At 33.8% G+C, this 144,179-nt stretch overlaps 1 protein-coding gene, 2 long non-coding RNA genes and 1 other non-coding gene across 4 annotated transcripts; 3 read left to right on the forward strand and 1 right to left on the reverse strand.

The window, feature by feature from the left end:
• The first annotated feature begins 35,671 nt into the window (after positions 1 to 35,671).
• LOC128241180 (uncharacterized) lies at positions 35,672 to 73,828 on the forward strand. Its single transcript, XM_052958142.1, has 9 exons — positions 35,672 to 35,907; positions 67,396 to 68,262; positions 68,609 to 68,671; positions 70,269 to 70,331; positions 70,577 to 70,639; positions 71,007 to 71,069; positions 71,351 to 71,413; positions 71,917 to 71,953; positions 73,629 to 73,828. Exons 2-9 carry the CDS (start codon positions 67,402 to 67,404, stop codon positions 73,826 to 73,828), a joined length of 1,413 nt encoding a protein of 470 aa, XP_052814102.1. The 5' UTR covers positions 35,672 to 35,907; positions 67,396 to 67,401.
• Positions 73,829 to 74,331: 503 nt separating this feature from the next.
• LOC128239979 (uncharacterized) lies at positions 74,332 to 101,533 on the forward strand. Its single transcript, XR_008261981.1, has 4 exons — positions 74,332 to 74,379; positions 81,838 to 82,034; positions 96,465 to 96,571; positions 97,287 to 101,533. It is a non-coding gene; the product is annotated as an uncharacterized LOC128239979 (long non-coding RNA).
• On the forward strand, positions 86,721 to 90,108 carry LOC128239981 (uncharacterized). Its single transcript, XR_008261984.1, has 3 exons — positions 86,721 to 86,830; positions 87,067 to 87,174; positions 87,629 to 90,108. It is a non-coding gene; the product is annotated as an uncharacterized LOC128239981 (long non-coding RNA).
• Positions 101,534 to 110,096: 8,563 nt separating the features above from the next.
• Trnas-uga (transfer RNA serine (anticodon UGA)) lies at positions 110,097 to 110,169 on the reverse strand. Its single transcript has one exon. It is a non-coding gene; the product is annotated as a tRNA-Ser (tRNA).
• Between the last annotated feature and the right edge of the window lie 34,010 nt (positions 110,170 to 144,179).

Raw genomic sequence — 144,179 nt, forward strand, 5'->3', positions numbered from 1 at the left:
TTGATATTTTATGCATTTTTCTTAAACTGTTAGTAAGGGTTAAAGAATAAAACATTAATTTTGGTACGGAAATATGAAAATCTACGATCAGATTTTTTGTCAGCAATCTTATATCATTGGTTTGCAGATATTTACGCCAAAAATTTGCTCTTTCCAAGACAAAAAAAAAAGTTGTTAAAATGGTCAATCTGTGAGAGTGCAGCTTTAAATGTTCATACCAGTATATGAAAAATCTTAAACAAGATGTCCAGCCAACGCCGACGCTGCTGCCAACATAACGCAGAGTAGTATAGTTCTCCATTCTTCATTCAGTTCAGCTAAAAACAAAATGATTCTTACTTTTTTCAAATACTCAAATACTGTCATAACAGTCAATTTATGCACATATTATATATATATACATGTAAATATAACATAATCTTTTTTACAAATATCACACAATGGGAAAGGCATCTCATAAGACAGGATTTGGAATTACACAATTAGTAACATGAACATAAAAAACATGTGGTAATTTTTTTATTTAAGCTATATATATATATATGAATAACTTGGTAATATCATGTGATAACATCGACTAGCCAATCAGACATTAGGAATGAATTCTACTAGGTAGACATACCCAGTAATATTTTTAGCTCACTTGAGCACGAAGTGCTTCAAGGTGAGCTATTGTGATCGCCCTGAGTCCGTGGTCGTCCGTCGTCAACAATTTGACTGTTAACCCTCTAGAGGTCACAATTTGGACACAATCCTAATGAAACTTGGTCAGAATGTTACCCTCAATAAAATGTTGGATGAGTTCGATATTGGTTCATTTGGAGTTAAAAACTAGGTGACCTGGTCAAATTAAATGAAAAGCCTATTAACACTTTAGAGGTTTCATTTATGACCATATCTTTAAGAAACTTGGACAGAATGTTAATATCAATTATCCCTAGGTCAAGTTTAAATCTGGGTCATTTATAAATGTATCCTCATGTTAACATGTTAACGATAATTATGCTCATGAAACTTGATCAGAAGGTTATTCTTGATGATCTTTAGGTAGAGTTTGAAACTGTGTAATCAGAGGTCAAAAACCAGGCCACTAGGTCAAATTATAGAAAAAACTTTGTAAACACTGTAGAGGTTACATTCTCTATTTGATCACCATGAAACTATGTCTGAATGTTTGTGATTATGAAGTCTATGTCAAGTTTGAAACATGGTAACATGAGTTCAAAAACAAGGTCACAAAGTCAAGTCAAATATTGTTAAAAAACTTTTGAGGCCTACTTGAGGTTCTACTATATCTATATGAAATCTGATCGGAATGTACTTACTACAGCACGGTAATTGAATTGGACCAGGTGAGCGATACAGGGCATTCAGGGCCCTCTTGTTTAATGGAAAAATACGAAAAACTGTTAAACCTAAATAAATTGTAAACTATGTGGTACTTCAGTTAGTTATTTTCAATTAATTGTACACATTAATTCCAAGTTTTTGTCAGTTTTCGACAATTTCTTTTCTCTTGCAAATTAATCATCTGGTGCACAGTTGCTTTAACATAAGTTCCATAATCAATCAGGGGCCATAATTTGTATAAAGGATACTATGGAGTAACCATACCTCATCCTGTAACGGACATAAACAACTGTGTGAAGTATTAAGTCAATTAGATGAAGGCTTTTCGATTTATAGTGAAAAGCCCAAATTGCCCTAAAACGTTAACCGGACGCAGACGTTGGGCGAGTTGTATAGCCCTCCTTATTCTTTGAAAAGTCGAGCTAAATATGACAAATACGAAGAATTGGTTCTTAAGATGATGTTGGGATTTTTACATTCATTTAAATATAGTTTAAGTATAGTTTTCGTTTTCGACTCTTCTCTTCAAAAGTTCAATGTTAAGTTCATGAACTGCTGCCTCCCTTTTGTTCTTTTCCGTCCAATACCTCTCTTGGGCCCTAAATGATTTTAATTCAGCGTTCAAGCGATGCTCCTCAAGATCGTACAAATCCTCCGTTCTTTCTCCTTTCCTTTTCAGTGTGCTTTTATTCCCTGTTAAGAAATATTTAGTATGTTATTTCTTGATTTTCATTTATTGACAAACATGTGTTATGCCTTTAATCTATAACATTTAAGTTCTAAAATGTGCTCATTGAATGTAAAGGCTATCTGTAATTGCGGTCATGAGGCCTTCAAACAGATTGATGATTTTATATAAAGGTTTAGTTACCACCTTTTAACATCGGCTTCTTTTCTGCCGCCTGACGATCACAATCTTGTTCATCTCGCACTGGGCTTGGGGTTTGTATTATATCCGAGCTAAAACAAAACATACATTCAGTAACTGATATGCATCAAGGAACTTTGTATACACATCATACAATTTAACTAATATGTTCTTCATATAAAGTCAATTAGTACTTCTTCAATAATCACCTTCCATTACAATACTACTACTGATAGACGGTCATGTTCAGACAACAGTTCGGTAAATATTCCCTTTCGCAAATGTTAACATAATTAGTTGTCAGTTTATTGTGTAAAGTATAAGTTACATGTTCATGTTGTCGTCAAGGTGTAGCACGATCAGACCATCGTCTCTGGTAATCTCTTGGCCGCTTGGTAATGACTGTGCAACATAAGTGGCTGAAAAAAAGAATTAACATATTAATAATCAATATATTATTCTTAACAATTATGCACAAGTCAATTGTAACCACGCCCCCACCAGGTCCGGGGAAATGGGCCGTGTTTTTACCTTTCATGTGGCCCCGCAGTGCCGGTTGAATGCGGTGGTTTTGTATTTGCGCAAAAAAGCGGGGAATTTGCCTTACTTAAGCTCCCTGGGGTGCGGGGGCATTTCGCGAGGATTTGACCATCACTTCGTTCCCGTAGGGTGGCGATTTTACCAGGGGTTGGCTGGTGCGAAAGTCACAGTCCCCGCTATTCCCCCGACCTGGAGGGGCCGTGGTTACTGACTGGTGCATTATAGTTACAGATCGTTATGCACAAATACGCACGGCCTTAAAGCGTTCTAATGTTTCTCATGTTTTGAATTTTGGCGATTGAGTAACGTTAATATAATGCATATTGAACAATCACAACAGTCGAAATATGTACGAATTCAGTAATCTCACCTGTTTCTGATCCTCCGGGAATCCCTAGCAACTGGCACTGATTGTTAGCGTAGATGTGGTTGCTAACGAACTCTTCGCATGCTGTTAGGGGCTCAATCACACCAGCACCAGTCATTTTACTTTTATCTACCTTTTCTTTTACTGAATAAAATAACGTCCGTGTATGAAAATGCATTGAAAACAGAAAGCAAAATTCAAGTATCAGTACAGCTACAATGCTTTATAGTAAATATCACCATGCGGTTAACAAAATACGTGCGTCGGTGATTTAAAAGCAAAGGCAAATTAATTGACGTAGATTCTTCACATAGTACAGCATATTGAAGTAAATTTTATCTTTTTTATAGATAATACATTGTGGCAAACGGTTCCTTATATTTGACTGACCGTCAGTCATACGTACAGGCGACACAAGAATAATTATTCAACTTTTAAATACAGCCGCACCCCGTTGGCTCGAACTCTTTTGGCCAGAATTGCTGATCGAACTGGATATGAAGGACCGATGTTTATATTCTGAAGGTTAGACATCCCACCTAGCCCTATTTTTCCTGAGTTAGAGCAAACGGGGTTAGACAGTTTAGCGTAGTAAGCGTATTAAGCGAACCTCTTCCTTTTGCGTTTCTCCACATCGTCTTAATCTCGTCAACACTCCTCATGTTCGTAACCAGACCAGAGCTAAAAAAAAAGATACAAAATACTATCGAGTTCTACATCATAATGTTAGGGTGACAAACAAAACGTCAATCTTAAAACAAAATTAGGACATAGAATATAAACAAGTTAACATATTGTAAAACAATATCATATATTTTGTTTTCAAAGACTAGCATTCAATAGAATGCATATTATAAAAGCACGGGACTGATTAATTGCGATTAATGGTGATACATTGCAGTACATCCCATAGTTCTGTAATGGCAAGACATAATAAATAAAACATAGATCGATTGAAGGTTGTTGTATATGTATCGTTATGTATTAAACCAATAAGGGTCACGACTGTTGATAAAAAAATCAATACACTATTACATGAACTTTTATACCACACAAATTTAACACGCACACGCAGTTTGATTGCTCGTGTAGATGACGTCATCGTTCGATGCCTGACATGTGTAAAGTTTTCAAAAATATCAGTCATTCGTCAGACCTGAGGGAAAGCGGTCATACTTTTACACAGTGCAAATCTAATATTTGTGAGAAAAATGGATGTATAATTATCGTGTATCCGTGTTAACATTTTTGTAATATACTGATATTATGATTTACATATAATCAGTGAAAGTTAACATAAAGTACCGCATGGAAATAGGGCTGAATTTCCATATCTACTTTCTCAGATTTGGTTCAGTTAATACAATAGTTGCTGTTATTCCAGTACATTTAACATGTGATTTTTACAGACAATGGAAAGAAACCAATTTCTCATACATAAAAGCTTACATCGACAAGCACTTAGAAAAAGGAAGTGAAAACAAATCATGCTGAAGGTGTCTTGATAAAAATAGACACAACTGTGTTCAACGGTGTGTTCAATTTTTACGGGATTCTTTAAGCATATTTCACAATGATCAAAGCTAAATTTACAATAGCCACAATAATCGAGAGCGATCAGGGATATTTTTTTTATTATTTTGACATTTCTTCTGTATCCCTGTCTCGAGTCTGGCACAATAAATAATAAACGTCAAAGGACCAGGTGGACTAAACTTTACACGTTACATAAAATAAGTGAACCAGGACTTAACAATTAAATAAAAATGATACAGTTGCAGCCAATGAAAGATAGAAGGCACTAGATTCTTTGCGGTAAGATTCTTTCAAAAGTTTGAAATTCATGCCCGTATTGTTTACCGTTTAATAAATCCTATGACAAAATAATAAATTATTGTATAAACATGTTTATTGTATCGTATAGTTATTTAATTACTGTAATAATGCATGTTTGATAAAAAAAAAATGTGAACAAAAGGGCTGTGTCTTACGCATTAAGCTTTTTACAAACGCCTTCCCAGGCTGTTTTTTTTAGCTTGCCACCTTGTTTTTCATTTCTATCGTCTGTTGTCAGATTTTCCCGAACTTTATACTTTCTTACCTTTTTTACCGAAGAGCTCTCTTTTAACCGAAATGACCGAAAAGATAATCGCGTTATTTTTACTCAGTTGAGTAGCTTATTGAGCACGTTCAAGAAATGGGATTCAGCTAACCTACTCAGCTGAGAGCGTTATTTTTACTGAGCATGTTATTGAGTTAACGTACTTAAGAATTTTCGAGAAATTGGGGCCTAGAAATTAACGTAGGATCTCAAGATTTCAAAAAACGAACTATAGGCTTCATTCTTCAAAAATTATAGGCTTCATAAAACTCACTCAAACACTCAGATTTCAAACCTTCAACATGTGTGCTCTGAAACTAGCGTTCACACCAGTTTTCATGAGAAAAAAATAAAATCTTCATATTGTTGAAAATCTAGAAATTAACGTGGGTACTCAAGATTTCAAAAAAAAAATATAGGCTTCATTTATCCAAAAAATTATAGGCTCATGCAAATCTTTCAAAAAATTATAGGCACATGCAAATCTCACAGATCTCACAATCATAAGCCATATGCACAAAAAAATGCAGCATCAAGTCCATGAAACATGAAAAATTGATATCTTTCTGAGACTGGCGTTCACACAAGATCTCATGAAAAAAAATCAAATCTTCATAATGTTGAAAAAATTATAGGCTCATGCAAATCTCTCAAAAAAATACAGATCTCACAATCATAAGCTATATGCACAAAAAAATGCAGCTTAGTCCATGAAACATGAAAAATTGATATCTTTCTGAGACTGGCGTTCACACAAGATCTCATGAAAAAAATCAAATCTTCACATTGTTGAAAATCTAGAAATTAACGCGGGATCTCAAGATTTCAAATTTTTTTTTATAGGCTTTATTTATTCAAAAAATTATAGGCTTCATTTATTCAAAAAATTATAGGCTTCATTTATTCAAAAAATTATAGGCTTCATTTATTCAAAAAATTATAGGCTTCATTTATTCAAAAAATTATAGGCTCATGCAAATCTCTCAAAAACTTACAAATTTCACAATCATAAGCCATATGCACAAAAAACACCAAGTCCATGAAACATGAAAAATTGATATTTTACTGAAACTGGCGTCCACACAAGATTTCATGAAAAAAATAAAATCTTCATAATGATCAAACTCAACAAATCGACATTTGCAGCAAATCTCACAGATCTCACAATCATAAGCTATATGCACAAAAAAACACCAAGTCCATGAAACATGAAAAATTTATATTTTACTGAAACTGGCGTTCACACAAGATTTCATGAAAAAATAATATCTTCAAAATGTTCAAATTCCACCAAGTCCATGAAACTTGAAAAAAAATGATATTTTGCTGAAACTGATTTCACATAATCTTCATAGAAAAACTACTTCATTCACAGATTTCAAAATCTCGAGCCATTTGTACAATAATAATGCGGAATCAAGTGATAATTATGGAACTACTTCATATGAGCGTATAAATAAAAGGGGTTAAAAAAATAGTCCTAACCATTTATGCACAATTATAATGCGATGCGCATTAATTTTGGCCATCGGGTATATAAGCTCCACATTTTTCAATATTCGTCATTCCAGTAGCAAGCTCTTAGCTCAGAAGTGCTGTTAGTCTGCTGGGAGCCCAAAGTGGGTTTGAACTTCTCAGATTTCTCCTCGCACTATGAACTTGGTGCATCAGAGATACAGAGAAAATATCTGAGAGGTTTTTTTGACCTTCTGGTTTGAACATGAGAACCGTATGTCGCGATACCTCATAGTGTTTCGCTCTTGAGTCTGGCCAGCTCATGTTGTCGATCACTTTGACATTGCCTGATGAATACGATCATTCTCTGCGATAACCATTAGATCATATACAATTCAAAAGCGATTTTGGCAAGTGATTTGTTATTTGCGTCTGGTAGCATGAGCATAGAAGTATAGCTTCGACGAGATTTGTTTCTCATTGCTCAATATGCTACGGTCTTGGATGCAATGCAATGATTTTGTCAACTTCGCAAAACATTTTGGCAAAAGTAAAATTTGAGAGGCTACCATGAGTATGGAGGTGTCGTTAGACCAGCTTAGTATTGGTGTAAGGTGATGTACAGTACCAATACTAGGAACCGCTCATGGTCATCATGTCGCGCTACAGGTAATGAAAAATAGGGAGTGTCAACCTCTATGCTCACGAGTACCCCTTTTCTGTACGCTAGTGCATGCATAGAGAGTGGACGAAGCGAATGGGGCGTTAGTCCTAAGTGTGCCCTGTCGAGTAACTGCCTTTAGCGCTGCCTCAGTTTTTTCAAAATTCAAAATTCAAACTTCAATCGCTTCTTTGCTCATAAGTTGCGATACATAAAAGGAAATGCTTTCTGAGATTATAGTTAGCATTTCCTGCCTGCAAGTAAAGCGAGCAAATATGCCTCTATGTGCTTAAGAGGTGTGTTTGAAAGTGAACTCTGTAGCCTTCTCTTAGATCAAAAGAGAAATAAGTCTACGAGTTTTCGAGCCTAGCTTGTGGTTGAGGTACTTGAAGTTGATCGCAGAAATCCCTTCTTTGATCGGACTATGCGGCTGAGGCACTCGATTCTTGCCCCAGTATAGGCCTTCTTGTATCAGATATCACTAGTTCGGCGTTGTACCTACAACGAGTCAGCAATACCCCGTTTGTTACACCCGAGTAGTCCAGCACTCTACATTATAGGTGTAACAAATTGTAGAAGGTCGCCTGGAAGGCCTCTAATGGGTGCTGATTTTGCGTAGTGTATGACACTAGGAAAATAGGTTTCTGGCTCAGAGTTACCATTTTCCGATCTCGCTGATGCCGTGGGTAACCTGACCAATGCCAGTCACAAGTCTGGATGAAAAACAGGGAGTGACCACATTGCATAACAAAAATACTTTTCACATTGAATGTTTGACATTATAACAATTGTAAACATTTGCTTGTGTTTGATTTCATGAAAACAGTTGTGTATAATTATGTATATTGATATGTTTGCAATGTTATGTATGCTATGCATGTTTGTACATTGTAATCTGCTTACATTTTGAATAAAACTTAAACTGAAATTAGAAGCATTAGTTGTATATGAGAAATTTTCAATAGTTATGCAACGATTGAGTGAAACAAAATTTAAACATCATGAAGACTTTCGTCTTTTGAAATGCTTCAAACTGGAATGTTCACTTGGTTAGCAAAGTTGACGAATGCAAGTTCGAGAAATAATGTATACGCTTTTTAGAGCGCTTCAAACTATTTAAACATACAGCAGTAACTGTACTATTCACACTTCACTTACTATGGCAAAACGATATACTGACATCGTTGGGTTTGCTGGACTACAGTACAATGATTATTTTAAAAGGTTTTGTTGGGAATGCCAATTGTGTTGTGCTGGAGTCTTTACGTTAGAACCTTGTCAACGACATGAGATTTTGAACATTTTCCCTCCAGCTGGCTACTGCCAAAACTGTTTTCGATATGTGTGGTACTGTAATGATTGTAAGGCTGATGGGACGCCACCAATAGTGCGAATGAGAAACTATTGTTTGTCATGTTTTTTCCACCGATTTGAAAATCTTGCAATCTTGGCCGGCTAACCCTGACGTGGTTGAAGAAAGTTTTCGATTTGACAATTATCTTGTTTCACAAAATAAAAAATAAAAACTTGAAATAAATTACTTTGTTTTTGTATCTGATACCAAGACGCTCATTTTTTTCTCTGATGATTTTCAATTTTCATTCTAAATTTTCATTCTAAATTTTCATTCTAAATTTTCATTTTCAATTTTCACATTTGTCAATTTCAAACAATACCCTCGTGGGACTAAACGCACTCAGCGCCGATATCGGGTTGCACACTGATTATGTTCATGTCTATTTCAAGGATTGCAAATTTTGAACTCGCAAATTTTTGCGAGTGTCTTGAAATTCAACTCGCATTTTCCAACTTTGGCTTGCATTTTGCAAGTGCACTGTGCGAGTGCTAAATTCGAGCCCTAATACTAGGTATACACACCTAGTAATCTTTTTTAATGGAAAAACTGTGAAAAATCAATTAATTGTAAACTATGTGGTACTTCAGTTAGTTAGTTTAAATGCATTGTACACAATGATACAAAGTTCATGTCAGTTTTCGACATTTTTCTCATTTTTCGCTATTTCATCATACGGTGTATAGCCCTTTTAACACCTCTGAATAAAGTTTCACCCTGTTTCTTTGAGTCTATTTCTTAAAAATCCTTTCTTTGTTCTAATCTGCTTAAAGGTCAAAATGTCACAGTCATGTGAGCATCTTTGAGGCCTTTTAGTTATTATAACCAATGCACCAGTCGATTGTAACCACGGCCCCCCAGGTCCAGGGGTATACCGGGGATAGCCGGGGAAATGGGCCGTGTTTTTACTTTCTATGTGGCCCCGCAGGGCCGGGTGACCGCGATGGTTTTGTCTTTGAGCCAAATTTGGCCGAGATTGTGCCTTATATAGAGTCTCAGACTCTGGGGTGCGGGGCATTTGGTCGGGGTTTTACCATCAGTTCGTCCCCGCAGGGAGGGATTATACCCAGGGTTGGCTGGACCGAAAGTCAAAGTCCCCGCTATTCACCGGACCTGGGGGCGCCGTGTTTACAATTGACTGGTGCACAACATATAAGGGATTTATTAAATAAAAAAGTATAGTTAAACAATATATTTTAAATTTAATTTGGTAAATTAACAAAGACAGATGCTTTATGCAAAATCTCACAAAGATGTAAAAACAAATACTTTAGAGTTCGAGTTTGCTAGTTTGTAAAAATATTTCATGGAATCACAGTAAATTGTAATATTATGTCCAATGACAGCCCATATATTTTTAAACTACTTGAACCTTTCTTGTTATAATTCTTATTATTTATTATTTTAGTTGATGTGTGATGCTTATAATACAGAGACAGCTAGAGTGACAGAGTTTGATGAATAAACTTAAATTAAAAAACAGTGAGTACAATAATCCATTTTAACATGTCTTGTAAAGTGTGATTTCGAAGCAGTAATATATGTATGTTTAAGTTTTTTGAATCACAAATTAAGATGAAAGATCTATTATCACACAAAAAATATATGAAAACTCATGTGGATTGTGCAAGTCATATTATAAATTTTATATTGATCAAGTCAAGCCATGCCATGTAAAAAAACTGACACCATATCAAAGATTATATGACTCTTTCCCCAGCAGAGCTATTGAAAATATGTTATTGGTTGTAAGCGGACCATGCACGATAATTTTAGTAACCCCACTAGCCAATTCCATTTGGCTATTTAGAAAGGCTTTGATAATATTTTTTATCTAATGTTTATCTTTCCTAAAATACTTATATTTATAAATCTATTTACCGGTATAAATCTGTATTTATTTATTTATTAATGCATTTATTTGCTCATTAATATATACAATACACTTATCGTTGTTGTCTAGCTAATACATGTATACAAATATGCATAATATGCATAATTATGGGGGGGGGGTCATAATTACCTGGTGTACTGTCTTGTTCGTACAGATATATGATTTTGACTAAAATCCTTATTGAAAAAGCAGTGCAGACTGGCCTGTTTAAATAATTAATTAAATCTTAATGGGTATAAATGCATTTTATTTTATTTTTAAAGATATGTTATAGTTTAAAAGAAAGAGAGTCTGTTTTAAAGACTAAAGGATAAAAAATATTTATTTTTCAAAATCAAGTTCAAATAATTTTTCATTATTTGGCAAATGGAAAAAGGCTTTATATATTAAGAATGTTTTACTCGATATAAAGTAGGCCCAGTATCTTTTGCATTGCAACACTAAGAAAGTAATTATTTGTTTTTTTGTCTTTTACCAATTCCATCACAGCCTGTGAGTGGCTTATGATGCTAGGCCTGCCAATTTAATGGTCTGCGAAATCATAAATTGAGACAACTTATAACTTTTGCATAAAATCTTCAAAGCTTTCAATAACTTAACATATCATCCACCTTATTGTCTCAATTTAAATTTAAAAAAAGTAGTTTTCACTCAACAACTTACTTATAATAGTTTGATAATGACTATCACTCTCTGTAAGATAATGTACTGGTACATAAATTTAATCCCCAATATATCAGATGAGTGTGATAGTATATGTATATATGCTCTAAATTGATATATATATATATATATATATATATATATATATATATATATATATATATATATATATATATATATATATATGATGTCTATATGGGCGATTGAATAATAGATTGGTTTTCCAACGTTTTCCAATCTGTACCAAAGTCGATTCACTGTAAGCAGGAGTGTGTTCTAAATTGTGTTTGTTCGTTTTTTACAATTTTGGTATCAAAGAGTCAAATAAATATTATATAAGTGTTTTCAGATGCATTACGGGAAAATTATTTTAGGTGCCGAAACATGAGCGAGTCCCTTAAAACGACAAAATTTGGGCATAAACACAGTTGATCTTTACTTTGTAAATCTGAGCTTTAAAATGTTGTATACAGAGTACGTTTAAATCTCACTCGAAACTGTTTATTTTGATGATTGATACCATATAACTTGGCAATTATGACTCAACAATCGTATTTTAAGTACCAGGGGTGGAGCCAGGAATGGACGTTAGAGGATGCGTAAGGTAGGGACAAAAACTTTTGACATTATACCCGACTTCAGAACCAAAACTAATAAATGGTTTAAAATGTTGGCAGGGTTGGATTTGGATTTCTAATAACTTCCAGTCTGAAATGATGCATTATCAGCTTATTTTAATACCCCTTTCTCCAAATTTGACAATAAAATTAAAAATGGAATATGTTTTGGGTGGGAGTGGAGCGCAATGTGTGCGCCCCCACCGAATCCGCTAGCGAGGACATGCATTACTATCGTCGCTTTGATCTAGTAATTAAACATGTAAACCGTCCGTCTACTGAGCGGGGAGAGGGCGGTTCGCATTCGCAATTCGCAAAACAAGGCAACGGCGACTTCAGGAAATGACGTTTCAGGGGCATAAATTTTTTGACATTGTCCCTCACTCCGAACCGAAATTAAAAAATTGTATAAAGTATTGGCAAGGGTGTTTGGGGTTTACAATTTCTAGTCCGAAATTATGAATTTTGATCACGTTTTATAGTTTTTCTCTGACGTTTACAAAATAGTAATAGACGATTTTAGGGGTTTTGCAAGCCGGGTGCACTCCCCCCGCCTTGGATCCGCTAGTGCAAAGAACCCTGTTAGAAATAAGAGCTAGTTCTTTCATGGTTTGTATTTACTCTGGACTATTAACTTTGTCCTTAATATGCGCGATATTTGAAGATGATATCTAAAATAATAATTAAAAACTTACCGGATGCTTTTAACATTTAACTGCAAATCTGAAATGGAAACTCGCGTGACTTTCCTAGCGTGAGGCATTGATTTATGACCCAAAGGTAAGACGCAGAAGCTATATTTAACAAGATTATACAAAGCACTTAAATGTTGCATAAATGAAAGAAATATAAAGGCCAAACACATTCAGACTTAAGTTTGTAAAATTAGTTCTCAAATTTGCAGAATAGTTCTATGTATACATATATTGATAATTAGAAAAATGACATAGCGATATACAGGTGTATCAAAATAATGGAAACACATAATTCTTCGTTTAACATAAGTTGTATTTATTTCGGAAATACCTGGTTAGTCAACATACCTCGTGAATAAAGACCAATTACACGAATACAGTCTTACCAACAGAATTGAGTGTTTGACTATTAATTGATTAAAACTGGTGTATCGTTTGGTTTGGTCAAATAAACCGAACTGTTTCTTGATAGTTCAATGTGTATACAATAATCATTATTTACTGATTCAGTCTATATCATTTCTCTGATTCTAGCCTTCATCTTATAATGTCATAATTACAAATGCGCCGACAATGAGTTTGTGTATAAAATCTTCATTTCAATTTATCAAAAGTGGTTTTCCACAAGGCTGCATCCTAGGAGCTCTTCTTCTTTTGAACTACATTAATAATATATACCTTAAACTCAATAATTCCTGTATTCAGCTCTTTGTGGATGATTCCACCTTGCATACATCGGGTTATGGAGTGATAGATGTGCACAAAAAACTTTGAAGAACGATTTGGATTCAGTAGCTTCTTGGTGCTCTAACAGCTACGTGCTAATATTCGGGAAAATCTAAATGTATGTTGATTAACAAAGGTTACTAATCAAAACCCATCTCCCTGTCATTGTTTTAAAACAATACGATTATTGAACAAGTAACAAGACATACAGTTGTTATTAATAATATCCAAATGAATTGGAAAGAGCAAGTTTTTAATGTCTGTAGGGAACAGAATTCTAAAAAAGCACATCTAAAACGAATTGATAACCTCTTGAGCTATGACATGTAAAAACTATTTTACAATGCGTTTATGTTATCCACAATGGACAATTGTTGTTTTGAATGGAGGAGATGTATACTTTTCCACACAAGTTATAAAGCTCCAAATATAAAGTTACGAAAACCTGTTCAAACGTCATCCAGTCCATTTTAAAAGGATTTCATATCGTTATCGTTTGATAATAGATGTAAATTTAATGTTGGGATCATTAACTACAAGGTTTTGCATGGTCTCATGCCTGAATTCTTACGTAAAGTAATTTCATTTACCATAAACACAAACTACTCACACACATAATGATTTAAGGTCCCTTTGCTACAAGACTTACTATGGTATGAAGTCATTTACTATTGCTTAATTTGTATAGAATTCTATTCTGCTCTTTATTCAAGAATCATCATCCTTATTTGCATCCAAATCACAATTCAAGAAACTCCTTACGAGAAAACAATGACTTGAGTGAATGATTTTTTTAAATTGTTTGTTTAAATGCAATTTATTTTTGTCTTTCATAAATTTGAACATTGTATTTTTGTGTTTGAATACTGTCTTGCTTGTTATTGTTTGATTGAAAAATGTAACCTTACATGTTTGTAGAATCCATTGATGACCACATTTTAATAATAAACATATATATCTTGTGTTATCTTCATGAAACAAAGTCATTATTATTATGATTATGATTATTATTATTATGATTATTATTATTATTATTATTATTATTATTATTATTATTATTATTTTTATTATTATTATTAATAATATTCATAATAATAATATTAATAATTATAATAGTAATAATAATTATGCAAAGTTCCCAAAATATAACCTTTGAACAACTTATGCATGTCGTTTACAAATGGCTGCGGGTATGTATTGTTAACTTGAAAATTTAACATTTATCGTTGTAACAATTGCATGAAAACTTGGTATTACAATTGCAAATTGCAAAAAAATCCATTTAATATAACCAAGTAACTTTACGAACGAAAACGGATCTAGTATTATATTTATACCTGCTCAGGTGCACACAAAGATCGGCCCACGTTATTTTGATTCATTTACATTTAAGCTTATATAAAACCAACTCGGTCATATTGTGAAACCATGATTGTATGCTCGTTTATTACAAACGAGATCAGGTGACATTTAATGCGTTTAAGCATTTCAGCAATTTGGACATATTTTAAAAATACCCCACCCCCCAGCTTACCTACATGTTCATGGAGAATGATCGGGTACCATGACCATGACATTATCGTCTTCACATTGTGACAAAACGTGCTTAGTAAAGTAAATATTACATTTTAACAATTTAAATATAAACGTACCATAACATATGATATCTAATGGTCTAAAAAACTTGAATACGAAGCTCCTAATATTGCTCAAACATAAACTGCGCATGCAGACTATGTATTTGAATTAGTAAACAGATATATGGATCATGCATTATAATAGACCTACCGCGTATATTGTTTCATTCTACCCTCAAATATATCATTTTCAGCTCTATTTTGATCGTTCTAAATTTTATAATATATCTTCACGTTTAAAAAAAAAAGTAAATCAATGTAGCTTGGTTCAAACTTAAGCATCGACGATAGATAATATTCAGAAATACAAGCTTAAAGGAATTACAATTTTGCTCGCATGTTCGTTATTTCGAATATTGTTTTCTAATACTGTAGTGTATACGGTCAGTCAAATAGTTTCATCTTTAGTCTCTTTCTGTAATAATGTCTATTTTTAAATTAAATGAAGCTTTTTGCGTTCTGACTTCCGATCTTGCATTCTGACTAATACATCTTTCATTTTGACTTGTACATCTTGCGTTTGGACTTGCACAGCTTGCGTTTTGACAAGTACATCCTAAATTTTGACTTGTACATATGCATCCTGACATGTACATCTTGCAATCTGACTTGTACCTATTGCGTTCTGATTTGAACATCTTACGTTCGGACGAGTACATCTTGCCTTTGGACTTGTACATATTAAATCTGCATTGTATATCTTGTATTTTGAATAATATATTTTGATTTCTGCATTGTACATCTTGCATTCAGATTAATACCTTTTGCCTTCTGCATTGTACATCTTACATTCTGATTAATACATTTTGCCTTATGAATTGTACATCTTGCATTCTGATTAATACGTCATGCCTTTTGCTTGGTACATCTTGCATTCTTTCTAATACATTTTGCATTCTGCATTGTACATCTTGCATTCTGATTAATACATTTTGCCTTATGCATGTACATAATGCATTCTGATTAATGCACTTTGCCACATTTTGCTTTCTGCATTATACATCTTGTATTTAGATAAATACATTTGGTCTGATACATTGTACATAATGCATTCTGATTAATGCATTTGTCTTTCTGTATTGTACATCTTGCATTCAGATTAATACATTTTGCCTTCTGCATTGTACATCTTCCATTCTGATAAATACATTTTGCCTTCTTCATTGTACATCTTGCATTCTGATTAATACGTCACGCCTTTTGCTTGGTACATCTTGCATTCTTTCTAATACATTTTGCCTTCTGCATTGTACATCTTGCATTCTGATTAATACATTTTGCCTTATGCATGTACATAATGCATTCTGATCAATGCACTTTGCCTTATGCATTGTATATCCTGCATTCTGATCAATACATTTTGCCTTCTGTATTGTACATCTTGCAATCTGATTAATGTATTTTGCCTTATGCATTGTACATCATGCATTCTGATTAATACATTTTGCCTTCTGCATTGTACATATGGCATTCTGATTAATACGTCATGCCTTTTGCTTGGTACATCTTGCATTCTTTCTAATACATTTTGCCTTCTGCATTGTACATCTTGCATTCAGATTAATACGCTTTGCCTTCTGCATTGTATATCCTCCATTCTGATTAATACATTTTGCCTTCTGCATGTACATAATGCATTCTGATTAATGCACTTTGTATTCTGCATTGTATATCCTGCATTCTGATTAATACAGTTTGCCTTATGCATGTACATAATGCATTCAGATTAATACACTTTGCCTTCTGCATTGTATATCCTGCATTCTGATTAATACAGTTTGCCTTATGCATGTACATAATGCATTCAGATTAATACACTTTGCCTTCTGCATTGTATATCCTGCATTTTGATTAATAAATTTTGCCTTATGCATGTACATAATGCATTCTGATTAATGCACTTTGCCTTCTGCATGGTATATCCTGCATTCTGATTAATACATTTTGCCTTATGCATTGTACATAATGCATTCTGATTAATGCATTTGTCATTCTTTTTTGTACATCTTAAAAATCCGATTAGTACATTTTGCCTGATGTATTGAACATCATGCATTCTGATTAATACATTTTGCCTTATGCATGTACATAATGCATTCTGATTAATGCACTTTGCCACATTTTGCTTTCTGCATTATACATCTTGTATTTAGATAAATACATTTGGTCTGATACATTGTACATAATGCATTCTGATTAATGCATTTGTCTTTCTGTATTGTACATCTTGCATTCAGATTAATACATTTTGCCTTCTGCATTGTACATCTTCCATTCTGATAAATACATTTTGCCTTCTTCATTGTACATCTTGCATTCTGATTAATACGTCATGCCTTTTGCTTGGTACATCTTGCATTCTTTCTAATACATTTTGCCTTCTGCATTGTACATCTTGCATTCTGATTAATACTTTTTGCCTTATGCATGTACATAATGCATTCTGATCAATGCACTTTGCCTTATGCATTGTATATCCTGCATTCTGATCAATACATTTTGCCTTCTGTATTGTACATCTTGCAATCTGATTAATGCATTTTGCCTTCTGCATTGTACATCATGCATTCTGATTAATACATTTTGCCTTCTGCATTGTACATATGGCATTCTGATTAATACGTCATGCCTTTTGCTTGGTACATCTTGCATTCTTTCTAATACATTTTGCCTTCTGCATTGTACATCTTGCATTCAGATTAATACGCTTTGCCTTCTGCATTGTATATCCTCCATTCTGATTAATACATTTTGCCTTCTGCATGTACATTATGCATTCTGATTAATGCACTTTGTATTCTGCATTGTATATCCTGCATTCTGATTAATACAGTTTGCCTTATGCATGTACATAATGCATTCAGATTAATACACTTTGCCTTCTGCATTGTATATCCTGCATTCTGATTAATACAGTTTGCCTTATGCATGTACATAATGCATTCAGATTAATACACTTTTCCTTCTGCATTGTATATCCTGCATTTTGATTAATAAATTTTGCCTTATGCATGTACATAATGCATTTTAATTAATGCACTTTGCCTTCTGCATGGTATATCCTGCATTCTGATTAATACATTTTGCCTTATGCATTGTACATAATGCATTCTGATTAATGCATTTGTCATTCTTTTTTGTACATCTTAAAAATCCGATTAGTACATTTTGCCTGATATATTGAACATCATGCATTCTGATTAATACATTTTGCCTTCTGCATTGTACATCTTGCATTCTAATTAATACATTTTGCCTTCTGCTTGATACATCTTGCAATCCGATTAGTACATTTTGCTTTTTGCATGGTATATATTGCATTCAGATTAATACATTTTGCCTTATGCATTGTACATAACGCATTCTGATTAATGCATTTGTCTTTCTTTTATGTACATCTTGCCATCCGATTAGTACATTTTTCCTTCTGCATTGTACATTTTGCATTCTGATAAACACATTTTGCCTTTTGCTTGGTACATTTGCAATCCAATTACGACATTTGCCTTCTGCATTGTACATCTTGCATTCAGATTAGTACATTTTGCCTTCTGCATTGTACATCTTGCAAATTAAGACAGGTATAAGTGGGAAGGACAGAACATATCGTGACAAAAAAAAGAGGAAAGATAGTCAGTCAAAAAACATAATCAAATTTGTTGGTGAGCTTAATGCACTATCACTCAAAACTCCTCAGTACACAAACGACATTATCGGTTCGATTAAATCCGTATATAAACAAATCCAACATTGACAACATTCGCTTGTACATATGATAGGAATTGACACGATATTTACATTGGGACTAACAAAGATAAAACTATATGGATTAGGGAAAAGCTCTTTTTCCTTCTTAATGGCGGATCAATGGCATAGTACTAACCCTCGGTTTCTCGCCTCAACACAAAACACTTATCGTCTTCCGTAAAGCCGCTAAATTCCCCATGTGAAGTTGGTATGCGCTGGTGTACGGTTATGAACCAGTGTTACTCCAGGGGGGGGGGGGGTAAATTATGTATGTGCACTATGACTCAAACTAATCACTGGGACCGAAGACCATGGATAAGTCAGTAGCGCTAGCGCCGTTGAATAAACTTGTGGTCACCCGTTTCTGTGTATATCGCAATGTACTTCAGGCGTATATTTACTTTTTGTATTCAAAAGGTGAAATGCAATGCAATCTTAAACTGAAACAACCTTTTTATCTTGTTATTACACGAGCATGCCTAAGCAGGAGGTAAATGACTCGTCTTTGAAGTTTATCCGAAAAAACGAGTCCAATTGTAAGCATGACCAGACTATACGATCGTGGTTTATTTAAACAGTATATATATTAAGTGTGGATTAATCACTACTACCACCGTTAAGCAATTACTCATCATTTTGTTGAAAATGATACTTGATTATTTATGTACCCATAACCAACAGACAGAAACGAATTTATATAATGACATGATATTGACCTTCCTTGTTTGTCATCACTATCAAGACCAATGTGCAGCACGCAGTCCATCGCACATTTCTCATCACCGTCGCATTCGGCAAAACACTCCTTGCATTCCTGGTTTCCATCACAGTCAATTTCGCTGTTACCAGTTGTCTGGACCTAAACAGCGTTACAGAAACAGAACCAGTTAAAATATAACGAAAGCAGTTTCTTTAAACAGTAGCGATTAGCCTACCGTCATAGTTTAATATCTTAGACTCTTTGCTTAAGATATCAAAGCGGAATCAAACTGCATTCAAACCGTTAGCAAACCTGTTTCTTTTCTTACCTCTCTATCCTTGAGTTGACCAGCTAGGGGTCGCTCAGCCGCTTCTAGAATCTCTTGGTCGGTCAGTTCATCTGCAATTGAATCATTTACATAATCGAACTTTTTCCGACAAAGGTCACGTACATACTTAAGCAACTTTCCAGCGATTGATAGTAGCAATATGTTATATAGAAAGCACCGTTCGGCTTATGAGTTATTGAATACGTAGCTAGTTAAAACGTTTATCTTCAATCAATTAAGTTCAAAATATTCGTATGCCGTGTGTTGATTCTGTAGCTTCAATGGATTAACATAATGTTTTAATTGATTTATCACAATGGCACTTAATCGGGGCCAATTAGACAAAACAGACACTATGAACAAAGGAACCATTTCATCAAGGGTCCTACGCGCGGCATTGTACCAAGGAGAGACAGAGATGACAATGCAATTCGTAGTTATTAAAATATTGGTAGTACAACAGGTCATAATTGTATCATTCAACTTCGCACAGCCACTGATACTGAAGGATAGACAGAGAAATATATTCAAACGCAAGCATACAGATGCTTGAAATAGAGCACAATCGTTCCAAATGGTGTTTGAACATGGTTTAACAAAACAGAAACGCCTGTTTATTGACAAGGTATTGTCAGATGTCTGCAATACTTTCATTTTTCAATGAAACCCATGTATGCATATGTTTGAAACATTTTGGTACATAAACTTAACAAACTTTTCAACTTTCAATGATAAAAACAGCAGTTTTTGTTTAACTTAATGGCAATTGAAATGAATGAATGCTGGAGTGGTCCGTGGGTGGTGTAATGTATTGGTGTTTGTGATGTTTATACATGTGTTTCTCTTGTTCAATGCTTTGTCAATTGGGCATTTGCATTGTGTCTTTAAAAAGGGTTTATAGTGCTTCACTGCTATGCTTGTCAGGGTTGTTTATTTATTATATTTTCTTCAAACTGTTTATTGACCGTTTCAAAAAATGTAAAAATATCAACGCAGTTTATGCTATATTCTATATTTAAATCGTAGTTGAGACATATTTGAGAAATATTACACACCACGGAGGGTCATATGACAGTATAAGGACCGGCAAGTCAGTCACCGAAAGTGAAGTGTATATGGACCGAGGCGCTGACTGGCCAGTATTTATAATGTCATAAAACCCGAAGTGGTATGTTATATTCCTTATATTATACCGAACATTTTGTATTACCATTCAATATGTTTTAAAGCGCTTTTAATGTGTTTTATTGAACGATGTTAACAATGTTTACAAATTTTCGCCATTTTGAATATAACAAGCCGCACTTACCCGTTGTATGACGTCAGCGGTCCATATCATATTTTTGGCCGGTCCGGACCTCGTCAATATTGTAATATGGACCACTGACGTCATTAAACTGGATTTTCATCAAAATACAGTGATATACGGACCGATCGAGTTTATATATACAAAGAAGGGACAAATTTATGTGAGGTATAATATATAATAGTATCCAAGGACAATTTAATAAATAAGAATGGACCAAAAGCTGTATAGTTAAAGAGTTTTCAGCATACATACATTATATGTATAGAAATGAAATACATCACAATGCTTCAGAGGATTAGAAAACAAGATATAACTGATAGTAATTCTGCTCCTCATATATTAGTATTATTACTATCATATAATTATTATAATTTGCATTATTTTCAGAGCTAAAATTAAAACAACTTATAACAAACTTATAAATTATATACGATGTTATGCTTATTTCGCACAAACAATTTGTAAGCATCAATTATCTCTTACTGTAAATATAGAACAAAATAAAACAAATGGTGTTATATACTATTCTGAACGATCTGGCCTAATTGTCACTGTTGTTTGTATAATACACAATAAAAATATTTTTCATTGTTAATAAAAGTCTCTGCGAAGACTTAAGAAGAGAAACATACCGTCAGTCCTAATAGAAGGAAACGAAACAAACACTGCCACAATTAGTCCCAAAAGTAGAAAACGAAGCATTTTGACAAAGCTGGATGAATGAGCTAAGCGCTCGCTCACATTGCATTATATGTAATGATTTAGGTAGGACTGATCTGGATGGGTGCGTTTTATCCTTTTGCAAGTAAGTAAACTTCGAACGCCAATCGAAAAAATAGGTAGAAGATAAGTAAATATAGACAACAAGCGGATGCAAGCACGTCGGCCTCTTTTTATATCATTTTAGTATACAAATTTAAACATACTTAAACGATATAACTTGCTATTTATATAACGCCAATTCTTAAGATACCATCAAAACCGTTCACTGTTAAATTACTAAATGTTAACACAAAATTATATATAAAGGCTACAAGTACAGCCACAACCAAACACAAAACTAGTCGTATACAAATTCATTTCATGATGTCGTCAACACATATTTTAGTGTTTAGTATTCGTCATTAACACACACTAATGGGCGTCCTCTATCATTGGTTTTAACAGACGATTGTTGGCGTGGTCGTGATCGTCAACAGACAGTTATGGACGTCTTCATTGTTTCCAACAGACGATTGGTGGCGTGGTCGTGATCGTCAACAGACAGTTATGGACGACTTCCTTGTTTTCAACAGACGATTGGTGGCGTGGTCGTGATCGTCAACAGACAGTTATGGACGTCTTTATTGTTTTCAACAGACGATTGGTGGCGTGGTGGTGATCGTCAACAGACAGTTATGGACGTCTTCCTTGTTTTCAACAAACGATTGGTGGCGTGGTCGTGGTCGTCGACAGACAGTTATGGACATCTTCCTTGTTTTCAACAGACGATTGTTGGCGTGGTCGTGATCGTCAACAGAACAGACATTTATGGACCTCTTCCTTGTTTTCAACGGACGATTGGTGGCGTGGCCGTGGTGGTCAACAGACAGTTATGGACGTCTTCCATGTTTTCAACGGACGATTGGTGGCGTGGTCGTGGTGGTCAACAAAACGTCTTCATTGTCTTCCCCGAACAAATGGTGGCGTAGCCGTCGTCGTATGTCTCGTGAGTTTACCCAATGCCATTAAACCGGGTATACGTTTACACATTTTGCTACTGAGCTTGTTTCTGTAGCTTTTCACATAAATATGGACGCCTTCCCTGTCTTCAACGGCCAATTGGTGGCATGGTCATCGTCGTCAACACACAGATGAACATGTAGTGTTCGTCGTAAGCACACTATTATGGTCTTATTTCGTTGTCTTCAACGAACATGTGTTGGCGTTGTCGTTTTCGTCAACACACAGTTGAGTGTGTAGTTTTCATCGTCAACACACAAGTATGGTCTTATTTCGTTGTCTTCAACGAACATGTGTTGGCGTTGCCGTTTTCGTCAACACACAGTTGAGTGTGTAGTTTTCGTCGCCAACACACAATTATGGTCTTATTTCGTTGTCTTCAACGAACATGTGTTGGCGTTCCCGTTTTCGTTAACACTTAGATGAGTGTGTAGTTTTCGTCGTCAACACACAATAATTGTCTTATTTCGTTGTCTTCAACGAACATATGTCTGCGTTGCCGTTTTCGTTAGCACACAGATGAGTGTGTAGTTTTCGTCGTCAACACACAATTATGGTCTTATTTCGTTGTCTTTAACCAACATGTGTTGGTGTTGCCGTTTTCGTTAACACACAGATGAGTGTGTAGTTTTCGTCGTCAACACACAATAATGGTCTTATTTCGTTGTCTTCAACGAACATATGTCTGCATTGCCGTTTTCGTTAGCACACAGATGGGTGTGTAGTTTTCGTCGTCAACACACAATTATGGTCTTCTTTCGTTGTCTTCAACGAACATGTGTTGACGTTGCCGTTTTCGTTAACACACAGATGAGTGTGTAGTTTTCGTCGCCATCACACAATTATGGTCTTATTTCGTTGTCTTCAACGAACATGTGTTGACGTTGCCGTTTTCGTCAACACACAGATGAGTGTGTAGCTTTTATCGACAACACACAATTATGATCTTCTTTCGTTGTCTTCAACGAACATATGTCTGCGTTGCCGTTAACACACAGATGAGTGTGTAGTTTTCGTCGTCAACACTCAGTGAGTGCAAAGTCGTTGTCGTTAACACACGGTAAGTGCAAATTTGTTGTCGTTAACACCCAATTATTGGCGTGTTTAGTTTATTTCGACGAACGTGTGTTGGCGTTGTTGTTGTCGTCAATACACAGGTAAGTATGTTATCTTAGTCGTCAACACAAGATTGATTATATCAATATGTATTTAGCGAGTTAAGCAGTTTTCTCAGTATGGTGACCAATATGGGATGGAAGGCGTTCGTGTCCACTACCAAATCTAATGAGTACCAGATCCAGGCGGAAAACCGTTTTATCGGTTTTTGTTGAATTTCGGTGCACTTTAACAGTGCTTACAACGAGCTATCGAGTTGTCAGGTATTGTGACCTATAACGGTTGGTAGGCGTACGTGTCCTCTTAAATGCCTACAACTGTTCTAGGAAGTAACCGATCGAGCGGGAAAGCAGTTTTCGTGACGATTTTGGTTGACTTTTGGCGTATTTTGAAAGATTTGAAACCATTTGACGAGTGTTTCCAGTATAGTGACGTATAAGGTTTGGTAGGTGTACATTTTACTTACACCACCTACTAGTTGATACTCATCCAAATCGTTTTAGTGAGCCAAACCCAGCCGGAAATCGGTTTTTGTATCGATGTTGTTCAATTTTGTAGTATTGTGAAAAGGCCTAACACGAGTTACGTAGTTTGGAGACCTATTTAGGTCGGTAAGTGAAAAACATCCTATGGCACCTATTGGATGGTACTCTATCTAAACCTTTCTAGTGTCTACCAGATCCAGTCTTTTTTATCAACCTGGTTTTTGAAAGTGCCCCTAACAAATTTAAGAGTTATCCCAGTATGGTGATCTATATGATGATAGGTGTAGGTGTCTCCTACTATACCGTCTAGGTGGTACAACGCCCGTCTTCGCTTGTGAGTACCAGACCCAGGCGGAGAACGTATTTAGTCTCGGTTTGGATGAATTTTGGCATACTTTGAAAGTTGCTTAAACGAGTTGAACAGTTTTCCGTATAGTGACATATATGAGGTGGAAGGTGCAGGGGTTCCATTCCATACATTCTCGGTGGTAATCAACAACCAAGCAGAAAATATGTTTTTGTATTAATTTGGGCATAATTTGAAAGTGCTTGGGAAATATTAGAGAGTTTTTCAAGAATGGTGAATCATTCATACCAACTTGGTTGTTTAATGTCAGTTTACTAGCGGAATGTTCTCTTTGATAAGCTTTAATCAGTAACTTATCTTTAAATGCATTGCAAATGATGTATGTTTTTGTACAGCAATGCTTTGAAAACCATGAATCAGACATAAAAAGTAACCCAAAACCAGTCGTTAAATTTCACAATTGCGCAGTTTATTAACGCATTTAAAATTTACCCATTTACATCATGCGGTGTATTTGTTAAGCTCAGTACATGCGACCCCCTTTTTTATTCTCCACCGAAAGGCGAAGGGGACATAGTCATGGTAAATGCAAGTGTGAGTGCGTTCATGCTCCTGCGTTTACGTGTGCGTGTGCGTGCGTGCGTGCGTGTGTGTGTGTGTGTGTGTGCGTGCGTGCGTGCGTGCGTGCGTGCGTGCATGCGTGCGTGCGTGCGTGCGTGCGTGCGTGCGTGCGTGCGTGCGTGCGTGCGTGCGTGCGTGCGTGCGTGCGTGCGTGCGTGCGTGCGTGTGTGTGAGCGTGTGTGTGTGTGTGTTTTGTCCAGAACATGACTTGCAAAGTCTTTGTGGAGTTGACTTTAAATTTTATATACATTTATACCTCATATATATATAGTAATATTGCAGTAATATCAAGTTGTATCCTTTTATAACAGTTCATATCGTTTGTCTTGAGTATTACTTGGATAGTGATGGAGGTATTAATTTTAACTTCAAATGCAGATATATCATGCATTGGAAGTGCAGTACATAGGTACCAAAACTTTATGTGGAGTTTTCACTCTGTTAATCATCATACGTATTGTTATGTAAATTGTTTCATAGTGAAATACAATGCCTGAATAAGCGACAATAGCTCTGTCGTTTGCATCATTTTGATTGTAGTGGTATACACAAAACAACATCAGTTATCATTTGCAAAGCATTCATAGATGAAATGATATGGTACGATTTTCAAGCTGTTTAGGTAACCCGTCCATAAAAAAAGTTTGGATGCCAAGAATAAACTCATGCCATTTAGTTTATTTGAAATGTTCAGGTAATATGCAGTTTAACCATTTGTGGCCCGCTACAACCATAAATAATGAGGCTTAAAGGGGAAAGGTGGTCTGGTCAGACGGTGTTTGGATACCCCTCATTCTTAGCGCCGTTTGATCCCGGAATCACTTGTATCAAATGTCTATTGAAATAGGTTCATTTCGAATGAGGGTAGGTTTGTTCTGCTTCTATCAATCTCGTGCTAAAGGAATCAAATGTCTCACTCACTTTGAACTAATTTGCTGGCTAGCAATGCTCCTACTCTGTTCTGGATACGTTCATAAAAATCCTGGCCCCGCTCATTCTCCATCCTCCTCCTTCTCTTCTGAAATCCCAGTTGACGTTACTGGATGCCTTAATATCGTCCACTATAATGTTCAAAGCTTCCGCAGCAAAAAGGACATCTTGTTTGCTGATCTACGAAATTTTGACATATTAGCCTTCATGGAAACATGGCTCACTCCTAACTCAGCAACCCCCGATTTGATATTTGCAAACTTCCATGTACCTTATAGAAGAGATAGACTTTCTGATGCACATGGTGGTATTATTGTATACATAAAGTCAGACTTGTTTGCATTAGAAAGACATGACCTCGAGATAAACGACATTGAATGTATTTGGCTTGAACTGCGAATTAAAAATAGACGTCTTCTACTTGGTACATTCTATAGAACTCCTAACTCCAATCCATATGTCCTTGAATGTATTACCAACTCAATTTCACTGGCGGTTGATGCTGGTATTACAGACATTCTTATCACAGGGGATTTTAACCTAGATATAAAACCCTTAACCCGTCAAAAGATTGACTCTATTTGTCAACAGTTCAACTTGACCCAAGTAATACGAGACCCTACTCACTTCACCGAGTCCTCTGAGTCTCTCATTGACCTATTTTTTGTCTCTTCAAAAGATATTGTCCTCGACTGTGGAGTAGGTGAACCATTCCTCGAACAGTTAGTACGGTATCATTGTCCAGTTTATTGCGTTCTTCGATTCGATAAAACTGTCGGTTCATCATTCAAACGTAAGGTTTGGAAATTCGATCAAGGTGATTATGTAAAACTAAGGAACCTTATCTCTAACTTTGACTGGATGTATTGTGTGCACACAAATATCAACATATATACCGATAATTTCACTAACCACTTCATGGCTATGAGCGAGATCTGCATACCTTCAAAGACTGTTGTAATTCGCAATAAAGACCCCCCATCATGGTTTCATAATGAAATCCGAAAATCTCTTCGACAAAGACGGCGCGCTTATAGAAAGGCAAAACGTGTAAATTCCAAACACCAATGGTGTATATAGAATCAAATACGAAATCGTGTTACCAACCTTGTTTGATCTGCCAAGCAGTCACATTATGAAAACTAGCTACACGACTCAAGGAAAAAACCTCCGACTTTTGGAAAACCATAAAGAACTTCGCTATACCAACAATTTCATCTAAAGAAATCCCACCACTTAGCAATAACGGCATCATCTACGAATCAGATAAAGACAAAGCGAACCCACTTAACACTTTCTTTCAATCTCAGACTCAATGAAATATACCAAACAGGCCACTTCCTTCCTCCATTGATACTGATAATCCAAAACTACAATACTTTGTTATTTCAAATCAAGACGTAATTGATTCAATAATGGTTCTTAAAACAGGCGAAGCAACTTGACCAGACACTATAAATAGCTTTGTGCTGAGGGAGGTAGCAATTGAAATTTCTTACCCACTTTGTGACCTTTTTAATACCTCACTTCGGCTTGGTAAAGTTCCATGTAAGTGGAAGCTAGCTCATGTCTGTGCTATTTATAAGAAGTCTGACCCCCAAGATGTTGGAAATTATCGTCCTATTTCCCTATTGAGTGTTATCAGTAAGGTTCTTGAAAGAATTTTGCATAAGTATATGTTCAATTTCCTGCGTCAAAACGACTATCTAACACCATTTCAATCTGGTTTTGTTCCTAAAGACTCCACTGTCAACCAGCTTGTATCGATCTATCATTCTTTTTGCCTCGCTCTAGATGAAGGCAAAGAAGTAAGAGCAGTATTTTGTGATATTTCGAAAGCTTTTGATCGAGTATGGCATGACGGTCTAATCCATAAACTTTGTGAAAGTGGCATTACCGGTTCTTTATTGTTATGGCTTTGTGATTATCTCAGCGAACGTAAACAACGTGTTGTTCTATCTGGTTCTATGTCTAATACGGTTACAATATCAGCTGGAGTCCCTCAAGGCTTCATTCTTGGGCCTCTGCTCTTTCTTATCTACATTAATGACATTGTCTGCGATATACAATCACATGTACGGCTATTCGCAGATGATACAACCTTGTACTTAATAGTTGAAGACCTCGTGCTTGCCGCGCAGCAACTTACTGATGACCTAGAAAAAATCCATATGTGGGCAGACAGATGGCTTGTTACATTTAATCCTGCGAAAACCAAATCGCTACTTTTCACTAGGAAGTCTAATAGGCAAGTGCACCCCTCAATATTTATGAATAATACCCAACTATCCGAAGTTACAACTCATAAACACTTGGGCGTCACTCTTTCTAGCACATGCTCCTGGCACGATCATATTCAATCCATCAAACAGAAGGCTTGGCAGCGAATTCACTTCATGCGATCATTCAAATACGTTCTTGATCGTAAATCGCTTGGATTCTGTATTTCACATTTATTAGGCCTTTGTTGGAATATGCCGATGTTGTCTGGAATAATCTGACTCAAGCTGATGAGGATGACTTAGAAAAAGTACAACATGAGGCGGCCAGAATTATATCGGGTGCAACTCGACTAGTATCTCTAACTAATCTTTATGTTGAAACTTGAATCGAACCACTGAAAGAAAGGCGACGTAAACATAAACTTATCCTATTTTACAAGATGTTTCACTCCCTTGCACCAGCATATCTAACTTCACTAATTCCAACAAGAGTTGGCGATACTACCTCGTATAACCTTCGAAATGCAGATAACCTTCGGAACATTTCATGCAAAACACAGTTGTTGACGAGTTCATTTCTGCCATCAACTGTATCCGCATGGAACGCACTCCCGGAAGAAATTCGTTCATCGCCATCCGTACCTTCTTTCAAATACAAACTTAACAAGAACACAAAACAAGGATCTGACTTCTACTACGAAGGTGACCGCAAATCCTGTGTCAATCACGCGAGGTTACGTATGCACTGTAGCAATCTTCATGAACATCTATTCTCAAAAAATATTGTAAACAATCCTAATTGTCAATACGGTGAAATTGAGGACACTTTCCACTTTTTTCTTCACCTGTCCATTATATAGCGTCCAAAGAAATTATCTGATTGTTCAGTTATCCATCGTTGGGCAATTGTCTCTTCAGCTGTTACTCTTTGGGTCGAAGGAAGCCTCATATCAAAAGAACAAACTTATCTTTGATAGCGTCCAAAACTACATACGCCAATCTAAACGTTTTTGAGTACACATTATAACAAACCTTATCCCAATCCCGATCTGACCAGTGCTTGTACCACCTCTCTCGTTCAGCTTCCTTTTATTCTATCGTTATCTTTTCCTCCTTCTAACTAAATGATTTCAGACAAAAACAAATTGTTTTACATACCATAGTTTACACAATACGACTATAAGATTATATTTATTCGAGTAACCGCAACTTGCGCACTGGCCTAGCGTAAATGACCTACAGAAGCGAGACATAGTATAAGCCTTAAGGCTTTCTTCTCAATTCTGTTACACTATTGTTTTGTGCATAATTAACATATTCGTTGTTTATATGCATTACATATTTGGTCTTTGTTAACGTTGATTATGCTCAAATTTGTTAAACTAAACTAATTGTAAATATTATATCGAAATAAATATTGTTTAAACCAAGCCAGAGCTAATTCAACATCATTATGGCTACCATCAACCCAGATCTGCCATACAGTCACCACTGATAGACTGTTTTTAAGTCCACTGTGTGTCCAATAAGCCTTATGTGCCAAACAAACAATAAAGAAGCTCTATATATGATGTGCACAATTGACAATAGTTTAGTAAAACTAGTACTTGAGACAATTTGGGGAAAAGAAATCAAATCAATTCAGTGCCCCGTAAATCTAAATTCTGCTGCAATGAAGTTTATCTACATTTAAACATACCACAGTAAGGTTCTTCTACATCCAACTCAGTTAAAAACAATCACAAATGCAGCTACATTTAAGTCCATCATGTGTCAATCAAACACCAAAGCAGCATAGCAATCGGTATTCTTAACCACAGATGGTTTCTACACGAACCTTTTAGGGTCTGACGATTATTTTTGTGAATGCAGTCAAGCGTATTCATTGATAAAGAAACTTCAATGTGTCAAACCGTAGGCCAGTCCATTTCTCTATTATTTTGATTATGACTACAATAAAGTACATTCAGATACAAACAAACGCATATGTAACTCTAGTTAAGACTATTCAGTGATACATTGACCACAATTTGGCAAACATAATGCCAATTTAAACCCAAACAAGCTCATGTGCAGCGGTCATTAAGCATTCTCGGTGCCTAATATACCAAAACAGTAAGGCTTTTATAGCAAAGCATACTAAGTTATGACGGTTGACCTTGGCATCAAAGGTAGGGACGCCGGTTTTAACGGCGACACTTCCTCATAGTATGGTGGTCACTTCTGCCAAACTTTTTGTTTTTCAAATCCGACCATCACTTCTGCCAAAAAAATCAGGACATGAATAAGAAAGATATAGAATCGACAAAAACAGGACGTGGGACCGACTGTCGAACGAACAGATGTGATAGCGCGAGCGATTCCTGGATAATCGCCACCTGTGAAGCGGGAATATAATGAATACACTGTTTTATGTGGCCATTACGTTAACAAATCAGGTGCATTGGTTTGTAAAAAAGTGCAAACAAAATAAGCTTAACAACAATACAGCAAAGTGATGCACATTCCACTCTTTATCAAACACAATAACCGAACAGAAAATATTCTGAGTTCATGTTTTAACTCTTAATTCGCCAATTTGGGTAGACTAATGAGGTGTAGAAATGCTCTAGAAGGGTTTGTGTGTATACTTTTTTGGTATGCAAGCAAGAACGTTTCTAGGCTTGAGCTTTAACCCAATACTTTTGTAATAGACAATAAAAAAGTCCATGCAGAGTTGAAAATCATATTAAAAAGTACCAAATTTCAATGAAAATCAGTCTCTGAAACATACCTGAAATAATGTTTGATTTACAAAATAAGTTCATGTACGAGTATGTAATATTTTGCGTATATTAACAATAAAACACATGTATACATACGGATATGAAAAGGAAAATTCCCATAAACTAAAAAACTAATGGGCTAACTGTAATTGTATTGCATAATAATTCTATAAATAAGATACTACAGGGGAGGACATTTAGATCATGGTACAATTCGTGCGGGTTTCTCCCTTTTGTCTGCCCTGTTCTAGAAGTGAAACTATATAAATATACCCAGTAGAAATATACCAAGTAGAATTGTATGTAAGATGGAAGAACATATATCCTTTATATTAGCCATTACTATATAACTCGGATTTTGCAAACGTATATTGACGTTCATACACCAACTTCTAGGTAAGGTAGGTCATTTTCCTCTGTACATGTATGGTTTTGTGTGTAAATCAAACAATATATATGCATTCATGTGTAAGTTATATGCATATGAATATTCTAATGAATCTTATTTCCATATAATGCGGTTATGGATAAATGGTTTAAATATGTGCATTTGTAAATACTTTGAATGGCTACATGTGACGGCCGTAGTGTGGCTTCTGCTCACCTTGGATCCGGTCGCACAGGGCAACTCGTTCATCGGCACTTTCAACCAGGCTACAAACAAGCTCGCCAATGATGAACAAATGTCGAAATATAATTGTCCCCAAACCCCACTCACCCATCCCACACTCACCACAACAACACCGGAAAATACAATATTATAATCAGTATAACAAAAATACAGTATAAAAGACCCTGTCTCCCGAATTACTAACCTTGAGTGTTTTTTGTGGACATACGTCAAAGTGCAGAATCTGTTAATAATATGCATAGAGGAAATCTGATTAGTAGTCAATGAGGCAGACTCCTCCTTTTATTTTACAAAGTTATCTTTAAGCGACGTAAATTGTATACACAACTTTTAAGTGTTGTGCCTCTGTATTGTATTAGTTTGTATTAAATGCTGTTATTTATGTATATGTGAACATATTTCGTCGTAAGTATATACACTATCGGCGATGAAAAATGAGCAAGTCATAAATAAACTGTCAGACGGTAGGACTATGTTTCTTAAGATTAAACGAACGCATTAAAAATATGAATTTTTATAATTGACATCTATAAAGTAGTTTATCGGAATCAGTGCTACTGAGCTGTATATGGGAATCCGTGCTATAAAGTTGTTTATGGGATTCAGTGCTATAAAGTTGTATATGGGAATCAGTGTTATAGAGCTGTTAATGGGAATCCATGCTATAGAGTTGTATATAAGAATCCATTCTATTGAGTTGTTTATGGGAATCCGTGTTATAGAGCTGTTAATGGGAATCAGTGCTAAAGAGCTGTATATAAGAATCCATGCATTAGAATTGTTTTTGGGAATCCGTGTTATAGAGCTGTTTATGAGAATCCATGGTATTGAGCTGTATATGGGAATCCATGATATAGAGCTGTTTATGGGAATCCATGCAATATAATTGTGTATGGGAGTCCGTGCTATAAAGCGGTTTGTAATTGTAAACGTTGATACTCATGTTGAGTAGATAAGTGAAGATAACACTTCATTAACAAATACACATAATCTTTAACGTCGTTTGTCTTTTCTTACGCGTACACATTTCAGGGGTAGAGGCAATACAAGTTTGTACTATTACAGGCGGATTAAGATACATTTATATAAAAAACTAATATAAGCACAAACAATATATGTATTTTGAATTTATGTAGGATGAACGGTCAGAACATGTGGGCACGTGTAAAATCCAATCAGCTAATGAAGAGATGTATATATTTATGACGTCATCGATATGGTAATACAGGATCAGATGAAAGCGTTCGTACAAGGCCCAAACTTCTCGAAACACTTAAAGTTTCTAACATGATTAAGCTAAGCTCACTGTATTGGTATGGTATTCTTGATATATTCAAATACTGTTTGTAATTTAAAACGAAATCATGTTTATAGAAACACGATAATCTTATTTTGCTTTATTTAAATTAAGATTAGGTAAGAATTGTGACTACTTGAATTAGAAACATAATTCTGGTAAGATTATTAAGTTTTGAGATATTGAGGCCAATATTAAGAAATAACAATTCCTTGTCATACATGTTGAATAGAAATAGTTAAACAAATATATTAATGGCCCTTTCCTGTGGGTCTCTTTCAATGGCCATCCCACGATCGTCAAAGTGCAGAATCTGTTAATAATATGCATAGAGGAAATCTGATTAGTAGTCAATGAGGCAGACTCCTCCTTTTATTTTACAAAGTTATCTTTAAGCGACGTAAATTGTATACACAACTTTTAAGTGTTGTGCCTCTGTATTGTATTAGTTTGTATTAAATGCTGTTATTTATGTATATGTGAACATATTTCGTCGTAAGTATATACACTATCGGCGATGAAAAATGAGCAAGTCATAAATAAACTGTCAGACGGTAGGACTATGTTTCTTAAGATTAAACGAACGCATTAAAAATATGAATTAGTTAAAATCGCAATAAAACGGTAACTCTGATACATACTAGAACGTGAAAACAGATGTGAAAATTAATAAGATGATAACAGGGCATATTAATCATATAGCTATTTAATGAAATACACTCTAGTTTCCTCCCCTGATTGTATTTTTAAACTAGATGCATACTTTATATCGATGTAATGGTAATGGTTACCCCTGAGTCACAACTGGGTTATACCCGTTTATTCCTATGTCTTATATAAATATAATAATATCGACTTTACAAACGCTTTATTTAAGATAATACTTTAATACTGGTAGCATTTAAGTATTATAAGCCCGCGGTTTGTATTTGTAATGATTACAGGGCAGGTTACTCAATATAAAGTTATCTATTTCATGAGACATATACTCTAGTTTCCTCCCCTTATCTTAAGTATAACCTATTAATATGCACTCTCTCGAGGTCATATGATACGGTTGCATCTGAGTGATAGCTTAACCCGCTCATCTAGTGCAAATATAGAAGAGACAGGTAAATAATTTCCTTATTTGTACATTTTACATCCTCAATTACGTTCAAGGGTGTTGCATTACAAGTCTATGCGATTATGCTAATACTGCGATATGACCGTTCTATGTTTATATTTGTAAAATTTAACATTCTAGGATTTAAGTTATACACGGTGTCTTATATTAATATTGGCATTGATATAAACGCTTTAAGATATCCAGGTACGATTAGCTATCATATACCTAAATGGTAGAATGTCAAAGCCGGCATTGGTTCGCTCCCCACTGTAACCATGATTCTTCATTATTCTTGAAATTGATTGGTTTTTTCTACACTTTTAGTATAAACGAGACAAATAGTAGTAATATAAGTGCTTTCAGATGCATAACGGGGTACCTCATTTAAGGTGCCGAAGCATGAGCTAGTCCCTTACACCGTCAAAGTTTTGGCAGATAAACAGTTAATCATTACTTTGTAAAGCAGAGCTTTAAAACGCTGTATACAGAGAACGTTAACGTTTCACACGAAACTGTTTATTTAGATGTCTGATACCAATAAACCCCATTAAGGTACGATTATGACTTAACAATCGAAATACAAGTACCAGGGGTAGAGCCAGGATTGGACGTTGGCGGGTGTGTAACTAAGGGACAAACCTTATGATACCCGCGCTCAGAACCACAAATTAAATGGTTTCCAATCTGAAATGGTGAATGATCAGCTTATTGTATTACACTTTTCTCCCAAATTAACATTGAAAGTAAATTTGGATGATTTTAAGGGTGGGAGTGCAATGCATTGGGTGCGCCCCCCCACCCCCCTTCTCCGAATCCGCTAGCGAGGACATGCACTAATATCGTCTCTGTGGCCTAATGGTTAAGCCGACCGCTTACATAGCGGGAGGTCGTGGGTTCTATCCATGACCACGTCATACCGAAAAAAAATAAAAGTTGATAACGCTGGACATATAAAGGATAACGCATGGAAAAGTGGTTTACTCAGAACTGATTTTACGTTGTACCCTGTGTATCAGTGATTTACAGCGAGAACGTAAAAGAACCAAGAACCTTCAACATGAGGTAGGGTATTGCACCCTGACTTCCTTGCATCCCAAAACTCTCTTTTTCGCGTGCTTTCCCTGAAACAAAAACACGGCAGGGGCGGTACAAGAAATTACGTTACAGGGGGTGAAACATAGGGGCATAACCTTTTGACATTGCCCTCAGTCCGAACCGAAATTAAACATAGTATAAAATGTGGGCAGGGGGTCGATGGTTCTGGTATTACAAATCTTGTCCGAAATGTGTCATTTTGAGCGCATTTTAATAGTTTTGTTCTCCGATAACACATATACAGCTGTACGATTTTAGGGGGTTTGCGTGTCGGGTGCAACTCCGCCTACCCTGCCTCAGCTAGTGCAAAGGACGCATGGTTAATCATAATCTAAAGAAATACATGACTACAGTATCCTCTTTACTCTTATCGAGTATATTTAGTTTTAGAAGTGAGCATACAAGGAAGTTGGTTTAAATTTGTAAAATTTAGCAAAAAGATTGATTTTATGTTATATTTGCAAGTGAAATGAGCAACATTTTTCAGAAAACGGATAATAAAAACATACATCTGACGCAGTTGTTGGTATTTAAACTGGTTTAGGTTGCACATGTAAAATATGAAGTAAAAACGCTTATGGAATTCGCGAAATCAGGTAACAGTTTTCCGTTTAATAATGTTGTATAATCTAGCACTAACACATAAATATAATTGTTATTTTCGTTTCCAATTAAAAAGATTTCATTTTTTTCCAAATATTGATTAATTCTCCAGTTTAGGCTCATATGGAAATTTCTCCTAAATTCCCTGGAGTACAAAAAATCTAGCCAACGGTGTGAAATTAATTTAAGAGTTTAATTTTCATACTTATTCAAACATTGTTTTGAAATTTACTGATGTTATAATACTTGCCGTGCACTTTTTATCTTGAACCTAATATGCGCCTCTTTTGAAGATGATATCTTAAATAATAAAAACAACCTGATACCAGATGCTGTAAATATTAAACTGCAAATCTGAAATGGAAACTCGGTTGAGGTTAAAGTTAAAACGGAGAAGCTAATTTTCACTAAAGTATACATAACACTTAAATGTTCACATAATTGAAAGAAATATAAAGGCGAAACACATTCAGACTTAGTTTGTAAAATTAGGTCTCAACATTGCAGAACAGTTCTATGTATATATAACTTTATATTGTGGACAATGACACATCGATTTACAGGTATATCCAAATCATGGTACACATACTTTGTTTAACATGAGGTGTATTTATTTAGGAAATACGAGGGTAAACAAAATACTTCGTGAATAGAGTCCGATTACATAAAAACAGTCTTTTCAACAGACTTGAGAGTTTGACTGTCAATTGTTAACAACTGGTTAATTGGATTGATATGTATACAATAATAACTATTAACTAATGAAAGTATGTAAATGTGCAACATTCCCAATACATAACCTTTGGACAACTATTCCAAGTCGTCGTATACAAACATCTGCGGGTATTTATCATTACTGTCTAATAGCAGAACAGAATAGAACGGAACAGAACATATTTTGTTAACTTCAATATTTACCGTTCATCGTTTTACAATAGCATGGATACATGGTAATACGATTGCAGTTTTATTTTTATTTAAAATAATTATGTCATTTTACGCACGAAAACGGATATAGTTTTTTTATGAATTATACCTGCTCAGGTGCACTGAAAGATCGGCCCATGTTATTTTGATTCATTTACATTAGGTTAAAGAAAACCAACTCGGTCGTATTGTGATACCATGATTGCATACATGTTTATGGCAGAGGAGTTCAGGTGACATTTTATGCGTTTAAGCATTTCATCAGTTTGGACAGATTTTGAATTTAAAACCCCCTAGCTTATTAAAATGTTCATGGAGAATGATCGGGTACCATTACCATGATATTATCGTCTGCACATTGCGACAAAACGTGCTCAGCTAAGTAAATAAGACATTTAAACAGTTGAAGTAAACGTACCATAACACATGAGAACTTATGGTCTTCTAAAATAACTTGAATCCGAAGCTTCTAATATTGCATGCACATAAACTGTGCATTTAGTCTAAATATGTGGTTATCAAATATATATATATAGATCATGCAATTTAAAGGACCTATCGCGTTCTGACTCGTACATATTGCGTTCTTACAAGTACATCTTACATTCTGGCTTATATATTTTGCTTTCTGACAAATATATATTGCGTTCTTACAAGTACATTATGCGTTCTGGCTTATACATCTTGTGTCCTGACGAATACATATATATTTATATGTTGTGTTTTAGCTTAAAAAACTTGCATTCATACATCTACATCTTCCGTTCTGACTTGGAAATCTTGTGTTATAGTGTGTACATATTGCGTTCTGACTTGTACATATTTCCTTCTGACTTGGATATCTTGCGTTCTGACAAGTACATATTGCGTTATGACTAGTACATCTTGCGTTCTGACTAGTACATATTGCGTTATGACTAGTACATATTGCGTTATGACTAGTACATATTGCGTTATGACTTGTACATATTGCGTTATGACTTGTACATCTTGAGTTATGACTAGTACATCTTGCGTTCTGACTTGTACATCTTGCGTTATGACTAGTACATCTTGCGTTCTGACTTGTACATATTGCGTTATGACTAGTACATATTGCGTTATGACTAGTACATCTTGCGTTCTGACTTGTACATATTGCGTTATGACTAGTACATATTGCGTTATGACTAGTACATCTTGCGTTATGACTAGTACATATTGCGTTATGACTAGTACATCTTGCGTTATGACTAGTACATATTGAGTTCTGACTAGTACATCTTGCGTTCTGACTAGTACATCTTGCGTTATGACTAGTACATATTGAGTTCTGACTAGTACATATTGCGTTATGACTAGTACATCTTGCATTATGACTAGTACATCTTGCGTTATGACTAGTACATCTTGCGTTCTGACTAGTATATATTGCGTTATGACTAGTACATATTGCGTTATGACTAGTACATTTTGGGTTCTGACTTGTACATCTTGCGTTATGACTAGTACATCTTGCGTTATGACTAGTACATATTGCGTTATGACTAGTACATCTTGCGTTATGACTAGTACATCTTGCGTTATGACTAGTGCATCTTGCGTTATGACAAGTACATCTTGCGTTATGACTAGTGCATCTTGCGTTCTGACTTGTACATCTTGCGTTATGACTAGTACATCTTGCGTTATGACTAGTACATCTTGCGTTCTGACTTGTACATCTTGCGTTATGACTAGTACATATTGCGTTATGACTAGTGCATCTTGCGTTATGACTAGTACATCTTGCGTTATGACTAGTACATATTGCGTTCTGACTTGTACATCTTGCGTTATGACTAGTACATCTTGCGTTATGACTAGTACATCTTGCGTTCTGACTTGTACATCTTGCGTTATGACTAGTGCATCTTGCGTTATGACTAGTACATCTTGCGTTATGACTAGTACATCTTGCGTTCTGACTTGTACATCTTGCGTTATGACTAGTGCATCTTGCGTTCTGACTTGTACATCTTGCGTTATGACTAGTGCATCTTGCGTTATGACAAGTACATCTTGCGTTATGACTAGTACATCTTGCGTTATTGCTAGTACATATTGCGTTATGACAAGTACATATTGCGTTATGACTAGTACATATTGCGTTATGACTAGTACATCTTGCGTTCTGATTTGTACATCTTGCGTTATGACTAGCACATCTTGCGTTCTGACTTGTACATCTTGCGTTATGACTAGTGCATCTTGCGTTATGACAAGTACATCTTGTTTTATGACTAGTACATCTTGCGTTATGACTAGTACATCTTGCGTTCTGACTTGTACAACTTGCGTTATGACTAGTACATATTGCGTTATGACTAGTGCATCTTGCGTTATGACAAGTACATATTGCGTTATGACTAGTACATATTGCGTTATGACTAGTACATATTGCGTTCTGACTAGTGCATCTTGCGTTATGACAAGTACATCTTGCGTTATGACTAGTACATCTTGCGTTATGACTAGTACATCTTGCGTTCTGACTTGTACATCTTGCGTTATGACAAGTACATCTTCCGTTATGACTAGTACATCTTGCGTTCTGACTTGTACATATTGCGTTATGACTAGTACATATTGCGTTCTGACTTGTACATCTTGCGTTATGACTAATACATCTTGCGTTCTGACTAGTACATCTTGCGTTATGACTTGTACATCTTGCGTTCTGACTTGTACATCTTGCGTTATGACTAGTGCATATTGCGTTATGACTAGTACATCTTGCGTTATGACTAGTACATATTGCGTTATGACTAGTACATCTTGCGTTATGACCAGTACATATTGCGTTCTGACTAGTACATCTTGCGTTATGACTAGTACATCTTGCGTTATGACTAGTATATTTTGCGTTATGACTAGCACATCTTGCGTTCTGACTTGTACATCTTGCGTTATGACTAGTGCATCTTGCGTTATGACAAGTACATCTTGCGTTATGACTAGTACATCTTGCGTTATTGCTAGTACATATTGCGTTATGACAAGTACATATTGCGTTATGACTAGTACATATTGCGTTATGACTAGTACATCTTGCGTTCTGATTTGTACATCTTGCGTTATGACTAGCACATCTTGCGTTCTGACTTGTACATCTTGCGTTATGACTAGTACATCTTGCGTTATGACTAGTACATCTTGCGTTATGACTAGTACATCTTGCGTTATGACTAGTACATCTTGCGTTCTGACTTGTACAACTTGCGTTATGACTAGTACATATTGCATTATGACTAGTGCATCTTGCGTTATGACAAGTACATATTGCGTTATGACTAGTACATATTGCGTTATGACTAATACATCTTGCGTTATGACTAGTGCATCTTGCGTTATGACAAGTACATCTTGCGTTATGACTAGAACATCTTGCGTTATGACTAGTACATCTTGCGTTCTGACTTGTACATCTTGCGTTATGACAAGTACATATTCCGTTATGACTAGTACATCTTGCGTTCTGACTTGTACATATTGCGTTATGACTAGTACATATTGCGTTCTGACTTGTACATCTTGCGTTATGACTAGTACATCTTGCGTTCTGACTAGTACATCTTGCGTTATGACTTGTACATCTTGCGTTCTGACTTGTACATCTTGCGTTATGACTAGTACATCTTGCGTTATGACTAGTACATCTTGCGTTCTGACTTGTACATCTTGCGTTATGACTTGTACATCTTGCGTTATGACCAGTACATATTGCGTTCTGACTAGTACATCTTGCGTTATGACTTGTACATCTTGCGTTATGACTAGTACATATTGCGTTCTGACTAGTACATCTTGCGTTATGACTTGTACATCTTGCGTTCTGACTTGTACATATTGCGTTATGACTAGTGCATCTTGCGTTATTACTAGTATATCTTGCGTTATGACTAGTACATATTGCGTTATGACTAGTGCATCTTGCGTTATGACTAGTACATATTGCGTTATGACTTGTACATATTGCGTTATGACTAGTACATCTTGCGTTATGACTAGTACATATTGCGTTATGACTTGTACATCTTGAGTTTTGACTTGTACATCTTGCGTTCTGACTTGTACATATTGCGTTATGACTAGTATATCTTGCGTTCTGACTTGTACATCTTGCAATATGACTAGTGCATCTTGCGTTATGACTAGTACATATTGCGTTATGACTTGTACATATTGCGTTATGACTAGTACATATTGCGTTATGACTAGTACATCTTACGTTATGACTAGTACATCTTGCGTTCTGACTTGTACATCTTGCGTTCTGACTTATACATATTGCGTTATGACTAGTACATCTTGCGTTATGACTAGTGCATCTTGCGTTATGACTAGTACATCCTGCGTTCTGACTAGTACATCTTGCGTTATGACTAGTACATATTGCGTTATGACTAGTACATCTTGCGTTCTGACTAGTACATCTTGCGTTATGACTAGTACATCTTGCGTTCTGACTTGTACATATTGCGTTATGACTAGTACATATTGCGTTATGACTTGTACATATTGCGTTATGACTAGTACATATTGCGTTCAGACTTGTACATCTTGCTTTCTGACTAGTAAATATTGCGTTCTGACTTGTACATATTGCGTTTTTGTCTGGTACATATTGCGTTCTGACTCGTACATAATGTTTTCCGACTTTGTTATCTTGCGTTCTAACTTGTATATCTTGCGTTCTAACTTGTACATATTGCATTCCGTTTTGTTCAGATTGCGTTCCGTCTAGTTCATATTGCGTTCTGACTAGTACGTATTGCGTTTTGACTAGTATATATTGCGTTTTGATTAGTATATGTTGCGTTTTGACTAGTACATATTGCGTTCCGACTTGTTCATTTTGCGTTCTGACTATTACATAGTGCGTTCCAAATTATTCATTTTGCGTTCTGACTTGTACATATTATGACTATTATATAATGCGTTCCGAATTGTTCATTTTACGTTGACTATTACATAGTGCGTTCCGAATTGTTTATTTTACGTTCTGACTCTTACATAGTACGTTCCGAATGGTTCATTTTACATTCTGACTATTACAAATTGCGTTCCGACTTGTTCATTTTGCGTTCTGACTTGTACATATTGCGTTCCGACTCGTACATATTGTGTTCCGAGTTGAATATATTGCCTTCTGACTAATACATATTTCGTTCAGACTTTTACATATTGCCTCCGACAAGTACATATTTGGTTCTTACTTGCACATTTATGCTTTTAGACAAGTACATGTTGCTCTTCCTCTTGGCCCAAAATTTGAGTATCAATTTATTCAACATGCAAAAATGTGTTTCTGTTACACCATCACATATTTGCTCATGTTTTCATATATGATTATGCACTTAATTCCTCCCTCTCGGCCGAACAATTTGGTAGATGTCAAGTGTTAACTAATTCAAAATTCATTAAGGAGTTTCTATTACACCATCATTTTTTTCATAGTAATATCTTAAACGTAATCATTGAATTAGGTGGGGATAAAAGAAAGAGCTCAAAGTGAACAATGAAACTATTTCATCTCGTAAGTTTCCGTAGATACACCATTATGTTCCTGCAATATTGAAAGCACTTTGTCTTTCAAATTAGTGTAAAATTATACTTCCATTTTCGAACTTAAACAAAATTTATAATGTAAACAAATATAAAGAATACAAGGAGTTCAACAAAATACTACTTCCAGCTGTATGGCCAGGTTAAACATTAAAGTTGAAAAACATAAATGTTGTACATTTACACTGTGACTAACAAACAGGTAAAGTTTTTATGTTATCAAATGTTTTATACTAATATATTATATGCCACGAGTTCAACTATGATAAACGTATTGAAAGCAAATTTATACAATGAGAGACCTCATTATAAAGTTTTATAGTGGAAACAGAAATGAACTGACTGTTAGGTTTACCAATGATTGATTATCCGTGGAAAAAATAGCATTAATTAAAGTAGAACGGCTACACTCAAATGTTTATAATATATTCGTCTATGTACAATGTCGGTGGCTTGGTCGAGGTACACGCTTTAGCAGTAGGTGCGCATTTGCTAAATAGGTTTTCGAACAATACAGCGCATTATCTTTAAATAGAACACCAATATACAACCGTTCATTATATGTTTGTACATAGACAATGTCGGTGACTTTGTCAAGGTTCATCGTGTGCACGTTTCAACCGTATGAGCACAGTTGCTAAACAGGTTTATCAAACCATTGAAGTAATTTAACCATAGTAATAAAAGGGGTATTCTTCAATATCTTCGCCTAGGCTTATTTATTCTATTTAACTGCAATATTTATGACAATTTGGTGTGTCAAATAACATTTAATAGGATGTTTCATTGTAAATAAATACATCGGTAATATCTAAAATGACGTGCCTTGTTATACTATCAAATGCAGAACTTGCCTATGCTGTGCTTGCTATGTGTATCTTTGTTAGAGTCAGTTCTTATTCCAATTTTAAGTTTTCCTTTACTTCTTCAAAACCATATAGTACACGTTATCTATAATGATTTTCATAACACACGACATGGCCTCTTATATTTGGTGTCAATTGTTTTGATCCCTAAAAAAACGAAAGTTGCTCAAAGATTTAGGTCAAGTTCAACCAAGGACAATATTTTCGCATAGCATGTTTACATTGTGTTTGCTCTAGCTAGTATGTAAACAATGTGCACATCTAAATGTTCTAGCTTGATATGTATCGTGTAGGGGAAGTGCAGTGCACAAGAACTTGACGCAGGTTTAGTTTAATTATTGCCGGGTCATATGAATACTTGTTCACATAGAAACGCAATCGTATCTTACCTAAGTAAAATGATTAATATTGAAATTCAATACCTGAATAAGCATCATTAGCTCTGACGGATAAATAATTTGGAATGCAGTGTTTTACAAAAGAATCTACCATATGCAAACCATTCATAGTCGAGATGGTATAATAGGAAATTCAAGTCGTTAAGAAAACCGCTCATAAATAACTTTAAAGCCAAGTATTAAACCATTTCATTTAGTTAATATAAAAAATAGAGGTACAACCTTTGGTGGCCCGGTGTACCTATAAGTAATAAGGCTTATATGGGGAAAGGTGATGGTGGTAGTTGTAGTGGTGATGATGATGATGATGATGATGATGATGATGATGATGATGATGATGATGATGATGATGATGATGATGATGATGATGATGTTGATGATGATGATGATGATGATGATGATGATGATGATGATGATGATGATGATGATGATGATGATGATGATGATGATGATGATGATGATGATGATGATGATGATGATGATGATGATGATAGATGATAGGTGATAATGACTTATGATGATGATGGAAAAAGTTAATAATGATGATGATGATGATGATGATGATGACGATGATGATGATGATGATGATGATGATTGTGATGTTGATGGTGGTGATGATGATGATGGTGGTTGTGATGGTGGTGGTGGTGGTGATGTTGTAGCTGCTACTGTTGCTGCTGCTACTCCTGCTGCTGCTGCTTCTGCTGCTGCTGCTGCTGCTGCTGCTGCTCTGCTGCTGCTGCTGCTGCTGCTGCTGCTGCTGATGATGATGATGATGATGATGATGATGATGATGATGATGATGATGATGATGATGATGATGATGATGATGATGATGATGATGATGATGATGATGATGATGATGATGATGATGATGATGATGATGATGATGATGGTGGTAGTGATGATGACGGTGATGGTGATGGTGATGTTGATTGTGGTAGTGGTGGTGGTGGTGGTGGTGGTGGTGGTGGTCATGATGATGATGATGACATTGATGATGATGATGATGCGTCACAATGAATTGCGTCATGCTAAAACTGCGATATGACCGTTCTTTGTTTATATTTGTACTTTTTTATATACTAGGATTGTTGTTACACACGGTGTATTATAATTATACTGGCGTTGATATAAACGCTGTAAGGTATTTAATGTTCGTACCTTACTGGTAGAATGTCTAAGCTTAGTGTTTAGTAGTTGCCTGTTATTGAACTATATTAGGCCATAGCGACTTACCTTAACTTTGTTATGCCGGTAATTGAACTATTTATTCCATACCGATTTTATTGTTTGTTTAGCGTCAGTTTCTAATGCAAGCCGACTTACCGGACAAGTAAAATGAAACAAATGTCAAGACAAAACAATAATGACAATGTATGTTACCTCTTTGAGATATATAAAGCTCGATCAGTAACGTAACTTTTAAAGATATAAATAAACACAAAGTCAAAACATACTTAGAAGGATATGAAACGAAATCATACTACGTAATCTTACTAGAAATCTTGCAGTGGCGAACATTGTATACCACTCAAATTTCACCGTACTTTTCTTGCGTTTTATTCATGGCAATATCATTTCCAGCATGATGTCGTTGTTTTTTTTGAGTTGAGTTATTTTAATCGTTTTTACTGTGAAGCAGCAATTATTTTAGTACAGCCACAAACAGTCGAAAAAAAGGATTTCAATTAGTATTATTAGATAATTGGGCAACACTTATACATATTTGTGTAGATCGTGTTTTACCAAAAGTTATCAGATAGTTTGGCAACAATTATACTTGTTTGTGTTACTGGTATTACAACAAAAGTTATCATATTATTGGGCAATGTATGTGTTACTAGTTTTTAACCAAAAGTGAAACTAGTATGTCATCAAAGGTTATCAGATAATTGGGCAACAATCATACATGTATGTGTAACTAGTATTTCACCAAAGGTTATCAGATAATTTGGCAACAATCATACATGTATGTGTAACTAGTATTTCACCAAAGGTTATCAGATAACTGGGCAACACTTATATGTACATATATGTTTAACTAGTATGTCACCAAAGGTTATCTTATAACTGGGCAACAACTATACATATATGTGTAACTAGTATTTTACCAAAGGTTATCAGATAACTGGGCAACACTTGTACAGGTATGTGTTACCAGTATTTCACCAAAAGTAATCAGATATTTGGGCAACTGTTATACATGTTGGTGTAATTAGTATGTCACCAAATGTTATCAGATAATTGGGCAACACGTATACGTATATGTGCAACCAGTAGTACGCCAAAGGTTATCAGATAATTTGGCAACAATTATACATATTTGTGCAACTTGTATGTCCCCAAAATTTATCAGATAATTTATCAGTTAATTTGGCAACAATTATACATTTTTGTGTTAACTAGTATGTCACCAAAAGTTATCAGATAATCGGGAATCAATGATACATATGTGTGTAACTAGTATATCATCAAATGTTATCAGATAATTTGGCAACAATTTTACTTTTATTTTAATAATATGTAAAATGATTCTTATAATAGAGGTGGTAGAACTGTACAAGTAGCTACATTCACAAGTTGTAGTTCAGGTCTAGGTCGTTAACAAAGTATCCCCTTCAACTTGTACTTGTCGGCCCGTTTATCCTTGAGAAAATCGCTTTTGTCGTGCCATGGTATATGTCTGAACTTGTTCAATATACATAGACAAGTACATGCCGTATAGGACGAACAAAAACGCACACGAACAAATACAAGTAGTGTGTCCAAACAAGTCGAGTTTCAAAGTAATTACCGATTGTTCCAATAATGAGACTCACTTGTATGTACATGTATGCAAAATAAATGACATTCTTTCTTAATTTTCTATCTCATTGATTATGTTAATCATATATTATTTGTAATATATGAAACTGTTTATTATGCGTCCGTCCTTATCTTATGATATAATGCGAACTATTTAACTGCTTTATAAGCTCAATTTTGTATGTTTTTGCATTTTTTTTTAATGAAATGTTTTGCTCATGGGTCACATAGCAATCAATCTAAAATATAAGCCGGGTAATAATAGTTTTTGTAATAAAGATACTATTTTATTAGCCAAATTGTATGTCATCATGACGCGTTTTAATTCAATCCAATGAATCAAGATATATTTAAATTCTACATAAACCCGTCAGGTATTTCATCAGTAATATTTTTGATTGTAGTTTGAACAAAAGGACAATATCTTGAGATAAAGTGTGTGAATAATACACTCAGTGAGAACGGTATAATGTTACATAAGTTTGTTCACAACAGGCTGAACAAATTCAACTGAGAGTTTGACAGTGTACGACATGAGTGTTTTCAACAGGTGTCAAATTGATAAATCAGAAAATGTTAACGTGAATAGAAATATTGTTGGTAAATATGGATCAAGTGAAAGGAATGATGGGAAATATTTGTCATGTAATACGGGTAACACTGTCGTTATTAAAATTAGGCTAAATGGCATATTGTTGTAATCATAAGGTTAAGTGATTTACTTATGTAGTTTATATTGTAATAAGACGTTATTTTGAAATATGATCGTCATTATTGAATGAGATATCATTTGTTTTTCCCCTAATTTTTTGTAAATACACCTTTATAAAAAATACCATAAAGTTTGTGGAGTAATGAATACCAACTTACTATACCAGACGCTTTTAAATCCGTGCTTTAAGCTTTATATGGTAATCAGCGCTTTACAGATGTATATGGTAATCAGTGCTATAGAGATGCATATGGTAATCAATGCTTTAGAGATGTATATTGGAATCAGTGATAAAGAGCTGTATATAATCCACTGTATAGATATGTACATCTGAATCAATGTTATAAAGCTGTATATGGGAATCCATGCAATACAGATGTGTATGGGAATACGTGCTATAGAGCTATATGTGGGCATCCGTTCTATAGAGCTGTATATGGGAATCCATGCCATAGAGCTGTATAAGAAAATCAATGTTACTGAGCTGTATATGGCAATTCATGTTATAGAGCTGTATATGGGAATCCATGCTATAGAGCTGTATACGGGAATCCATGCTTAGGAGCTGTATATGGGAATCCGTGTTATAGAGCTGTATATGGGAATCAGTGCCATAGAGCTGTATAAGGAAATCAATGTTACTAAGCTGTATATGGCAATCCATGTTACAGAGCTGTATATGGGAATCCATGCTATAGAGCTGTACATGGGAATCAGTGTTACACAGCTGTATATGGGATTCCATACTATAGAGCTTAAATACATCTTAAAATATTTCACCTTTAAAAATTAACAACAATGACGTTAACAATGTTGTTAACTTAAACCAAGTTCTGAACAATCGTCTAAATGTTGACACAAAAATGCTTATTGAACTTATTATAAATTTATGATAAATAGGAAAAACCTGACTGTAAGATATAAACAGTACTTGGTTTATTTAAGTATCATCCACAAATACAAAAAACAACGACACAGTAATGTACCGGGTAATACTAAATTATAAAGCATGCTGTCATTCTTAAAGACTTAAAAGAGACTGAACGGAACAATAACTTCTAAGTTTATATTACAGGTCATGCAGTGAAGAAATTCATCATGAATTTTGCCATTTGTTGGAAGTAATGCTTTTATGTATATTGTATTTTTGTGCATAATGGACAGCCACAAATATACACCTATTCAATTGAAAAATATTGTTATGCTCTGATTTATTATTTAAGCTAAATTATACTGCGACCCAATGATAAACCACACGTTCAACAAAAAAAAAGTCTAATATATTTTAAATGTTAATACATCAAACGCTTTTTAGTTTTGCAAACTTTTGTGATGAAAAAAGTAGTCGCTCCAAATTCTCACCTTTAAGGTGAAACAACCGTTTGATTAATAAATAACAAGATGTATCCTTGGAACGATGCTTGACTATTATATTGCTTGCTAAGACACAACATATGTCAGTAAACAAACAAGGGTTCCCAGCATCGCGATCGACTAACTGAGCCACTGATGATTGACAACATTCAATAGTTTACCATGGTATTTCTCTGGTATGCTTAATAATTAAAGTGAAGATGATCAAGAAATTATATCAAATAGACCCTGATGACTTATAAATGTAATATGATCTTCATATATTCTGGTTAAAATTGATTTTTTAGCATTAAAGCTGTAACTGATTACAAGGCCTTCTGACGACCAAATATGAAAGTGGGTGCTTTTGTCTCATGGGGCACTATTAAGTAATATTGCTTACTGCAAATAAGCAACTTATCCAAGTATCACATACCTTACTTTTCTGAACTAAACACCTCGTCCTTTGGCCCTTTCCTTTTCTGTAGCCTATTTTCATCTCCATGGCTTAAGGCACTGCCAAATAAGAATCATTCTGAAAGGCTAAAAGGGTTACTTTTAAATGTGTGACTATTGAAATATCTTTCATTTGAAGGATTTATTTAAATTGTCTAAACTTTTTTTCACTTTCACTTATACGGGATCAGTGATCTTCCCGTTAATGTAAGGTGATTTTTAATAACACTAGTTTTCAGATCAAAATACTCTTACTATTAGTCCCATTATACTGCACACGTTTACTTACTTAAGCCATCTTCTTCAAGCTGGATAAAGCTTATACCACAACCTCTGACCTCTTATTGACATCAGCCAGGTTTCGGCGCTTCATTCAGCCAAAAACTGTAACATTCAGAGGTTAAATCTATAAACACTGAATTCGGGCTTGTTTTCCAAAAGTCTTATTTCGATGACTGCATTTGTACAGCTATTGTACATGAAGGCTTTGAGTTTTGACAAAATATGTTAATGTTTTAAGATATATTAATATTTGTTTTTGTATAATAAACTTCAGGTCTTTGGCTGTGGAGAAATAAGAAAAAAATGAATCAATAAATCATTAAGCTATATTTTCTTTGGCTCCGAATTAGGTGTTCAAAATGGGTCTATTGGAGGAGTATATGATCAAATAAGGGAACATTGTCCTGAAGTTTTATTTAATATGTCTTAAAGTTGAATATTTAATCCAGTAAACTATAGGTTTCATACAGTAACTGTTGTCGTTAAAATAACTGAGTAAGACATACAAATATATATATGCCATAACGCGACGTTTATATTGAAATTTACCAGGCGCTTGATACTTTCAAAAGAGTCGAAAATCACGATTGTCCGAGAACTGCTGCTGTCTGAAACCTACTCGCCTACTGGTATACATGCAAGCGTGTTATTGGTTTATCTTAGACCCTGAATGGCGAGATCAATTTATTCTAGAACTGTATTGATGTATGAACTGTCAGAAAGTGGACACATAATTTTACATATGTTTTTGCAAATGTTGGTGTTGAAAAAATATCATTTATTACAGTATGCACCACATAAAAATACATTCGATTCTTAAATAACAACAAATATATACAAGTCAAATAATACTTCAATACCCTTAGTACTTACATAGATTGGATTCTTAAAGCATGGGAACATTTTCCAAAATCATCAAAAATTGTGTTGTTTACACAATCGTCAGCATTTGACCGCCAAATCCGGTGAACGATATTAGTTTGCCAATGTGGATTACTTTAGGTAGTTATTTCAAGTGATATCCGACCATCAATCATTTTTATGACAAATTAAATAAGAAATACATACAACATTAAATTATTGTGGATTTTGTGCATTGTAACACTTTTATGAAAACGATATTCATTTCAGGAATAAGAGATTATTAATAGGTGTGTTCGATTGAAACCCCGTGTTTCGTCATTTTCAACTTAATCTTACAGTTGGATTTCCACGTTCAAAAGTAATTTATAACATTTATGATAGTGGAAAAATATTCTAGGCAAACACTGGCGTTTCATAGCTAAACACCAATTGTTCAAATACAGCACACTCCCGTTTCAGTATTGTTAACGAACACTTTGTGTTTCGAAATTGCACACAGATGTTTTACCAAACATTTTTGATTGGTTCTATTGTGAATAATCTAATATGACTGAATTAAAGGAATGATAACCAAATCAGCCGATTTTGAGACAATTTTGTGTCTAAACTGACAATCTGTAAGAGTGCAGCTTTAAGTGTTGATCTAAAGCTTCATATACACATTGTTATATTGTCAATAACTGTTTAAAAGGTCTCATGTACTAAATAAGATAATAATTTTCATAATATCTAAAATTGATTAAAATAAATAAAGTACCATTATACCTATTTCTTAATAGTGCCGTTTCTCATCTGACAATACCATTCAAAGCCATCATTTCAACTATGAATTTATTTTTAACTTTCAACTTTTCTATAGCATATGCAACAAAATATACCAAAAATACAAGCCATGAACAATATGATTGTTCAACTTGCATTATCTTTGACCTTTTGATATGACCATTTTCCAGTTTTGTCTATTTGTAAGTTGTGCCCTGAAGAATAAAGTATGACTGTATGAATCAAAAACAAGCAATAAAAACACTAAAAATATACCCCAATCCCTGTAATTTCTAATACAGTAGTAAAATCAAGCAATTAAACATTTAGAGCTGCACTCTCACAGATATACCGTTTCCACAACTTTTTTTGTCTTGGAATGAGCAAGTTTTTGCGTAATTATCTGCAAACCAATGATAAAAGATTGCTGACAAAAGATCAGATCGCAGATTTCATATTTCCGTTCGAAAATTAATGTTACTAACGGTTTAAGAAAAGTGCATGAAAAACATCAATGTTTTAACTTAAATAGAAAAATCTGGGATTTAATTTTTCGCAAAAATTGGATGGTTCCAATCCAAGACATAAAATGAAAAAGGTTGTCAAAACATCTAAAGTGTGAGAGTGCAGCTTTAACGTTTGAAAGTAACTCTGTTTGCCTCGTGCCCCTAAACAGGGTTTAATTATATTATATGCCCAGTGGGCTTGTCCCTGTATATTTGATTGTATGATTGCAGTAATGGATACTGGTCTAATTATCTTCTGACAATTTTTCACCAATTTTAAAGAATGAGAAAACACATATTAAGCTCATATAACGCTGTACAATTTAATCTCATTCATTAGGTTGAGAAAAATTCCCTAAAAATATTAATTGTGGAGACATATCTTATTTAAATACATACAGGAAATGGCGACATCATTTACCCTTTAGTATGAAAAAGGCAGTTTCCTGATATTTGAATAGCGGTTTTTTATTTAAGCATCTCAATTCATAGTATGTATCAAGTTTCAAAGGAAACCAAATCATTGTAACGATTGTTTTCAAAATAGATTCACACTCTTGATAAACTTCTTTTCCTAGTTTCAACTTTTGAGACTTTTTGATGAGCCTGCACCTTCCCCCTCTTGTGCAGTGGCTTCAAGCAATAAAGCTACCAGCTCAAGTTGCACAGCTGGTGAACAAGACTGCTGATAGTCGGCAAACTGCACACTTTATGCCATGATAAATCACGTCCATCGACTTCCAGAATGAAGAAATGACGCAGCACAGAATTGATTTCTATTGGACCTCTCTGTACTTTCATCACCTTGTTGTAGTCAAAGACTATGTCTTAGTGTGCAGTGCGGGATCTTGAGAAGCTTTCTGCTCGTCTGATGAAGTAAGTTTGGCAGAGTGTGACACTCCTATCTACTCATATGGCTAGACACCTGTGATCTATGTCTTCTTGTGTGTGCCCAATCATCACCTGAAGAGAATTTAGAGGAAGTTAGTGCTTGCTAACAAGTCAATGTGACAAAACAAGGTCTTTCATTTATGCCACCAAGAACTAGTATTCCAAGTTTCATAACTCGTATGTTAACTCAAAGCAATTGAGCAGAAACTGTTTGGTAATTAATTTTAAGTCACTGCTTCCACTTATACTGCAAGTAATATTGAACGTGAACCGACTGACCCAAATGCAATTCTAAATAATTTTTATGTGCAGAAACCTTAATCCTATTGACACAAAAGTAATCCAATTGTATGTCTTCACAAAACATTCTACAACAATATTTGTTCTAACTTATTGTTTGGACACTTACTGAACACTTTTGGTCTGACTTTATAATGCAGCTGGTGAAAATATTAAAAGTCCCTTAATAATGGGCTTACAAAAACATGAAAAAAATGTATTTGTTTAAAAATTACAAAGGGCCATAACTCTTACAATATTTAAGTTTGTATTGAGCAGAATAAAAGGCTTTGCCTAAAATACAACCTTAAAACTAAATTTACAAGTAAAACAAAAAAATCTACAAATATGTTTTTAGTATCTGGTTTTTGAGAGTGAATGATCAGAAGAAAACATCACACATTCACAATCATATTAAATAATTTAGTTTTTTTTAAATTATATTATATTTCAAAAACACTGCAAAAGACAAGACACTTACGTTTCAATTTCTTGATTTAATACAGTGATGATTATCAATTCTTATGAAGGGAGATGGGTCTTACACTCTAACCAGTGCAATTTGCATGTTCTTAGTTGCTCAGTTATTACCTTTCTTAAAATTCTCCTCTTGATCTGAGCCACGCCAAAATGATGGGAGAAGCTTTTGTTTTTCAATCAGAATGTATAGCACCTCTGTGTTTCTGTTTGTCTCCTGAAATAGTAAAAGTTTATTAATAATAATAACAATAATAATAATCAGTGACTTTTATTGAAATTATTTTCACCGATTGTGCCTTGCACATTGGGGAACAAAGTTGACTTCTGAGGAGAAGATTTTTCCATATAGACATATAGCAAAAAATAGCTCCGCACCCTGGAGCAATGTTTTTTTATGAATCAATATCCAGTGAAGAAAATTCATACAGGGTATTGCAACATATTTTGCTTCAAATGAAGACTTTTAACAAAAATAACTTAACTAGCTCTTCATCATATTAAATAAATATTAACACAGTCTATGCCGCACACGGAGCCCCGCATTTGATCTTTTACCAAAGTTTGATTGAGAGTTTAGTTTCACATCGACAAGTCTTTACTGGTCTATTAAAGCTGCACTCTCACAGATTGAACATTTTGAAAAAGGTTATATTTTTTATCTTGGAATGAAACAATGTATGCGAAAATGATGACAAAAAAATGTCTTTAAATTCCCGTCAAACATGTCCGAACCAAATTCAAACTATGGATAATCACTGTCATTCACGATGAAATTCAGCACTTCTTGCCCAGTATATATACCCTTACTTTAAGCAGAAGGCAAATTTAAACACACACATTTGTCCGAAATTTAATCAAACTTTAAATGGTAGTAGGATTGTCATTTGTTCACATAATTTTCAAGAATCAGGAAGTGGGGAACATTATAAAGCCATTTAACGATACAAACAAGACGATTTTCTATTGAATGTACAATAGTAGTACCGGGGTAATATGCAAATAGTTATTATCTCAAGAAAAGGACATCAAGACCAGTTCATTTACCAGTAGCATCAGACAGTCAATAATGGTTCTGAGTTTAAAGAGCATAATTTCCATTTTATTGTTAGTTTAATCATTATATATTTAACACCACTTGTGAAGAAGGAGTTATCATTATATAAGATTATATTATCTGGCAGTGGTTGAAAATGTAAAGTGAGACCAGTTTTTTACCTGTTATTGAACAAACTGTTATGTTGGCAGGACTGTCCTCCTCAGCAATGAAAAGAACAGCAATGACTGGCTGGCACTCTGTAAAATGGCGATTAAAACATTTTGTCCTATTAAAACTGTCCCTTTCTAAACAATCCATCAGCAATATATATAAATGAGCTGCGCCATGTGGAAATGTATCTTGGGAAGTTTCCATTCCATGTAATGATGTCATAAAGATGAGCAGAAGACATTACTTACTATGCAGTAAAAGTTCTTACTTTAACAGTAAAGATATCTTTCTCTGAGAAAATTTATCAAAGTGAGCTCTTTTATGTCATGTTTCTAAGTCTTGTACACATCTATGTTACATATATAAATAATAAACAGGAATAAAATGAGGAGTTGTGTACACACTTATTCCTCCTTATGTACTGTGTAACTCAAGAAAAACAATCCATAATTCTAGTAAATCTCTAGAATTCCCTTACTTTTCTCGCTGTACAAAAATGAATGAGGAGTTGCAAACAAGCAGGGCCATAAAACTTTTGCTATTTAAACTGTACCGCAACAGCAATTTAAAGACAGTGATACTCATTGATGGAATAGGCACTTAGACAGCTACATTTTCTGAGAAATGGAGATCAGACTAAATTCTCCAGAGATAATTTATAGATTTATTTGAAATAAAAAACATGTTACAGTGTTTGTGTTAAACTTGTTACTTATCCCTGATTTAACACAATCATTACCTTCAAAATGGTGATAAAATAAAAACAAATATACCATATTAAACACTGTTTACTATCACATCTGTACCCCCCCCCCCCCTTCTTACATACTTAAGCGGCTGTTACCAAAGTAAAGAATGAAAGGTCCACAAGGCCAATTATAAACCATGAACCATGAGAATCCTGTTTACTAATTTGATTTTAAATCACCCAAAAGGCTTTCTACACATAATGGTTCCTTAATTTAAATCTAGTCTCCAAAGGTGTCACAGTTGTGATTTCATTGAAAGGCTTGAGATACGTTATTTAAAAAAATGACGAAAGGAAAGCTTAAACGCAGAAGCCTGGCCGGGTATATGAGCCTGGAAATAAATACGCAAAAGCTCACCATGCTGCTAAGGAGTCTTATATAATTCCCGGCCCCAGTTCAGCTGGAGATGTTGATTCCACACGGCTGGAAAACCGGCCCGGTGCACCCAAGCTTCACCATTGGCAGTATCTGCAAGAGGAGGGTGTAAATCTGGGAAAACGCATTTATAATCAATTTGCGAAAGTTCTTATCCGTCATAAGTAGTGAACATGTATGTGGCTTATAGAACATCTGAAATTAAGTTTAATGAAGGAGACAAAGTTCGGTCTGGGATCTTAACCTGGATTTTGATGCTGAAATTGTAAGGGCCGAAATCAGAACATCCACTCCCACTCACACTCCAACCACATTCCCGTAAGGGACACTCAAATGATCACTTGAGTGGAATATGGGGAGTGACACTCAAGTGATCTGTTCGTATTCACACGCCTCGCTAACACTCCACTTCATCAAGTGAGCAATAGAGTATATAATTATACACGTATGTTTACATGATCATATCGGATTATCTGTTTGACTATGGTGATGTTTACATTATACATTGTAAACATATGTTTATTTGAGATTTGAGTACCTTATTGTTAGTTATAGCAACAAACAAATGATAATAAGTGTTATTCTGAAACTGAAATTTACATTTAACAATTGGTTAATAAAAATAAACGTTTTGGGTTGTAAATAACTGTTGCAAAATACGTTTAAATGCATGTTTTTTGTTGTCGTTGTTGTTGCTGTTTTAAATATGTAGCCGTTTTCCATTGTATCACGTAATTTAAATATGTATTCATATATAATCTTGCTTTTGTATTCTACATAAAGCGGTCTTGGGCGTTTGAAAATAATATATGGAAGTTGAAAAAATGGAAGTTGAAAAAATAGCAGATGGATAGAATTAGCGAATGAATCTACTTCTTATGGGGAAATAACACCTCGGAGTGAAAAACAACTCAAGAAATGTAGGGGAAAATGGATGAAAATGACGATAATAATAATAATAATAATAATAATAATAATAATAATAATAATAATAATAATGATGATGTTGATGATGATTTGGTGGTGTTGGTGGTGCTGCTGCTGGTGGTGGTGCTGCTGATGATGTCAGATGATAATGAAAATGATAATAATAATAATAATAATAATAATAGTAATAATAATCCAGCTGAATGTAGGCTGGAAAATACATATCAATTCCCTTACCACGCTATGAAATGGCCTAGCGGCGTCAAGTTAGCAGCCTGGCGGCCTAGCCGCCTCATGTGACTAGCGGCCTAAAATTGTTTCCTATTCCAAAGCATTTTATATGCGTTCTTTTCTAAAACAATGATAAATTAAATGTCCTTTTCATAAATCAACATCCTTTAGCCAATATCAGCATTTCCCCCTTTTCCTGGGCTTCTGGATTGAGTTTTGGGGATTTTTAGGCCGCCAGGCCACCAGGCCGCCAAGTTCACGCCGCAAGACCGCTCAAGCGTGATGTATTTTGCATAGGAAAACAATTATTTTAGCATTGATTTAGAAGAAAACAAATATAAAAATGCTCTGAAGTAGAAAACAATTTAAGGCCGCTAATGTACGACTAAAAACATTGATTTATCATATTTCCCATTTAAACCATTGAACCTTGAAATATATAACAAATTTAGGCCGCTAGTCCGCCAATCTCACGCCACTAGGCCGCTAACTTCATGCCGCTAGGATGCTAACTTCACGTACCTTTAGCTGCCTGTCTTTGCAGCCATTGATGAATTGCAAACATCAACATTGCTGGGGGTTCAAGATCATTGCGAAACAAAACAAATATATGATAGGCGCATCCTTTTGAATTTGTTTTGTTTATAGATGGCCACGTTATTGAATGAACATGTACTTCAATGGATTATCCCATTCTCTTAAATATTGTCTGGGAACGAGCATGTCCCTTATTTGTTCCAAATATTTGATATATTTCATCTTTTCTACTTGCCATGTACTTTTTTCACATACACTCATTCAATTCCTATTCACAACCAATCCTCAAGGGCGGTTCAAGTGGCCTAGCCGAGCACTCACAAATGTCCCACTCACGCAAAACACTTGAGTCTCACTCACACCTGTGAATACAGATATACCTTTCACTCGAAAATATCTCGACCGTTATGTGATTACAGAGGATTAACTCATTGAGTGTGAGTGAGAGTGATTGTTCTGAATTCGGCCCTATGTTTTGTTCAAATGAAGTATAAACTTACAGTGAGTACAGAGATATCTTGAAGTCCAGATTTATCGCTTACCTGATGTTCGTAGGGCTACAATTGAGAGCTTTTCTGTAAATTGCAGGAACTGTCCCCATGAGCCTATTGTCTGTTAGGGGAATGGTGGCTTAGGTGATTGGTGGTACCACTCTGCATTTCTTATCCACACAAAACACAGTGTATCTGAAAATGACAGAGAATGGCCATGCACTTATGAAAGCTATGCTAGAAATACGCCGTTATGAGTGTATCAGATGACATTTCCACACAGAAATTGTGAGGCCTCCAATACAGCAGTACTGACATCATTGACGAAAACATATATATCTGTCATGGAGCTATGCTGGTTCTGTGGCGTCAAAACCACTGCAACTGGGCAATTCACTAGAAACATCTTTTCAGAAAAAAGAAACAACCAATACTGGGTAGCCTTTGTCACCCAGTGAACACCCAGAGCATCTAGTTACTTTGAGCATCTATTTAGTTAGAAGTAGCCACATTAAGATCTCAAATTAACAAAAAAGTGTATCCGTAAGCTTTGAAATACTGAACGAAGTGCAACTTTGAGGGGGGCTGCGAGCAAATATTGTCAAGGGCAGAAATCTCGCAGAAGTTTGAAAAAGATTATGCAAAGCTCTAGCTTGATGATTTTGGCCCAATTTCAAATTGTTACTCAGTAACACGGCGGCGTAAATTTAATCTAACATCAATATAGTTACACAGGAAAATAAGAAATAGCTTTAAACTCTCTAACATTCATGGCAGAGTGTCTGAGTATCCAGTATGCCAACCAGGACGGAGAATATGTGAAACATGCACATACACACCTTTACAGCCCAACATTTGGTTATGGTTTCACAGTTATTCATTTACACAAACTCACAATCAATCAATCGATCAATCAATCAATCAATGCACACCCATCTGGAAAGGTACGACATCCTTTGGAAGAGATGAATCTTGCAGTCTGGTAGACGGTTGCTGACTTAACTTTATTGTCCCAAGCAGCAACTGCAATTAGATAAACATGTTGATGTTCGCACTAAAACAAAGCTTAGTATTGAGTAAAATTAAACATGCAGCCTGTTGGCTGGGGTAACATATCTAAATCCCCAAATGGATGATCTAATCCCAGCCAACAGATCAGCGAAACACGAATTGTATTGCATGTCCAGGGGGGGTGGGTCCCAAGGATATCTTGACGCAACTTACCATAGCCGCCTTGCGTTTTTGTTCACAAAGCCGGCACACACAGTTCATTCTCAGTTTGCATGTTGTGTACTGAAAAGTTCCAGCTTTCCATGACACTCGCAATAAACCTATCCATGAATTAAAACAAATTAACAAATAACTATCAGGTTATTATGGAAATATAAATGTCATTTTTTACTTGATTGATAAATACAACTTATATTGCAATCAAACTGGATAAAATATCAGAAAAATGTGTCCTGTTCAAAAAAGTGTGTTTTGAAGTTGCAGACAATAGTCCAAAGACCAAGAATTAAAGTGTTTAGACAGGGGCAGGCAAATCTTAAAAAAAATGTCAAAATTTTAAAATTTAAATAAAACTAAAATTGTACAAACCTTATATAAATCATGTGTACACTTGAAAATACATACAAGGATACAATGTACACATAATCAAACGCTACCTGACAGAATATTTTTTTTCAAGAACTACTTGAAGGGGTACTGTGACCCGCAAGTATTTCGTTGTGGGCGGACACCTTTAAACCTCTTTCCCGCACATTAATTAAACACATCTTATGTTTTGTCAGTGCCGGTTTTGATGACCAGTATAAATCTAAAAGCAGTTTTTCTGCCAATATTTACCCAAATGATTTGGATGAATGCTTAACAAGAAAGTGCAGTGTACACAATCAAATAAAGTATTTAGTGTTCCAGAAATAATGAGCAATCTGAAATCTGACCCCTTACATTCCTTAAATATTCACAAAGAGTTAAGTTCAAATTTAAGCAACAAAAATCACATTCAAGCAGAATAATTTCAAGCAAAAATGAGCAAGAAAATAGAAACCAACTGAATTGTATTTTCAAATGTTCCATCCGTGTTTGTTTGTTATCTTTTTATGATTCAAATGGTAAAAAATGGTGCAAATGTGAGAAGCTCTGAAGAAGAAAACTGATATTTAAATAGAAATAGTGATGAAATCACTGACATTATGTTTACTTAGCATCTAAAGCAACAGACCAACCAGACCTACCAGTATGCTAATCTATATTTAAATGCTAAATTTTAAAAACCCTAAACATACAGATAAGATCTGTGGCGCAGTTGTTTACATTGTGTGATTAAAATGCATATATTTTTGTTGGTGATTAGTTTAAATCCAAGATTTGTTTTCAGAAGATCAGCAATAATGTTTTTTCTTTGTCTCAATGAAAAATGTAATGTTCAAGTTCATAAGCGCTGTTTTATCTGAGAATTTCCCTTGGTGTGAACCGTTTACTGTGTCCAAGTTATCCAAGCTGGATCTAAGACATTACTACAATATGGGCAATTTGCTCTGCCATTTTTATAGATAATTGTGTATTCCAAAGGTATTCTTTTGGTACATTGAACTCACAACAATATTTGAACTCCTGACGTCCAGCACCGCTGTCAGATTATCTAATCCAACCACTATGCCATTGCATGCTCTTTACTGAACGAAAGATAAATGAATACTCACAATTTTGAACAGTTTTTTTTTGGTCACACTTTGATAGCAACCTTTTAACCCCACTTAAACCTGTCTTCCCTATTTGGCAAACAGAGAATTTTTAGAAAATTTGTTATCTGATGATCCTGTAAATTTTGTGTGGATAGACTAAATACTGTTCGAATTTAGCAATTCAAAACTAACATTTTGGGTTTATTCAGTGTAGACCCTAAAACATCAATTTTGATTTATAAGTATGTAGGTTTGTTCAAAAGATCAGTACAGTTTTCTTTACTTGTTAAGTTATCCAATTTCTGTAAATAAATGTTACTAAACTTGACTATAAAATACTGTAGGGGGGCGTGGCGTAAAGTTAAGAAAAAATCCAAATAATGCAACAGTCAATTGCAGCATGGGCCCCCAAGGTCCTGCTTATAGCGGGGACTTTGACTTTCGGTCCAGCCAATCCCAGGTAAAATTCCCGCTCTGCACAGACAAACAGCTGGTAAAAGCCCTGTCAAATGAATTATGGTCATTTCGTAACCGCTCACTGTTGGTCATTTCGTAACCATTGTGTTAGTCAATTCGTAACCGTTAAGAAATCGAATGGTCATATCTTAACCGTTGACTCCTATAATTATGAGGAATTAATTTAATACCATTTGAATTTACAAAATAAGTTTACTGTAAGTATAAAACATAAAAATAACAACATAAACAAAGTTAAATCTAGTAGATGTATTCCTTCTTTATTCCTAATAGTGTAGTGCGATTTGCCAATAAACTCTGAAACTATGACAAATAGAAACATTCACACTAGCTATTTTTTTATGTTGCGAAGGAAATATTATAAGTAGGCTGAATATTAAATGTAATAATTTTTTAATTCATAGATGTTCTACCATTGAGAGGAATTGTGACCTTAAGCCAATATTTTTTAAATATATAGACCATATAACTTTAGAATTTCATTTTTTTAAATTGCATAGAAGTATTGTAAAATGTAGTGAGTTTGCCGAATGAGAGTATGCGCTTTTTATATGCTTATTGTATTAAAAATGTGTCGATATGTTTAATTTTGTATCTTGTTATTGGAAATTAATACATTGGAAACTCACTAATCCGGACAAGGTCCGGACTGGGCAAAATTTCCGGTTTAGTGAGGATTCCGGTTTAGTGGGGATTCGATGTACAGAGTAAGTTTACTCAATATATTAACTGAGTTAACCTTTAAAGGCTTTTGTCCTCTAGGGACAGTTCAATTCTCCGACGTTTAGACGGAGGTTGAGACATGATTAAAGCACTTGCAAAAGTGATAAGCATAATTAAACATTTCTGCGTTTTTATAACCATCTTTTTTCCAAGTCTTGAAATAAAACAACTCTCGTAATTTAATGCTTGTTTAGTATGTTTGATAGTTTAATTAAAGCACCGCTCTAATTTGATTCAATCATAGAAGTCTTAAGATAAACAGAACAGAACAGAACAGAACAGATATTTTATTAAGACTTGTACAAAGTACATCATCTTCTTAACCACATATGAATAATAAATAAACAAACACATGGTGTGACATAGGTTATACATACTATGGAATAGAATCATAAATACATTCAAAAAAATAAATAAATATATATGCAAATCAGGTGAGGATGAACAAAACTATTATAATTATAAGTCAATATTTAAAATTGATCTTCTAATACTCAGAGCTTGTTTGACAAATAAGGACAGTTTTATAAGTTCTTGTTTATTTCTTGTGTTTAACAGTTCGATGAACTTAAAAACAGACGGACGTAAATAATAATACCGTTTTATGTATTTCTTTCTTATAGTTTCAAAACGTGTACACGTACAAATAAAATGAAATTCGTCTTCTATATCTCTTGAGTTACAGCATAAACAATGTCTTTCTTCACGTTGTATTCGATTACGATTATATCTACCCGTTTGAATCCTTAACGGGTGTGCAGAAAGTCTAAGTCTGCAGAAAAATAGTCGTAAGCTTTTAGGTAATAAATCCAAATAATCTTCATACACAAAAGTAGTCTTAAATTCCTTATACAAAAATAAAACTGGGCTATCAAGGGATCTATACCATTCTTGCTTAAAACAATCAATTATTCTTGTTTTAAATTCAGTTAGAAAGTACTTTTCATTTATCATATTAGGATTATTGAATACGTATGCAAAACCATACTGGCTCAAAAGCTTTTTAACATTTGATACCCAGTTATTTTTTCTATTATTACAGTCAGATAATGCATACTCATATACACTACTTATTATAATGTTATCGCTACTTGTAACCTTTAACCAATATTGTATAATTCTAACATATCTATGTACATATAGAGGGTATCTACCAAGCTCCCCGTACACACTTGCTGTACATGTATTTTTTCTAACGTTTAACAAACGTTTACAAAACTTTAAATGGATTCTTTCAATTTCCTTAGACTTAGTAAATCCCCAAATTTCGGAAGAATAATTCAAAACGGGGGCAACAAAAGCATCAAATAGTTGACAAAAAATCTTTGGTTTCAGGTCATACTCCTTACATTTACACAATAACACATTTAATGCTTTTAAAGCTTTGCCAGTTAAATGTTCCTGGTTTAAAGCATAATTTCCAGTGTAATTAAAAACAGTTCCTAAATAATTAAAATCATTCACGACGTCAATAGGCTGGCCATTGTAGGTCCAATTTTCTGTTGGCAATAGCCCTCCCCTTTTACGAAAGACCATAATTTTGGTTTTAAGTGTATTTACTGATAAACCCCAATTATTACAATATTCTGAAAGTCTATCCAAATGTTGTTGAATTTCAACTGGTGTTTCACCTACAATAGCCATGTCGTCAGCAAATAATAATAGAATAAGTACAATATCGTCAATACGTAAGCCTGAGTCTAGATTATTTTGTAAATATAACTCTAGGTCTTCAACAAAAAGAGAAAATAACAATGGGGACATAACTTCCCCTTGACGGAGGCCTACTGCATAGTCAAAGTAATCGGAATATGTAGAACAAGATTTAACACAAGATTTGACTTTTTGGTACATATCCATTTAAAGAAACATTGCTAAGAGAATTAGTCCATGATTCGTATAAGAAACATATATCAGAATTAGAAACAATATTTACAAAATCAAGTGATTGCTGTTTCTCCTGAGTAAGGCCGTGCACATTCCAGGAGAGGATATTGAGCTCACCCTCGGCGTGCCCCTAGTCCCTGACTGGCCGACCGTCCACATAGAGGGTGTCGTAAACTATCCACGCCTTCTTTCCGCCGTCCCTGGCCTCTTTCATCCTCTTCACCAGCCCCCTCCTCTTGTCCGTCACTTCCTTCGGGAATTGCTCGAACATGTGGAAATTCGTCCCTTTTAAATGCTTCCACTCCCTACGCACACTTTCGCGTTCTTGGAAGAACGTGAATTTGGCCACAATGTTTCGAACTTTGCCCCTTATTTGCTGGCCCGGTGTCCTGTGTACACGCTCGAACCGGATGCTGTCCGCCGTCTCCTTGGCAATCTTCAAGGCGTCCTGCAGGTGTCGTCGCAGTTTCCTCTCGGTGACATCTGCTGTCTCGTTTCCGCTACTGTTGTCCTCGGGGATGTTAGTAAATACGAGGTTATTGCGCATAGACTGTGACTTCATGTATGTGACATCGTCGCGCAACTCGTCCCTCTGCTTCTCCAGGACCGCCACCCTGCTGGAGACAAGGCCCGTCCCCATGTCTGCTGAATCCACGCGATCCTCCAGTCTTGACACTCGGTCCTAAAACAACCCTTCAAAATGATCTTTAAAAAAACGTTTCTAGTTCTTTATTTTCTGCAACAAACAAATAAATGTTTTAATCAATTTTCTTTTCACAAGTTTGATTATCGTTTGATTATCGCGCGACAGTCAATCCACAGCGCAATCATCATTATCGATTATCGTATTAACATAACATCACAGGTGTAATATTTAATGACGTACCGGCTGTCAAAACAAAATGACACGTGATTCGCGAATTCCTAATACACAGAATTATTTTGACACGTAATTTTACTCAAAAATACATCGCGATCAGTCTTAAATTATTGTTTACAAGTAAGCAAAATGTAAGAAAATAATTAACATATTTTGGTAGTATACCTTTTGTCATCTAGGGAACTTCTTTAGCCCTAAAAGGCTAGTAAATCCCTTTAAACTGCTTCGTCTGTAAGTTCTCCGCCTTCGGTATGACTTAATATACTTCAGAAGTATCAAATCGTTTGTTTTTCCAAAGTTTATCAAGACCTGCCTTGAAGGCATTCACAGATGTGGTGTTCACTAATTCATGTGGCAAATTATTCCAAGTTGAAACTATACGATTGCTGAAAGAATTTTGACGTAATGACAAATCATTTCTAATTTAGCATGATATATATATATCTAATAACTATTGAGTAACATAAATTATTGGCTTGTTACTAGTGAGAATTTGAGTAATGTCTTCCAATTGGTGTCTTGGTTGCTGTGCCATATACATCCAGGTTCGAACAATACACTTAACAAGGTGCTAAGTGTACTATTTATCACCTTGTTAAATGGTGGTTACCATATGAGCAATTGATTTCTTGACGGTTACGAATTGACTGACAAAATGGTTATGAAATAACCAAGATTCAGCAGTTACGAAATGGTAAGGTTACGAAATGACCAGATCCCCGTCAAATGCCCCTGGGGACATCCTAGGTTAGGCCCATTCCCTGTTTTCAGCGCAAAAACAATAACTCAGCACTGCCGGTCCACCTGGAACGTAAAAACATGGCCCATTTCCCCTGCTATCCCTGGTATAAACAAGACCTGCCTGGGGGCCATGGTTACAATTGACTGGTGCATAACTGTGGCAGAATAAGGGAAATATTTTATTGTTGCATTTATTATCAAATATGAGAATTTAAGACACATGCAAAAAGCCACAATACGAATTGGTGATAGTGTTCGTTCTGTTCTGCTATTTAAAGGTGGTGAGAATGACTAATGACATGACATTGACGAACAAAATGTAAGGCATTTGTATCATTTCGTCTTTTATTTATTAAAATCTGAGATGTTAAGGGAGCAAATCCCTTTTTAGATTGGAACATACCAAATAATAATAAGCGACGATGTAGTGGTAAACCAAGTTTGTTAGAAATCAATCGAGTTTCTCCAAAATACAAGCAAAAATTACACCGGATGTTGATACTAGTGATTTAGTTTAGGATGAACAAAATCCGGATAAATCATTTGCTTTTCATCCAAAGGGTGGACGATTTATACTACTGTACAAAAGTCATAAAAATAAACGAAAAAACGTTGAATATGTATTTTAAACACTTACCAAGTTACCATTCTCTTTCCGTAAGAGATGAACGCCATACTGCATAATTGCACGGAGATGGTACCACGGAGATACCCGAAAATTTCCGTTATATTCCGGAAAGTTAAATTTCTGTATACTTGAAAATTTGGATGTTGATGGTACACGAAATATCGAATTTCCTTATTTCTGTATTTTATGGAATGAAACTTCGGGATATTATACAATAGGCTTTAAATAAAGTAAAACAAATAAAAAATGCTTAGTATATAGCTATTTTTGACCAAAATTATGATTTTTTCCCTGGTCGCCTTAATAGCTATTTTTATGGATACACAAATATACACACACAAAAGTTTAAGAATATTTTTTTTTAATATTAAAAGATAATAAGATTTAAAACAATGAAATGATCTCGTAAATAAACATTCAAGCTTATCAACTTACTGTCAATGGACATTTTTATTGACATTTGATACATCAAATCTGGACTGAAAATATTAAGGAGACCAATTTTTGTCGCCTTAATCCAGCGGTCCCCATAATGCCTAGATTAATATATATATGGTCACCTTAATATCTGTAGTAGATATATATATATATATATATATATATATATATATATATATATATATATATATCTTCATTAAAACCGTCCAATATAGTATGCATAAGCATGGTTGAATAACCATATTTCCACTATAAATGTATTCAAGACTCACGTAACATCTTCTTGTATTATGATCAGGATACATTATACATTATCGCACACAATATGGACATTTTGCTCTTTGTAATAGATACAGTACGTGTAACTGTATCTGACTTGTGCGGCGATAAGTGTATTGCATATATTAGTGAGCAAATGATTGCATTGATAAAAAATGAATTAATACAGATTTATAAATGGTTCAATAATGATATAACTCCGAAAGATAAGCATTAGATTATCATCATGGCCTTTCTAAGTACAATGTATCGGCTAGGGGGTTACTCAAAATGTTTGTGCACGGTACGCTTACAACCGTAAGAGGTCACTTTTTCAATAGCTCAACTTGGGTTATAGTCGTATAAATAGATTAATAGTGATCAAGTCCCATATAGTACACACAAAATAACCTCATGCGCAACAAACACAGAATCTAAAATCATAACACTTGTAGTGAACATTACGTCCACAAGAGTTACGTCATAGTGTTGAACGTTTCAGTACATAAACACATTATGTTCACCTTAATGTAAGTGAATTCGTGATTATTAATACAATGTTTTCACATGATTACTTCAGACAATAGTTAATCTCTTTTCCGGTCATGTACCTGTTTAGAAAACAATATTTCGATGATTTAGTTAATTCGAAATTGAATTCCGGATATAATATGTGTATTATTCCATCATACAATTAACATGGTATGATGCATTCCGATAGCTTGAACGTTGTTATCCATATATCACCAAAGCAGTCATATGCAAATAAGAGATGCAAGAGCTTTGTTTATAATGTGCTGTTTATGGAGTGCTTCGTAGTTGAAATATTTAATAATACTCCTTTAAACTTCTTTAAACAGCGTCTGCTTTATAACTCACTTCGTATCATATATTTATCTTAATAATCTTCGTTGTTTATCAAATATTGATACTATCTGTTCTATATGTACTCATATGACGATGATGATTACATATTGTCATATGTGCATAGCTCGTAAAAGAACGTATAAATCCATCCATATTCACCACTGAGCCTCTATTTATGAAAAATATGGCATCACTACCGATTCAGTGTGAAATGTGCTTAGAGGAAAATGCTGTTGGAAGTTGCGATACATGTGGGCCTGTCGGTGAAGCTTGCTTGCGTATTCATCAGAAAGGAAGGTTATTTCGAACTCACACCACCAAGGTGTTGAACAAGGAAATCCAAGCAGCAATTAGGATTGACATTACTGAAGAGCGATGTAAGAAACATCCGACGGAAAGAGCTATCTTTCTTTGTAAAACTCACGAATCGATGATTTGTGGAAGTTGCCTTCATTCTGAGCATCCATCTTGCGTGCAGGAAGTCGTTGATATGCTGAATGAAGATATTAAAATTGACTGCGATAAAGTCAACACAATGAAATCACTTTTCAATGAGTTAAAAGATGAAATTTTGCTGTTGAAAGTTGGTGCAGAACACAGTAAGGAGAATTACAAGAATAATGCTGATAAATGCGTGCAAGAATGTATGGAATTAGGCAATATAATTAAACAACGTGTTGATGAATTGACAAGTAATATTAGAGACGGAATAGCAATGAGACATTCCAAAAACGTCAGAGCCCATTCCCGTATTAGTGAAACGTGTGATGAGAAAAGCAAGTGGTGTGTCAATGAAGAAAATAAGATTGATGATTTTGTTGACAATAATATGGCTGGTTACTTGTACCTAATGGGAAGACATTTTGAGAAAGATATTTCGAACGCTAGATCCGACCTCGAAGAAATCAAAAGCAAATACATTTTAAAAGGGATTGACTTTAAACAAAACAAAGTTATACTTAATTGTTTGTTCGAGGACTTGGAGGAAGTTTGTGAACAACATGAAGAAGTAACTGGAAGTGACGATGGAAATACCGACGATGTTGTCGCACCACCTACAAAAATAAGCAAGGTATAGTGTATGATGTCGGTTATTTAAGTGTCAAATACCCTTATAATTTAAACAAGCAATATGTCGCATTTAATCTGAATTGAAATATCAATATCAACACATATGACGGATGTTCAATTAACGAAGTTGTTTACTTCTGGAATCATCAATGATTAAACACTAAATGTATTATAATATCAAGCATGAAATTTAAATTGTGATTTATTTTGGCTTGTCAAAGTATGTATCTTATTGCATTGTTTATATTAATAAGAATATCATAATACAACCAAATCTGACTGAAATTTTAAAACGTGTAGTTTATTTAAAGGTCATATAATGTTATAGGTTATATGATTAATTTTAGACACGGCGGGAGCTTACTGCACTGTTGAATCAAGCCAAACACAATTTGGATACATCAGAAAAGGTTAGTACAAGTCTGTTCTGGTAAAGAACCAGTAGCATGATCTCCTGTTCGACCACAGAATAACGCGTGGTTGTAACACTTTATTGTGACTTCGCGTTGGCAAGTTAAGCCGATCAATCAAAACTTAAAATCATCGCATTACTACATTAACCGTTTGACTTCATGTTTAAACTGAGTCCAACAATGATAATAACACATTTTTGAAAGAAGGTTATATATTATTTAAATAAAATAATAGGTCTCAGTGATAGCTTCGCCCTTTGTAGAAACATGAAAGAAAACCATGAAAGGTCAAAAAGCTAAAAGCTAAAACAAAGGCTCTGTTTAAAGGCACATTTCCAAGGCATACCATACACTAATCGACATATACACAACCTACAAACCACACTGCATCAAACGTATTTTACAATAAGTACAATAAGGTTTTACTTTAAAGTAATGAGATGTAATATCTTTATATGATCGTTGAACTTGTATTTTTTGTATTTAATGCATTGTATGAGTTTAAATGATTTGCGCTGTCTTCAAGTTGATGCTTACTTCTATAATGTTTTTATTATCTTATTATTGCAATGACGCATCTTTGTACAAGTGAAATGTTAAGTAATCATGAATAAGTAAAAACGCTGTGTAAAATTTCCTTGGCCGTTGAAAGGCGGTACGTTGATCTATTTCAGTAGATGTTAACTGAAATGAATGGTTGCTCGCTTTATAAATAGTTGAACATTTATCTTGCGTACTTGTGTGTGGTATCTTCGATTGTGGTCATTTTATCGAATATGTAAACAATTTGTTGATAAAGTCGAAACAAAAGTGACGCTTTATCATTATAAACTCGTTAAATCCACAGTATCTGTATGCATATACGGTATGTCTTTGATGTTATACACGGTGTATGTCTCTCTTTTAAAGTTTGTTGGTGCATTGCCTTTCGACAGATTCCTTGTGTTTTGTTTGGGTTGCTTTTCTCGTATTATACAAAATACAATCATGCACTTGCATTGAAAAGCTGAAAAATTACATAGTAAAACAATTCCAACGGGTTTGATTTGATAAAGGGCCATCGTTTTTTCTCCTATGATATTAGGTAAATCAGTTGTAAAATACGATTGACGGGGAAACAAGTTGTCGTATATGATTTACAGCTATAATCGGTAGGACATAAGATAAGTATGTATGTATGCATATATCGTTATTGTAAAATTGTGTATATCAAGTAGTTTAACACTAATTCATTTTCATAAGCATTTTTCTCATCGTTTTAACCATTTAGTTCAATTAGTGTATGCATAAACGGCTAGCGACATCATGGCATACAACGATACTATATATGTTAAATTTCGGCTGGTATTTTTTCTGTGTTGTTGTCAATAAAATTGTGTACCATTGGAAAGATGTAATTGATAGTTAGTTATTTCAAAAAAGCTAATGCCTTTTAGCCTCCTGATTGGACTCTTAATGTTACTGTTAAAATTGATGATATGATTTCAGGCGGTATTATATGTTCTATTTGTTGGCCATAGTATTAAGCTTTAAATGTATTCAATATAAACAGTTATCGTTATACAAACTGATATGTTTTGTTACACTGTTCCAGACAAAGAAGGAAATGCGAGATGAGCTGAAAGGTGTCAAACAAGACCTTTATTATTCAGAACAGGTGAAACTTGTTACAACCTTTTGTTTTGAGTATCTACGCAAAAATTTAAAAGGAAAGCCAGAATTGTGAACCTCTTACATAAATAAACCCTTTTTACAAAACAAATGTTTAGATGTATATCATATTTAGTATTTTTATATATTTTATATATAAAATTCGATAGACGCTTTTTATTTTATTTCTGATCTGATAGTCCAATTTAAACTTGCCAACGTAATGATATCCTGCCGTTTTGCCGTATTCAGACAAGAAAGCAGTTCGCGGAAGAGTCACTGAAAGCGAAACAGGACATAGTGAAATCTGAAAAGGTAAGTTTTCTATAAAAGTCATTTGAACGAGACGTGTAGCCGGTCATTAGTAATGCGTCATACAAAAATATTCCTTTTAAAATATACCATGACTTCCTTTTTGATCTTTCGGAATCTATTTGTTATGATTTAAATTAACTCAGTCAAATATCCAAAGATGGAAGGGCTTGTGCGTATGAAGATGTAGCGTACTTTTGTGTATTACAGTCAAAGGAAGATACTCGAGCGAAACAAGTCAAAATATACATAATTAACTTTATTAAGCAAAATTAATTAAAACAATTGAAGAAAGATAGACGTATTGTATTGTTCTGATAGTCCTATAAAAATGCTGACGGTATTATATACTTTCGATTGCCGCTTTTAGACAAGAAAGCAGTTCGAACAAGAGTTATCGAAAGCAAACCAGGACATAGAGAAATATGAAAAGGTACGTTTTCTATATAAGTTATTTGACAAGTAGGTGAAAAAAGATATGTCGAGTCTGAGTAAACGGGCATATTAAATCCATGTTTTTTTCAAATGTCAAGTAGAAAAAGTACAATTAATATTTTTCACTTCTTATTTTGCAGTGAAATTTTCTCTGTTGTCTATTTCACTGATAAAAATGAATTTTTCATCGAGAGGCACAAATGAAACTCCAATGTTAAGGTACAGCAACTATTTAATCTGACAACATACATAAAGGAAATTATGATTTGCCGCTTGCAGACAAGAATGCAGTTCGAACAAGAGTTACTGAAAGCGAAACAGGACATAGAGAAATATGAAAAGGTACGTTTTCAAAATAAGTTATTTGTTAAGTAGGTGAATAAAGATATGTCAAGAATTTTAAGCGCCGTGTAAAATTGTGCTTGCTTGGCCGTTGGAAGGCGGAACCCTAATATGCTTCAGTAGACAGCATGTTAACTGAGTATCAATGGTTGCTCACTTCATAATTTTTTGAACATTTATCTTACTTAAATGTGTCTTCGATTGTTGCCATTTAATCGAATATATAAACAATCTGTTGATAAAGTTGAAACAAAACTGACATTTAATCATTATAAACAAGTTAATCCGGCTGCGAAATCATCTTACAAAAGTTTCTGTATGCACATACGATCTGTTTGTGGTGTTATAAACATTGTCTGCCTCTCGCTTAACGTGTGTTGGTCCACAGCTTTTCAACACAGTTATTGTAGACTTTGTATTTGTTGACAAGCGAAAAAAACAAAGTGAAACATTTTGAACGGTTTTGTTTTGTTAACAATATCTTTCATGTGTTTCCGTTCAAGATAGAAAGATCCGACCCGAGGGTACCTGCTTTGCCAGGTAACGAGGCTTTCCGGGTAACCGTCTACGCAGCATGCCCGGGGGTCGGTTGTTTCTATCCGGAACGGAAGCACATATTTTTGTAACACACCTTGAATTACATTTTTTATGAACAAAATATAGAAAAGCGCATTTTTGTACCTTTCACCAAAAAGCGATTGCGATGGTATTTACTGACGTTAAGACGCAAAGTAAGTTTTATTTACTGCATACGTCAAGTAATTCCACAGTTTAACGTCTTATAAAGGTTATTCTGTTTTATATTTTTGTAAAGTTAATGTTTATGAACCTCATCTATTGCAATATCATAATCATTGTTACATTAAGTGTATAAAAAAGAAATGAAAAGTATTACGTCACAGCGCGTGATTAATCTGGCATGGGTGTGCCAGTTAGAGTTTTCAAGCACGGCTGAATTCACCGTAAATGCCTTTCCGGTGAGCTAGAAAAAGGCCATCGTTTTGCTCCTCTTGATTTCTAAGAGAACCAGTTGTCACTTATGATTGACGATGGAACCAGTTGTCATATATGATTTCCAGGAAAACCATTTGTCATATATGATTTCGAGGAAAACCAGATGTCATATATGATTTCTATGCTGTTATCATATAGTCAATAAACATGACATACATTAACATCACGTTAATATAATGCATGTCAACAATTGGAATTAAATCTTGTACAGTCATGTTCTGGTTAGGCATGACTTATTGTAGAAGCGAAGTTAAAATGAACGAAAGAAAACTTGGACAGAGTTAAAAGAGTAAGTAGTGATTGAAAATTGTATTGCATTGGCGAAAAAGAACAGTGTTCGTTAACAATTAATTAACATCTACGAGGGATGATCAATAATTACGTAGACTTGTCCCATATTTTTTTTCATAATACTTGCAACTATTAAAATTGGTACCATTTGAAAGAGTAAACCTTTTCTATTTACTGCCTTAATTAGAATAGCATGACCTAGCATAGTGCGAAACAACATGATATAATGCAACCATAGTAACGCGCTACCGGCCCATTTGACGTTTTGTCATACGTATGCTGAATTAAAAACTTAACAAAATAAATATCAGCTGCAGACATTCTTAAAATATCCGGATTCTGTTTGACGACGTTTGTGCGAGGTCATCTGAAAATATGACGTTAATCGGCCGTTGCATATTGAAATAAACAACGTCTGCTCTATGGCAGTCATGCATGCTGTGAATATCAATATGTCGTCACAAGAACGTTTGGAAATTAACGCAAACATTACATTCTGCAAAGAAATAGGGAAAACTCCATCCCGTTGGTAGGACGGTAAACACGGAGTATATTTCAAAGGTAATATTCACTCAAAGCAATTACCAATAATATACATTCAGAACAAGTTCAATTAATTTTGCTTTGCATATTACATATTGTATAACATATTCAATATATCAACAATCGGGGTAGATCCATTTTGCGCAAATAGTTAAATCATAATAGAGATAATCATATTGATCTTGAAGTTGCCAAACACCTGTCATGAATATAAACGCAAAGTAATTATCACACTTCTAACTATAATGTGACAGTATCACTCATAAAACATTTCAACATTGTGAACAAATACTCGGCCGTGATCTTATCCGAGCGCTTAGAAAGAAGAGGGGTGACATCCCGGTTGATCATTTCATCCTCCTTCAAGATAATGCCCAACCTCATACTGCGGCGACCACTCAGGTTGAGATTAGCGTCCTAGGACTGGTGGGTCTTCCACATCCGCCGTACTCACCTGACCTGGCCCCGTTCGACTTTGCTATATTCCCGGAGTCCCACCTCAAAGGTCCCCGATTTGAAAGTTTACGGGAGCTACAGACGGATGCAAACGCATTGATACACCAGTAACCGGCAGAGTACTATCATCTTCAACAAATGGCCAAAGAGACACGAACGCTGTTTACAATGGTCCGGTGCCTACTTTGAGAAGAAGTGAGATCACACCAGAAGTATCTCGAGCACCTACAGGATATGCGACATCGTTGAAGTAGCCGAACCAATCACGACGCGGGCCGACAACGCGATAGTATACGTCTTAAAGTCGCCATGATTTGATGTAGAAGAGACAGACATTTCTGATATTTATATCAGCAGTTGAGGATAGAACGACGTTTTTGTTGATATATTTTTTGTTAATGCATGTGTTATACTATTAATGATATAGAGGCAGTCTACGTAATTATTGATCATCCCCCGTAGATAAACGAAACAACGGTGGCCCTACCATGTACACCTTAAAGTTATATTAGTATAAACGTATATCAATATTCTATTTTTTGTTGTGTAGGTATTGTCTGAAATGCAATCAAGGTTTGGTTCTAATTATTGATATATTATCTGTTTTAAGGAAGCAGCAATACTCCAGACAAAGTTTCCACACCTCAAAGAACACTTAAAATGTAAGTTATCCTTAAATAATTGACGTTCTATAGGCGTACCAAAACATGATTAATTTGGCTACGCATTATGACATCTCAAACTTAATTATTGAAAAATATATAAATTACATTGGTGTATTATTCATGCTAGCTAATGTTCTTTAGATAAATAATGGTAGCAACGCTTAAGGCATTGACAGACCCGGAGTGTCTAGCCGTTCAGTGGTTATTGACAAAGCATTTTGGAAATGACAGTGTGTGCACAAATTTGTTTTGAGCGGATAACTATTAAATTAAACGTTTATTTATTTGATATATATATATTATCATATAAGCGTGCACAACTATTGTGGTTAAATGCTGCCAGTAACATTCATTTAAAAAGATCATTTTTAAAACGCCACGTTTTTTGAAAGCATATTATGTCGATTATTTTAAAAATAACAAGATTAGAATCCATTGAAAAAACATCTGTTTATAGCCAACAGTGCATGAATGGGGTGTGATATAATGTGCTATTAGCCTCATAACATGAAGCAGTAAATGTTTAAACTGTAAAACTGAAAATTAATATCCAGTAAAGTAAAATTGAAATTCGTTGAAAGACTAGCATGTGATACAAGAATTCAGTTGAAACGGCATGGACAAGCCCAGTAATCCAAAAATCAATTTCCTGAATATAATTCTATTATATATATACCTCCAATAGAAAACAAAACCTCAATACTATTTCAATGATATTATTTTTGAAGACTCAGAGAAGCACTTGGGTTTCTGATTAACACATACAGCATGAACTTGCAACATGCGCAAAGAATGTCTAGATAACAACATGCTTGACAAAAATGGAGCTTTCATACGTGGTCGACTGGGCGGGATAAAACCCTCTTTCTTAGCAAAACTTAGAAACCTCTGCCCGTTTGGCATCTAAATTAACAGGATTTGTTTTTCCACTAGATAAGCTCCGTAACATTGATGTATAAAAAGCATATCATTTACATAATTCATTTATACGTACTATATCAAGTTGTACAAATGTATATTCCACCACTATGTTTTTTTGTAGACAAGTGAAAACAAATAGATCATTTATATAATGAATTTGCATAATAGCAGAAAACTTTCACCATAAGCATTTGCTTATAAAATTGAACAATCAATTGAATCGATGTGGACGTATCGGTTTTTAAAGCCGAATGCCTCTACATTCATATGCGCACGAAATAGTCGTGCGTATGAATCACCCATCAAATCAAATATCAAATCAAATATACCAATGATTGATTGATAATGACATTTTAAACTTCTGTTTTCAAACTTAATGCCGAAGACAAACATTAAAAAAGCCTTAACACGTATCTATTTTTAATAGATTCACTTAAACTAACATCCATGTTTTTCGACATCCTGTCCTTAACTCCATTGTTGACAACAGACGCTAACGTTTCACCAGCATATCTTAATCAATGATCACTATATTTCTAAATATCGTCAATATGAGGAGCAAGTGTCGGAATAAATTCATCTCATATGTTCGTATAAGATATCAATAAACAGTAAACTCATGTAACGTAGGGAATCGAGAATGACAATACAATATAAATTTGGATACACTCATCCATTATTTTAGATCAATGAATCGTTAGTAAAATCTGGAACGAGTTCTTGCTTTAACAAAATTGTCTAAAACTGTCTTTATATGTCTCAACATTGTTTTTGTTTTATAGATGTGTACCAAATACTTAACATTCAAAGATTATGTACTAAAGCCAGTACAGATAAAACCAGCAAAGTCTCTAAACACTTGCTCATTAAGCATTTCGTATTAATAAAAATAGATATATTTCAAAATTAAAAACTTAAGCAGGCAAAATATTCCTTCGCCTTAAACCGTGAGTTAAAAGCCAACTTTCTAACTGAACGAACTACTTCCGCATTGATGAATAATACTTGTGGCCATCCACTTTTGTGGTTAGTCCGTGAGAAGATCCACTTTGCCCGCCAATCCTTCTGGTAAAGTGTCATCCTTGTGTGTCTGTAAAATCAGACGTATACACAAACATGATTCTACAAAAACATCTGTTATAATGTATTCACATAAATTAATTCGATTAACAATTATGGCTTATGACTTAGAAAGTGTAAATGCGTATGAAAACTATGAATCAATAAAACAATAATTTTACATTTAAACTAAGACTGGTGATGTCACCGTATACTTTAACAATTCATCTCTGGCGATTCCGCCATGAATCAGTGATGAAGATTTTTATAACTTCACTTCATAACTATATTTACATATAAACTAGCACTGATGGTTATACCATGTACAGTGTACATTATGACTTAACTCTGGCGATCCGTCATGAATCATCAATGCCGTTTTTTATAACTGTATATGAATATTTGCATATTTACTAGTACCATTCAATACACACTCCATGCATCATTGACAATAGGTCAACCAATAAGGTTAAAACTCACTCCGGCCCTTCTTAATAATTGAGAATTTACCTCATATCAACTAAGTATTTCTAATTTGTCTCTGGCGTTTCCGCCGTGAATCAGCGATGCCGCTTATATGATATTCAGATTATCTTCCTTAATAATTCAATCATTCTATAGTGCAGTAATATTAAGCGTATCATAATTGTGTGCAACAATCTTTCAATGACAAGAAATCATAAGTAATGATCAGATGCATTCAAACTGTTACAAAACTAAACACAATCCACAAATCCCAACTTTTTCTAAGGAAAACATATTATAATGGTTTGTCAGCAAAGACAGGCAACTCATCTGTCCAGCAATTAGAATGGCAGCCGAGCTAAATGTTTAATGATAAAAAAGTATAAGTACAATATCTGTATTTATAAGCAAATACAGAACAAATCACTGAATCTTACATAAAAAGGTTTTTTAGCCCACAGTTTATAAGCAACTCAACTGTTATGATGTTATTTAATTAATATTTTTTAAAATACTAGTTTTTAATCCAACATTCTGAATTTTTAATCTTTGTAACCAAATAATCCAGAATTATTTGCTCAAGGTGTGTAAAAAATTCACTGTTGGCAAATCAAACCAATCAATTACGTTCACAGTCAATGAATTTAAATATCCCTCTTTCAAACTGTTTCAGAACTAAACACAATCCACACATCCCATTGTTTTCTAAGGAAAACATATTAAAAAAGCTTGTCAGCCAAGACAAGCAACTCATCTGTCGAGCAATTATAATGGTAGCCAAGCCAAATGTACTTTCAATGTTCAATAATAAAAATATGAACAGAAACAGTATCTGTATTTATTAGCAAAAACAGCACAAATCACTTAAACTTACATAAAACATTCTAACTTATCTCTAAGTTTTTTAACAACTCAACTTATGATATAATTAAATAAGTTTTCTTTACAAATACTTATTTTAATGTCAAGTTTCTGAAATTTAAATTGTCTAAACCAAAAAATCCAGAAATGTTCAGCTTTGTTTCAAATCTTTCTCGTTCGATTCAGAGAAGATGAAAGTTCATTTATAATACTTATATTATATAGGTTTACTATATGAACACAACAACGGCTGACGTTGACAGGTAATATTATATCAGAAAACCATAATAGGCTGGGGAACACCATCGGAGCGCGACACTTGAACAGGAAGTGACGTGAACGAAGAATAGATGCCATGAGGTGACACAGCTTAACTAGCTTATGTGTTTACAGCCACGTGGTAGAACTACGGAATCCGTTTAGCCTCGACCTAATTGATTTGAATCGTTCTCCTACGTGTTTCTCGCAAAACAAAATGAAAAAGTCACCTAAATATTCTTTAATGGTATGTTAACGAAACACTCACTTTCTAAAACTAGAAGCACTTAATAGTAAAGTGGCGAACAATAATCCTCTAACACACATGTAATGAATCCTTTAAAAACCAACAAAAACAACAACATTTTCTCACTGGATACAAATTATGTATTTTTCCATTTTTCCACTGCATATTTTGAATCATCACTATAATATATGTATTCATTATTTCAAATAAGTTCAACACATATTTTAATAAAGGCTTCTGCTTACTGCCCGGAACGACCTCAAATTTAATCAATTGTATCGATTTGAATGTATCGGTTCCCCAAAGCTGATTGCATTTGCATTCATATGCACACGAAATACGCGTGTGTATGAATCACCTGTTCTTATAAAACGCCATCTGGCGGTTATTTCTTTATAAACAAGAGAAACTAATTTTCTTCTTATTCATTTTACTCAAACGTAGAAAAGGATATACCTTGTTGGCAATATAGTTATAAAATGTTTTTTTCCCATTTTATTCATTTAGTGCATTAAAAATGAATACTAATTATATATACATTATACAATACACTGAACGCAAAATTACGTATTTTATTGGCTAAACATACAGACAAGTGTTTTAATTCATAAGCTCGTATAGTCTTTATCTTAATGTGATGACACTCATACATAATACACCGTAAATCATTTTAAAAATGTTTTATGTCAAACACAAGCTTTAAGGGCTGTTGGTCTGGTGTAGAAGAATGGATCCAGAGCTTTCCGAAAATAGATATTTGTAGGAAAATGTAGACGATTACACCAATAAGAAACGAGAAGACAAAAGACACTTAAAGTTGTCTATGTCACAAGTAAACGATTTTGCACCGTACGCCATATATGTTGGTGTCATCATGCGTGCCAATATTATATTGCCATGCATTTAAAGCTCTTGGGGGAAAATATACATTGATAATTTGACATGCAATACGACTATTTTTGCTTTGGGAATATCAACGTGCATAAAAAGGTCACATGTTGAAATCCGCATTTAGATACTTGATCATATTATTGTCTTTTACTCATGGAATAGAATAAACCAATTGGAATGACACACTATGTTTGCACGTACCACGATGCACTATTTTCATAAATGGCATGATTCCTAATAATATTTACATCGCTCCAACAATACAATTAGCAGTTATAAATACTGCTATGTGGAACAAGAACGGGAATTATATCTCTCGTGCATTTCATCTCTTCATTATAAAAGCTTAACAATTAATTAACGTTAATGAACGTTGAATAAGCAATATATTGCAGCAACTGTATAAGTTGTGTAAATATTTTTTTATCAACTCAATTACTAGTAGCTGTTATTGTGAGATTTACGCATTTCGATAAAGAATGTTGTACAGTAGAATGCTGTCTCTATCTATCTACTTCCCCTGAACAAAACGCTTTCTTAATTGTATATGAAATTCAAATTCAACGGATGTGAGTCACCTGCTGAGACAGCGGAAGTTGGAGGACCGCGTCGTGTTAGACCTGATTAGACAGCGGAATGTTGAGTACCACGTCTTGTAAGACTTGCTAGGACAGCGGAAGTTGGAGCGCCGCCTCGTGTTAGACCTGCTTGAACATCGGAAGTTTTAGTGCCACATCGTTTCAGACCTTCTGAGACAGCGGAAGTTGGAGTAACACGTCTAGTAAGACCTGCTAGGACAGCGGAAGCCGGTATTACACGTCGTGTTAGACCTTCTGAGACAGCGGAAGTTGGATTGCCACGTCGTGTTAGACCTTCTGAGACAGCGGAAGTTGGATTGCCACGTCGTGTAAGACCTACGTGGACAGCGAAAGTTGGAGTGCCACGTCGTTTTAGACCTGCTAGGACAGCGATAGCCGGAATACAACGTCATATTCAATATGCTTGTACAGAAAACACCTAACAACTTACAAAAAACTATGATAGAACAGTTCATAATGATGAAATGTTTGTATCAGTTATTGTTTTCAAAATATGTATAGCTAACATTTCAATGAATTTAATTCATAATTGATTTTTTTTTCAAATACGTCTGTATCTAAATTGATAATTTAAGGATATCATATATAAACTATACCAGATATATACCAAAGCATTGGTGAGGGCTCTGTAATTCAATATTAAAACGTGTCAACGTTTTTTTTTTAATATTATATATATATAATAGTTAATTTATATCAACGGGTTTTAAAACTATCTTTTAATGTTTTGCTAAATTTACAAGAAAGGTTTAGGAAAGAAAACGTCAGGCAGTTGAACATTTGGATACAGACGTAGAAAAAATAAATATAAGTTCAATGCATAATAATGTGTTATTCTGCATGGGAATTATTGCCGGTAGTAGTTGTGTTTTGAATTTAAAACACATCTTGATTTTGATGAAATTTTTAAATATATTTCCTTTGTAAACAAATGCTGAAACGTTGTTTTGTTGTTGTTGTTTTTTTTTAAATTATTTTACAAAGACATTCAAACAAGTTCGACAGATATGTATATATATATATAATACCAAAAATATAGAAATATACTCTGTTCACTTCTGCGTCAATGTTAAATTTAACCAGTATTGATATGCATTCGCAATAACACTAATTCATTAAATATCATTAGGCAAGTTTTTTATCATTCCTCATGACTTAAAATAAATATTAATATGCATCCCTAAAACTTCATACTTGGATATAATTTTTTTTTGGAAAACGGATTGAACTATAGCTTTATAAATACAACAAGAGGATAATAGGATTTAATCAAATTCATCAATGCATAAGTTTTTGTTCCAGTAGAAATTAGATTTAATTTACAGCATATTTATTCGTATTATTCCTTAGCTACATCATATTAACGATGTTTATGCCAAAGTTTATTTTAAGCATTCATTACATTCCGTTCTAATATAAAGGTAACAAACTGAATTCCGCAATAACATTGTGCTCATTTCAAAATATCAGGTTGCCAGAATATATGGCCCTGTACGTTTGGTTGTATATATACAAATACAAACAATCTCTTTCAAATTCATGATCATGTAGCACAGTGCAATCTATTGTTTTATAGATTTTACTTGATATATGTTATGTTATAGTAAAGAAGATATTACACACTCGCATACTAATTAAAACAAGTTTTTTTTGTTTGTTTTTTTATTTGGTTAAGATATGCTATATATTTTATTATTTTATTTTACGATTTTATTATACGAATTTATTATATATGCTTGTATTGCTTGGCTTTGTTATGCATCATGGCAATTTGTGTTGTCTTCATTAATTGAATAAAACCAATGTTACCTATATGCAGTAATGTAAAATATTTGTGCGTGTACATTTTCTTAAAAAACTTACACCATTATTTTGCAATTTATTCCAAATAAGCAAAAATACTTCAATGTATCTAACAATCTCCATGCTTTTGATTTTTATTTCATTTGTAATTTTGTATTTGTATGTATCCTTCCGCCTTAATTGTACAGTAAATGGATATAAATGATAAAATCTCATTTATACTTAAATAAAAATAAAGAAAATATTTTGCAATCAATTCTCCTATCCAATATATCTTTATGGTTTATTTCAACTAAGAAGTTATATCCATTCTATCATGCCTAACACACCATTTTTCTTCATTACTTGCAGACGCACCGTCCGTCTCCGGGAAGGCCAATAAAAGGCGGTTCGTTTAAAGGATGCTTGTTTTGCGACTCAGAGGGTGAGCTGCTATGTAGGATGTTACAGACGGCGTTTAGGAGAGGACTGTTGTTCATCTTTGGAAAGGAAGGAGAAGTTGTTCTGGATGGCGTCTCATTATATACTGGCTTAATGTTTGGAAAATGGTAAGAATAATCTTATACGGGCTTGAAGACAAACGCGAAGCGTCTGTCTGTACAAGCCCTCTTACGGTTTGTACGTGTATACAAGGGACTACTTCTTTTTTGCCGGAGTGATAGGCATTCAAAAAAATTGGGCACCACTGAACCGTGAAAATGAGAACCAGAAAAGCTCGTCATACATTGTTCATATAAAGCGTTTAGGGCGGGGTTTGACCTCCGTTAACCAACGAAAATCAATACAGAAATACCCGAGGTACATGTACAATCCACCTTCGGCACTTCCATAAAAGGAGTGGAGAACACATATAATTAATACACGTCTAAAGAGTACTTCTTTTAACCGGAAATTATATTTCATAACTCTGCAAAAATAATACAAAACGAACAGGGTTTGTCATAACAATTTTTTTTAACCCCACATCTTAAAAAATGCCGTCTAAACCGGATATCTAAATAATTAAGATAAATGTATTTATGCGCATTTTGCGAGAGTTGATGTAAACAATGATTGGCATATATCAATATCATGATGCAATAACACGGATTTAACATTGTTTTCACGGTGAGTTGACCTAAGAATTACACTTGTTATTGTAAATTCAATCGCTCATACGTTGCTGTTTGGACACCATAATGACATAACGTTGTTGTAATGAACAAGCTAAAGTGATGCAAACGGTATCCACATCAATTCCAAAGTGGGTGGGGAAGGTCAAAAACTAAAACGTTGAAAATGCTTGTTTTTTTTTAGATCTGAGAAACGATCTTTTTGGGGGTTGAAACATTTATTTTTTGGGGCATGTTTGGGGTTATTTTGGAGTTTAACAAATTTTACAAGAAAATATTTTAACGGATTATGGATCAAAAAGCATTCACATTATTACGAAAAAGTCTGTCGACGTTAAGTACTCCGTCATTATGTCAAAATGCCACAGAATACTTATCCAACAATGTCTTGAGAGATCCTGATAATATTTTGTCAAATAAGAATGTTATTCAGAAAAATAATGAATTTTCGCGGTTGAAATTCATTTCCGGGTTACAAAAATGCATAAATCTTTTTAAAAATAGCTGCAATCAACACAAATCCACAAGACATTGTTGATTGGGAAGTCCCGATAAATTTGACTCTCAAACATATTGTTTTTGCTTTACGACATTTCCGGGAAAGCTTAAATTTATGCTTATGAATAGAAATCTAATAAAATATTATTTTCATAAAAATTGTTCAACTCCTAATTACAACTTTTTCTGTTGCATCGGATATATAAGTCATGCTTGTTAAATATTGAACCTCAAAACTACATAGAAGTTGATTTTTTCAATATTTTAGATTTTTGGTCCTTCAGTCGACTTTTTTTATCTCTAAGTAGTGAAAACTATTTCTAAAAAAAACATTTTGCATGATTATGGTAAACCTGAGAAGAAAAGCGTGCCTGGTGTGGGGCTCAGACTCACGGCCGCAGGAACACTAGCACGGCGCTCTTGCCAACTGAGTTAAACGGGCAGCTGGTCACACAGGCTAGACTCGTCAGCCCATTTACGTCTCACAGATGATAAAATAAAAATTAATTTTTGTCATGGCAGAGTGGGGCAGATGACTCGCGAACACTTTAAGCGATAAAGATGTATGAATTAAATTACAGAAAACCACTTCAGCACAAATAATGAAATCAAATGTTTAGTAATTCATAATTTGTTTTTCAGGGGAGGGTTCGGGAGGGGTTTCCCCTCCCGACAACCATCAAATTTGACATGTTTGACCTGGTTTCAACAAGCATAATAATGTGAGTATTATAGATTATGAACCCGGGGGAGATTTCAGCATAAAAGGCAGCGTTTTCTTTTTGGCAGAATTACATGATAACACTATAGCTACAGCGTCTTACTGGTGATTTTTTTACCAAGGTTTTCAGAAGGATACCGTTAGAGGAGATGAAATGTATTGACATGTCTCGCTTAAACTGGCACATATTTCCGCACAAAATTTCTTTAAGTTAACATCTTTTCAAAATTATTCAGCTAGAGGCATGTATAAGCATGCAAGACAGTTTTAGACAAACTCTTTCCTACAAAGTAAAAAATGACATTTAAGTAATTAGTTATTTGAATGAGGTGGGTTCGGAGCGGTTTCCCTTCACGACAAGCAATGTTTATAATACCTTTTTTCTTCTGCATATAATCAGAAAATGCGGGGTCATCAGTTCAGCACAAAAACAGAGGCGGTTTTCGCAATATTTTTCAGAAGTTTTTAACATGCTTGTAGATTAGTGATTTTTCTTCGTGCAGTGTGGAATTTACTCTTCCTAACTGCTGTTTCGACTTGAGATAGAATATGGTCGAGAAATATTTTCTTCTCAATTTTTTCTTCAAACACAATTTATATGAATTACTTAAAAAGCGATATTGTTTATGTAAAATTAACAAGACATTTACAATGCCAGCTCTGATATAGTAAAGCATAGGCATAGGAAAATTCAAAACATTTTATTATATATGCTTTGTGGTGATTTATAGACATTTAGTTGCAAGAAAAAAGAAATAGTGAAAACCTTTGCTAATGGCGCATTGCTTCTTTCGCTTTTTTTGTGTTTTACCAGTTTAAAATTTAACTGTTTGTGTACCATATAAATACCTGTTGATTTAAAATATTGTCAGTATATGAGTCTGTTCTTATCAAGCCACTTTTACATGCTAAATATTCACAATATGAACTGGGAAATATTATATTTTCTGATTTTTGGACCATCTGGTGACTAGCCCTTTCATAAACCATCTAGCTGCCAATGTGAGTTCTAGATACATAATTGGACAGTTTCATTGGAATTGATTTAGTATAAAAAAATATGTTTCATTGCTAAAAGCGTAGTACTTACTCAGAGCTTTATCTATAGTACCCACGGGTTCGACTTTCGGGCCCATTCCCAAAGCAAAATATATGATGTTTTTCCCAATCTTCAGAATTTTTTTTTAGAAAGTCTTTTAAAATGTACTGGTTCATTTTCAATGTCCTAATCAATTATGTTATGTAAAGTTATTTTGATAATTGTACTCGGAAATCATTGATTTTCATCACATTATCTGTCATGATTGATTAATTGCAATATATATTTACACCCAAGTATTGATATTTCAGCCATTTTGGTTCTATTAAAGGGATTTAAACTAATATAAAATCATTTCCTAATTCGCAGGAGACTAGACAGCTTTTTCTTTTAACAATAACAGTTAATTTTCCCAATTTCAGCATTTTCATGACGCAAAATTATCCAAAATGTCTAGAGCTTTTTCCCAAATTGGGCAGAAAAAGCCCTGTTACTTAATAATGTTTTAGGAAAAAGTGTAATTCATGGAACATTTTCATACACATGAGATCTGTTTTTGTAATGCTACAAAAATAAGCTGATTCTTTCATCTAATACAAAAACTAAATAATGTCTAAACTTTCAAATGTGAGGTTGCATCTGTTAACTTCATCTTTGTTTAGGAAATCTGTGAATATAACTTTCACCACCCAGAACAATAAGTATCAATATAAGAAGTAAAAAATATTCTAGTTACTACTTCCTCATGCCAGGGACAATTCAATTAAAAAATCGATGGAAAAAAACAGTTAAATACTATCATGTTGTTGTTTTTTCCAACTTTTAATAATTTTTATTCCCTGTGGTCGGTCGGTTTGTCGGTCGGTCCGTTGCAACTTTATCCGGAGCAAAACTTAAAAACTACTGGATGGAATTGGATTAAACTTCATACAATGGTAGAGCATAATGAGAGGAAGTGCCGTGTACAATAACCATAACTCTATTCTTGCTTAATACTGAGTTATTGCCCTTTGTTACTTTTTTGTCCGGAGTTTAAGTCATTGGAACTTCATACAATGGTAAAGCACAATGAGAGGAAGTGCAGTGTTCAAGAACCATAACTCTGCTTTAGCTAATTTCTGAGTTATTGCCCTTTATTTGTTTTTTTGCTGTCATTTTTTTCCAGACATTAACTTGCAAACTATTATACAGAATTTATTGAAACTTCATACAATGGTAAAGCACAACGAGAGGAAGTGCAGTGCACAAGAACCATAACTCTATTTTAGCTTATTACAGAGTTATGGCCTTTAATACTTTTTTCTTGTCCAGAGCATAACTTGAAAACTATTGGATGGAATTTAATAAATCTTCATACAGTGATAGATCATGATGAGAGGAAGTGCAGTGTATAGGAACCTCAATTCTATTTCAGCTAATTACAGAGTTACTGCCCTTTGTTTTGTTTTTCTTGTCCGGAGCATAACTTGAAAACCATTGGATGGATTTAATAAAACTTCATACAGTGATAGATCATAATGAGAGTAAGTGCAGTGTATAGGAACCGCAATTCTATTTGAGCCAATTACAGAGTTATTGCCCTTTGTTACTTTTTTCTTGTCCGGAGCTTAACTTGAAATCTACCGGATGGAATGTAATAAAACTTAATACAATGGTACAGCACAATGAGAAGGAGTTCAGTGTACATGAATCATAACACTATTTTAGCAAACTACAATGACAATAGTCCATAAAATAAAGTTGTCATTTTAGTTACAATTGACTGGTGCATAAATGCTAGCTTCACCAACCCAACTCGAAGCCTTTAGTGAATGTCCTTATGAAAATACGATTTTTAGTAATTACATCAACCAGTTTAGTGGACATTTTTTAGTCCAATTCCTTATTATTAATTTGTTATTGTTTGCAACAGGTTGGAGATGGGGATGATGACAGACCAGCCAGCCGAACTCAAATTGGATTAGACATCATGCGGTAAATTATTAGTATTTCACAATCACTTTATGAAAACGTATCAAAACTTTAGCGGGTTTGAATCTTTTAGGTGGTTGTAAATTATTTCCGGTCACGGCCATGAGATTATATCATTTTCTAATGAACTATTTTGTTTGCTTTTTTATAAATTTCAGGTTTTTGACTTATCCCTCAATACTTCTTAATACATTTCAACATTCTGTAAAAGCACAAATGTATTGGTTCTTTTTTTATAGCCACCTAGTTGCTGAAGCTCGAGAGGACCTTTATGGACAAAAAATCCTGTTCAAGATAGTTCTGTCTGGAATTCCATACCACCTCCAGAGAATGGAAAATGTCTTCAAGTAAGAAGAGATTCTAAGCAAGTGCATTTCTGACTGCTCCAAAATGCTTCTTTGTAGTCAATTACCTTGGAGTTGTTTAATACTCATTGCAAAATATTCAAACATAATATATTTCATCCATTTTGTCTTGATCTTTGAATCCGTCAAATTACATTCTGACTATCATTATGTGACTATATCAACGTTATCAACGTTGACGTCATCTGATGTTCACGTCATTTCCTGTTCATTATATACATACAACCTGATGAAGGCTGAATAGCCGAAACGTTGTTTCATAAATAAATAATTTGTGTTGAAGATGGACTTCTTTAATTATCACCATATGTGACTATATCAAATTTATGACTACATAAAGAAGTGTATGCCTCAAATGATTGTTAACTGGTATACCTTCACAGTAGTAGTTAGTACTTTTATTCTGTTAAAAACATTGCATTTATGTTATTTGCAGATTCTGATGTGCCAGCAGCCTGAAGTGGTCAAACAATTTGAAACTGGATTCCCATATTTCAAGAGAATGCAGATGTTAGTCACCCCTGTCAAACTTGTTTGTGTGAATAATACAAAATGTGACATTTACAGCAAATATGTAATAATTGAGCAGCGTATAGACAATTGCAAAACTCTGTTATGTTAATTTTGTGCCATATTTAGCATTTAAAACCAGATACTTTCAGTTTTTGCTGGTTTGTTCGGTTTCTTTTATTCATGATTTTTTTAAGAAGACACCAGTTTGGTGTATAGTAGTTATGGTGTTTAACTGTCAATGAATCCAAGATCACTGTATGTTGTCGAACTGATATATATGTTAAACATTGAAGATCCAGCTATCAGTAATTGTGCTTTTGAGAACACTGAATTTTATCAACATAATTTGACACTGTACATATTGCAGGCATTTTTTTCAAATCTATATAAATTAATAGTAGATAACTGTAGCCTTAATTTGTGCATATTTACATATGTACATATGTGAATAGTTTAACAGCCTCATGATGTCATTCTGTATAAATTATATAATATAATCATTTTAATTGTTTCAATTGTTTTCATATATACATGGTTTTGGAACTGAAAATTGGTCTTGCTCTATTGGCTGGTACACTCAACAAATATAAAAAAAATATATGAAATAGTGCTTAGTGAGCTCAGCTGACAGTTTTTCACTGGGTTCTTATTTTATATATTTTATTGTATATTCTATATAGGTGCTAAATTTAGAATATATTTTCAGTTCTGTTGAATGTTTATTGTAAATGCAATTTATCATTTCTTTTTAGATCACCCTGTGGGTTAAACAATAAGTGAGGGTTAGAAGTCATTTGTTTGTAATTACACCTTGATAAGTTTAATCTTTAATACACTGGGGCTTGAAAGTCCCATGATATGAACAATTGGTTTTGACTATTTTCATGCTTCTTTTAGAATATACCTCATAAGAGGTCATAACATATATGGCTTTTAGAAGTTAGAAAATTTTAACATTATTTATTTATACAATTTTATTTCCCACCAGCTGTAAAAAATAACAACCTTTTTATCAAAAAGCAAGACAAAAAGGTCACTGTTGGTGATCTGTAAAAAAAAATGTGATGCTGCATATCTAACTGTCACAGGTCTTTTGGTTTATAGTTGATTTAGCAAAGCTGTTTACAATATTCATTAATTGAAATTTAGATAATTTTGATCATTAGACATGATGTTTGTCAGATTTGTCATTGCAAACACAAATTATTTTAAAGTTTATTGAAAGCATCGTTAAGATAATTCTGTAATTAAAGCAGAATTGTATTTGCCCTTAAAATCTAAACAACCCATTTGTTCATAATTAACATTTTGCAACTTTTTTGGCGGGGGTGTGGTGTGTTTTTGTAACAAACAAATAAGAATATATTCTGTATTCTCACTTCGATATTTTGCAGACAATTTTCCAGAGCTGCTTGGCTACATATTGTTCTTATATAATCATAATTATTAGTAATTGATTAAATATTTTGCCATGTTTTACCATCATATTTAAACAGATTTTTGCCCATTCAATTCTAGTTAAAATTATAATTATCCCTGCTTGTAATATACTTTAGTGCAACATTATTGATACGTGATCATTTTAGCTTGACTATTCGATGATTAATAAGAGCTATCCTAGTCACCCGAGTGTCAGCATCAGCATTACCGCTTATGTTAAAGTTTGCATAACCACCTCAAATATTTTCAAAGTCCATTGACATACTGTTTTGAAACTTCGCACGCTTGTTCACCATCATGCTCCCAACCTGTACACAGGAGGAGGTCACTGTATCGAGCATTTTGACATAAATATGCCCCTTTTTTACTTAGAATTTACGTGTAAGTTTGGGAACCACCTCAAATATTTTCAAAGTCCATTGACATCTGGCTTTGAAACTTTGCACGCTTGTTCACCATCATGCCCCAAACCTGTACACAGGAGGCGGTAACTCTATCAAGTATTTAGACAAAATTATGCCCCTTTTTCAACTTAAAACTTTTCAGTCCATACACCGAAAAGCGGCGGAATAGTCAAGCGCGCTGTCTCTGTGACAGCTCTTGTTTTTATTTATTTTCTGTTTGTAACATATTCTTCAAATGCGTTTGTGTACTTGATCTCAAATGCATAGTAGCTTTATTTAAGTTAATTAAGAAGAATAACTCTAAACTTCATATAAAATATAGAGTAATGCATTATATATTATGTATACAGTATTATTGAAGATTGTTGCGTATACACTTAATAAATTGCTAACAGAAACAGAACTGCTTGTTATTTAAAAAGTGTTATTAACATAAGTGGACTTAAAGTGTCCGGCAATAGCACTTCAAGCTCGTAGATGCAGCGCCTTAGTTCATATTAGGTATTATAAGAGTCAGTTTAGGATGCTCAGGAGAGGAATAGTGTTAACTGTTGTTAAGTATGGAAATATATTCTGATTGCTGCTTCGTTAAATATATATATATATATATATATAGCATGTTATAAGTGGTAGTCAGGGTAAGCCATTTTTGATATTAGCATATAATGTTTTCATATGCTAGTGTTGGAGTTTATTACAGATAAGATTAGTTGGGGTTACATGCTGTTTAACTAAAGCAACGTATGAATGTTTCTTTTATATTTTTCGGTAAAATAAGGAGTTATATTAGTAAAATACTGCAGTTAAAACATAAATTTGATATCTAACTTTAAACTGTATGGAAATATATTATGATTGCTGTTTCGTTAAAGGGACCCATGTATGAACATTATGGGCTAGTATTAAGTTTTAATGTACAGTAATAACACACACACACACACACACACACATATATATATATATATATATATATATATATATATATATATATATATATATATATATATATATATATATATATATATATATATATATATATATATATATATATATATATTTATATATATATATATATATATAGCATGTTATAAGTGGTAGTCAGGGTAAGCCATTTTTGATATAAGCATATAATGTTTTCATAGGCTTGTGGTGGAGTTTATTACAGGTAAGATTAGTTGGTTTTACATGCTGTTTAACTAAAGCAGCGTATGAATGTTTCTTTTATATTTTTCGGTAAAATAAGGAGTTATATTAGTAAAATACTGCAGTTAAAACATAAATTTGATACCTAACTTCAAACTGGGGATTGAAAATATCAATTTCAAAAACTACTTTTAAAGCAATTGTATCAACTTCCCTTTTACCCAAATGAATACTGAAAATAATTGATTGTAAAGAAAGATTGCATATGTTTTAATAAAATGTTTTTAGAAACAAACAGAAGGTTTCGTTCCGTGCAATACAGCAAACGGAATCAAATGTTAGAACATTACATCAATGTAATAGCATGTATTCAAAATATTTTCTTTGTTTTTATTTGTCTTACCATGTAATACGAACTTCCTGGGAAATGCACAAAGCAAGTCACTGATAAATGTTTGCTTCAAAAAAATTGCTTCTGTTCAATACATTAAACAAAAAGCAAATGTTTGAAAATCAATTCAATGTTAATGTATATATCCAATGTATTTCCTTTTTATCTTTGTCTGACTTCACTTTACGAACTTCCCGGGAAATGCACAAAACAATTACGTAATAAATTAAAATATCCCACTCACCGTCACTAGTCATCTCGTAAAAGGTGATGAAGATGGTACAATAGTAATTTCTGAAGCATGCAATATGATATTCGGTAGAATAGAGCGTTTAGAAGTATTGATACCAGTGCTCATTACAGAAATAATTACGATTTGTAAAAAAAACTAGCTTATGTCGTTCTGAAAGACTACTTGAATAATAGTCTGTATTAAGCATTGAATTGTTGTGTCGATAACTATTTGGATGATGACAAACTAATGTCATGATTGGACTTTTCATATAAATATTCATACAATATAATTCATATTAACCAAACACAAATCGCAAATAATCTAGTTCATGGATGCAATTATTGAGTGTTTGTAGTCAAAGCATTAATATTTAGACATTCATTCGAAATGAAATTGTAAAATATAAAAACATGTTACGTTAAACTGCTTGCTTTTCCATGATATATCTAGTAAGATTAATTGCGATATAGTGGTATATTTTATCTGTATCTTCCTGAGTAATGCCTTATGTCCTGTTTCAATTGCACATAGAGTTTACGAAATTGAATTGTAACTCTGGATCGTCATTGTGTAGACAAGCAGGTGTTTAGCCCAGCGGGAGAATATTTACAATTCTCCACTTCGTAGTCTTGGATACCAATCGATAGGTTCAGTGTATGTCAGGAATTTGATGTGACAGAAGGATAGTAACGTACATATCCCAGAAACAACATATGTATGACGACACAGATACTGATCATTCTTTCATAACACACCTTTTGACTCCATAATTATAACTAACTCATGAGTAGTAGGGCATTCGTGTGTGTGATTCGTTATTGAAAATCAAATAAGCATTATTCTGTTTTCCTTTTTTTCTCTTCTTGTTTATGCTGCATTAAACATCCCTCTTCGATATAAATTTATTTATCAATCATAACAAATCATAGGGTTAACTTCAAGAATCATGTGAACTATCTTATAATACAAAATAATATTAGAAGTGCTTTTATTAATAAAATAAGAGTTTTTGAATTGTTCAGACCTGTTGGTTCAATTCTGTAATGGTATATGAAACTTAATAAAAAATGTTTGTTTGTTCATGCTATTTATTAAGACTCTGAGTGTTAACCAATGTTCACACTATCTTGTTTTTCTTGTTCAATGTCTGTGAAAACATTATTGGTCATAACATGAAATCCGTGGAAAATATGAGCACATACATATCTACACATACTCACATAATCATTGTGAAGTTGTGTTAGAAGTTTCATCACCGCAAAGTGTTTAAGATATGCCCTATGGTATAGAGATCACAAACGGACGAGCGTTGAGCATCCCATTACTGAATTATTGTTTAATAATGATATTCCGTCTGTATGTTTAAGTCTAATGTCGTGTCTGCTTTATGATACATTTATGTTTATAAAATAACAAAAATTGTTGTATTGCATATATTAGCACAACTAGCATTTGAATTATGACTTGTCATCACGCAATAAATTCATTGAGTGAAAAAAAGAACACCGTTCAGTTACCGTTTTGTTAAGAAAACTGTATCATCTGAATTAACGCGGCTTTAGAGGCGTTCAGAATGAGTCCAAAAATAAATAATGTAAACATTTAATTGAAACAGTGATGGATAAATGCATATCTAACTTAAGATTTAATTGTGAATCTCAGCGAATAAAATGCGGATAGGCATACTTTTACTGTCACAATTGCTAAATAATGTAAGATTGTGGAACACTGCAGCACACTCAAAACATTTCGTCAATAAATAAACTGCAACGAAGCTCTTCAGTTAAACATATCGTTCAAATGTCTCAAAATCATATAACTTAGCACGTGAATTTACTCAACTAGTTCAACACTTATTCATATTTGTGATATGTGTATCCTCAGATATACTGTTTAATTTAATTATTAATTGCACTCATTACATAGGAAGTGTTTACTATGTGACACTCAGCAAGTTCAGAAACTGTAGAATGGAGACATATTTAAAAGAGTATGAATCAACAATATGTGTACAAAAGAAAAAGTTATCTTTATTTGTTTCTATTTTTAAGGTATTAGCCGCGTCATACACACTTTTATACAAGGTTTACCACAACATAGTTATAATCACGGTACACTATGGGACTTCCGAACTTTGAAGAGTTTTTACCGTGAATTGAAAAAGTTATTTTTGTTTTATTACACCCACCCCCAAACTTCAAGGGCTACAAAGAGAAACAAGTAAATATTTTGTCTATATTTTTTCACATTATCAGAGATTATGAAATAAACACAACAGTTTCTGGTTAAATAAACTTCAGTTAACAGAAATCTAAAGTTCAAACAATTCATAATTGATACACATGGGAAAAAATCATGTTGATTGATCTTGTGAGTCTTCTGAAAAAAAGCAGTTTTTCAATATCCTAAAAAATATATAGCAATTTTAAAAAAAATCATAAAAAATAGTTAAATATAAAGCAAGCTCCTGATATCATTTTAAATATTATCTATGATGTCTATTGAACAAATTCAAAGACAATTTATGACAGTTTACCGTCCAGTGTTGAAAAACAAGTACATAATGTCATGTAACCATACATTTTAATAGCTAATAAAATGCTTAAAAATCAACCATTTTCTTGTAAAAAAATATAAAGCTTAATTGGACTTATTCATAAAATGTACTCTTTCAAATAAATAAATTTTACTTATAATTCTAACTCAGAATACAGAGTTTAAAAGAATGAGTGTACTTTTAAACTAAAATATGTGAAGAAACAAGAATACTAAAGGAGGCGGAATTGCCCCTCCAAAATGTCAGAGTAAAAGTTCTCAACTAATGTTATTTTAATATAATAACATGTAAACACTCTCTGTGCGTAACTTGATGTCTATCTGTTTTATTTTTGACATTGGTATTCTAACATTTAGATTTTGTTTACAATAATTAAATCTTCATCATTTGAAGTTTGGTCTGTTCCCTGGTGATGCACTTGTAATGGAAGAGTGTGTACAGATGATAACTCCTCAATGTTGAGTCAATGCTGATTTGGTTTTCATGCCCCTTCAGGTACTTGACCCATTAATAATGTTGAGTGATGTAAAGGAAAAAAAGTTGTCCTTTAAAGCCTTTTGAACTAATAAGAATAGATAATTATACTGCCATACAAATACAAAATAAACTATAAACAGTTTAATGTTTCTCAATATTATTTTAAAAAACAACAACAAGCTGAACAAACATGTATATATAAAGTCAAGAGAATTATTAAATTTATCAATAAAATCATCATCATCATCATCATCATCATCATCATCATCATCATCATCAGCAGCAGCAGCAGCAGCAGCAGCAGCAGCAGCAGCAGCAGCAGCAGCATCATCATGATGATGATCATCATCATCACAACCACCACCACTACCACCACTTGATCACCACCACCACCACCACTTGATTACTGAGTACAGTGTGTTTATAAAAGCAAAAACCAAGTCAAATAAGTTTTATATGAAATTAATACTCACATCATCTATATCAGATGCGACTGCCTTGTGGATAGACATGGCTGTTCAAACCGCTCTCAAGGATCCAACATAGTATTAAATACAGGCTGGAATTTTTCATAACCCTGTGTTGTTGACTTAGTATTATTCAGTCATATTCCTGCCTGAAAGAAATTAGACATCAGATTATCAACCAGCAGAAACTACCACCGTAAAATACAAATGCACAAGTATTATACATTCTGCACTTATATCCGTTTTAGCCAAGGGTAAGTGGTGGTAGGAACAAATATGAAGTTCTTGTGCATATGGTTGATAATGATTCACGACAGTCTGGGGTTTTAACGAGACCAACACCAAGTAAATGGATGTAGCTAGTGTCCAAGCAGTCGTGGCTTCAAGCCCCAAACCACGTACAACTTTTATTCACAGGCTAATTTTGAAAAAATGAATTTTGTAAACAAAAAACAGGTATGTGACCTGTATTATGGTATGTTAAAATTGGGCACGTACCAAAACACATAATTTTTAAACACAATTTTAAGTCTAATATTTTTCTAGGATAAAACAATCAAATTAAAGATTACATACTGATATCATTTACATAATTTATGTACATAAGTACATATAAAAATATGTAAAATATGTATCATGTACATAAGAACATGTAAAATTATGAACATGCTGTCTTAACTTTTAGCTAATAAAAATGATATAAGAATTTCAAAGATAAATTAATTAAGTAACAAAAAACAATAACACGTATACTTTACTTTTAATTATAAACCAACGTTTCGGCGCCAAGCGCCTTCTTCAGGGTTATAATAACAACTACAAACGGATGTTACGCCAAGAACGACGTAACGTCGTTTGGCGGGAAAACGTATGTCATATTACTTTTTACAAAACGTTGTGTAAAAATAATTGTCATAGATGCTTTCGGATTAAATAAATACAAATATTTCCTATATAAAAAACCATATAAAGGAAAATACGAAAAAAGGAAAAAAAATATATATATTTTTTTTTAAAGATATTAAATTAAAAAAACAAACATTTTTGAACACATCAACGTACAAAACTGCTCAAGGATACTTACATTCATAGCCCTTTGATACGAATATCTGAGTATCCCAGTTCCATGTTAATTGTGGGTTGATTGTTGACAGTTCGTTTTTTCGACAGAAAATCTTCTCTTACGCGTATATTTCACTTATAATCCATGTTTTACTATAATGACTCAAATGTAAGATGTATCGTTATCAACTGTCGGCGTGCACTTTTAGTGTTTATTAATTTTAAACGTATATTAATGAGAAAAAATATCACCTAGTTTCACGATGTAGAAATTCCATTCTTGACCTATGAAAAGTGGGGAAATACCTTCTGTTTCTAAAAACATCCGGTACAGGCCGAATACATTGCGATCTGTTACGGCGAGTGGGAATATATGTCGATGTTACCCGATGTTTCCCGAGTTGTATTACATGGCTTATACCTGAAGTTGCATTTAATCCAAAGTTAAAATTATCATAATATACAATGTAGGTATCAGTAGCCTGTCCTTGTCTTATTAAAGAAATTATCGAACAATTGTTGCGCTTAACTAGGCGGTCACAATGAGGTGATTTCAGTTTTCTTCAACTTTCATGTGTTGAAGGTACGGTGATTACACACAGACATTGAAAGCGGAACTGGCTGCCAAAGGCATAAAAGAGGCAGAAATAGATCCAACAGAAAAGTTGGTAGAGACTTTCACTGTCGATGGTTGGTCACTTTTATTTGTCTTCTGTTACGATATTCTTTCTCTTAATTATAATGTCCTATATTCAAATGTATGCATTTTGGTATTATATATCACAAGGTATACACATCTCTCATTTTCTCACGACCATTCAATTCGCTTATTTGCCTATATCCAGTTTTGATTTGAACTGCATGATTACTAGGGAAAAGTAAATGTTAAATTTTAGTATTCATAAAGACATTTAACTGTTTCATAATATGGATACTTTTTAAATTATCCAGTTAACGGAGAGCTATAACAATGTATTGAATTGAACAATGATGACACTCAGCACTAGTTATAATCTCGTACATTACAACAAAATCATATTTCCATATCATACTAGTTCATAGTTTCTCACAAACAATTCTTATTCGATGTTGATTTTAACCCGATCAGAATACCTATTACAAATCACCCTATTAAAATGTGCAATTTGTTATACATGATTAAAATTACCTTCATGTAGTTGTAATTTTGTTGTCATTGCTTTTTTGTTTGATAATATTTTGTCGTTAGTTAAATCTTAAATTACATGTCACCATAATTTTCCATTGATATAGAAACATTTTGTGTGTATATCGTTTATATCACTATAGCCAATACAAAGTACTTTCAGTAGCTTGGCTGAGTATTGTGTATGTACAATTAGTATGCTTAGGGTTGCAGTACATTCAATACGGTTTGTTATTTCAGGTTAACCTTTGCTCGAAGCTGCACTGAATTCTTAAAAGTGCGGACAGTGGAGTCGATAGTGGAATCACAGAGGCAAATGTATATTCTAAAGGATTTAAACACATACTTTTATGGTTGACTGTCCGTGGTTTTCGTTTTTTTAACTGATTTTAAACGTTCAGATTAGTAATATTCAATAAGAAGGTAAAATGGAAGCAAAATGTCGCAGTAATCTAAAGAAAGCCAGGAAAACACAAACTGTCCATGCCGTTTTTTTCATAACTTTGTAAAACTTCTTCCGAAACATAATCAGCAAAGTTTTACAATTTTGTAAACATGCATCTCAATTAAGGTTTAACATGCAGTTGTAAAACACTAAGTGCACAGAAATACATGTGTAATGTTTCAGGAGATCTGTCATAGTTTGCTTGATGTATATAGAGCTTCGGATTTTTTCGTTTTACTATGTGTTTATCGGAAGAGTATAAGCTTAAACAACATTACTACTAAAAAACTTTTAATTTACAAGTCAATATTCGGTTAATGGCTTATCGTACGTGTATTCCTTCAATATCCTTATATTTCAATAAATAGCTTATCATGTTGTACTTTTAAATAACTGCAGTCAATTGGATAAAGAAAACAACCCAGATAAAAGCCAAAAATAACATTGGTTAGCAAGCACTTTGTATTGTATCTAGCTTGTATCTTATCTTTTCTTGTCAAGTGTGGTTTGGGTAGCGCTGCGAGGTGATTGTTCATTCTGTCCTTACACAATAAAGTATCGTACTGTAGTAATCAGTGTATTATAACTGTGTCACTATATTTATTGAAAACAATTATGTATTGAATTTGTATTGTTATTTTATATTTTAATCAGAAATAAAAGGCGAAAATGAAAACCATGATAACATTGAAACTGACCGTGCATTTCCTTTACAATAAAATGAAGTGTCCATGTTATAGCACGTGTACTCTTATGTACCGATATGAGTGGCACATTATATTTTCATACTTTGTTTTCTTTTCTTGCTAGGGAAAATGAATTAAAGAACATGTTAGAAATGCATTAAGCGCTAGAACGCGAAATATCTTTCATTAAACAATTAAATATTAATTAATAATAAAAAACTTTAAACATGTTTATTGGCGTAGCATAGAATGACTACTTATATTCTATCCTCTCCTTATGATTATACATGCAGTTGTAAAACACTAAGTGCACAGAAATAGATGTGTAATGTTTCAGGAGATCTGTCATAGTTTGCTTGATGTATATAGAGCTTCGGATTTTTTCGTTTTTACTATGTGTTTATCGAAAGAGTATAAGCTTAAACAACATTACTACTAAAAAACTTTTAATTTACAAGTCAATATTCGGTTAATGGCTTATCGTACGTGTATTCCTTCAATATCCTTATATTTCAATAAATAGCTTATCATGTTGTACTTTTAAATAACTGCAGTCAATTGGATAGAAAAAAACAACCCAGATAAAAGCCAAAAATAACATTGGTTAGCAAGCACTTTGTATTGTATCTACCTTGTATCTTATCTTTTCTTGTCAAGTGTGGTTTGGGTAGCGCTGCGAGGTGATTGTTCATTCTGTCCTTACACAATAAAGTATCGTACTGTAGTAATCAATGTATTATAACTGTGTCACTATATTTATTGAAAACTATTATGTATTGAATTTGTATTGTTATTCTATATATTAATCAGAAATAAAAGGCGAAAATGAAAACCATGATAACATTGAAACTGACCGTGCATTTCCTTTACAATAAATTGAAGTTTCCATGTTATAGCACGTGTACTCTTATGTACCGATATGAGTGGCACATTATATTTTCATACTTTGTTTTCTTTTCTTGCTAGGGAAAATGAATTAAAGAACATGTTAGAAATGCATTAAGCGCTAGAACGCGAAATATCTTTCATTAAACAATTAAATATTAATTAATAATAAAAAAAAAACTTTAAATATGTTTATTGGCGTAGCATAGAATGACTACTTATATTATATCCGCTCCTTATGATTATACATGCAGTTGTAAAACACTAAGTGCACAGAAATAGATGTGTAATGTTTCAGGAGATCTGTCATAGTTTGCTTGATGTATATAGAGCTTCGGATTTTTTCGTTTTACTATGTGTTTATCGGAAGAGTATAAGCTTAAACAACATTACTACTAAAAAACTTTTAATTTACAAGTCAATATTCGGTTAATGGCTTATCGTACGTGTATTCCTTCAATATCCTTATATTTCAATAAATAGCTTATCATGTTGTACTTTTAAATAACTGCAGTCAATTGGATAAAGAAAACAACCCAGATAAAAGCCAAAAATAACATTAGTTAGCAAGCACTTTGTATTGTATCTAGCTTGTATCTTATCTTTTCTTGTCAAGTGTGGTTTGGGTAGCGCTGCGAGGTGATTGTTCATTCTGTCCTTACACAATTAAGTATCGTACTGTAGTAATCAGTGTATTATAACTGTGTCACTATATTTATTGAAAACAATTATGTATTGAATTTGTATTGTTATTTTATATTTTAATCAGAAATAAAAGGCGAAAATGAAAACCATGATAACATTGAAACTGACCGTGCATTTCCTTTACAATAAAATGAAGTGTCCATGTTATAGCACGTGTACTCTTATGTACCGATATGAGTGGCACATTATATTTTCATACTTTGTTTTCTTTTCTTGCTAGGGAAAATGAATTAAAGAACATGTTAGAAATGCATTAAGCGCTAGAACGCGAAATATCTTTCATTAAACAATTAAATATTAATTAATAATAAAAAACTTTAAACATGTTTATTGGCGTAGCATAGAATGACTACTTATATTCTATCCTCTCCTTATGATTATACATGCAGTTGTAAAACACTAAGTGCACAGAAATAGATGTGTAATGTTTCAGGAGATCTGTCATAGTTTGCTTGATGTATATAGAGCTTCGGATTTTTTCGTTTTTACTATGTGTTTATCGAAAGAGTATAAGCTTAAACAACATTACTACTAAAAAACTTTTAATTTACAAGTCAATATTCGGTTAATGGCTTATCGTACGTGTATTCCTTCAATATCCTTATATTTCAATAAATAGCTTATCATGTTGTACTTTTAAATAACTGCAGTCAATTGGATAGAAAAAAACAACCCAGATAAAAGCCAAAAATAACATTGGTTAGCAAGCACTTTGTATTGTATCTACCTTGTATCTTATCTTTTCTTGTCAAGTGTGGTTTGGGTAGCGCTGCGAGGTGATTGTTCATTCTGTCCTTACACAATAAAGTATCGTACTGTAGTAATCAATATATTATAACTGTGTCACTATATTTATTGAAAACTATTATGTATTGAATTTGTATTGTTATTCTATATATTAATCAGAAATAAAAGGCGAAAATGAAAACCATGATAACATTGAAACTGACCGTGCATTTCCTTTACAATAAAATGAAGTTTCCATGTTATAGCACGTGTACTCTTATGTACCGATATGAGTGGCACATTATATTTTCATACTTTGTTTTCTTTTCTTGCTAGGGAAAATGAATTAAAGAACATGTTAGAAATGCATTAAGCGCTAGAACGCGAAATATCTTTCATTAAACAATTAAATATTAATTAATAATAAAAAAAAACTTTAAATATGTTTATTGGCGTAGCATAGAATGACTACTTATATTCTATCCTCTCCTTATGATTATACATGCAGTTGTAAAACACTAAGTGCACAGAAATAGATGTGTAATGTTTCAGGAGATCTGTCATAGTTTGCTTGATGTATATAGAGCTTCGGATTTTTTCGTTTTACTATGTGTTTATCGAAGGAGTATATTAAGCTTAAACAATATTACTACTAAAAACTTTTAATTTACAAGTCAATATTCGGTTAATGGCTTATCGTACGTGTATTCCTTCAATATCCTTATATTTCAATAAATAGCTTACCATGTTGTACTTTTAAATAACTGCAGTCAATTGGATAAAGAAAAAAACCCAGATAAAAGCCAAAAATAACATTAGTTAGCAAGCACTTTGTATTGTATCTACCTTGTATCTTATCTTTTCTTGTCAAGTGTGGTTTGGGTAGCGCTGCGAGGTGATCGTTCATTCTGTCCTTACATAATAAAGTATCGTACTGTAGTAATCAATGTATTATAACTGTGTCACTATATTTATTGAAAACAATTATGTATTGAATTTGTATTGTTATTCTATATATTAATCAGAAATAAAAGGCGAAAATGAAAACCATGATAACATTGAAACTGACCGTGCATTTCCTTTACAATAAAATGAAGTTTCCATGTTATAGCACGTGTACTCTTATGTACCGATATGAGTGGCATATTATATTTTCATACTTTGTTTTCTTTTCTTGCTAGGGAAAATGAATTAAAGAACATGTTAGAAATGCATTAAGCGCTAGAACGCGAAATATCTTTCATTAAACAATTAAACATTAATTAATAATAAAAAAAACTTTAAATATGTTTATTGGCGTAGCATAGAATGACTACTTATATTCTATCCTCTCCTTATGATTATACTCGTATAATCAACAAAGTATTCTAAGAACATTAATGCTAGATTATTATTTATGTTTGAATGTAAGAGTTGCAATAAAAGAAGATTGCGGTAATAAACATTATGGTATTCGATTGTTTATGGCCATATGTAAAAGTTGCAGTTAACTAATTATGCAAAATTCTGTATGTAAATGAAAGCAACACATATGGAAGAGTTTCAAAAGCTTGTATTTAACCTGCGTCATTAAGAAAACGTACACCATTTGTCAGCGGTGCAGGAAATATTTATAACAAAGGAAAAGACTCACAATAAAAATATCTGGCTCTATAAGTTATATGTAATGAGATAACAAATTATATTATATAACTGTGATCAAAGGATTGTAGAGGTTTTCTATAAAACGATTTGTTTGGAGAAAATAAAGGTAAGGTAGAAAGGTAGAAATTGCAATTCTTTTCAATCAAACGTTTTTAGATATATTCGGAATTGACCAAGTTGGCAAACAGCGTCAATGTGACGTCAAAATGTCGTTGAAATCCCGTCACGACGTCGGCGACAAAAATCCGACTTACGTATGTTGATTCATCCTGCTACGATAGCGATATAAATCAGACGCCTTGTAAGTCATGGATTTGATATGGAATCTAAGTTACGCACATGCACACACACACACACACACACACACACACACACACATACATGCATACGCACACGCACAAATACACACACACACATTGTTAATATATAATTGTATAATTGTATGTTCATTTTATTTCTAGCAAATAGCTCCGTGTGAAATAAGCATCTATGTGTACTATATCACGTATACCCATGCACATGCACAGCTGTCTTGAGTAAATAACATGAAATAAGCTTGTCATTTAGTTTATGATATCACTTCCTTAAAATGAAACGGGATAGTACAGACATACAAATTTTCTGTAATTTACATGTCAGTGTACGATAAACTGATTCAGTATCTACAGACCATCCAACTACCTAATTAATTAATTGTTTCTCTACATATACATTCATTTTTAATGGTAGTGATATAAATGATTGACCATACATCCATAATACACATCATTAACTTTTCGCAAATGATTCATTCTTTAGAGATTATTAACATCCATTCGATGACGAAATTAATTTCGCAGAAATAATCAGAGCGTAATTGATGTATATAAATAACGAGGTGAAATTTATAGTACACTAAAGCAGGTTTTAAGAGCGCACGTTGAGAGTATTTTCTTTGTTTCCGTCTACTCATTTTCTCACATGACGGCAAGGTTACACATACGATATGCTTAACTACAACTTCAGTTATTTATAGCTGGAAAACCAAGACTGTAGATGCCACGACTAGCACGCTCGTTTGAGTTTGTGATGAAGAACAAGAGTAAAGTCTATACAAAATGCATTTACGATATCGTAGAAGACTACTGTTATCCAAAACTATCATAGAGAGCCTACTTTAAGGAATCAAAGGGTCGGCTTTTTAAAAACCGCTTAGACAAAAACAGCTTAACTCCAATAGATCCGGTTCAGGAAGATAACGTGTAACAATATAGTGCATTCGAAACACTTGAGGATTACAGTATGACCTAGCAGACGGTATGTGCGACAGAATGTGAGTGTCCGAATGAGTAAAACCATGAATTGGGACCTGAAATTCAACGATTTACACATGGCAATAAAATATAAATATAAAAGTTTGACCATTTTAAAAAAGGGATTGAATCATTGCATTGAAACAAATTGGTATCATTTGAGCGCAGGATTTGAAGCAGAAACTTAGAGTAGGGATTAAATATATATTATTTTGGCAACCGACTCATCTCATGAAACAAGCTCGATACATGTATTAATCGACAGTAAAACTCTAAACAATATACCAGAAATAAATATTACAACACAAAAAATGCAAAATGATTATGAGTGCCGTGTCAATGCAGAATACTAGAAAAGTGTCGTTCATTGAAAAGGTTTATCTTACTTCACCCAAGTCACTAACTTTATATTCTAATAAACTTGTTACTGTGTTTATACAAAACATACACATTAACTTTAAATAAACAAAAAGAGGGACAACTGTTATTTTCGCTATTGAGATCAAGACACTACTCATGCAGTGTTTAAGTGTACCAAAAATAGTACACAATATGTTCAAATTTATTCAATACATATATTAGCATTTCAGTAATTCAATATCAATTCGAAAAGGAAAAGCTCTTTAAAGTACATAACCATGGATCGGTCACCAAACACTTAATCATATAACAATTTCACAAGTCATAGGTCAATATCCAAGATCACGAATGTGTTAACAATCGCCATATATTCAATGGATGTAATTCATAGTGATTTTAACGAATTTAATGTGAGATGCCTAGAACCGTATTAGAAAAGAAATAATTCATTTCTGTTGCAAGTGAGATGTTACCATTCATTACAGAAAAGGTTTCAACTGTCGTTAAATGCTGCACATTTGTTCAGCTCTAGTTGGTGGGGTAAAGGTATAATTTCTGACCGATTTTCTCTTTCCATGTCATTATCATGCAAATACTGAGTAATGGAACTTTCTGAGTAAATGAATGTTGAAGCCATTTGTTGGCGGAATATTGATGTTTTTGAGCAATGCTTGTTCTTTTCCTCTGACAGAATACTATACTCTTCAAAATAAACGAGCAGTCTGATATCTTGGTTACGTTACCAAATTACTGTAGATATAAACCACATGGTAAACTAACGTAATAAAGCAATATTTACCCGTCACCTTGTTACTGGATCGATTTGTATGCAAGTGACAGTATAAGTACTATTTACGAAACGAAAACCAATTTCTTTATAGTATAACGACATTTAAAATGTTACTATAACTAAAAAACTATGATAATAATTTTAAGTTAGACAAACAACATGATTCAAAGACATTTTAAAGTAAAAAGTGCATGATATAATTTTATCGATATTGAAAGACTGCTTTACTCTTTACAGGTTTTCCAACTATAGTTATCTTATATGATATACATATTGTGAACATTTCTTTCAATAAATGTTAAACACAATTTCAATGTCATAAACAAGTCTTAATGTAGTAACGCATTTCAATTAAAAATGCCATAATTACACTAATAAATGAACCAAAAAGTACTTTAAACCTTTCACACTTGGTACCACATATTATAAAATGCCAAAAAGGTGGATACATGAATATCAAAGTCAGACGTTAATATGCTAGTGACTAAACGACTAGTGTTGAACATGAAAGGTCTATCCGGACTTCACGTACTCTATATTCCAACATGGACATCTCCTTTACCATGACGTTCCACTCCTGCTTAAACATTGAACTACTGATGAAATAGAAGATAAAGTTAAAAGTGAATTTACATTTTACTAGTATGACTAACACCGACGTTCATAGGTCCTTAATTGCAATTGCTCTTGGTGATAACGTATCCAAGCGAGTTCTAAGCACACCGTACACAGTGAAGGGTAGGGTAGTTAAGACGAAAAATCCGCTTACGAAGAGAAGTAACTTATTAAAGGATTTTACCCTACGTCGTGATGTTTGCTCATTCTCATTCGGACATTTTTCACCGTTAATCACGGTATTTTAATTTAGTTGCTCTGATAACATTACATAATTGATAAGATTCTGTTGCGCTTAAAGGAAAGAGCAGTTTATTGCCGTATTCTTTATTACATTGTTCATCAATTCCATTTAAATCACAGTGTTTATTTCATATCCAGCGCGTGGTTAACGTATTTAAATAATTAATTCATAATAAATGTTATGCTTTCATATTTTCGTCACACAAATATTTCTTATATGTTGAATGATGTTTTATGACAACGCGGATACTTTCCTATTTGCAATAATCGTTACTTATAAATTATTCGGCTTAGGTAATCCTTTGAATTTATTTACTGTACCCCTCGTTGGGATATCGAATCTCATGAACATTTATAGGTTGAATGTAAAATGTTAATACCGTGAGGGTCATAAATAAAATAGAACATAATTAAAATTTCCACTAAATCATTTGTGAAATTCCTTCTGATTTATTCTTATTATTCTCGTTGAGAAACCATACAATAACAAAGAAATCAACCATTCTACGCTATGTGAAAAGTCCCAGGGACCCGTCTAATGCAGTCGCACCGAAGGCCAAGGTCGAGTCGTTTGGCGGCCAAACCACGCGGGAAGGCGTCGCAGACGGCTCCCGAGGCACCAATCGCGAGGGCAATGCCGACAACTCCCCCGCCATTGGCCACAGATTCATCCGCTACGGTCAGCACGGGGGTTTAAGGTCAAGGGTTTTCACATAGGTTCACCTGTTATAAGGCCTTGATCGATGGTCCTATGCCGAGAAAGGGTTTTCCGATTAAGTGGCTCAGACTGCCACAATAACAGGTAATGAGTTGCTAGATTTTCAGCCACTTCCAGTTATTTCTGACTCCCTTGGTGACACTGTCAAAGCCAATATTATCGCTGGGCAGTTTGTGGAATTGTCTTCCTTGCTCAACACCCTGCCCGATAAGACGCCAGAAAAAATCAAAGCACTTTCTTCCCAGGGAGTCCTTACCCTAAAACCGTGCCTCAAGGCAAAATCGAGTCATGGACCAACGCGTTTGTCACTTTTTTTATCCGCACATGCTGAAAAAAAAAACAATATTTATTAAAATATATGAAACCATAAAAACAGCTACTAAGCGCTGCAAAACTGGATGGTTAAACTATGACAAGTAGTTTAACTACCGAATATCCTTGGATCCATTAAAATCCTTTTCAAAAAATGGTTATGAACTGTGGTTGCTATTTGTCACGTCCGTGCCGACCACTTTACCCAAGTCGGGCCAATATCCTCGGAGGTATTGCTACCCATACAGCTACAGCAACTGCACGCGTGATTATAGTCAATACTTTCACAAAAGCATGATATGTCAGAACCACTCAGCCTTCCATGTCCTGTCCTCGTGCCCATAGCCAACCTAGGTCCGCTGTCTACCAGGGTCAACAAAGGTTCGCTTCGCCCTGGTACTTTCAGCCGCGTAACCCCGACCAATCGTCATTCAGGAGACATCTGGGACCGAGCACATTCTCCAATCATTATACCCACCCAGTCTCTGTCACATTACCCAAATATTACTGATGCCAGTTTAAAGGGATTTACATACGGTTTAAAGTTGAATTACGCCATACCGCGTATTGCCATTCCGTCTAGAAACTTAAAGTCTGCCGGGTCACACCCCATAGTACTGTCGGACATAATTAAAAAATAAATTTATATGTAACGCATGGATAGCCCCTTTAAAATACCCCCAATGTCACATTTTAGAACTTCCCCTATCGGAATGGTTCCAAAATCAAGCGGTGTTTTCCGTTTAATCACACATCTCTCTTATCCAACGAAGCAAAAGTATGAGTTTCGGTTGCAGCAACCCCCCTTTTGAAAAGTTTGCAACATTCCTTCATTGTTCTGTATCAGATGCATCCAACTTACAATCACTGAATCATTATTTAGATGATGTTATATTCGCGGGACCCCGGGATTAAGATATCTGTAGTATTTTGGTCGATGTGTTCACGTATACTTGTAATCGTCTGGGAGTTCCTATCGCGGAGGAAAAATCCGACAATTTGTTTTACATTTCTTGGTCTCGAGATCGACACGGTAACTATGTCAATTCGACTACCTGCTGTAAATATCTTAGACTTACAAAGGTCAAAAAGTTACGATTGCGGGAATTACAAGCAGGGGCCGGTAAATTGAGCTTTGCTTGTCAAGCTATAAAGGGAGAATGCGCATTTAGCAGACGATTGTATGATGCACTGATAAGTATTGACAAACCTTACATCTACGTCCGTATAACAAAATCTTTAAAGGAAGATTTGATGATGTGGTTACTAGTTTTAAACTACTGTAACGGCATTGTTCACATTCCTAAGCTTGTGTGGATTTCCAATGATATCTTAGAATGGTGGACCGACAGCGCTGGGGCCGACGGTTTAGGCGCGGCATGCTACATTCAGGGGCGTTGGGCTTTCTTTCAATGGCCAGCACATTGGGTCAAATTGTTTTTTAGGATATAACATATTTAGATCTAGTTCCAGTTTTGATAGCTTTTACATTTGGGCCCCTCGTCTCACCCCTAAATGGTTGATCATGTGGTCTGACATTATGGGCCTAGTTGAAATACTTAACATTCATCAAAATCAAAGCGCGTGGTGCACCTACTGCGCCCCTTAATTATGTGCATCATGTCCCATGTCATTCTATTCAGAGCGCGTTACATACCATCCAAAGAAAATTCAATTTGTGGTTCTTTTTCACGCAAGATGTGGCAGAAGTTCCGCCAGTTGGCCCAAGAGGCGGACCCATTTCCGGCAGGTTTACCGGCGGAATTCCTCAACCTCATTTACTCGCCGAATGTGAACTACTCTTAAACTCGGCTTTAGCCCAAAACACCATGTCATCGTTTGCCCAGGGTATGGCCAAGTTTCCTGAGTTTTGAAAGACTCACAACCTAGGATAATCATGGCCCCCGCCCATCGATAACATAGAATTCTTCATCTCATTTATGTCACTTCAGTCATGCGCTCCGGCCACTGCACGATTATATGTTACAGAAATCGGTTATAAGTGCAAAATGAGGGGGACACCAGATCCCTCAACTCAGTTAATAGTGATAAAACTCCTCAAAGGCTACCACGGTCAACGAACGGGAAAAGACACAAGCCTGCCCATCACACTACTTATTTTAAGAATTGTATTTTTGAAGTTAACCATAATTGTTCGCACCAATATATACGAATCATTTCTGTTTTCTACATCCTATATCATTGCATTTGTTGGCTTCCTCCGGGTATGGGAGCTCAGCCTGTCCAAAGGCAATACGATCGTCAACATTATTTCTATAAACGACATCGCGTTTGGGAAGGTTCTCCTTAACATTAACTTACATAATTCAAAAACAAACCAGCTTGATGATCCGGAAACAATAAGCATTAAAAGTTCTAACGACACGGTTTGTCCCGTAATCTCTTTCGTGCAGTATCTGCGCGTACGCCAACAAGTTGCGGGACCCTTAATCTGCCATTTCGATGGCTCCCCTGTCACTAGGTATAAGTTCACATCGGTGGTCAAAATTACATTGGAAGTTGCAGGTCTTGACTATACGCGGTACAGTTATCATAGCTTTAGGATTGGTGCGGAATCACAGCCGCTCTTAAGGGCAATTCTGCCGAGCAGATACAGAGGGCCGGTCGATGGCGCTCACAGGCCGTCCGCAGATACATTCGCCCTAATCTGGTTAACGTCTCCGATCTGTATTCATTACAATGAACTTTCAGGATATGGCCGTTGTTGACTAAGGTTATACCTATTTTAACTTAGTCAGCATAAACAATTAATATTTAAGTTCTTGTGTATTGCAAATCGTCACTTTATCAGCTATAGCATTATTCTAATGGGCTTCCCTATTAGTTTTCATTTCAGTCTGGTGTATCGGTTTATCTATCATTAAAAAGCTTATACCAAGGACATGTTTGTTGGCAGGCCGCTCTAATATCGGCCTCAAAAACTTTGAAATCAACTAGCAGAAATACGGGGGAATGTCCCTTAAACAAAACAAAACATGTATTGTCATTTTTGCTTAACAACGGGTTTCCCTACACTACCTTCTCGTACATTGCGGGGCTAATGATATAGGTCGGTTGGAAACTTTCGATATTATGTCCGAGTTTGATAAACTGTTGGAAGTCAAGAAACAGCAGCTGCCGAGAACTAAGTTCATTTGGTCTCAAATGCTACCGCGATTTTCTTCCGACGTAAAAGCCATGGAGTCTGTCCGCAAAAGGGTGATTCGAAAGTTTGTAGAAATCAATGACCATTTCAAAGGTTATTATGAAGTATTTGGAAGGTAACTGAAGTTTTGAAGTAAGAGAAATGCTTGGCTTATTTCTTGAAAGAGAAAAAGAAAACCAGCGTGGGAGTTATTAAAGGTACTTCGTCTAGTTCTTGTTCATTGGTTTACTTATTAACAAAAACAAATAACAGTTCTAATCTGGTCTTTTAAACATTTCTTTTAAACACCTCTCCACAACATAGGTGTATGTATCGGTACCGTTACATACTTCCTTGCAAGCTGGAAATTCGTCCTCGAATTTGACGAACACCAGTGCTTAGGAATATACATAATCAACACTGCCAAACAATGCCGCAACGGTCCCTGGTTGGGCGCCAAATGTCACAGAGTGAGAAGTGTGTAAAGCCAGACCAGGGCTCGAACCTGGGACCCCCCGCTTTCAGGGCGAGTGCTCTTCCGACTGAGCTACCCAACCGCTTACACACATTATTGGTACCGTGACTTAAATAAAATAATCGCTTTGCTCTTTGTAAAAACATGAAGAACAACCATGAAAAGTCTAAAATTAAAGCTAAAACAAAGGCCCCTTGTTAAAGGCCCAATTCGCAGGCCTATCATACACTTATCGACATATACACAACGTACAAAAACCACTTTGCATCACGCTTATTTTACAATAGTAATTACAATAAGGATTACTTTTAGGTAAGGAAATGATATTTATTTATATGATCTTTGAACTTGCATTTTTGTATTTAATTCATTGTATGAGTTTATATGATTTGCGGTGTCTTCAAGTTGATGCTGGCTTCGATAAGGTTTTTATTTTCTTAATATTGCATTGATCGAAGCATAGTTGTTCAAGTGAAATGTAAAGTAATCATTAAATAGTAAAAGCGCCGTGTAAAATGTCCTTGGTCGGTGAAAGCGGTACCCTGATATATTTCAGTAGACATCAAGTTAACTGAAATTAATGGTTGCTCACTTTATAAATAGTTGAACATTTATCTTGCGTATATGTGTGTGGTATCTTCGATTGTGGTCATTTAATCGAATTTGTAAACACTTTGTTGATAAAGTCATAACAAAAATGACGCTTTATCATTATAACTTCATTAAACCCACAGCGAAATCATCTTTAAACAGTTTATGTATGCATATACGGTATTTTTTGTTATACAAGGTGTGTGTTTCTCGTTTAAAATTTGTTGAACTTTTGCCTTTTAACTGATTATTTGTAGGTTTAGTTTTGTTTGGGTTGCTTTTCTTGTATTATTCAAAAAAATAATCATGCACTTGCATTGAAAAGCGGAAAATAACTTTGTAATATATTTCAAGCGAGGTTGTTTTGATAAAGGCCATCGTTTTGTCCTTATGATATTAGGAAAACCAGTTGTCAAAAACGACTGACGGGTAAACCAGTTGTCGAATATGATTTACAGCTGTAATCGGTAGGACATATGAAAAAAGTGTATACTTATGTCTTATCGTGTATATCAAGTAGGTTAACACGGATTCATTTTCATAAGCATTTTTTCATCGATCCAACATTATAGTTTGATTAGTGTGTGCATATACGGCTAGCGACAAAATGGCATTTAATGATATTATGTGTGTTAAATTTAGGCTGGTATTTCCACTTGTTCTTGTTAATAAAATGGTGTCGATTATGATAGTATGTCTGTGTAATTGACTGTGTTTACTTCATGATAACCTATATACTTGTCAGATAAATTACCATTTAGAATTTGTTTTAAATCTTTCTACACCAAACTATGCTTCAAATTTCACCTTTTATAGCTCACAAAAGAAAGGCACTCTTAAGCAGTATGCGAGAGGCCTTTGTAGATTCTGTAATTAAACAATGCGAAATTGTTTGGTAAATATATGTAAATAGATACAAACGGGTATCATTTGGTGAATAATGTTTTTTTTATCATTAAAATATAAGTTGATTCTCAAGTTTACTAAAAACAAAAAGCTTTATATAAACAGATTTACTGCCCACCATAGTATTTAATACTTTTATATGAATGATTTACAGAATCTATGTATACAAACTGTTATTCTTATCCGTTACATTTGTCGTTATCATTGGAAACGATTCATTTGATAGTTTGTTATTTCAAAAACATTAAAACGCTAGATATACCTTTATAAAACGCCTATAAAAAACATCGTTGTAGCTGATTTGAGATACTTCCACAACAAATGCTGAAGCCTATTTAGGCTCCTGATAAGACTCTTCATGTTATTTTAAAATTTGATGTTATGATTTCAGGCGGTAACATATATTCTAGTTGTTGGCCACAGTATTAAGCTTTAAATGTATTCAATATATATAGTAATCGTTATACATACTGATATGTTATGAAATACTTATCTAGACAAAACAGGAACTGGGTGATGAGCTGAAACGAGTGAAGCATTCAGAAAAGGTAAAACCTCTTATATCCATTTGTTCTGAATATTTTCGCTAAGATTTAAAAGGGAAAGCAAGAAAAGTGAACCTTTTACATTAGTTAACCCTTAATACAAAACAACTGTTTAGATGTATATCATATTTAGTCATTTTATATGTAAAATTCGATGAACGCATTGCATTTGGTTTCTCTGCGAACAAAACAAAGTTTTGGCTCTAGATGAATTAATAAATTCAGCAAACCATTTTTGTAAATATACATTTTAGTCTCTGTTTCAGTTAACTTATACATATATATTAAACTCACAAACACTTTGAAATAACCATGCATCATAAAATCCTAGTTATTGTAATATATCTATTATAACTTTTGCCCATGACTAACAAATTGGCTATCTTTCTAAATCCCTATACGATTCTCTTTTAAAAGAGTTAACATATTTAATATCATCACATTGTAAAATCTTTAACAAATAATAATCACATTTACAATTCCTATAATTAGTAATGGTATTCTACCAAGTTCTCTATTCACAAAATTGTTCTCAGTTTGGGTTCTAACATCCAGTATTTATTTACAGAACTTTGAATAAACTCTTTATAACTTAATGCTATCTTGTAGACCCAAACCATAGTTAAAAGCATGATATATTTATTTATCAAACAAAGATAAATACTGGCATGTTGCTATACCAGGAAAATTTACTTGGTCTAAATTAACCTTTAAAAAAGTCTTCATAGCTTTTCCGGACCAAGTGTCAAACATTGTGCTAAAAAAAATGTAGTTTAAAATGACGTCATATACAAATAAAATGTATCCAACCAGCAACACGTGTAATCACTATTTCTTATATTCAATACTTTAATGATGAGTTGTACATTAAAACGTAGTTTTATCATTTCTTGACTGTTGACTTTCTTTTACCGGGGGATGTACATGGAACGGAGTTGGTTGGGGTACATCTTGTCTTCCATTTAAATGAACTCATCTTTTCATCAATTGAATGTATCCATCTTTTGTCAACATTTGGTGAGAAATATGATGGTTGACTCCGTCTCTTACAGAGAGACAATGGATAATTTTGACGTATCACCATGACGGCCAACCTTGAACATAAATTAAACATTTTTAATATACATTCATTTCATGAAAGAAATATCATTTGGAACAAAGTTTTAATGTTGAATGCATTATCGTCACAGAGAGAGAAGTTCAAACTACTTATTAAAAAAATAAGCATGTTATGAGAAGAATTCAGGTTAGCAGCAGCAAATATGAAATTCATGTTTAAAAAATAATTTTACAAACAATTCGTTTTATGAATGAAATGAGTAAAATCAACAATTTAGTACATGTATGAGTTCTTAAATATTACTAATTACTAAGAAATGTATACAAAACATAGACTCAAGGCGTACATAGTGTTGCATCGTTCTACAAAATCCAATCGGATCGAAATTTTGGCCAAGGATGCCATCGTTAAAATACAAGCAAATCCAAAATATTTCACACTTGTAGAATCAGAAAATAGCATAGTCTTTTATAAGTTAAGAAATATTTTTTTTATCTTTTCTCTCAAAAAAGAAATTTAGAAATAACTGGCACTTTCTTGCTTGTTTACATCGGTTTTGAACCGTGGTTATACATGTGAGAACCGCGTTGAATTCACGTGATTCCTCACCCTGGTAAAGGTGTGTGGTATCTTCTATTGTGGCCATTTAATCGAATGTCTAAACAATTTGTTGATAAACAAACGTGACTCATAATAAATATAAACTAGTTAATCCCGCAGCGACATCATCTTTAAACAGTTGTGGTCCAGAGCCTGTGTTGGTCCATAGTCTTTCGATGCAGTATTTGCTGGCGTTGTTTTTCTTGTATCCTGCATCCTAACAAACAAAACACAATCATGTACTTACCTTGAAAAGCGGAAAAACGAGGTAAAACATATTAAACGGTTTTGTTCTCATAAAGGCCATCGTTTATTCCAATCTGATTACCAGGAAAAACAGTTGTCAAGAATGATCCACGGGGGAACCAGTTGTCATATTCGATTGACGGGGAAATCAGTGGTCATATATGGTTAAAAGGGAAACCCTTTGACAAATATGATCGACGGGGAACCAGTTCTCAAATACGATTGCCGGGGAAATCAGTGGTGATTTATGATTAAAAGGGAAACCAGTTGACACATATGACGACTGGGAAATCAGTTCTCAAATACGATTGACGGGGAAATCAGTGGTCATTTATGATTAAAAGGGAAACCAGTTGACAAATATGATTGACGGGGGAACCAGTGGTCATATATGATTAACAGGGAAACCAGATGACAAATATGAATCAAGCAATAATCGGCAAGACATATGGACACTTTTGCAGTGAGAAATGAAACTCTTTTAGCCAACTGATTAAACTCTTATTTTAGTTGTACAATTTGATGTTTTCAGGCGGTCAGATATGTTCTTTTATTTTTGTCTTGAAACTGGCCCCATTATTATGCTTCAATTGTATTCAATAGAAAAAGTAACCGTTATGCATACTGATATGTAATGTTACAAATTTATTCACTAATCCAGACACAGAAGGAACTGCGTGATGAACTGAAAAGAGTGAAACAAGACCTATATCATTCAGAAAAGGTAAAACCTCTTACAATCATTTGTTTTGAATATCTTCACCAGGCTTTAAAGGGAAAGCGAGAATAGTGAACCTTTAGCATTTGTATACTCTCACTATTAAACAATTGTTTTAAAGTACATTATATTTAGTTATTATATTATAAAATTCAATAAACGTGTTGCGTTGTCTTTTTGGTATGATAACGGATTCAAACAATATTTACTAAAAGCGAAAAATCCGGTGTAAGTAAGTGTATGAAGATAAGGTGTTCGAACCCCCGAGCGGTTTAAAAGGTAGGATAGTTAGCGCACCGGTGTAAGTAAGTGAATGAAGCTAAGGTGTTCGAACCCCCGAGCGGTTTAAAAGGTAGGATTGTTAGCGCACCGGTGTAAGTAGGTGTATGAAGATAAGGTGTTCGAATCCCCGAGGTATTTAAAGGACGGGATAGCTAGCGCACCGGTATAGGTAAGTGTATAGATATAAGGTGTTCGAACCCCCGAGCGGTTTAAAGGTGGGATAATTAGTGCACCGGTGTAAGTAAGTGTATGAAGGTAAGGTGTTTCAATCCCCGAGCAGTTTCAAAGGTGGGGTAATAAGCGCACCAGTGTTAGTAAGTGTATGAAGGTAAGGTGTTTGAACGAACGAGTGCTACAATAAACGTTCGTGTTGTCGCATCGGGTATAAGTACTTGTATGAAGGTAAAGTGTTTGAACCAACGAATGGTACAATAGGCGTATATATAACCGCACCGGGGTAAGTACTCGTAAAAGGGAGAGAGGTGCAAAAGGCTTGATATAAAGTGCACTGGTCTTTTTGTCATTGAAGTAATGTTGAGGGTGAACATGTTTGATAAATCGCATTGGTTTGCGTACGAAGTAGTTGCACTGGTTTGTGTCTTCTTTTAGAAAAGTTTGCATTTACAATCGAAAGCAGAAACATAGGCGTGATGTGATGTTAAGCGCACTGTTTTTTTTTTGTATAAATGTTGTTCCATTGATAACGTATCTATTCAAATTAATTAACTAGTCTGTACCTTTTGTTTACATATTGATTAAAATGCAATGCATATACCATATATGAATAGTTCTAGCCATCAATATTTCGTCTGTTTTAAGGAAAGAGCAGTAGTCAAGGCACAGCTTTCCCAGATGAAAGACAACTTTAAATGTAATTTATCTTTAAATTACTACGTATTGTACAGATACCAAAACATTAATTATTTGACAATTCATGTTAAATTATCCAAAGTGATTATTGCAATATAGTATTAAAAACATGGTTATGTATTATTCCTTGCATGGATTGGTGTAAAATTATAGATAATGGTAACTGGTTTGTGTTATGCTACGAACAAAACATGTCCATACTAGCAAAATGTGATCAAATCCGTTACTAAGCTAACACTTTTTATGTCATTTTGTTTCTATGGACTCAACCAACTGGAACAGTTGATAACAAGATTAGGAAGGATGCATTTGGTTTTGATCTCGAAAAAATGTTGAAGAAGTTTTGTTGCTACTAACACAACTTTTCCGCACACGCACGAATGTTCAATTCCGTTATTGATGTAACATTTGAATGTAATTCTGCTTCTCAGGGACTCAACCAACTGGAACAGTTGAAGTCGAGATCAGCGATGGTAATTTGGGTCGAGGTCGTATCAACTTGGTTTTTACATTCCCGGATGGCATTCAGACGTTATTAATTTGTGTATTTGTTGTATGTTCAATAAGGTTTTTGAAGCTAACATGTACAAGCAATCTCAATTTAATACTGTTTACATATACTATCTTATACGTGTGAATAATTATCTACGTTATATTGCAATACTTGCATGATTGTCATGTTTATTCTTAAATATTTTTATTGTTATCTTAAACTAAGGAAAGCGTTATTTTGATAGAATAATAGGATCGGCCAAAAGCTAGCTTTAAGGCAGGACAGGCAGTGGGAACATCTTCACTAACACGACTGACGTTAAATCACAAGAGGCATAGTCCAAACCGAGTTATACAAGTCAAAGTTTCAACATTGTACAAATCAGGGCCATGTCATAACTTTTATAATTGCATAGTTGTTTTTTGTGTTAAAATAAAATTTTAACCGAAATGTTAATTCAACTGTAATTACTCATCTCGAACAGTATTTTGTCTAAGAATAGCTCAACACATCTACTTAAATTTCACGATTCACGATTTGTAAATGTATTTCTTAAAATGTTAGATGCTTGGTTTTAACGCTTTAATAAGTAAAAAACAAAACATTCATACACATAACGATGTGTTTAGTATTTCTATTTTTCTTTAATATAATTAAGCTTTGAAAGACATTCGTCTTATACACGGATATTTTTATTTATTTAAAGTATTGTGACGAGACCTTCTAAAATGCACATTTCATTCACCTAGTACAGGAAGTTTGACGACCTTACTTATATAGTACTATTTATATCTAGCTCTATCTACATGCAATGCTGACATATTGTATCCATAATAATTAAAAACATAGATAATTTGTTTTTGAATACGGGTTCAATACGACACATGGCCCGTGAGAAAAACATTATATGCAAAAACACACAAATAAACATTTTTTTAAAGATATAAGCTTTGCGAATTTAATATCTTTTTGCAAAAGCCTTTTCAAAAATGGAAGGACATGATTAAAAAAAACAACGTGGACTTTGAAGATTGAACGTTCACATTATAATCGGAGAACGTGGCAATATACGCACACATAAGTACATTGCCAGTATAGTGCAACATACAAATCTGAGTAAAGTGAACGTTTTACACAATACACAGCTGTCAATAGAAATATCGATTATTCAATACATACATACATTGAATAAATTTTCCAATACATAAATGTAAATATTTTGCAACATAATATAACAACAAACTGCGAGATTGTATGTATGTTAACTAGATCTTTATTTTAAAGCTTTATATGAGTATGTACTTAATTTGATGAGATTAGATATATTAGTACTTTCGAAGAGTAGTTTTAATTTATACATACTATACTTGGACAAGTAATATTTAGAAATGTATATTTTACATGAGATTCATCCGATCATTTTACTCCGTGTTACGTATAATGCAAACCAGGTGATATCCTGTCAGAATCTCAATTCAACACTCAAAATTTGCTCTTTTTTGTGACGACAAACCTTTGTATATGTTCATGACGTCATTTCCAGTTTACGCATAGTAGGTACCGAACGTCACAAACTTTTGTTCACAATTCTTTTTGAAAAATGTCATTTAAAAATGACAAATGGTGTATTCTATTTAATACCTCTTTACCAGATACGAAAATGATATATAAACGTATGACTTGCTGAAATACTGACAACTATGAAAAAGCAATCCTATTATATATTGTATAAAACGTGCGGAGGGATATTCATTGATCTGACCTTCATTAATGAAAGCATTAAAATATAGTTTTAAAGCACAATAAACATGTTGGTCATAATAAATGGGAAACAAGATAGAGAATGTGATACGTATATATACTAGGCAAAAAGGATTGCTAAATGGATATATAACTATGGAATAGCTGTAGATCTCAAGTCCAATTGTTTATGCATAATATCATATAAAATACAATTCTTAGCCAGTTACTCCACTTACTTAATGGAAATACTTTATTGTAAATGACATATTATATTAAACTCAAGCACATAGGGCCCTACAAAACAGCGCTGTCTTTATTAAAGTTCATTTTAAAGTATATTTTGAACTGTGTTTGCAAAACAGTAAATAGTATAAAAACTACTTGCACCACATGCTTTTAAAGTTTTTTTCATTAAATTTATACAAACATACAACAAAAATTAAAATAAACACATTTTAAATATCAAAATATATAGAGGATATTTGTTTATTTCAGTGTAAGATCGTTTTTAGTTCACAAGTGTCATAGAAAAACACATTTTTACGAGTGGCGAAGCCACAAGTTAAAATGTAGTGTTTTTTAATCACGTAAACAACGCATGTATTTACTCGGTACAGGAAATACATGATATTTAGACATAATATAGAGAAAGAAATTGCCTTGATAAATGAAAACATTAAGCAGCATTATTGTTTTACATCTGTTCTATTCTTAATCAATCTTAATCAGTTTTTTTTTTGTGTGTGTTCAAAAATGTTTTTATAAAAAAAAGCACAGAACGAACTATGATAAACTATGTTCTACATTGTTCATATGTTTTAGTTATCCAATGATAATGAAAAAAATACTCCGAAATGAAAAATGCCCTTTTTGGTAAAGCTATAGCTAAAACAAGTTTCGAATATCCACCTAAACAATTATCATTTTCTTCAAGAAATGAACATATTGATGTTTTTCTGCACAACATATTTTCGTATTATTAATTTGAATAATAAAAGAAAACGCTCATAGCTTATTACTTAGAAATTATATCATTCGTATGAATCAACAAAACAACAATTTTACATTGAAGTAGTACAGTTGATGTCACCGTGTACTTGAACGATTCACCTCTGGCGATTCCGCTATTAATCAGTGATGCCGCTTTTTATAACCTCATTTCATAACAATATTTACATATAAACTAGAACTGGTGATTCCACCGTGTACAATGTACACTATGATTCATCTCTGGTGATTCCGCCATGAATTATCAATGCCGATTTTTATAACTTCATAACAATATTTGCACTTTTACTAGTACCGTAACTGGTGCAGCCACCGTATACTTTGATTAGAATACAGCCTTGATTTTATCAAACAAAACTGCTGATAATCCATCATTAAGTGCTAAGCTTAACTATTAAGAAGTTCAACTAAGAATAGTCTATGCCACAAGCATACGATTTTGCACCGAACGTTATATTCGTTAATGTCATCATGCGTGCCAATATGTTATTGTTATTCATTTAAAGCTCTTTGGGGAAAACATACATTGATAATTTGACATGCAAAGCGACAATTTATGCCTCGGGAAAATCCGTATTAAGATAGTTGGAAATATTAATGTCTTTTTACATAGAATATAATTAACAAATTGTAATTTCCTTCGAAGTTAGTGAATGCTAGCTTCGCATGTACTTCGATGCACACACTAAATGAATGACATGATTCCTTTTAAGTTGAATATTAATTTTGGATATAGGCGTAGAAAAAAGGAATCTTTGTTCCATGCGTGATTATGTGTTTTAGTTGAAAATATTTGTCGGTAGAAGCTGTTTATTGAATTCAAAACAAATCTTGACTTTGTTAAAATTATAAATAAAATATCCTTAATAAACGAACACTTAACGTAGTTATTTAAATTATATAAAAAAAACACATCAAAACAAGTTCGACAAAAATACAAAATATAATAATAATATGGCAATATACCCTGTTCACTTTTGCGCCCATGGTAAATTAAATCAATATTGATATATTATCGCAGTAACATTAATTAATATGTTTTTATAACACATTATTTCCGATTATGAATATTTAAACTGTCATGTTTTACTCGCATATTCGTAGAAAACGTTCGTCATAATACTACAAAATGAAAGTTAATATACATTCCTTAAACATAAACATAACACGGCATGAATATCAATTTTTATCTGGTAAACTGATTGAAATATAACCTTTTACTGTATAACAATGGGAAAATAGGAATTTATCAATCTCATCAATGTATAATCCTTTGTTGCAGTAGATATTTGACTAACTTCACAACAAAAGTATCCGCTATTTTTCTGAGCAGTGCAAGCATCATATTTACGATGTTTATATCACAGTTTATTTAAAGCATACATTACATTCCATTTTTATAAAAGGTACCAATTTGGATTCCGCGATTACATCATGCTCATTTCAAAACATAAGGTTGCAATCATGTTTACATGTATACGTTTATGTACGTATGGTTGTTTAGATAAACATAGAAACTCTGTTGCATGTTTGTGTAGTACAGTGCAATATTTTGTTGTATTTATGTAACTCGATGTATGTTCTTTATAGTAAACACATACTCAACAGCATACTCGTTAAATCAAGTTATATTTTTTAACTTTGGTTTAAATAAACTATAGAATCACGTCTAACAAAACTTGTGTCTTACCTTCCTACAGACGCACCATCCGTCCCCGGGAAACCCGATAAAAGGTGGCACGTTCACAGGATGTTTGCGTGGCGACTCTGACGGCTATCTGCTATGTAGGATGTTAAAGGCGGCATTTAAGAGAGGGCTGATGCTCATCTTGGGGAAGAAAGGAGAAGTTGTCCTGAATGGCATCTCATTGGATACTGATGAAGTGTTATTTGATAGGTAAGGGTAATCTTACAGCTATGATGTTGTTCGAGAACCGGCGGTCCCTCGAGGTCGGAGCTTGGTCCTGAACACTTTTCTTTATATTTTCATATAAAATATACTGATGCTGCATCGAAACCGAAATAAGTCGAGCACAATATCCGGTTCCTAATACACAAATCATGCTCAAAACCTTATGACTCCCTAAAGGCAATGTTCTGTTTGCTTAAAAAGTCAAAAAGTTTATGTTTATCTATTAATTTACAAATAGATAAATAAAACAATCATTTTCCAGTTGGAGTAGGTAGTTGGAGGAATATAAACCTAAATGACAGACATTGCCACCTTTGTGATTCTAATGGTATTGGTGGTGAAATTCATTATATGTTAGAGTGTAGTTATTTCATTAACGAAAAACGACGTTTTATTTATAACTTTAATTTTAGAACCCCGAATATAGTGTCATTTTAACGTGTTATGAACTTTAACCCAGAATGTATTATGTTTTCAAATTTTGTGTCAATTGATGAAATGTATCATTAATAGTTAATTTCAAAATATAATGTACTCTTTATGCCATGATGTTAATTATTATATTATGGTTGAAGTTTATTTTCCAAAGCCTCTTTATGTGTAACAGTATAATATGTTCATTGCAATTCTTATTTTGTCATGCATATATGACATGAGTTTACTGAATAAACTTGAAATTTAAAACTCCCTCGAGGTCATAATTTCACACTTTTTCCAGAACGCGTGTTCCAAAATGAACAAACAATTGCTAGGTGTTAAAATTGTAATAACATTTTGGATGACAGTTGAAAGGAATTTTCATTAGGTGTGAAAAACCTTTTATCACTGTTTACGCATGACCGCTAATAGTTGATAAGGGCATTTAAGAGGATAATTATGTGTTTGAACAGTTTCGCGAGACAGACAAGATGCGCCAATCCTTGATTTTGGGAAAATAAATCTGACTAAGGCCATAATATGTACTGTCATATATAAATATTGCTTGTTTAGAAAATGTGCTTTGTGTAAAAAAAACATAACTATTTATTCATTTATATTTTTTTTTTTCATTCAGTGTACAACAGCCTTTGAAAATATGAGCGATTTTCACAACGCAATACATAATCGGTGTCGTAGTAACACTAAAATATATTTTATAACAGACTGGCAAATTGAGACTCGGGTCGTTCGAAACATCGGTTCTCTCAAGGGATCAGTTCGGACCCCGGCGTCCTCCAGCGATCGCAGTTTTACTGTATTACATGTTATTATTGGTAGTCATAGCCATTGTTGCTAGTATATAATGTTTTCATAAACCAGTGGTGAAGTTCAATATAGGTAAAATTAGTAAGGTTTACATGACGTATAACTAAAACAGCGTATGAATGATTATTTCATGTTTTTCGGTAATATAAGGAGTTTAATATGTAAAATAACCGCAGTTAATATAACAAAATGATATTTAAATTCAAACTTAGGAGTGAAAATATCAACTTCAAGAAGTACTTTAAAAGCAATTGTATCAACTTCCTTTTTCCCGAATTAATACGAGAATATGTTAACTATGACAACTAACAATTTATCGTAAAGACAGATTGTATATGTTTCAATAAGATGTTTCTGGAAACAAACACAACTGATCGCTTATTAGGGAAATGGCAATCCCAATTTTCGAACGTTTTTGTTTCAAAACAGTTCCTTCCGTACAAAACATAAGACGGAAACTATTGTTCGAACATTACGTCAACAATTATACAGATAATGTGAACTTAATAACAGTTGCTTTTTCAGGGGTTAAAATACATGTATGTTTAACGACATAGGTACTGAAATCCTTACATACCACACCTTATGACTATGTAGGTGTTTATGCTTTAAAGCAGTAGGGCATGCGTAATTACTGTGAAATGCATATATCATAATTCATTTATAACTTTTGACAGGCACATTTCATTGATATTCATAACATGAAAACCTCAGACATTATGAGCTCTTCACATACTCATATAAACATTCTGAACTTGTGTTAGACGTGTCATAACCACATAGTGTTTAAGTTTTGCACTCTGAGACCGTTATCACGAAAGGACGAGCGTTGGCATTCCATTACAGTACTGTTGTAAAGTAATTATATTGCTCGTATATCATCTGTAAGATTAGGTTTTAAATCACGTCTGCTGAATAAGTTTTTAAAACTGCTTAAATTGGGTAATAACATCTGAGTTATGCATTGCGTCACGCAAGAAATTAATAGAGTGAAAATGGTATCACGGAACCTTTCCCCTAATTAAAAACAACACAGTAACCGTATTGTCTTGAAAGTTTATAGTCTGAATTTAGCCTGCTGAAAAAGTTTATAGCCCGCTGAAGAAGTTTAGCGAAACATGCTGAAACAATATATGCATGAACTTAATTGGAGCGGTGGCGAATAAAAGCATATTTAACGTGAATGTTCGTTGTTTGTGATATTTATTCAATGCTGATCAATTTACTTCTGCTATCATATTTAGCGCGATATTTATCATTTTTGAAAACTGTAGCACCCATTTCATAAATTTTCGTAAAAGATTGTACTGCAGCGTAGCTCTGCCGTTAAACATGAGTTTCGAAAGCCTCAAAACCAAATAACCTATACAAGCTTCATAAGTTTTAAACTAATCAATGATGAAATATCTTTAATATTATTATTTATTCTAAAGTTAGTTATACTGTTTAATTCATATATTTATTATTGAATTGTATGTGGCACTGAACCAGTTAAGTAAATGAAGAATGTAGACAAATTTATAGCAGTATGGAAAATGAATGCGTACCAAAGAATCAGTTTGCTTTCGTTACTTTGCATTTGAAACAAAGATCAAATAATACGTTGTGGATATCAGTAACGTGTTCTTCTTGTATATTATTAACGTAATGATTAAACAAGTGTTGCCAGCAAGTCTTTATCCATGCAAACACAATTTGTTGACTTCAGAAGTTTCCTATTAATAAATATTCTGTGTATGTATAGTTGTTGGTAACTTCTATTTTAAGACGAGCCAAACTACACGCAACTTACGTTGAATATATAAAGACATTGAAAACGGAGCTTGGGGTCAAAGGCATCACAGGGGCGAACACAGATCAGACGGGGACGCTTGAATAGGCTTTTACTGTCGATGGCCGTTTACTTTCGTAAACCATATGTTATCGATAGTCTTACTCCGAAGGATAATGTCGTATGCATTTTGGTGTTGTATAGCACATTACATGCCAGTCAGTAATCTTCCTCTGAGTACAGTTCGCTTGTCTACTGGTGGGAAATCAATGGTTACATTGATCTTTTCATAACGTCATGAATTTGTTTCAATACAATCGATGAACTATTTTGGCATGTAAACATAAACTAATTTCAACATTTAACAATTACGACTTTACCAGCAGTAAAATGTTTTTAATTTTCAAAAACGTACGGACACTGCAAAGTTGGCTATCATTTAGAGATAATAAATGAAAATATTAATTGTATTTCAATGTCGCAATAGTTCCTATGTTGTTGGAATATGATTTGTGCATGTAAATACTGTTAGTGTATAAAACACAACCAATAGTAGAATAATAATACAATGTTTTTATGCCTGTTTTGTTGAATTGAATGGCTTCGTTTAATATTATTGTATGTTAACAAGGTGTTGTATTACTATGTAGGAGTTTTAAAAAATATGATGTAGAAGCTTTGTTTTTATATATCTTGTCAGTCGTAAGGAATGCAATGCAATTATGCTTGTAGTACCTTTGTTTTAATATCGTTTGCAAGTTTTAGAAAATAAAATATGATGTTTAGTAAGAAGATGAGGCATTGTTCATAAACACGTATTTCACTTTCATGTCTGCAGTTTATTTATAATGGTAAATTACTTCAGGTTTATCTACGCTCGAAGTTGCGCTGGGTTATGTAATGATATGATAGCGAAGATGACTGATTAGCGAAAAAGAGGCGATCTGACGGAATCTTGAATACAGAGGCTCCTGGTCGATTGTCTGTAAACTGTTCTAGGTCAAATGTTGTTGATAGTATCTGTATCAATGACGTCTTGTTTGAAAAGGAAGCATGTTTCTACACGATGTTTCATTGAATTTATTTTCTGAAATTAATGATATATTTTCTATTGATTTTTGCTTTAGTAAGAAATATTTACATTTTATAATTATTTTAGAAATTTGCTATAGAAAAACAACAAGCATGAACTCATCAATCAACGTTAATAATATCCTATCAGAAAGTTTGATTACATTTTGTTATACAATAGTTGTACATATATCATAATACTATGTATTGTAAATGATTATTTTTAACCAATATGTGTATTTATTTAACCCAGCAAATTTATCAAGATATTTGTTTTAATTCGTGCGAAGCTCTGTTATGTTGTTATATGATGTTGTGTTGTTTTGTCAATGTCAGTTACGCTTTAATATCGTGACTCTAATAGTGTAATTTGTTATTTCGATATCAGCTTTATTCCACTCTAGTTTCCATTGTATTTTTGATACGACATACATTATGTCATTGTTCAATCTTCTCTCCATAGTTAATACTATTTTATTATAACCACGTTTTCATTAATGCTTGTGTAAAATTATATTTTGCCGTTGACAAAGGAGTATATGATTATTTAAATGAAGAATGTTATAGAGTGTACATGCTGTATGTGTGCATGTTTGTTTCATTTCAATTTCTTCTGATATAATAATTATGAATACATATAAAAACATCCCTTATATTTGCCCACGTATAAGACATAAATACACACATAACATTATCGGATATGCATAAATTGTCCTGCTTTGAATGCCCACATTTAAAAAAAAACTAAAATGTTTCATAACAGGGATACAATTGAAGCTACAGTCACGTGAGAAGCAGTCAATACTTCAACTATGACCGTGTTCGAAGACATGTACATGCAATTACAATCACCTGTATACCTACATGGTTAGCCGTCCAATAACGTAAAGGATTTATATCCCAATGAAAAACAGCTCGTATCAACATCGATATTATTCAACAATTTTTTTGCTGTTGAGGCAGCATACTTAAATTTGGCTAACTTGATACTGATGAGAACTGGAACAACTGAATCCAATATGTATACGAAAAGCTAGAGGAACAAGCTGAGTAGCAAAATTATTAAACATAAACCCGGTGTGATGGCACTGGGTAAACGCCAAAGACATAGAACATAAAATCACAAACAAGAAACATGGAAGAACAGCACAAAACTCCACAAACACCAAAGTGCACACATACTATATATAAAAAAACTAGGTAAGTTCATCAAGGATTGTTAGGGTGTTTAAACTAGTTTATGTGTACAATATATATGCAAAAGGCTACGGAAACATGCTCAGTAGCAAAAAGTTTAAACATAAACCCGGTTTAGTGGCAATGGGCAAACGCCAAAGACATAGAACACAAACTCACAAACAAGAAACATAGAACAGCACAAAACTCTACAAACAGCACAGTGCATAAATACTATATATATATATATATATATATATATATATATATATATATATATATATATATATATATATATATATATATATATATATATATAAATACTATATATATACTATATATATATATATATATATAATTGGTATGTTTATCAAGAATTGTTAGGTACCGCCTTGGAACGGTCAGTATGTAAATTTACTGGGGGTTTAAACCAGTTTATGTGCACAAACCTCACTCTTATCCCAACAATTCTTAATAAAGATAAAACGCAAAAGGTAAATCTTATCAAAGTATGCATTAACTTGAGGAAACTTATCAATAAAACAAATAATAATAAAAAAACGAAAAGGTAAACCCCAAGTACTTCAAAGATTAGAGATCCCAACTCTATCTGCAGATGGAGGGAAACAATTCAGAGCACCTAATGCAAATACTTTTCAAAGATACGATGCAGTCATCGTTAGAAACCAAAAACATCACACACAGTCTGCCTTATAAAATAATAGGTTTAAAACTGTGTGATCATAGAGTTTCATAATAAAAAGCATCATTGTACTAAAACTGGGAACAAATAAAGAAAAATATTATTAAAAATAAAAGCGACTTGTATATGCCGTTCTCTCCTTCCAAATGATTTGAAAACTTAAGTTATGAAAGGATGCTATATTCAACCCAATATTATGTTTCAGGTAATCATCTTCAAAAACAAGAAGGCTAGTGCTCTTCAAAATATTGCCTTTATATCCACGGTTTAAATAAAATCCAAGTAATTCATTAAGTCTATCTGTCCAACTACCTACTGGAGACATACTTTTACGAATTTTCTTTAAAACATCACCATAAAAATCGGGATGAGCAATACTATCAGCAATGAGCGATTTAAGAGTACTATTTTACTTTGATATGAGGTTGTAATGACCATTCACAAATTTTGAGAAAGTTTTCCTTAATTTAAAATATCGGAAACCCTGTTTTAGAAGTTTTTGCGTCATAAGTTTACTGCGAGAGCTGATTTGTTTTACATCTGTACATATTCTAGCAAATCGTATTAACTGTGCATTAAAAATAAATAAAATAGGAACAACACCATCTAAAGAAGGGTATTTAATTGTTTTAAAATTAAAATCATCACGTTTATCATAAAGATTGATGCTCAATATATCTTCCTTTACTTCTAGTTGCAAATCTATATAGGATGCCTTTGAAACGGATGTATTAGATTTATTAAGTTGCAATTGTGAAGGGTATATCAAATGAATGTTATCTGTAAACACAGGATTATCTAAACTTAGAATATTATCAATATATCTAAACGTGCTATTGAATTTATCAACAAGAGCTAGATCTCCAGACTTAAATAATTTTAACATATGTTCACTTTCATAGCAGTATAAAAAGAGGTCTGCAAGTAAAGGTGCATAATTGGCACCCATTGGAATTCCAATAGTTTGCTTATATAAACATTTACCAAATTTAAGAAAAAAATTATTGAGTACAAAATTTAAAACTTCAATGACATCTGTGCATATCCAGTAGATATATTTATCTTAGCGATCATTAGTAAAAAAAAAAAGCCTTTTTAACAGTAACTGCCATGTAAGTAGTTTTCTCCCACGCAAAAGTTTTATCGATAAGAGGAGTCAATTTGTTTGTAACTAAAGATTGTGGAATAGATGTATAGAGCGTTGAAAAGTCATAAGTATTAAGTACTGAGACTTTATACCGTCTATTTTCAAAATCATTAACTAAATCTAAAGAATTATTGATAGACCAAAAGAGATTAATTCCAGAATTCTCATAAACTTTACTACAGTATTTTTTCACATGAAACTTTATAGCAGTTAAGCAGGATGTAAGTAAAATTGAAACTTGTTTAGTAGAGCAAGAAATAGAATTATCAATAAATCGTGATTTATATGGATTTTTATGCATCTTAGGCAACCAGTGTATTGTAGGAATGTTTTTATGATCATCATTCAAAAGAACTTGAAATTTAGCATTATAATCAATATGATTTTTAATAACACTTTCTTCATCGAGTTGGATAGAATTGTAAGTTCTGGAAGATTGTTACTCTCCAATAATAGTATTTACATAATATAAACGTCAAATTATGATTACATTATTAGCTGCTTTATCAGCTGGTACAAATACATGTTTTTTATGTAGGGATTTGATATCCATTATCAATTTTGGAGTTATCGAAATAGACTTTGGGGGAAGCACTGTGAGATATACGAATAATAAATAAAGTAATGAAATACTATAGGCGGCCACTATCAAATGTAATCATACTTGAATGATCTAAACGATGTTATTTATATAATAATTTCTTAACAGAAATACTTCAGTAATAAACTTAGCTAAGCCACTTAATATGTTTAATAACATGCCACTCCAATGGAAATTGGCCCGAATTAAGAAAAACAATGAACTAGATGAAAAGACAGAATATCTACTGCCTCGATAAAATACGCATTTAAAAAGTGTTTATTTCCATGCGCTTTACCCCTCTCGAGTGATTTAACTACTTTTTTAATTTTTTTAGAAGTCGTATGATTATCTAGCTCCTTGAACTGATAAATGCAATACAATCAATATTTTAAAATCATGATTATTCCTTAAACGCATGTTTCATGGTTTTCGGCTGAAGGTATATCATTTTGCAATGATAAAAAATAATTGTAGAAATTATCAATCGTTACATAGCTGTTTGTATTAGGTTTACTCTTTTTAATTAGGTTCCAAAAATCACGTGGCTTAGAATGCTTCATTCTTTCAATTACATTTATTTAACTGCTTTCGTAGACTCTTCAGTTACGCTTAGCTTCACGCTTGAAGACATCAAAAGCATTTTAAATCAACAATATTACCGCTCGGCACGCTTGGTAAAACCACTCGGACCTTTTTAAAAGGACTATTTTACTGTCGTTTTGAGTTATAAGCACTGTTATTTTCACGAAATTACATGTCAACAACGCCTCTTATACAAGTAAAATCATGTAAAATCATGAACACTATTTTTGGCACTATGTAATCAATATTTTGTACAGCTTATTAAAGTCAGTCATTTTTACAAATTACCCTCGGCAAAATCATTTGTAAGTGCGTCATACCAAAGCACATGGAATCAAGCAATACATATACACTTCGGTTCTTCTGCAAATAAAAGTTTGAACTCAGTTGTAAATAATGTTTTTTTGTGAATATCTATAGAATAAATTGGATGTCAGAAAATATGCCTTGTAATGTTTTAACCAAATTAAATGATATTTTTTAACCGCATGAATGATTTTTTTTGCAAATGATATAAAAAGTATTGCCAATTTTCTGTTGTTGTTGTTAGTATTACGTGTTTGCGAGCATGATGTATTTTATATGATTTAAACGATTAATGCGTTTTTTGTCTAGATTTGCAAATGTGTATGATGATGATAATTAATGTGAAAATTGATGTGTGTTCTTTACGCACTGTTCAGATTGTTTACTCCTGCAGCGTTGGTACAACTGGTCGAATTCAAGCATGTATCAAACAATGGGGTGAATATATTGAATCTTATAATGTTAAAAGTCATTGTGGACTGTTACTGTTTAAAATTTGAACCTCAATCTATTAATGAGTTGTCGGACAAGAAAATGCAGTACAGGTCAAAGTTAAGCAGCAGTTTAATCTCAAAACAACAGTGCTGCTATATTTATTAGAAATACCATTAGTCAATACCATACCTTGACCAGTAATATATCTTAAGATTCGGAAACACTATTTAGTATCAAATTCGAGGCTCTTATTTCTCCAACTTCTTTAGTCACAGAAATAACAAAATATTCTTAATCTAAGACTGCATGCGCACAGGGTTTAATATTATAAAGAGCAATGAAAAGTGCCATTAACCGCTTGTTTAAAGAAGACGAAAATAAGTGTATAAAGTTTGGTAAACAAAAAGCTTCTGACTGTGGTTATAAAGAGAAGCGCGATATTAACAAATGTATGTTTATTGTCTCGATTGTCGCTTGAAATCCAAATCTAAAAAACAATTTTAATGAAGCGCACGTTATGCATATTAGAAATATAAAAGTAAACATCATTCACCTTTTTGAGCTTTTCTAGGTAAATATTGTTTTGTACTGCAAAATGAGTGCAAATGTAATCAAATATAGCCATTTCAGGAGGTTTTTTAATTAGATATTGACATGTTTGGTCGTAAAAACTGTGGAAAAAATAGGCATAATATTATTAATGCCAATTCATGTCACCATTATTTTTTTATGTCGTTAAAGGTTTAAATACAGTTTAATAGAAGATTAATCCTATTATATGATTGTGTCGATGTGCTGTGTGTCCACTGTTAATTGCAGTGTTACTGTTTTGATTGATAACAAATATGTTTACTTGCTAGTTGTATTACAATACCTAAACATGTAAGTAGAGACCAACTTGACAAAATAGGATAAAAAGAAATAAGTAAACTCAGACACCAATTTCCCACAAACCTACAGGCTTTCTTGTTATACATGACCTAGGGTAATTTCAAATTTGATCGGGATGCAAATGATGTTTGGATTCAAATAAAAATAAGCTTGTTGTGTTGATATTTTTTGTTCTCAAAATTGTATGTCTCTTAGAATGTGTTGAATCACTTAACAAGTATATTTTGCCAAACTTCTCCATACACACATAAAAGTACAAAACAATACAATACAATACAATACAATACAATACAATACAATACAATACAATACAATACAATACAAAAAATTAGCAGATTATTTGCAAATAAACATACAGCGATAACAAACAAAATGGTAATAACAGTATAACATTTTCAGAGGAAAACGAACTGTGGTATTAACATTAAGCATGTGTAAGATTGAATACATTAAGAAAGTAAAATAAAGCATAAGTTTGTACAAATAACCAAGTCATGGTCTTTTTTTCATGGCAAATTATATGTATGTAGAAAAACCGATTCGAGCCGGTCTTGATATTAATGAATTCATTTTTCAAATTTGTGTTAAGAAGGCCTACAATATCTACAATAATAACACTTCAAATATTTCAAACGTGAATCTCTATATAACAAACTGCAAAATGAAAAGGGAAAACGCAACTTTCTCTTTTCAGCATGGTAACGTTTTATTCCAACAGAAACCCTTTGTAATCTCGTCAAAGCGTTTCTGTAGGACTAGAAATATTTCTGGGAATGTTACCAAATCCTTCATAGTATATTATAAAAGGTTATAGTGGTGTTTTCTAAATTTGTGGGATTATTCCCCAAATCATCAATATCATTCGAAGTGATGTCCAGAATTTCTGGGAATATTACCAACTTAATCTTGAAATATTGGTAACATTACCCAAAAAAAAAATTATGGGAATATTTCCAGATAAATTGAGACATAAAAATAATCACCAATATTATGCCGAGAAAAAAAAGCTAGGAATGGTCACACATATTTGGTAACATTCCCAGAGTAAATTATGAATAATTTCGGCTAACATTCTGAGATTCATTTTGAATATAATGTCCAGGTTTTCTGGAAAATTTCCAATTTAATCTTAAAATAGTTGGTAACATTACCAAAACTTTTTGGAAATATTACCAAAAATTACATAGTGAAGTAATGGAAGTTACAGTAGGATTTTCAACATTCATGGGCACATTTCCAAATCGATCGATAATAGGTATGCGGAGAGATTTTCTTAATCTAAAACTAGGAATAGTCACAAATATTGTATATTATGCTGGACATACAAATAAACAAATGATGTAGAGGGTATTTGTTTATTTCAGTGTAAAATCGTATTTTATTTCATTCATAAAAATATTTTTTCTATGATTACGAGTGAAATAAAATACAATCTTACACTGAAATAAACAAATTTTCTGTTTCTTTTATGCTAATTTTCGGAGTTTATTAGGGTTTTAATTTATTTGTTTAATTACAACCTTTTTTGAAAAGGGTGATTTTTACGCCGTAACACGTGGAATGCCCACAAATTCTACATTTACGATAGTAGATGACGTAGCTGTCAATTTTTATTTCCAGATTGTTGAGAAAACGTTTTTTAATATTCTTTAATATTTAATTATTCGCTCGATTATTAGTGAAAACACTTCTATTTTAAGCAGGGCAAGAATACCTAACCAAATTACTTCACTGCCATTTATTGAATGAAATTTGAAAGGTCGAATGTATTTGCAAAATAATTGCAGTTTATCATTGAATATAAAACATGTTTCTAAGTTTTAGATAGTGTTTCATGAAATCAAATTTATATTTTCACTGATAAAACTCCATCAAGTTCATCAAAAAGCATGAAAGAAACTCTGATTCTATAACTTGCATATTACAATACACACACAATCTTTATTTTCATGGCTATAACTGTATCTCCTTGTTTCAATAGCCAAATTATGAGCATACACCCTTAATTTTGGTACGGAGATATGGTATTTCAAATACTATTGATGTCAAACTAGGTTCTAATGTAAACTCGTGTTTATACAAACAATACGACCTTAATTGTTGAAAATTATTAATATCTAAGTTCCGATGTTGGTAAAACATGTCTTTAATAATTTTCTTTGTTCTATAACAAGAAAAGGAATATAATTACCTATACTTATGTGAAAAACTACAGAAACAAGCTCAGTAGCAAAACGTTTAAACATAAACCCCGTTTAATGACACTGGGTAAACGCCAAAGACATAGAACACAACATAGACATAGAAATATGTTTATCCATATATATTGTAATCCATTTTTTTTATATCTTTTCCTAATTTGGTGTTCCAAGTTTGTGCCATGTAATGTAATTTAACGATTTGCATCAGATTCAAGCATAACATAAACCTTTTCCAAAATACTATTTTTGCTGTAGTTCGATATCTTAATCCAATATTTAATCGTTCTAATTTTTCTAATAATATTCATTGGTACTCTTCCTAATTCCCAATACCGTGCGGAAAGATAAGTCGACTTTTATACACCAAGAATTTGTCTTAAAATTGATATAAGTAAGTAAAATCTTATGTATAAGTTCAAGAGCCTTGCATTAATATGTTCCTAATTTCTCACTACCAAAATGTAGGATAGATAATACAATTGTTTTAAACAGTTTTGTTTTTAAAGAAACGGGCAATTCAACCTTGTTAAAAATCGAAAAAAAAATATGTTCAAAGCAAAATAACCATGGCGAGCTACAGCTAATTGGCTTCAAACCAGGAGCCAGTTTTGAACAGGTAAATTCCCAAATATTTATAGGATTGGCGTATCTAACGGGATGCATGATTATTCATAAAACAGTGTAACCACGTACATGTTGTACCGGCTTGCGGTAATCTTCAAGATTGAAACATATTAAAATACCGAATGACATGTTATATATGTCGTTTCTGTTAAAACACATATGTGTTGAAACCGCCTAGCGACCAATACTCGATATGGATGAACAGTTCACATACCAAACGGTGTTTGGCATATGCTATTTGTGTATAAACACGTTTCTGTCCAAAATAGTTTTACTGTCAAGATTAACATTTACATTAATGAATACCAACGATTTGTTGAACATTTTGTACATGAATAAACAAGTATCCGTTAAAGCCATGTAGTCTGGATATGGTTGCTCATCATTTGTGCCATTTAATCATGGATAAACGCTTATCTGTTGAATCCGTACCGCGTTAAAGTATTACAATGAATGAACGTTTATATAACACATAATGTTGGGCACATGCTGCTCGTAGGTAAACAGGTTTCTGTCGAGAAAGCGTAATTGTTATTGTTGTTTAGCGAATGGTTGTTAGACGATTATCCATCGAATAATTATATGTAGTGTATGTCTTTGTCAACACGTGTTTCTTGAGTTAGCACAGAAACGGCAAAATACCCTTTACTAGGAAATTTACTATGATATTTATGAATTTGTTTCGTGTATTTTCTGGCTGAACAATTATTTTTCAAATTTCATATATGGATATTTGAACAGTATATAACATTCGAAATCCCCTATATTGCTAGTCAAATACACGCTCAGAGTAATACTATAAGTTATTTAAAATAAATATAATCTAATTGTCAGGGTGATTTCCAGAACTATCATAAACCATGCATACAATATTCATTATATTCAATATAATTCAGCATGATTTTAATATTTGTTTTCATTAGTATGTTTCTAGGATGTTGTGCTGTCTGTTTCAGGTTTGGTGTCAGTTAATCGGGAAAAATAGTATCTGTTACGTGTTTCCGGTCCGGTAAAACATGATTGATGTTTTTCTTTCATACCTAAAATTATCAATGTATGGAGGAATTGACTTTGAAAAGGCAAATGTGTACATTATACCAAAATGTCCGACTATTGTTGTATAATGATATCAAGAAGCATTGATAGTCATTTTAAAGCGTTTTTGTTATGTCTCTTTGCGAATGGTTGTTTAGCGATTACCCATTAAATTATACGTAGTGTATATTGTTGTCAACAAGTGTCTTTCGTGTGCGCACAGAAACTGGAATCAGGAAAATTAGAGGATTTCTCTTTACACAAAACAAACATTTTCTTTTACTTATTACTACTTTATTTCAAGTGTATTGTTGCTTCTTGTCCGATAGTGTGTGTTATCGTTTGTTTTAATCAGAATACAAGGAAATCTGTGGGACAACTAAATGAATATAAGGAGTTTCTTTCTTTATAAAAGACGCGCGGGAAACCTAACCAAACGAATTGAAAGTTAAAGACCTCATAGAAAAACGTTTCGTTTTTTTAGTTGAAGCTTATACGCTAACATGAGATATAAGATGTAGAAAATAAATCATTGTATGACATCAACTGAGTTTTATATTATCATTTGTCCCATCTGCAAATAAACTTGCTATGAGTTCATTAACACGTTAACTTGTCATTGCCAGAGCGTAGATTACTTGTTTATGCCTCTAACAATATCATCTCATTAAAACCTATATTTGCATGCAAGTTTACCCAATAAAAGTACCTATACACCATAACTGTTAGGGGATGGTCATGCTTAGGAGAGATTAACTCTGCCAGTATTCGCATGGCCAATGCTGACGTTTTGAAGAAATTATTGCGTGTTGTGTGGGTGAGGCATATAATGATCGACGCATTTAGTAATGATGGGGAGGAGTTATTATACCTTGACTGTGGTCTTGCCCAGCTCTCGCATGGTTTTGAATGACCGGTAGCGAAGCGCTGGATGTCGGCGGCTGACGCAGGCCGGACATTGGTATCACTAGTGGAAAGGTTGATGCTTGACCCTGAGGGTCTAGGAATTGACGGCTGGATCCTCTTAGTGGACTGGAAAAACACGCGGCGGATTTCGTTGAGTTAGCCACTCCCTTGGAACGTACCGTGATGCAGCCGGAAGAATAAGCAGTGCTCGCTCTGGCGACAGGTTTTCCTCGATTATTCCACATTTAGGAATGTTTTCTCTTTCGAAAATATGACTAAATAACAATGTGCTTTGGAAAGGCCAAACGAATTAGTATAATAAATTATTCGATTGCGGGGAATATGGTTAAAGCACACCTTTAATTATATGCATTACAAAGATACCAATAACGAAAGTTATCCTTAAATAGCATGAATAGCTTTGCAATAGTGTATATAACAATTGATAAGTACTCCTTATTGTGTACTATATCTCGCTTGCGCTTGTTGCAATCAACTGAAAGTTTATACTCAAAATAACTACGTGTTTACCATGACAAACATTTACGTAAGTCAGTTATACCGATTTATAGTGATTATAAAGCTACCTTGGGTTTAAACATGTATCTGTAATTTTGCATACATCGTTTTGTACTATACATGTCATACTATTAAAATGTTATATCTAAATAATCTTAAAGGCCTTTTGTTTGTCGGGTGTGTTCTCAAACTTTGAGCGTTAATTTTAGCAATAACTTAATATCAAAGACTTACACATTTTCTCAAAATTAGATTGACAATTAATAAACAAAATCAATTAGAAATTTCAAAAACTAAATGTGCACGGTATGAACACTTTCGAAAACAATAACACTGAGTTATATAATAATACTATTGCCAATTTCTGATTGACCCCCAACACCGTTCATGTATACTAACGCTTACCTATCATTGCGCAAAGTAATGCTGTTATTTAACCGTTGACAGTCAACATGATAATCATGCGATTAAGTTGATAGCAAACAATTGATACGTTTGTTCAGCAGTTGAATCAGCGAGCCACTATCAATTTACCGCAGATAAACGGTCCAAAACCAAACACTTGTGGAGACAAATCGGAGTGAGCTATGCGAACAATGTAAGTCATCTACTCAGATGCGTGTAACCCCGGTACCCTAAGCAGGATATCTCTCGTTATCTACAAATTAATTTGATTTTATCTGTTTGCGTTCTTATTGTATTTGCACAATCAACTATTTATGTTTACTTGAGATATACACAATCAGTTGAGTTCGCCTGTGAAATCCTCATGTTTAAATGGTTTTACTTAATACGGCGTAAATTTGTAAAATAGTTTCACAAGCAAATTTAAGGTAATCTCGTAAAACAGTGGCACATGCAAATTTAAGGTAATCTCGTTAAACAGTGCCACAGGCGAATTTAAAGTATTTGTCAAAATAAGTAAAGCGTAACTAGTGCACCGCCTTGTGTAATACTGTATGTGAAATAGAGTCACATGATATAGTACTATGTGTGTTCTTAGAACCATTTAAGGCAACCACTTATTTAACGTTCATCAGGAAAATATTGAACATGTCGACCTTTCAATGCACAAGCTGTTCAGATGGCCGCATATTTAACTTGGCCGTATTGTCATTGAACATTTAAGTTCATCAGCAGTATCCTTGAAAACTATTGGTCTGTATTTTATATAGCTACAACGAAACGTTCAGTTACAATTGCATATACATTATAAAGCTAAAACTATTACCCATACCAGGTTTTTTCATGTTGTTTCCAATTCATACACTAGCCTCGAGGTTCGACATATACAGACACATATTGCCACTTTGTCTGTTTGACCAAATTTAAGCCCCAAAACATTGCAGGATTATTAACCATCGACAAATAAATTTTGCGTGTTGGTGTAAATATTTCATTGTCGTTTTTCTCTTCTTCAAACAAAAATATATAAATGTAAACACCATTTTAATTATATTGGCCATAAAATTAGTAAGACAACAATTACTTCGATCGTTTATAACCAAGACAAATAGTTTAGTACTGTTTATAGTATTATGTTATATATTAGTTATACTGTCTCTTCTACATTTTTAATTGCGAATGGACTAAAAAAATGTTAATAATGTTTTAATAGTTCAACATGCTGTACTGTTTTTTTCTCTATCGATTGCTTTTTAAACATGCAAAACTGTAGCTGTCATAAGCAGTACAATTATTTAAGTACTTCTGAAGTATCCGTACTGACAAGCCTTTGTATGATACTTGTTATTGCTACTTAATGAAGATAAAATCATCTTATCAGTATGAAGGATGCTTCATCTTGTTTCAGAAGATAATTGAATTAGATATTGCGATCTAAAATCGTATCTAGTTGTTTTTGTACGTGAGCATTAATATTCCTTTTGTCATATATGTGTACGTTTAGGGAGAGCACGTATTAAGTTTATATTTTTTAAGATCAACAGATCGCCATAATTAAGCAGCCGTGGAAAGTCCAGCAGGTCGTACGGAAGAGACCAGCCAAACCATCAAGAACCCCTGCCGGCAGTGAACACTCAACATCTATCACATTTATGTTATTTTTTATTCAAAAGGAACCTTATTGTACTAATAACCAAATTAAAGGTATTTGTTGTAAAAATTGTTTCCCGTACACGTAAAATCTGCAATAAACTGCTAAATCTGGATAAGCTTTGATCCTCGAGTTTGTCTCAAATAAGCTTAATTTGAGCAAATAAGACATGTCCATTCTATACGATTCTGTGGTTTCTATACTTTTGTCAGTGATGAAAATGACGTTTACTGTTTCAAACAGTGACTTTTTTTAGCTAATGTGTTCCTCTTTTTAAAATTCTGCTATTCAAATCAGACATCAACGCAAACAGACGTTACGTTCGTATTAAAGTGTGCATGTATTCTCTGATAAAGTACAATTTAATGCGTTTTAAAACAACTTTAATGCATAAAATAGATCGCAACTCGTGAAATATAATGTTTGTTGCTCACAAGGTGCACCATATAACACCAAGCGCTAAAACATCACATTTTTTCATTGGTACTTGTTTGAAAGGGCATGAAGGAGTAGTCGTTAACAAGGTTAACCTCCCATTGAAGTATTGTTACAATGACCGTTCTAAGGCGATAACCCAATCATTTAATAAGTATAGTCATGCAGCCTTTTTTTATTAACCTTCAACAATGAGTGTCTCTCCCTCGCTTATTTGTCACTGACTGGGCGGATTTCGCAGCCTTTACCAGCCAATATTTGGCATTATTAATTAACTATAACGTATTTGACAGGGACAGTCGCGGTACCAATACCAGACAATTGACGACAATATACTCCAAAACTTGGCTAATATCGACCAAACTCGGCCAATATTAACCACATTTGACCAATATCAGTTTCCTTTGTTTTGACTGCCTACAAAACTCGCCTAATATATGATTTAAGAAATAAACAATTTTCATTCGTACGGTTTGATTTTATAGTTGTGTTAAATAGGCCAGTCATTTTAGCTTTAATACCCAGCCAACCTCAAACAAATTCCTTCAAAAAAATCTAAAGTGTCATGATTTTATACAATATGTATAGACATTGTGATAAAAAATCCCCATCAAAACTAGTTGCGGAACACGGACATTTTTGAGGTTACATTCTACTATATTAAACTGCAAATAAAACAATATTTTTTTTACAATAATTTTACATTTTAATTCTTTTCAGCAATTTACTAATTGTCAATACATATTTCATGTACGATTTCAATTACCATTATTACGACAAGGCATATCAGTGCTTAATAAGTGTGATGATATTTCTTTAAATATAATTTACAATCGTCGACAACACTGAGTTGTAGGATAAAAGACATTCAGTTTCAGTTGACGCATACGTAAAGTGCATTCAACCTTATTATAAGAGTGATATATCTCAATATTAATTATAATAATGGCACAACAAAATAACACAATGATTTTAAGGCTGCAATTTATGTCGAAAATAGTCATTTTAATTATCAAACAATACACTGAGTGTCATTTCCCCACCCATAGATTTTACAATTGTGTTAGAAACAAATAGGTTATCAAAGCTAATATTTTCTTTCCATTATTGATCAAAAAGCGGCATTATAAACAAGAACCAAATGTATTAAATCATATTCCTGTCAATATAATGTGAAATAGGTTACATCACAGCAAATGGTAAGGTTACATTCAACTATGTTACACTAACATAGACATATGTTTAATTGTATTACCATGGACATGTCACGTGATATTATTTGCTTACATTGAATGAAACAACATAAATTTAAATAGTAGCAAAATGAACAAATTTCATTCTTCCTAATGTGAATATCATATATGTTCAATGGAAGGCAGCAGTATAAGACCAGTATATACTATAACACTCAGAGATATATTTTTCCTTTTCCAAAATATCAATCTTAAGCAAAAATACATCAGTACAATAAGAACAAAAATAACCTATACATGTATATGTATTTCACATATTTCCATATCACTCAGAAATCGACGGCTTTATGCATTTCCCACCTCTTCGTCGTCTGCAAAGTCCCAGAATTACTGCAGCTGATACCTTTACATTCACCGCAGCCCATTGAGCACATAAACCACATAAACCCGTGCCTCCGAAAAGTACAGCGTCTGGTGTCACAGTTTTCTTTGCAGCTACATCAAAAGATTTTCAGCAGTCTTTCTGGTGCCGCAGGTAAATCACATTTCACTGGAACAAATTTGTTGTCTTTCCGATACCAGCCCCATTCCAATGATACATCTTCCTTGCCGATCCATACCTGAATCTGAGTGTAAGCTCTAAAACTGTGATATTTTGCAGCTGACTGTGTAGGTGGTAGTCTTTAAACTTGTACAACTGAACTACCTGTATTTAATTTCTGCACATTTTTTTTTATATTCAAATTTTCATATTGATTACCATTGAAGCGGCAAGTTAACATGTGGTTTCCTGCTTCCTCTATTTCCATATGCGATGATTCATTCAGAAATACGTCAGCACTTTCTATAAACGTTTTATCATTTACAGCTTTTTTGACAACAACTGCTTTCCCAAAGCCATAAATCCGTGAAACAGTATCACAACCACTGAAGCCGTGTATTACTGGAAGAATTCGGGATGTTTCTTCACCTAATACTTCCTTTGTTGCACTAATATCCCATATTTTATTCTGTTTTGTTCCTAAATCAGGTTTGAGATATATGTTTTTATCGGCTATATTAGCATGGTAACAGAGCAGCACTAATAGTTCTGTGTCTTCTCCAATAACCACCGTTTCATATTGTTCGGCAAGTGTGATGGCGGTCTTGACAATAAGGAGGTCGGCATCCCCTTCTGCGTGATACACGGAAAATCCGTCTGCAGTCAAATTCTGTCCTAGTATATCGATAAAATCCTGTTTGTTTTCTGGATTTGACAGAAATACCTCCTTTTTTGTCTTACATGGCGTATTGGCATTAAAGCAAACTCTTGCACCAATCTGACCTTTAGTTCTTCTATCGTAGGTGGTGTCCTTTGTAGACGGTCCACTTCTGTACCCATCAAAAACCACATGGGCACCCCGGTAATTTTCCCGCATAAACTTTGTGTATCGTTCACATAAGGACTTATATTTAGCACCATTTTCCCAAGGCAATCTTTGTAGAAGTGAGCCGCCATCTAAGACTGTAGAAATTCCTCTTGGAATGTTGTCTATGCAACATTTACCCTTATCCCATATGGCATGAGCAAGTTGTGATTTTTGTGCTTCCCTCAGCAGTCCAGATGCGTCAAAAAGAGCTGATGGGTATGCACAAAATTCATACCGGAAAATATCTTCCGTATCATCCAATGTATTGTCCAAAACTGTGACCAGCCTTTGAAATAATAGCTGCGGGTCAACCGATATTTCTTCTCCATCTACATTCAAATTCGTTTTGGAGCCAAGCGTCACTGCCTGGTTAGATCTCTTAAAAGAAAATTCCAAGACGTTCTTGGTTTCCATTTCTCTAAGTACTTTTTCTCCAACAGTTTGTGCGGAATCAACATTCACCTTCACATCCGCGATACTGCCAGTTTCGATGTTTCTTAATGCATCTTGCTCAACAACCGGATTTCTTTCTTGCAGAAAATCAAGGAATATTGAACAATTTTGTATGTCCCTATCAATTCTAGCTTTTGTTGACTCTTTGTGCTGATCGCTTGGTTCGTATTTCTGAAATCCTGCATAGCACGCAGGCATAGACAGCAACCATTGGGCGCTTTGTGATTCCGACATTCCTCGACCCCTAGTCATACCTCCAACGGACTTTACACTGCGCATGAGTACCTGTTCAATAACTAGATCACTGGAAAGGCCTGCCCAAAATATATCGCTGCGTCTAATTACATGATGACCTTCATATAAAGCTTTATAAACGTCAGGGTGTGTGGTGCTGAGGGTTATCATCTGTTGAAGGTATACATGACTGGACTTAAGGTAGAGATTGTGTCCGGCAGCTGCAAAATACGGCAACATTCTCTTCAGTGACTGGAGGTGATCCTGCCATTTCCCCATTCGTTCAGCAGCTATGAAATCCTTTAAGATATTGATCATTTTCATATACTGGAGCCATAACTTTGCTGTCCTATACTTTTGGAGGTTTTGTGTAGAAACTTAATATGTCTGTTTGAAGTCTCCAAGAAGCTCATTTTCACAGATGTCCTGCACTGAGATTTTCTTTGACAAGAGATCATCCAGCATAACTTCACGTTGTCTCTCGGTGATTTTGTAGATAATTCATTATGACTATCTTGGTCTAAATAAATTTTGAATCAAGAGGTGATCAAGAGCATCACAAACTAAACAATGTCCGCGTATTGCCCTTTCAACTGTTTCCCCACTCAGCATGTATCCTACAGTATTTGGTGCATAAACAGTGGCTAGTATTTTGAAGTCCAGAGTTTTCCATTAGTCTTCCTATTGAACCTAAGAAACTCATCTCTGCTTGAAAGGCGCCAAGTCTAACCACAGTTTTCTTTATGTCTTCATCATGCGTCTCATTTGTAACAATTTTCAAGGCTTTCCAGTACAGTGGCTGATCAAATGTAACTACTGGTGTTACACGCATTGATCTTGTCTGGTTAGCAACAACCTTAAGTGTAGAAAATATACAAAAGAGATCACTAGCATCCATGTCAATCATTGGCAGGAATAACACTTTAGATTGTCCAGGAAAAAAAAACGTTTTGGTTTGTACACTCTGCATTACGCCTGGCCAACCCGGTGTCCTTGGTCTCAATGGCCTTGCTATCTTCAACAAGAATTCTAATTCTGTATCACTTCTATCTGTATCAGGACATATTTCAGTCAGTGTCTTGAACACCATCATTTCCATAGCGTTGCTACTCTGTCTGTAGAATTGGATGTTTATTTTGCCTATTTTGATGAGGTCATCGCTTGTTGCACGTATTGTAGGAACTACACACACTTCATCATCTCTAGGGGTTACAGTTGCGACAATGCCAATGCCATGAAACGTATTATGACCATCTAGTGTTCCAGTATTGGGATCAACATTGTCACCAATGATCAAACTGATCGTCCTGTATGTGTATGATATGCTCTTGGGAGATCGCAGCACTAGTTTCAAATCTCTGAATCTCTTGATATGATGAACAAAACCCTAGGCTATAAAGAGTCTCAATCAAAAACCTTGAACCATACTGATGGTGCAACTGAACTCCCATACCTAGCTGAAGAGGACAAATAACACTTCTTGGCAAAGCAGCCTGAACAATAGCTTGTCCTAAAGATGTTAAGAGCCTTTCGGAGTTTTTGTTATCAATCAACTGCTTCAAGAAGACCTGTAGACTATCTGGTACAAATTTCCTAATGCCGTCAATTGACATTTTGTTAGGCTGATGAAGGATACTCAGTTTTGTCACACTCCGTAGATCTAATGTCGTTCATAATGAGTTTTGCTGCAGTTTTTATGATAGCATTTTTTTGGACTCACTGTCACCATGTTCTCTTCTCTTGTAAAAGTTATGCAGTATAGAATGTGCTTCACTCTTATAAGTAACAACATTGGCTTTGCCATTTAGCTCAGTGATTATCACACTTCCGCCAAAATAATCAAGTATCTTTTTCTTTATATAAACACTGCTGTATACCTCTTCGCCACATAACAGTTCCATTTGTACAACCAAGGCATGTATTGTCAGCTGTTCAGTATCATTACTTTCAAAGGGTTGCAAAACCATCTGGAAAGCTCTGTCAGCACTTATACTAGATGGACGCCCTCTTTTTACTTCCATTTTTTCCATGTTCTTCAACCTAAAACTGTTTTGGTATCTGATACCCTGACCTGAAATTTGAACAGCATGTTTGATGGTATTGAGCATCAGCAGCTGGTAAATAACATACACATTTAAGGCGG

This window comes from Mya arenaria, chromosome 7 (assembly GCF_026914265.1).
Source record: "Mya arenaria isolate MELC-2E11 chromosome 7, ASM2691426v1".
In the NCBI taxonomy this organism is placed as follows: domain Eukaryota; kingdom Metazoa; phylum Mollusca; class Bivalvia; order Myida; family Myidae; genus Mya; species Mya arenaria.

What these genes read in the sequence shown, in the direction of transcription:
- LOC128241180 (XM_052958142.1), top strand. Translation starts at nt 67,402, where the DNA reads ATGTGCTTAGAGGAAAATGCTGTTGGAAGTTGCGATACATGTGGGCCT. An exon ending in ACCTTTATTATTCAGAACAG is followed by an intron (nt 70,332 to 70,576) that starts GTGAAACTTGTT and finishes TGCCGTATTCAG; the next exon opens with ACAAGAAAGCAGTTCGCGGA. An exon ending in ACATAGAGAAATATGAAAAG is followed by an intron (nt 71,070 to 71,350) that starts GTACGTTTTCTA and finishes TGCCGCTTGCAG; the next exon opens with ACAAGAATGCAGTTCGAACA.